At 42.7% G+C, this 144,179-nt stretch overlaps 1 protein-coding gene across 7 annotated transcripts; it reads left to right on the forward strand.

Annotated features, from left to right (window-relative positions):
- Positions 1 to 29,452: 29,452 nt before the first annotated feature.
- Positions 29,453 to 118,823, forward strand: LOC148035354 (uncharacterized). Of its 7 annotated transcripts, XM_087680384.1 has the most exons (15): positions 29,454 to 29,849; positions 73,669 to 73,743; positions 73,822 to 73,877; positions 73,964 to 74,083; positions 74,172 to 74,242; positions 74,324 to 74,417; positions 74,524 to 74,715; positions 74,789 to 75,031; positions 75,145 to 75,253; positions 77,951 to 78,018; positions 114,874 to 114,943; positions 117,732 to 117,806; positions 117,927 to 118,018; positions 118,114 to 118,215; positions 118,322 to 118,822. In XM_087680384.1, the coding sequence occupies exons 1-14, from the start codon at positions 29,592 to 29,594 to the stop codon at positions 118,166 to 118,168; spliced, it is 1,578 nt and encodes a 525-aa protein (XP_087536510.1). In that variant the 5' UTR covers positions 29,454 to 29,591; the 3' UTR covers positions 118,169 to 118,215; positions 118,322 to 118,822. The 7 variants fall into 7 exon arrangements, 5 of the variants coding, with proteins under 5 accessions (XP_087536512.1, XP_087536511.1, XP_087536510.1 ...); XM_087680383.1 differs by having other exon boundaries at positions 118,114 to 118,822; XM_087680387.1 differs by having other exon boundaries at positions 29,796 to 29,849; positions 73,833 to 73,877; positions 118,114 to 118,822.
- Positions 118,824 to 144,179: the final 25,356 nt, after the last annotated feature.

The raw sequence follows: 144,179 nt of genomic DNA on the forward strand, positions 1-144,179 counted from the left end.
TAGGAGATTCTACTTCAGTCACAAAAATCATGCACACATTTGTTATTTTCTAAAGGTTTGTTTAGCTTGGGTGTGGCTAATGAGGAGAAACAACTTAGATTCAAGGTCACCAGTCAAGGAACTTGATTGGTCTAGATTGTGCTAGTATCTGAAAGGCATGCCCAAAATAATGTCATACAATTGAAGAGGTGCAACTAGGAAGTCATCCTTTTCTTTATATGTACCCATAGAAATTTCTAACCCTTCAATTTTTTGTGTGCCTTTACATCTAATGCCTCAAAATGCAAACTTAACTTTATACAATGAAGAAGTAGTCTCTAATTGCAACCTCTTAAGCAACTTTTTAGAAATAAAATCTTAAGAACTAATATCATCATACAAAGTAGTAACTTTAAAATCTTTCACAAGACCTCTCATCTTAAATAAACCATGTAAAGAGATAAGGAGATAAGCATGTATAACTTTCTCTTATTAGATACCTCTTGTTGAAGAGAATATGTAGTCTAGTCATGAGGCATGGATAGTAACTTGAAGTCTATCTTCATATTTATGTTACATTGTGCTCTCAGGAACTTCCTCAAACATGTGCAAAAGAAGAAATGATTGTCAAAATATTTTGTTGTTGGTGGCCACGTTATCACCTTCTCACCAAGATAAATAAGCCCGATTTCTCCTTACATGGAGATGAAACTAAGGCAAAAGGAAGGATTCTTTGACTTTTTCTTGAAATTCATTCCACATTATTGAGTTGTTGGTATAATGAAGAATTTTCCACCAAATAAATATTTTATCCATCAAATAGTGGGTAGCACACTTGATTTTGTCTTATTCCAAGAAAGCTTATTGATCAAAGTAGTCTCAAACTAGCTCAACCAAGACAAAATGGCTTTTTCGTCTCTTTTACTATCAAATTTAAAATTTTGAAAAGACTTACGATTGATTTTCTAGCCCTTCTTTTATTGTTGTGCTTCAAATTTGTTGTTCCCACTCTTGAAGGACTTTCACAACTTCCACCAAATTATGTTGAAGAAAATCAATACTTACGTAGGAACAAGCTTTTGGAGAATATAGAATCCTCCAAATTTAAATAATAACCTTGCATGTGAATAAGCCCCTAAGTAAAGATACGACCTTACACAAAGAATTTTCAATCCTTGAATGTAAACTAGGACTTTATTTAGCAAATTTTCACTTTATGTGCAAGAACATGGGCTAAGATAGTGTCGTCCTTGAAGAGGAGACAGATTATTGTATGCTTATGGGAATAGAGAGCTTAAAAACAATAATGGGGGTTGAGGGACTTTATTGTTTTTGTAGTCCAACGAAGGCTTCTTTCCCCCACTCCTCAAAAGGAGTCCCTAAACATCTTGGTGTTGTACACCACATAGCACACACACAGGGAGCACCCCTCGGTTGATCACCGCAGCTCCACTACGGCTCTTCTACACCTTGGGGATTGGCCCTAAGATGTGCTGTGAACATAAAACACGTTTGAAACAAAGTCCACTCTTTTTATAAACGATCCAAAAGATTATATATAGACCTCACCAAATAACCCTCAAGGAACCGAATATCTAGCTCTACGACTTGGGATACCTCACACTCTTAGCGTCAGGTCATCACTAATACAAACAAGTATTATACATTCTGGATATGATACCATGGGGTGTATCAATGCAAGTGTTAATATGACCAGTGTGCTCGATCAAATATTCATTGAAAATCAAAAACATGAAAATGCAAAGATAATTATTTTCATGATTTTCTTTTTCTATGATAGTGCTTCATTGCTTAGGGCTAGCATCGGGCTTCCTCATGCTACTAGTCCCTTTAAATTTTAAACAACCATGAACTCTATTTGATATGCACCATGAATCATTAGCATCATTTAACACACTTCAACCACTTAACAACCCCCTACTCCCTACCGTTTAAAATTTTGCATGTGTTGATAAGTGTAGGCATGGTTTTTTATGTATTTTTCTTTATTGAAAGCAATAAAAACTCACTCTAACAAAGAAATGGGGCTAAACTGAGGCTAAACCTCATGCTTCAGTGCTATCATACATCCACACATATTAATCTTTCTTTTAATGATGCAAAAAATCTAATTTTCTATTTTTCTTTATTTTTTTCTATTTAGTTATAGAAAATTACATATAATTATTGATTTTTAGGTGTAGATTGATTACTCTTTTAGAAACTGATTTTCCTAGCATGTTTCATTCCATAGAAATGGCAAATATACACCAAAAATCCAAAAGCGGCATATGTTTCCTTAAACCGCCTAGTCTCGAGTTTTGTGTGTTTTACATAAAATTATTATACATGTGATTTTTTATGATTCTTTCAACATGATTGATCAAACAAAGGATTGGCAATCAAATCCAAGCATTAGTAACCATTTCAAACAAGGATTCATAAAATTGTAAAATCTACATTTTTCTCATAAAATCGCTCATTATTTATGATGCACGTTTTTGGATGTTGCAGCCTATTGATGCTCTTTCACAGACGCTAACAATCCATCCAACTCTGATTCATGTCTCTTTCCACTCTCGCTTCATCGTTTGACCAAAAACGTCCATCTCAACCCATCCCCCTCTGTTTTACATTAATCCATAAGAATAGTCTACAAGAGGAGAGAGAAGAGAGGAGAGAGAAATACTAAAATCAGATCTTATTGAATAGTGCATCAAATTCAATGATCTCTAAAGTAATAGGAAGCGAGATAATGGTGGAGTATGATGCCTTGATGACTCCCCAAATGATGCTAATGATTAGAATATCATAAAAAATAAGGAATTTGGGGGCATCGAAAAAATGGCATCTCTCCCCCTTGTTTCATGAAAAGTTGTGATTCTTCATTTACAAAGCTTAAACAAGCTTTAAGCTTTATTTTTAAAAAAATGGTTCATTTTGTTGTATTCACACTTCCATCGAAGTGGTTTTTTTTATTTTGAGGGGGCAAACAACAAGCTTGGATTTGAGATCCATCTAGACGGATGACTTCGCAACATCGAAATCTATAAACCTAGCCACTGTGATGCACTTTTTGGCTCTCGAATCATATAGCTGCTTCATAACGTGAAACCTTGTGAGGATTAAATGGGGGGTCAAACGGACTCCGATTGACAAACCAAGACTTGCGTTGGATTCCTAGCATTGAATTCCATCTAGGAAAACTCTAGCTCATCAATCTGCAACCATTTCATTTTGCATCAACATTTGGTCTTTGACGGCCTCCCGAGTTTTTTTCCGCTTCAAAAATAGCCATTAAAATCCACTCTCATTATGGCGACCACAGGATAGGGCGACTCAGCTCATTGAATCCCACCACAAAATGATCTACACACAAACAACAACCATAGAAAGCATCAAGCTACCACAAAAAATATACTCAACACATCACAAGAATAGCTCTCACCCTACCTCCTAACAAAACCAAGACATGAAGATCCCCAAGGGATAGGCCGAGCATAATCTGACGGAAAGCCAAAGCAAGTTGCTACCCAACTGCTCCAACACGATCTAATAGAAAGCTAGAGCAAGTCACTACCCAACTACTCCAATATAGACTAGCTAAAAGAACCATCAAAGAGGTCATCCTAATGGCGGCTTGAACTACCTACCTAACTTAGGACTGGACCAAGAACTCCTACTAGGCAAGGACTCTTGTAGCCTGGTCATTATATATTTTCTTTTAACACATATTTCACTTTCAAAATGTCCATACTCAGGCGTGTAAAAAGGAGCGAGCTGAGTGTAGAGTGACCCAAGGAGAACAAGGCATCAACCTTAGGTCCTAACTCGGTACCCAAGGACCTACCAAGTTCTCACGAGGAAACACTTAATCCTTTTCTTTTCTGCTCACTTTTATTTTCACTCCAACCTTCCTTATTTCTTTATTCTGGGTAGCTACTACCCAAGGAAGATAGGGCATCTGACTCGTCCCCAAGAATCTACTAGGCCTCCAAGGTAATAATCAACTGCGGTTGTTTTTCTTCCTTTTCTTTTCTTTTCTTTTCTAGGGTAAGGGGTTAGAACCCATTTTTACACACCTCTGTAATTTTATTTTTAGATATATTCAGAACTTTATCTTCTTTTCTATTTTGGTAGGCTTCTCTAACCGCTTCACCCTATTAGGTATTCCTAGAACAGTTGCCTAGCAGGCTAGGAATGACAGGATCACTAGGACTGCCTTCTATAATATGTCTTTTATGCTTGAAAATGTATTGACATGAGGTAGACAACTACTTGAACCTCCCTCGGATATACCTAACCAAACCCTAAGACTTCATGCCTTGGTTGCCAGTCCCCACAAACAAAAAGAAAATAACCCTAAGACTTCATGCCTTGGTTGCCGGTCCCCACAAACAAAAAGAGAATAACCCTAAGACTTCATGCCTTGGTTGCTAGTCCCCACAAACAAAAAGAAAATAACCCCCACATACACACAGAACATTATCAGTTTAAGGGGAAAAACTTAGAAAAGTGATGACACCACCTAGAATGGCCACAATAAGCTCCTATGTAGCGAAGGCTCTCTCCAGGCACTCTTCATCAAACCTATCTTATGCAATCACTAAACTAGAAAACCATTAAATGTACATGCACCAACCAAACATATGACCCTCTTGATCTAATATAAATCATTTTGCTTTAACCAAATATGGTCTACTTGGCATGTAAATTGTATCTTGTCAGACTAACCAAGCTAAACCAAAGTCACATAAGGTATAAGGGTAATTCCGTTATTGAGTTTTAATCTTGGACTTTTTTTATATCCACAAGTCCAAGCCTTCCTATTCATATAACATCAATATGGGCTATTCATTTTCTTGTGCTATTAGTTGAACGAATGACCTCCATAGGCTCAAATATCTTACCTTTCAAAAAGATTGGTTGTTTCAGCTTCCCAAATGCCTCTTCACAAAGAGAACTATGGATTTTGTCTCATTTGACACTTTCCTGTTTGGATTTTGGAATGTGTCATTGTTACTACCCAAACTAGGTAGGGATTCAATCCTAGGCCCATCACAATGATGCATCCTAGAGTGGTGCACACTGCTAGATGTATTATTATGTCATCTAGTTTCATCCACTTTGGAATTGACCATGGTATATCCACTTGGAACTCTTTGCCTTTCATCTTGGACACCAGCCATACGTTTAGAGATTTTGGGCCTCCAAACCCATCTTCTTTTAATATTTGCATGGCTCGATTGGTTGCCACCACTCCTTCTATTTTTATGTTCTTTCATGTTGATCAATTTATCTCGGCTCGCTTGCCAACTATCACTTCTGCTAAAGCAAATCCTTTCACTAGATCTAGATGGGTCTTCACCATTGTAAACCCTAGATTTCCTATCACCTTGGCTCTTAATAATTGAGATAGCCTCCACACGATATCATATATCAGCTATGTTTCGGGGTGTTATCTCATCAGCATGATTTTGTTTTCGACTGAGGTCATTAAGGGGTTGCTTAACCACTCTGCTTCCCCTATTAGGTCTACACCCATTTCCATCTAGCTCATGGATTTGAAACATGGGATTAGCTGCACTAGGAGGCCAGGGTTCCTGGGCCTTAGGGTCTTTATAGTTAATGCTAAGATTCTCCCTAGTATACCTATCATTTGCACCTCCAACAGAACTAACATTTAGTAAATGTTGCCAATCCTTATGGATTTCAGGGGTGCGGGGAAAACTCCAATAGTTCTCCCAACACCTCTAAATATATCTCTCATAATCATCTTGCCTCCTTCATTGACTTCTGTGTGTTTATTTCCAATCCACTAACAAAGAGTTCACCAAGCACATCTTGACTGACTTTCATTGGCCAAAGCTTCAAAATGTCATCAAAGACTCTCGTGTACTCTTTGACAGAGGTATATAACTCTTGCCAAATCTGAATAAGCTATCCCAAGACCTGAGTCATGGGAACCTTCTTTTCATATTCATCTAAAAATCTATCACATGATTCATCAAATGATTTGATTGACCCTCTTGGGAGGCTTCAATACCATTTTCTGGCCTCTCCCTTTAGGGTACTCAAGAACACAAGCATCCAATGTAGATCATCAAATCCACTTGCAAGGCTAGTTAGGCCATATTCTTTCAAGTGTAGAATTGGATCCTCATCTAGTAGCCCATGAAACACTGGGAGATCCCTATAAGGAGGAGGGCATTTAGTCCTCTTCTTTGGGATCAAGACTGGGTCCTCAAAATCCTCGTATTCCTCTCAACCTAATCCCATCATCTCAGGGCCCCTAATCTCTTTTGTTTCCACCTTTATCGGTGTAGAAAAGTTATTAGTTCCCTAGGCTTCCCTTTCTGCCAACTCACAGAGTGGTTTAGGGAGTCCAACACAACACAATAGGGAATCTACCCCATCACTGACTAGTGGTACTTTAGCAAGGCGGCTATTCTCATTAGCCACCACTTTGCTAGAACCTAGGATAGGTCCCAATAGAGCCTTTCTTGCCAACAATGGTTTCCCATGCAATAGACATCATCCAATGCTTTATGGATCTTAGCAATTGCACTACGGTATCCAACTATGTCAAGCACTAGCATCGGATGTATTCTCGGATCGAAGTCATGCATATTAACCATTATTATCATAGTCTTTTCATCTAAAAAGTCATCATCATTTGTGGATGACTATGCCCTCTTCGCCTCACTTTTTCCTTCTAATGTTTTCTCTAACTCCCATGGCCTATTGATCTCAAAATTCGCTCCATGGGTACTTCCCCATAGTGGCCCAAACTCGAGCATGGTGTCACTTTTGGGGCAAAGGATAAAGTATTTGGCCACATGACTAACCAAAGATCCCATTAAACCATTTAGGATGGACAAAGTATCTTTCAGGTTATGGGGATTCCTTGGATTAATTGTCATGTTGATAATTGAAGTGTTAATTAGCCTGAATTTAATATCCACTCCTTCAAGGCGGCTCCCAATTAGAAACTAAGAAAAATAATGGGTCCCTTATAGCCAAGATTTGAAAGTCCCCCACTTATTAGCAGCTCTTGGCAAACGCACAACCTGTTGGGCCTAACGACACTAGCTCTAAGGCACTAGTCAGGTCTCTACCACTCACCTAAAGCCACCCCACATGACCTCGCAGCAGCCAGAAGCATCTAAGACTTTGTGTTTCTACGTATTTGTAGTCCAACAAATGCTTCCTTTCCCACTCCTCAAAAGGAGTACCTAAACATCTTGGTGTTATGCACCACGTAGCACACACACAAGGAGCACCCCTTAGTTGATCACCGCAACTCCACTACGGCTCTCCTACACCTCGGGGATTAGCCCCAATATGTGTCATGAACATAAAACACATTTGAAACAAAGTCCACTCTTTTGATAAACAATCTAGGAGATGATATATAAACCTCACCAAATAACCCCCAAGGAATTGAATATCTAGCCTACGGCTTGGGATACCTCACCCTTTCAGCATTGGGTCATCACTCATACAAATATGTGTTATGCATCCAAGATACAATACCATGTGGTGCATCAATGCAAGTATGAATATGACCATCGTGCTCACTCAAATATTCATTGAAAATCAAGAACGTGAAAGTGCAAAGACAATTCTTTTCATGATTTTCTTTTTTTTACAATAGTGCTTCGTTGCTCAGGACTAGCGTTGAGCTTCCTCGTACTACTAGTCCCTTTGAATTTTAAACAGCTACGAACTCTATATGATATGCACCATGAATCATCAGCATTTAACGCACTTCAACAACTCAACAACCTCCTACTCCCTATTGTTTAAAATTTTGCATGCGTTGATAGGTGTATGCATGTTTTTTAATGTATTTTCCTTTATTGAAAGTAATAAAAACTCACTCTAACAAAGAAATGAGGCTTAACTGAGGCTAAACCTCATGCTTCAGCTCTATCATACGTCCACACACACATTAATCTTATTTTTTCTTATTTTTATGATGCAAAAAACTTAATCTTTCCTTTTTTTTCTTTATTTTTTTCTATTTAGTTATAGGAAATTACATATAATTACTGATTTTCAAGTCTGGACTGATTAGTCTTATAGAAAATGATTTTTTGAGCATTTTTTATTCCATAGAATTTTTGGATAAAATTCTGTCTTTGGAGTTAAAGAGATTTCGATTGTTGGGCATATGTGTGGGCCCTATAGGTGAAGACCATCACCAACAAAAGTAGATGGGATTGATAGAATGCAAGATGTATGCACGAATGTATCTAAGGTACATAGATTCTTGGGTGCATATGTGTTCTATTTTATATGGATCCCTTAGTTTGCACATATAGCTGATGCTTTATATTAGCTCTTGAGGAAAGGTCAGAGGTTTCACTAGGAAAGGAAGCATCAAAAAGCAATGAAGAAATTGAAGCGGCTCTTGAAATCTGCTCCTACATTGAGAAAGGTTGATTATTCACATGGAAATCCTATCATTATTATTGTTGATAAGAGCCCAGTTGGGATTGGATGGGCAACTGGGCAAGATGATGAGGAAGGGCAAACATATGCAATTCGATTTGGTGCTAAAGTATTGACTAAACAATAGAGAAGGTATCCACATGTAAAAAGAGATTATGGGGAATTGTGATAATCCTTAAATGTGATAAGGAGTATTTTATGGGTGCTCATGTAGTCATTGAGACTGATTGTTTGCTGGTATTGGGTATGATTACTAGTTGTGCTACCTCGGACATTGCTATGCTTCGATGGATTGCATACATCAAATCTTTGAACCCTGAATTTCAGCATATTGCATGAAGAGATAACCTAGTGGTGGCAAATATGTTATCTCAGGCACAGTATGAGAATGAAGATGGGATGATGGATGAGGAGGAAGAAGATGACTTTCTTATAGCTGGAAATGATGATTTGAGTTAGTAAAACTGAATTGGTAGCCATTATAACTACAAGTACAGCTCTCATGAACGCAAGCACAACATTAAATTAGTAAACATATCAGCTGGTTTATCAAGTACAAGTGCTATAAGAGTGAATTTAGCAATGCAAGGAGTTGCTACATCACTAATAGAAGCTTGGACACCAAAGACAAGACACTTTAGATATTATGTATCTTGTGTAGAAGTGTTTCTGGAAGACAAATAGGTAGGAAAGTGGCTAAGAACTGGTCAACACCTTAGTACATTAACAAAGAGAGACGAGTAGTTGGATGAGGAGTTTAAGAAGATTAAGAGAAAAGCCCATGGGTTTTTCTTAAAGATGGATACTTGTGGAAATATTCTAAGAAGAAATAGGGTATGCCATTGTGAGTTTAGGGTGACATAGCTTCACAAGTAAACGTTATGTAAGAATTTCATGAAAGTTTATGGACTGGCCATAGAGGTGTTTGGGGCACTTTTGCAAAGATCAAGAAAGATATTGGTATGGCAAGGCATGTATAAGGATGTTGCTCACTTTGTGGAAACATGTACGACATGTCAAATGTATTCATCTGTATGAGACATGGGGATGGATTGCAACCCACATATCCATTGTTTCTTCATTTAAAGTGGATGGTGGATTTAGTCACAATGCCTATAGGTCTTTGGCAAATGAGATATCTCATACTTGCCCATGAAGACTTGACTAATCAAGTGGAAGGGAGAGCTCTAGATACTAAGACAACAAATGCAGTGTGTACTTTTCTCTTGGAAGAGATATTTTATCGGTATGGTTGTGTGGGAAAAATTACAGATAGGGGTGAACTGAATGTAGTTATGAAGCCTATGATTTCTTTACATGGCTAGGGATAAAGCTTGCTTTAACTTTAGCTTATAACCTTGAAGGAAATGGAAAAAGTGAAAGAGATTCTCCACCTGTTGTGAAGGCATTGGCAAAAGCATGTGGAGAGAAGGTAAAAGACTAGCCACGATTGCTCCCTTATGCTTTGTGGGTTGACAGAACAACTCATAGTGATGTTACAAGATATATGCCTATTGAATTGATGTATGGTCAAAAACCTATCATGCCAATAGAAGAGATGAGAGTCACATGGAGTGCACTACCTTGGAAAGAGGAGTTGTTGGCCTTATGTATTAGACAATTGGAAAGAAAGTTAGAAGATGTAGAGGCAACAATTGCAAAGTTAAGGGAAGCAAGGATATAGAAGAACAAGAAATGGTTTGACAAAAGACATAGATTTGAGGCCAAGAAACTATACAAGATGGGGATTGGGTACTGGTTTATGATAGCAGTTTAGACAACCAGCATAGTGCCATGCGTAAAGTCTCCAAAAGATGATTTGGACCCTATGTGGTAAGACAAGTGTTTGATAATGCTACTTATGTATTAAATGAGCTAGATGGGATAGCCATAAAACTTTCGCTAGCAGGGAAAAGAATCAAATTATTCAAGAGGTGGGAATCTATTGCCTATGAGTTGCCAGAATTGGAAGAAAATAGTGGCCATGATACAAGGGCTAGCTAAGAAGATATGGAAGATAAAGAAGCAAAGGATATGATTGCAAAGGATGAGAAGGACTCAGAATATGGTGTCAACTGGGACTTTGGCACATATCAAAGGATGTGCTTATTCAAAGGGGATAGATGTCGTGTCGCTTGGTGGACATAGTGTGAAAAACTCTAGAGTGCATCATCATCATCCGGCTTTCTTATTAATCTAAAGAGTCAATGCCATATTAGTCATTAGTGTCAATGTCCATAGTATGGATGGCTCAAAAATACGAGAATTTTGGATAATTGTAGCCTATTTTTTATATTTTGGATAATATTTCTTGTAAATACCCAAAAAAGGCATAGAAAACTTCTAGAATAGAGTGACATACAAAAAACAAGTTGTTTTTTCAACCAGTTTTGGAGATCTCATGTAAAAAGAAGGGCTTTCAAAATCACTGAAAGGTGAGAAGGATCGAAGCTTGCACACGAGCTATGGCGGGAGAGCAAGAGCAAGAAAGAGAGAGACAAGAAATGGGAACTCCAACAGTCACAATGTGTGACCGGGCCTTCCTTTATTTACTAGTCACTAAAAAATGAATATAAAGAATAAAGTGACGTGACGGGCGCCCGCCACCTGTAGTGTGCAGTGGCGGGTACTGTCAGTGTAGTAATACACAGGGCGGCACGGCAGAGGCGCCTTTACCCCAACAACCTCCCACTTAAAGGCGAATCTGCGCCAGTGAGAGAGAAAGAAAAGAAAAAAGACAGTACAACTGTACATAGGTACAAGGGATGAGGAAAGGCAACATCTCATCCAACGCCCATCAATCTCCTGAGGAAGGCAAAGCGCTTAGTAGTGAGGCTTTTCGTAAGCAGATCTGCAGGATTCTCGTTAGCGGAGATCTTGACAAGGTCAACAAACTTGTCCCCCACGACACCACGTATGAAGTGATACCTCACCTCAATGTGTTTTGTCTTCGCATGGAAGACCGGATTCTTAGCCAACTAAATGGCACTCATAGAATCCGAATGTAGTGTAGGTATAGCATCAATCCCAAGGTCAGCAACTAGACGGCCTAGCCATATGGCCTCCTTGCAAGCCTCAGTGGCTGCAACATACTCAGCCTCAGTGGTAGACAAAGCCGTACACTTCTGAACCTTGGACATCCAAGAGACAGCACCTCCAGCATAGGTGAATACATAGCCAAAAGTGGACTTCCTACTATCTACATGTCCTGCATAATCGGAATCAGTGTACCCCACGACCCCTGTATCCTGGCTGCCATAGCAAATACACATATCTATTGTGCCCTTCAGGTACCTCATGATACCCTTCACGGCATCCCAATGTTTCCTACTAGGTGTAGCCATATAGCGTGCCACAACACCAACTGCAAAGGCAATATCTGGACGAGTGGCTATCATGGCATACATCAAATTGCCCACGGCTGAAGCATAAGGGATCTGGGCCATCTCGGCCCTCTGCTCATCTGTCTGCGGACAATCGGCATGTGATACCTTCACATAAGAAGGCAATGGACAGCCAATAGGCTTTACGTCCTGCATGCGAAAGCACTCAAGGACTTTATGAATATACTCCCTCTGTGACGAGTAGAGGAGTCCCTGATGCCTGTTGCATCTAATGCGCATACCAAGTATGTGAGAGGCATGTCCCAAATCCTTCATCTCAAAGCTCTTCTTCAGCTGAGATTTAAGAGCATCTAGCTCATCATGAGCTTTCCCTGCTATCAGCATATCATCCACATAGAGTACCAAAATAAGCAATGAACCATCACGGGCTTTCTTCTGTAAAGACACGAATCCATAGCACTCCTGCTGTAGCCCTGTGACTGCATAAAGGCATCAAACTTATGATACCATTCCCTAGGTGCCTGCTTCAAGCCATAAAGACTTTTCTTCAACTTGCACACTAGGTGCTCCCTGCCAGGTTCTGCAAAGCCCTTAGGCTGCTCCATATAGATCTCATCATGCAAGTCTCCATGTAAGAAAGCCGTATTGACATCCATCTGATATAAACACAATATTAGTGAGTTTGGGAATCTCCCAATTCCCATTTTTTGAATACCAAAAAGGTGGCACCTGGATAACATGCCCATAAGTTTCTCAAAACCATATGATGTGACCTATCATTGGAAAGCACTTGAAAAATGGAATCTATTCAGCTATAGAGCGCTCAATTTGGAGTTATAGTGTTCAAGTTATGACAAATCCAAAGATTTAACTATGTGTCCCAAACTTATGGAAAATTCCCATATTCTCCAATATGGTGTTTATAGATCTAAGTCAAGCTGAGCAACCAAAGCCAAGACCAAGCGCAGGGTGGTCATCTTAACCACAAGAGAAAAGACCTCATCAAAGTCTCCACCATGCTCCTGCTTAAAACCCTTTGCTACCAATCTAGCCTTGTATGCCGGCTTGGGGTGTCAAGGGGAACTTTTCAGCTTGTACACCCACTTGCATGGCAAAGCCTTCTTGCCCTTAGGCAAGGCAACCAAATCCCAAGTCTCATTCTTATGCAAGGAGTCGATCTCAGACTGCATAGCCCTCTCCCAGGAGTGACTGTCACCCCTGCACACAGCCTCATCATAAGTGAAAGGCTCTCCTGCATCTGTAACCAAAATATAATGCATAGAGGGCTGAAATCTATCAGGTGGACGTCTGTCTCTAGTAGACCGTCTCACTGCAGCTGCCTGTCCAACACCCTGACCATGAGCATCTGTTGCAGCTGTAGACTGTCCAACTGGCAGTGGAGGAGCTCTAGGCTCCTCCTTAAAGATCACTCTGCGGATCTCAACCACTTTCTCAGGCTGCATGTGCATCTTGTCTTCATGGAAGACTACATCATGGCTACGTACTATTTTTCGCGCATGTGGATCCCATAGGCGATAGCCCATCTCTCCTGAATCACCATAACCAAGAAAGATGCATTTAATGCTCTTTGGATCCAACTTACTCCTCTTGTCCTTGGGCACATGGCAGAATGCCTCACATCCAAAGACACGGAGATGCGCATAAGAGGGTGGCTTACCAGCCCAAACTTCCTCTGCAACCTGGAAATCCAATCCACTAGAAGGCGATTGGTTTATGACATGCACTGCCGTACTAACTGCCTTAGCCCAAAAGCTCTGTGGTAGGCCTGCATGGCTAAGCATAGAGCGGACACGCACCTGAATAGTCATGTTCATGCACTCAGCCAAACCATTCTGGGCAGGGGTGTAAGGGGCGGTCAACTGACGCTTAATATCCCTGTCATCACAAAACTGCTCAAAAGCACGTGAGACATATTCTCCCCCATTGTCAATCCTAAGGCATTTCAGCCTATACCCAGTCTGGTTCTCAACAAGAGCAAGCCAATGCTGAAAGACTGCCAAGACATCGGACTTTTGCTTTATGGGATAAGCCCACACTTTCCTAGAAAAATCATCAATGAAGTTAACAAAGTACTTCGCGCCACCCATAGACATACACGGCATGGGCCCACAAACATCTGAATGCACCAAAGCCAAGGGCTCACTCATGCATGGCCTACCCAATTTCTTCTGCGTAGACCTATTCTGCTTACCATAAAGACAATGATCACACAAGTCAAAACGTGCATAGTCCAAAGGCAGAAGATACTGCAAACCAGATAACATTTTCATTCCCTTCAAAGACATATGCCCCAAACGGGCATGCCAAAGTGATACATGTGGGATAGAGCCCACTGCCAAAACACGATCTACAGAAGACCCAGATACAACAAGAGGATAGAGGCTACCAACCTTGGCACCTCTAGCAAGCACAAGTCTGCCTTTGGTAATCTTCTAGGCAGAATCCCCAAAACAGACATGAAACCCTCCATCATCCATCTGTCTTGCAAACGTAAGACTGTGTGTAAGCGCAGATACATGACGTACATCCCTGAGCAAAAAGGAACTGCCAGTGGAAAACTGCAACTGAATATCTCCACAACCCACAATATCAAGAGATCTGTCATCTCCAAGTCTGACTGATCCAGATACAATACGGTAAGAGTGAAACCACTCACGGTAAGGCGTCATATGGAAGGACGCACCTGAATCCAACAACCAGCACTGTGCATACATATTAGGTGTCTCAGTCAAGTATAAAGCATCAGAAGAACTAGCTGCAAGTATGAACTCATCACTACCATCGGAATCCTCGGTCTGCATGACATTAATTTCTTCAATCTTGATGCTGGACTTTGCAGGTACTATGCTGCGATCAAAGGACTTCTCCTGCACTTTCTCTTTGCCCTTATCCTTGTGCTTCTCATTGCATAACTCATGACACTGTGGTCTGATATGGCCCTTTTTCCCACAATGATGACAAGTGACATTAGCATTGCGCCCACGCGACTTATTACGCGACTTTCCACGAGATTTAGACCGACCCTTCTGCAAGTCACGGCCACGGTTATTACCACGATCATTCCTGTCATTCCTGCCTCTAACTATCAAAGCATGTGAAACACGAGAGGCATCCAAGTTTTTGCAATTAACCTCTTCTTGCAGAAGAGCACTCTCAACATCATTCAGTTTCAGAGTAGCACTAGAGGCACATAGGGCAGTGCGGAATACATCCCATGACTCATTCAGAGTCCCAAGTAAGAAAAGAGGAGTTACTTCCTCTCCAAAGGTGATATCCTGCGAAGTCGAGTTCTTCAGTATAGCATGGAACTGGCTCAAGTGAGCAGACATAGTCGCATTATCCTTCATGCACAGATCCATAAGCTGCTTCAACCCCAGTACATCTGATTCACCGGACTTTTCTTATCATAAAGATTCTTGATCTTATTCTATAGATCCCATGCACTCTGTGCTTCCTCAAATACATTATAATGTACCTGTTCAGTGAGAGACAATACAACCGTGGACTTGCATAGCTCATCAAGTTCAAGCCAGTCGTCATTGTCCATAGTTTCAGGCTACTCCCCACTCAACCGAAGTGGCTTAATCTGAGATTTCTGCACCAAGACCTACCAAATTTGACTCTTCCAATAAGAGTAGTTGGTACCATCCAACTTTGTGATGTTAAATATGGCATTATCAGTCGAAGAGGATGCCATAATGCAAGCTGGAAATGCACAGACAATGTAAAATTGCTGGCTGTTTTACTGCAGAAAATGCCCAAAATCTACTGAAATGAGCTCCAAATGGCGAGAAAAGTGTGCCAAAAGATGCTGCCCACTTAGTACTAGGTGCGGTACACCAAAACAGGATATTTCAGCATTAAAAATACTGCTCAGTCCACCAATAAATGCTTGTTGTAATAAATTTCAGAATTGCAATAATGAGAGCAAACTGTCCCAAAACTGGATCTAATGTCAACTAAACAATGCTAGGTCCAAAGCCGGCATAAAGAGGACAAAGCAAAGCCAAATGATAGTGAAAATACATGAGCATAACACCGAGAGATGTCAAATAGCATCTGCTAGTAAGAGGCACACCCCATACAATCTAGGCAAAATATAGAACCAACTGCCAAAACCTGACACAAATAGGTGTCTGCTCAAAAGAAAGCGGATCCAAAATTGAGACTCGGCTCATAAGCATCCTGTGAACCAAGACATATACTCAATGCAACATCCAATTGTCGGAGTATAATCCCAAAGTCTCAATACATCCATAACTGCTCAATGACATAGATTGCTCCAATAGCATGTAATCCCTGCTCAAGGTCAAGTAAGCATGCAAGATGCTCCCACTGGCACAAAAGGCGTACAATCAAGTTAAGGGCTCAAGCAACCCAAGACAAAGTACCAGTGACAAGTGACCAAGTCAATGCGTCATACGCTTCCCAAGAGCATGACATACATGAAGCAACTGATGTAGCAACCACTAAGCAAGACATAATCCCAATGGCAAGATCTCTGTCAAGTCAATACATCCAGTAGCAAGCCAAAGTCAATATCCCTATGAGTCGGAAGTGCTCAAAACATCCAAATCGGAGCTCCAAAATATCTATCAAGCATGGACGAACTAAGAGGCATCAACCACGGACCAAAGCATGTAATGCACAGAGCTTATCCGTCAAGTACAGACAATAGGCATAAGCGGCCCAAATGCCATTCAAGTCGACCAAACTGCCAATGACAAACCAATAACAACGGAGCAAATGCGATGCTCAAAAGCATTCCGGAATCACGATCATGAGTTCGAAGTCGATCCCCAAAGTGTAATACATCATGACATAACCCATAGCATACATCTGGTATCGATAGAGAAGCAATACATGTGACAAATGAGCTTCAGCCCGCTCATGTACAGCAGCTCTAAAAAATCCAAAACTGTCAATTTCCAACCCAAAAACAATGTCAAATCATGGGCAAATCGAATGCATACATTCCCAAGACATTAGGCATCATGTAGACCGCATACGAGCATCAAACAAGGTAACCGGAGTAGAGTATAAGCATCAAATGCCAACGCCAAGTGTGGTTGCCCTGTTTCCAGCACTATATAACAGTAAATAACAGTCCCAAATCAGCCAATATTTCAGGCCAAAATCATGGCATAATCATGTGCATACATTCCCAAGGCACTAGGCATCATGTAAACCGCATACGGGCATCAAATAGCACAACCGGAATGGAGTATAAGCAACAAATGATAATGCCAATGGTGCTACCCTATTTTCAGCTTGTTATGACAGTTTATGACAGTCCCAAATCTAAAGAAATCAGCCCTGAATGATCAAGACCAATGCCCAAAGCTTAAATGACATCAAACATGAAGTCTATAGCCCTCTTGATCAAGGTAGAGAGCAAGAAGCAATGGCCAAGTGTGGAGCTGAAGTAGACGAGTGCTAACAGCCTAGAAAAAAATGGTGCAATCTGCCCTGTTGGTGCTAAACTTGCTACTGCTCCACATGGGCTAAAAAGGGGGTAATGGGGGGCTCAAGAAGGGCCTATCAAAGGCCTATGACAAGCCTCTTTGAGCCTTGATAGATGTAAGGCACAATATGAGGAGAATAAGCTTCAAGGGTTTGAAGCCATGGCTGCCCTTGCTGTTTGCAACCTGTAGACTGAAATAAAACCCTGAAAGAATGATCAAATACCTCAGTATCAATGCATTGAAGGTGCCTCAATAGGCCGGGAAGGTGCTCGGGAAGCCGGGGAGTAACGGGAGCTCGGGGAGATCGGATATGGCTGCCGGGATGGAGATCCAATGCGTGAAGGGAGTTGATGCGAAGGTAGAGAAGCACCGAGTCGAGCTCGAGCAAGAGGAAGCCAAGCTCTGATACCAGTTGAAAGGTGAGAAGGATCGAAGCTTGCATACGAGCTATGGCGGGAGAGCAAGAGCAAGAAAGAGAGAGACAAGAAATGGGAACTCCAACAGTCACAATGTGTGACCGGGCCTTCCTTTATTTACTAGTCACTAAAAAATGAATGTAAAGAATAAAGTGACGTGACGGGTGCCTGCCACCTGCAGTGTGCAGTGGCGGGTACTATCAGTGTAGTAATACACGGGGCGGCACGGCGGAGGCGCCTTTACCCCAACAATCACATTGCGCGCGATCGCAATTTACAGGTAGCAAACATCACTCCAAACCAGGAGAAGAAGAGAGTGTGATCCAAGAGAATTCTAAGAATGTGTTCTAAAGTTCTACCCCCCTTTCAGAGCCAACAAAACCATCAAATTTGCGATCTGAGCAATAGAGAAGAAGCTAATGTTTGGTGCATGTTTTTAGTCTACCAAGGAGCTCCATGAGATCTAATGCTTAGAGATTGCTTCCGAAAAGTCCCCCCAAAAGGATTTTGTTTATCTTCTTAGGTTTTATCAATACATAGTGCTTTGATTCATTGAGCTTTGTATTTATATTGTATACCTCTTGTCTATTATTTTACTTCTCTTCTATCTCCTATTCTCTACTTCCTTCTATCTCTGATCCCCAATGGATACAACCTTTTGACTAAAATCCCTCCAACAACATAGTAAGTCTCGTGGTCATAAGTCCTCTTTGACATGTCATTATTGTGGGTAATAGGATCACATTAGGCTATGGTTCCATAAAATGTGCAATGATAAGTACAATGAGAAAGACGATGAAAAGTGAAGGATAATGCTAAATCTTTTGATAATCGTAGCATTGTGCCTAAGTCTAATGTAAAGATAAAGGAGATAAATGCCTTAGAGTATAGTTTCAATGATTACATACTTGTTGCTTTATCACTTGATGCTACTTAGTTGATCATTGTCTTCTTACTCTCGATGTTGCCTTTTTTATTTGGAGACTTCATTCCATATTACTCTACATCATCATTAGTTTCATAGCTACCATACTATTACTGATATTGTTAGACTAGGAGATGACACTACATTGGCTATCATTGGCATAGGTAATGTTAGAGTTTGGTACTAGTGCTTCTTTTGTGCTTCATAATGTATGTCATGTCCTGGCTTTGACTAAAAGTCCTATTTTAGCTAGACAATTGATGATGGCAGGTACTATGTAGCTTTTGGTGATTCTTCATGGAAAATCACCCATGGCAATCTTGTTTGTGCTAGAGGTACCAAGGTTGGCATCCTCTATCCTTTGCTTGTCTCTAGGCCTATTGACCGTGTTTTGCTATGACTAATCTTCCACATGTATCTTTATGGCATCCCCATCTTGGGTATATGTCTTTGAAAGGGATAAAAGTACTTACCCATTTGCAGTATCTTCTACCGCTTGCTTATTCATGTTTTGATTCATTTGATCATTGTTTATATGGTAGTCAGGCTCGTAACTCGCATAAGAAACCTAGCTCTATACTTGTGGGTGAGCCTTTGTCTCTTGTGCATTAAAATGTTTGTGGCCCCATGCCCTATTAGTCCTTGGGTGGCACAAAGTACTTTATTACATTCATAGATGATTATTCACATAAGGTTTGGGTCTATCCTATTAAGCGAAAATCAAATGTTTTGCCTATGTTTCAATGCTTTTTTATTGTGGTTGAGAACCAATCTAGGCATAGGTTGAAATGCCTATGATTTGACAATGGGGATGAATATGTCTTTAAGGCATTTGGCCAACTTTGTGATGAGAGATGTATTAAGTGCTAGTTGACCACCCCATATACCCGACCCAAAATGGTGTTACAGAGTGTATGAACATGACTTCAAGAAAGAGTCTGTAATATGCTTAGTCAAGTAGGCTTACTATAGTACTTTTGGACTAAGGTAGTTATTGTTGCCATGTATCTCATTAACTCCTCGTTAATAGATCCCCATGTACTACTCATGGTGATAGAGTTATTGTAGAGGAGGTATGGTCTAGTAAACCTCTCTCATATGCACACTTATGAGTACTTGAATGTGAGGATTTTTGCCATATTCCCAAAGGCAAGTGCCATAAGTTGAATCCAAAGTCCATCAAATGCATATTTCTTGAATATCGTGAAGCAAGTGAGATGGGCTATTGCCTTTGGGATCTGCAAGCTCAAAAGGTTATCCGCAGCCATTATATTATCTTCCACAAGGAAAAGATGCATATGAGAATCTGCCTATTATATAGGACCATGATGTTGGACAAAGAGGAGAAGCTGTATAGGCTCCATGGCCATGCCAGTCTTGAGATGGCCCACTAGAGCTTCACATCCTCTTGATTATTATGATTCCTCTACAGACTATGTCATGGGCGCTTGACTTTACTAAGCCTCTTACCTACGAGGAGGCTATGTACAAAGGTAATTCTCATTCTTGGGAGAGGACCATGCAATCTCAGTTTGAATTTCTATAGAAAAATCATACATAGGACTTAGTTTTATTATTTTAATGAAAAGCATACATTGCCATGCAAGTGGATGTACAAGTTAAAGAGTACCCTTGGTCACCCTCAACCAATATATAAGTCCAGATTGGTTGCTAAGGGTTTTAAGCAGGAAAAGGGCATTGGCTTTAATGAGATATTCTCCCCTATGGTTAAGATGACTACCCTATGCTTAGTCTTGGCCTTGATTGCTCAGTTGGGTTTAGATCTTTATCAGATAGATGTTAAGATGATCTTTTTACATAGGGATCTACATGAGGATATTTATAAGCAAAAACTTAAGGGCTTTGTGGAAAAAGGTAGAGAGCACCTAGTGTGCAAATTGAAGAAGAGTCTTTATGGGCTTAAGTAAGCACCTAGGAAATGGTACCATAATTTTGATGCTTTCATGTATTCAGAGGGATATTCCCACAGTGATGTGGATCTGTGCTTATATACATAAATAAGGCCAGTGATAGCAACCTTATTATGTTGGTATTTATGTTGATGATATGCTTATTATTGGGAGTGCTCATGTTGAGCTGGATGCTTTCAATACTCAACTAAAAAAGAGCTTTGAGATGAAGGACATGGGGTAGACCTCACACATACTTGATATGCAAATTACACGCAATCACTTTAAGGGACTTCTCTACTTGTCCTAGAAAGAGTAGATCCACAAAAGTGCTTGAGCAATTCTATATGCAAGATGGTAAGTCTATCGGTTATTTGTTATCTTCTCATGTGAAGATAAGTCGGGAAATTGTCCCCAATTAAATGATGAGATGGCCAAGGTCCCATATGCAGCACCAGTGGTGGATAATTTTATATATGCTATGATAGCCACTCAACTTGATACAATATTTAGAGTGGGAATTGTGGCATGTTATATAGCTACACCTAGCAAATGACATTGGGATGTTGTGAAGGGTATCATGAGATACCTTAAATGCATTGCAGATATATGTGTTTGTTATGGAAGTTAGGATACATGAGTCATGGATTATAACGACTTAGTTATGTAAGACATGCAAATAGTAGGAAGTCCACATTGGGGTATGTCTTTACCTTTGTCAGATGTGATATCTCTTGGATCTCCAGGGTGTAGAAATGCATGGCCTTATCTACTACCGATGCTAAGTACATTGTAGCCATTGAGGCTTGCAAGGAGGCCCTATGGTTGCAGATCTTGGTATGACTATGACTCCTACAACACTGCATTCGAATTCAATGAGTGCCATTCAATTTGCTCGTAATTTGGTCTTCCATGAGAAGGCAAAGCACATTGAGGTGCACTCTCACTTCATTAAAGAGGTGGTAGAGAACAAGTCCATTGAGCTTATCAAGATTCCTACAAACATGAATTTGATAGATCTACTCACTAAAAGTCTCTTGGTGGAGTGTTTTGCCTTTCTTAGGAAGACGATGGACATAGGATGAGATAACACCTATTCCTCATCCTATTGTACTTCTATGTACACTTTGTATTCTATTACTTTTTTTTTTCTCCATACTCAAGCACATTCACCTTTAAGTGGGAGGTTGTTGGGGGTTAAAGATTGCATGTGCCTAGTTGCCTACATTTACTTGTACATTATGCTTGCACACTTCTACATTGTAGCCGATAGGTGCTCATTGGTGTCACTTTATTCTTTATTCTTTTAGTGGAAATAGAATAAGGAAAGGCATGTCACACATTGTGACTAGTGGAGTTTCCACATGTTGATGTTGGAGAGTGTAAGGTTAAAGGTCTATTGCAGGGGTAAAAGACAAAAGGGTACATAGATTTTGAAACCAAAAACAGGATGAAAGAAAGAGAGTATAAAGATTAGATGAATCCAAAGACAATAATCAAGGTGCAATCCAAAGACCTTGTTTCACATGTAAGTCAACAAGCAATCTCAGTACATCCATATAATATGCCCAAATCCTAGGCATGAAGACACACTTGGGATGATAGCCCATAACACACTCTAAGACTATGACTTAGATATACTTTGACATACATCAATATCTCTGCTCTACATAAACCAAAATCAATGGCATACACCTCATAAATCCATTCATATAACAAATTCCCTATAGTAAATGTTGGCTATCATTACCCGTAAGTGCTATCATCCACCATTAGAAAGCATCACTACTTTGTTAACCCATTATGGGCCTTCAAAATCCGTTTCATCCCTTTTAGATATATTTATTATAGTAACATTAAAACACACATGTTTCCCGAAAATCACTCAAAAGCATGTACTTTGGTACTTGCAATCATCTATCAACCATAGAACATCAGTACCATTCAATGGGAGTCACTAAAGACCATAAATCAACCTAGAAAACCCTGTGGATAGAAGGCCTGTTGTATACACAGTTTAGATAGTAGTAAACTGTCACAAGCTCTCACTTTGAAGCCACTATGCAATCTCTAGGAGTACTACCATGCATATAGCAAGATCCATGCGGAAAATGATGGGTATCATTATCGGAAAGTGCTATCATCCATTAGAAAGCATCAATACCTCTGTTAACCCATTATGGGCCTTTAAAATCCATTTTTGCCCTTTTAGATGGATTTATTACAAAAGCATTAAAACATACATATGCTGCCCAAAAATTGCTCCAAAGCATGTACTTTGGTTTTGGCAATCATCTATCAACCATGGAGCATTAGTAGCATTCAACGAGAGTCACTAAAGACCATAAATCAACTTGAAAACCCTATGGGCAATAGATACCTTGCTATATACATAGTTTAGATAGTAGTAAACTATCACAAGCTCTCACTTTGAAGCCTCAAAGGAATCTTTGGGAGTACTACATCATGCATATAACAAAGTCCTTATAGTAAACAATGGATATCATTGCTCGGAAGTGCTATCATCCATCAGAAAGCATCAATACCTTTGTTAACCCATTATGGGTCTTCAAAATTCATTTCCACCCTTTTTGATAGATTTATTACAACAGCATTAAAACATATATATACTGCCCAAAAATAGCTCCAAACCATGCACATTGACTCCAACAATTATGTATCAATCATAAAGCATTGGTAGCATTCAACAGGAGTCACTAAAGACCATAAATCAACCTGGAAAACCTTGTGGACATTAGATACCTTATTGTATACACAGTTTAGATAGAAGTAAACCGTCGCAAGCTCTCACTTTGAAGCCTCTATACAATCTTTGGGAATACTTGTGATCTATAGGTATCATCTATGTCTGCCCTTTGCATGAAAGATGAACTATCCCAGTTCAAATCTTCCAACTTTCTTTTTTACTTTGTTTGCATAATCACGAAGTGTATGCATATGTTCAGCAACATGTCTTCAGCATGTGCGTGAGGTGATGGGAATGTAGGAGATCGATCATTGTAGGTTCCATTCATGAGAGGGTTCTCCTCTCCTCAACACATCCAGGACCGCTTGCTCCTTCCCTAATGGCGCTATCCTGTTCTTTTTTTTAGAATACGCTACTCCCATTCAAATAAAACTCCTTGTCTTTTTCCCCAAAGTTAGGCTATTAAGCCTTAGTTAAGTCTCCCTTGTCCACCTAATTCTAATCTCATGCATGCAAAATCCACTTTTTGACTTACTTGCATCCTTCCCCAACATAGCATGATGAACATCTGTCAGTTCTAGTACGGACAATCCACAACAATGTCTTTTAGAACTTGTCTTCCACAATTTTTGCAAGTAGACCACTAACATACTCAAAACACAATTGCCAATATGCTTTCATACCATAGACATAAATGCCTTTGACATTGGTCTCTCCCTTCTTTGCTTGGACCTCCATAGCTCTTGCTTTCCTCTTGCTTCCACTCATGCTTCCACATAGACATAAATCCCTTTGACACTGGTCTCTCTCTTCTTTGTTTGGACCTCCATAGCTCTTGCTTTCCTCTTACTTCCACTTATGCTTCCACTTTCGCTCTACCTTTCACCATAGCCACTTATTTTCGTACTAAATTTGCTTGTAGCGAATACACATGCTTCAATTTCTTGCTCTTTTCCTTGAATTTCCAACTTGCCACTTACTTTTGACCATGTGTTTGAGGCCAAACAATCATCCCGAGACAAGTGTTTGACTATTTCTACTTCACCGCACTTGCGATATGTATTGATTGCACCTCTCACTTGATTTTTTCGCATGCACCACCACACCAAGAATGAATCTCCATAAAAATATCGCGTCTCTTAGTGGGAGTTTAAGGGCCTAATTTTATTCTAGTAGCCAAGTTTATCTTCACCTATTTGCAACCCCCAAATACTCTACACTCTATGAATCTCTCTCTTACTATTAGTCTTAAGAATGTGAATGACTTAATGTTCAAGGAAGTAACTATGCCTCCTCCTTCCCAAGAAAGAAAAGACAATTTTCCATGCTTTCTACTCTTGTTCATAACTAGTTGAGATCCCCCTTAGCTTATGGGCCACCACTCCTCATACAAGCTTTCTCACCTTGACCCACTTGTTGCTCAATGAAGCCTATTTTTCACTAAAAATATTCCCCCTTTTCCTCTCATTAGTGCTAAAGGGGGGCTTACAAACCACATCCAAAATACATTATCATGTGGGTCTATCCATTTATTCTCCATTTTCCTTTTTTCATTCCTGATGATTGTTGCTCATGAGGCTAGCATGCTTGCCTTTAGTCCTTGTGTTTTAATGTGATCTATTGCTCAAGTGCTCACCAATTATACTCCATCTAGACCCTTATTCATGCATAATTTCTCATTTTTTACCTTGAGCACTTCAATGAGCATTACCAATCAAGGAGTTTTCATATGCCAACAACTAGCTAGCAATTTGGTTCTTCTAATAGTTCCCTCTTTGATTATATCTAGCACATGCAATCCCTCTCCAATTTGCTTTCTTTTAAGGAGTGCCATGGATACATGCACTAAATACTTGTTCCTTGTGTATTTGCCCCATAAGAATTTACCAACAATTGAATCCCAATCCTTTTTGAAATTCTTGGTCCAAGAAATGAGAGCTAAGTAAAAAGTGAGGGTAGGATATATAAAAACCTTAAGTATTTCCATTTTAACATGAAGTGGCCATGCCATTGAGCTCCAACTAGTGATTTTCTTCCTAACTTTGTCTAGCACCCAACTAGATATTTACCCTTTGCACACATCACTCCCGCTGAGTATCCAAAATAGCAAAACAAGTCATCCTTGAGGTTGAACTTCACCTTTTCAACCTAGACGAGCCATCATCCATATCATTCTTAATGACACAAATTAATGTTGACTTTTAAAGATTTATGTTAAACCTTGTTGCTTTCTCATAATCCTCTAAGACATTGTCCACATTTTTCTTGATAGCTTCCAAAATCATAAGCAAGTCATCAACAAAGCTTTGCCCAAGTAATTGCCAACCTTTGAACTTTAGTCCCTTCAATTGCCCTTTTCAACCATTAGGTCTAATAGGGTATATAGAAGATGGGTGGTGATTGCAAAGAGTAGGGAGCTTAAAGGATAGCCTTGACTACCCTTCTTTGCACCTCAAAAGGACCATGTATAAATAAATATTTGAATGACAACTTCCTTTGTTGACAAGTAATGCAAATCGGCTACTTTGCCATCAAATGCCGTTTTGAACAACATCTCGCATATATACTCCCACTTGACTTTGTCAAATACTTTCTCTATATCCAATTTATAGGAATACCATTTTTTGTTTGGATGCCTTAGCCCAATCTACTACAGCAACAACATTTAATACATTGTTCACCAATGATCTACCCTTGATGAAACCATATTGATTCTCATTTATGTTTTTTTGCAATATGGGGAATAGCCTATTTGCAAGTGTCTTTTTGGATATCTTGTATACAGTCCCCATTAATGAGATTAGCCTCCAATGATTAAGCCTAGAGCACTATCTATGCTTGAAAATTAAGTTGATGATTCTCTTCCTTATAGCAAACTAGGGAGGTTGCCATTCTACTAGTACTTGTTGAACAACTTGGTTGCTGATTAGTCCAAAAATATAGCATACATTCAGTTTTGACTCCATCGTGCTTTGTGGATTTATTTTATTTTATTTTTTGCTCAATCTCCTTAATGCATCATTTAATTCATCTCGAGAAAAGGCAAAAGTTAGGAGATTATTTTTCATCTTTGTGACTATCCTTTTGACAACAATTGTGACTCTATCTAGTGCTTGTGTATCTAGGCTATCCCCATCTTCATAAAGATAATTATAAGTGACACTGACAATGTTTGCCCCACTGCCATGTGATTTGTAACCCAAGATCCATCATCCAATTACAAGATGATTGGGCTTTCTTTGAGCCATTTTAGTTCAATGCTTGCGATAAATCTTGATGATATACAATGCATGTCAAGAACCAATCTTCTCATGAAGATCGTGCTAGTGTTTTCCAATCACTAATTATTTGGGCTTGCCCTAGTGGTGCCTTTTCCTCCTCCTCGCTTTCTTAGAAAATTCCCTTATTATTTCATTTTCCTATCTTAATTCCTCCCTTTCTTCATCACATAAGCATACACCTTGCAAGTGATGTAGCGCCACATTGTATGCAAGAAGTTGCTCTAAGGGTTATCTACTCTTTGACCTATCTATTTCTCCATTTTCTAATAGCCTCCTTGATCATATAGTTATAAGTAACTTGCTTAAATTGGCATGGGTTTGCAATAAACCATTTTTGCAAACCCATTCCTTTTTGGTTGCACTGACTTAATCTCCAATGTGACTGGCAAGTGGTTAGAAAGCAAGTATCTAAAATCCATTGCCAAGTTCAAAATAGGGGGGAGCCAATTCTCTTCCTTTGTATAGTACTAACTATACGAGTGTTCCTAGTATCCTAGGTGATTGAGTGAATTATACGTTGGTAGCAGCTTTTTCTTGCAGGTACTTTAAGTCAACATTTCCATGGACTTTGCATGTTTGAAACTCAATCCCTAGTTTTGCTCTTTGTAACAATGAGGCTTATAAGGTGGCATCCCCTTTGTCTTTCACCACTTTGAAATCTCTTCTAACTTCTTCATTTGTGCATGCAGTCTATAATACTAAAATCCTACCTTGTTGCCCTTAAATTTGCAAATTAGTTTTCTACATGTCTTAATAATGGTAAGATGACATGATTCATACCCCTTCTATCCTCCCACAATGCATGTGTACTCTCAAGTTTCCAAGTTGTATCTCCACTCCATTCCAGTCATGCAATTTGTGCTCTTGTACCAACATGACATCAAATTCCCTTTGGCTATCCATCTTTTGACAAGGCTTCTTTTTACTCCACCATTGAGCCCCTTAGCATTAGGTATTGCAAGCTTAAGTTGATCCTTCTACATTTCCTCTTGTATTTGAGTCTTGTAAGTTTTTCTCAATCTCCTTATCTCTAGCTTCTAGTGCACCTTATTCTTTGAAGAACTAGAGATCCTCCTGCATCTTCTCCAAGCCTTCAATCCTTTTAACATTAATTTAAGTTGCAAACCACCTGAGGTTTGATGTTCCATGCAATCCAAGGCAGCACATCCTTGAGATAACCTAGATTTTAGCATCAATTCTAGGGTATTCCATGTTGAGATGCTCTAGTGGAACCCTAATAGTTTGAGTGAAGGAGTTTTCTCTACCCTTGCTATAGTTAGGAATTGTAATCTTATACAAAAATAATTTGAATAGGGTAGTGGAACCCTAATAGTTTGAGTGAAGGAGTTTTCTCTACCCTTGCTATAGTTAGGAATTGTAGTCCTATACAAAAATAATTTGAATAGGGTTAGTCCATATGCTCTTATGTACTACCACATTATGTTTAATTGGAATGCCTTTTCCTTTCTGATTGATTGCCAATCATCATTTTTGTTGGTGCTTTCTTTTCCCATTTCATTATTTCTAGCACCATCATGACTGCATCCTTAATCTAAAAAATCCAAGACAATTTCTTCCCCTCCATTCTTTCAATTGCCTCTTCGCATGTTGCCGTTGGGCACTCCTCCTTATAGAGGTGCTCCCCACATCCCACAACTATGACATGTTGCAATTAACTTGCTCCACAACAACTTGAATCCTAGTTGTCCAACATAAGGCATGCCCAAATCCAAAATTTCAGGTTGATTCTCTTATGTGTTCCAAAGCAGTCATGTTGCAATTAACTTGCTCCATGACAACTTGAATCCTAGTTGTCCAACATAAGGCATGTCCAGATCCAAAACTTCAGGTTGATTCTCTTATGTGTTCCAAAGTAGATAGACCTAGTTTTTGAATGGGCTTGTAAAGGGTTAAACATACAACAGTTTTCCCACTCCCCTTGCCATATTAGGTAATAAGTTCCATAAATATACAAGTAAGTGACACTCTTTCCTGAGTATATGTCTACCAGTCTCAACTTGCTGCATAAAACTCCTTACCTCCATAGTATAATTGGTTGACAGCACCCTCGCCTCTAAGAATGGTGTTGAGCCATGCAGTAGCATCCATGACTCTTAGAGGTTTTCCAATGGAGAAGACCAATACTACCATCAGGTTTAATATAATAATATTGCCACAAACCTTGTCAGCATCCAGTACCACCTTGTGAGCCAAACCTTCTTTTTCCCCCTCCATGTTGTTCCGGATGGCTTGCGCTAGGATCTCAAACACCAAATGTAGATTAGCTTCTAATTAAAGCTTATTGTCTTCTTCTATTCCAATGAAGCTTCCTTTCGTACGTCGTGGGTGCCTCATGACTACACAATATCTTCGCTAGATACATTCACCTTGATATCTTGCCTCTTCCTCTTTAATGAGATTGTGGTTTCGCTTTTTGTATTTGAGATCTTGTTCTTGCTGATGCTTTCTATCTCCATATTAGATTCATTTCCTCCTGAACTATGGAGAATCGATTGGATAAAGCTCAATGCAAAACGAGTGCATGTAGGGGCTCATTACTATGCATCCATATGGACCCATTTAGATTAATTAATTCATTTTTAATAGCATTAACTTGCTTCAGGCTAGTTACACACCAAATGATGGACACCCACTTTGCAAGTGTTAACCAAGCAAAGTACGTATTTAGGGGTTGAGCATCCACAATTCTTTACACATCGGAAAGGATATGACCTATTATTTACTTGCTAAACAGATGAACTCCCCATCTACTCTTGAATGGGGAGTCTCTCTCGCTGTATAAAGGCTTTGTGCTCATCATGTGTGTAACCGGTGTCAAAAATTGTATGCCCACACTCTAGAGGAGGGTTGGGCGTCCCCCATGTAAGCACCCGTTGACACATGCTCACAATACACTTTTTCATTGTTTTTAACATGTTTCTTGCAAGTATGGTTGGCCTTTGAAATCACCTTGTTTTAATGGGGGGGACGAATCGAGTGTGTCATACGTGAAGAAAGAGAGCTCCAGCTTCCGGCTGTGTATCCGATTCTGATCGTCACCACCATGAAAGCTGTGTAATAACAAGATGGCTGCGATGGTGAGGCGCTGGGTGAGACTTGAGGACGTGCCGTCATGGAACGACATGGAACTGTTCCCCTCCCCGTTCCCTCTTCTCTCGCATGGCCATCGTTCCTCTTTCTATGATCCTCTCTCCGCATCAGCACACCGCGCTTTGCCTTCCGGGACGTTTTCTGTCCACACCCGTATCAACTCCAAGGTCTACCTTTGGCGAGACCAGCCATGGCTTCTTGATGTGGATGCAGTCGTCAATTCTTCAAATGAGGTTGGCCTTTGAATTTTGTTTTGACGCAGGCATGCGCGTGGAGGTTAGAGAGAGAGAGAGAGAGAGAGAGAGAGAGAGAGAGAGAGGGGGGGGAGGCAGGCCAAATTAGCCCATGCCTCTGAAACTCAGGGGACCATCGTGTTTCGTAAGGCGAGTAAAAATTTATAAGTAAAAAGAAACATCTAGCTAGGAGACAACAAATAGCTGGGAGAAATGAAAACCAAGGGTCTGATACATCTATTGGTATGGTAAAGCAATGGAACTGTTATGACAGTTTGTGCAGGGAAAATGAGCATCTAAATCAAACCATGATGGCCCTCATGGGTCTATCCACCACAGCTAACACAGCAATGGTTACTATTGGGAGGGATATCGAGTCTACGCATACACCATTGATATCTGTTTAGAGCAAAAGCGTATGTATCATTGTGTGATATTGAGTCAAGGCACATGCTTACGAGTTTGGTATAATCCACCTGCATTTCATGTGTATTTATATGTTTATGTTATGGAGATATGTTATCATTTGTAATTCATTTTTGTTTGTATGTGTATATCTTAAGTATTTTTGTGCATATGTGCTAGATAGTCAAATCCAAGCAAGGATTTTGGGGCTGGTTGTTTTGGAGATTGACAATCTTGATACACCTTGTATTTTTGATACTTTTTGATACTTTCAATGAGGAATTTCAAGTAGATTGGCTTGGAAGTTGGGCTACATAGTGTTAGAGCTCCAAAAGTCGTCATCTAATTCAGATTGAGGCTTACAGGGAGGAGTTGACTAGACATGACACATGATTGCTAATAGAAAACTTGTGAAAGCAAGCACTTATCCAAGGGGAAAATCCATGCATTGTGTAGCATCATCCCCTTTTACCTCATTGAGTAGAGCATTCATGAGCACTCGACATATCACCCAGTATCCTCCTCATATTTACCCTTTGTTCTACACTTCTACAACACTATCCTTGATTGTGGTTGTGCATCATTGGGTCTTACTTTTGTATGCACTAAGGAGCTTGTCAAAAACAAACTCACTTAAAAAGAACCAGTCCATCCAAAAGAAAATATCCATTGCCTCTTTGATCTTGGTAGGTCCTTGGGGACACCCTTGGCCCAATGCCTTGGTCTCTTTGGGGTGGGATCTTAGTTGACGGTTGAGGTGTCTCTTCACTCTCCTTTGTTTCCTTTTTTTGGCCCTAAGAGGGGGTGCTAAGCTACCAAAACTTGCCTTTATGTATCCCACTTTTAGCCATCTTGTACGAGTCACTAGACTAATCTTTTGGCTCCAACATATTCTATAAGTGGGACTCAGTTGCCCTATAGTTGCATAACATCATCTCCTAGCTTGCTAACTTCTGTTAGAGGACCAGCTCCTGTGTGGGTGTCTAGGCAGACAGACAAGCTGGATGGGCAGGTGGATAGGAAAGTTGGGCAAGTCAGGCAGCACGGGCAGCAGTCAGATGGACAGTCAGCCAGTTTTGTACAACATTGTCACCCATTTGGGCAGCAGGTTGGCCCATTTTGCCAAGCCGATTTGGCTGCATTCTTTGCCTATTTATAGGCTGCCTCTTTTCTGGTTGTGATCATTCAGTTCGTGAGAGATTTTGAGGTCTTCGAGAGTTATACCATGCACACACTCTTTTGTACATACTTTGCTCTCAGATTTCAGTATTTAGAATTCATCTTCTTCAGAGTTTCTCTCTCACTCTTTCTGCTATGTTTCATTCTCCATCTTAGCCCATGCATCTGTCAGAAGTGGTGCAGCAATGGAAGCGTAAAGAATATGCTGAAATAAATGCTGAAACACAAGACAGAAGAAAGAAAGAAAGAATGAACACAGTAGACAGATGAGAACTCAGATGTATGCTCGGGAAATGGAATCCATATCGAACACGAGACAGCAGCATACAACGGTGAGTCACTGGCTGCGTGGGCTCCTCAGCACCGGCTCCTCTCTCCTAGAAGGATCTCCACTGATGGCTGAAGCACCAAAAGACTGTGGAGGAGGAGCCCTATAAATAGCCACAAAAAGTGGGGAGCATAAAATGCAGTCGGCCAGCATTTAATGCTGGTCGGCCAGCAACAAATGCTAAATAATACATCATAAATGGCCACTAAAACGTGCCATAAAATACTGCATAAAATGCCCAGCCTCTAACACAGACTCACACCATGAGCTGACTAATATCTGCTAACAGCATCTACTTCCACATTGTTGCATTCTGACAGCTGCATCCAATCTGCTCTTCGTCAGAGGCCTCCATACATTGCCTTAGCTACCATGACCTAGAGGCTTAGTTTACAACATCCACATCATCATCAGATATCAAACAACTTGTCCTACTGCTATTGTGGTCAATTCCCCAGCTAGCTGATGTGTTTCCCAACCAATCCGTCTACACCTAGGCCAATTGGAGAACTAAAAAAGTTAAATCAAACCAAGATAGGCACAATGCACAAAAAAGAGAATGCAAGACCAACTTACGTTGGTGGGCAAAGGTATTCATGAGAGGAGCCGAGGAAAATCCTAGTTTCCTAGTATATGATTTGCTAGCCAAGCCATTGATTGACAAAGGTATGCAAGCTCTCCCACTCTAATATTATGATTATCAAGATTTGTTTGAAAAGAAGAATGCATATATGCTTCTTAAGCACCAGTTATTGATTGTGCCATCGAGTTGCAAGAGGGAGCTCAACTGCCCTTTGGCCTAGTCTATGAGCTATCTCAAGACAAATTGGCGGAGTTATAAAAACATATTGATGAGAATTTAGCCAAGGGTTTCAAAGTCGTCGGTAGGGTCTTTGATATTATTTGTGAAAAAGGATGGATCTTTTGTGAAGAAGGATGGATGTCTTTGTATGTGTGTCAAATACAGAGGACTCCAATTGTTTCCACTTTGCTTGATCCCATAACTCTTGAAGTGACTTGGAAGAGCAAAGCTATTTATTTGGTGTGTGTAGGGTGAGAGATCTCCGATGGATACATTCCATAGCCCATTGTACATATATGCTCCCTGTATTCAGCATTCATTCACTGCAGTTTTCAATGTTCTCTCTCTCTTTCTCTCTCTCTCTCTCTCTCTCTCTCTCTCTCTCTCTCTCTCTCTCTTTGTGTTTCTTCCTTTCTTTCAGTCTGGTCATACGCTTCCGCATTTGTTGCACTTTGATATGGTATCATAGTAGCGTTGAAGGGTTGATTGATTGTGGGTAGACTTTAAGAGGAGATTTTAATGCGACACTGTTACCGTGTTTCTGACCACCTTACCGCAGCACAGAGGAACGGAAACTGGGAAGAAGGAAAAAGAGCAAAAAAGGCGCAAGAGCAAAAAATGCGCCTTGACTGGCAATCAATCCCTGAAAAATTCAAATATTCGGACACAACCCTTAAAAGGCTTCGGTGTGGGGCCACGGTAATAAAAGAGGAAAAGGCGCACCATGAAAATATGGGAGCGCTCCCAAATCTGTGTAAAAGAGTGCTAGGCTCGCTCCTGTGCAAAGTGTATGCATTAGTGGGAATAGGGTAAATTAGAATGATGGGAAATGGGAAAGAGGGTCTAGGCTACGGCCGGCCATGTAAAAGAGGAAAAGGAGATGACCGCCTGGAAGGGATTTAGGGTTTTGTATATAAAGTTGAAAAAATGAATGAGAAGCTCATTCTTTGGTGTGTGGCAAAAGGAGTCCTCTTCTTCTTCTCTTCTTCTCTCCTTCTTGCTTGTGTGTGTGTACTTGAGAGAGGGAGTGTGAGAGTATGAGAGAGTGAGTGTGTGTGAGGGTGAGGGATCAAGAGGGTGAAGCTCTTCACCATCTCCTCTCCTCTTCTTCTCTTCTCTTCCCTTATCCTCTTGCGCGCGCGGCTATGGAGGATGGAGCTTGGAGATGGAGGAGGCTTGAGGATGCTTGTGCTAGCATCTAGGATCGTGGAGCTACCAGAGTGCAAGAGAGAGGAGGGTACTCGATCGAGCATCAAGGTAAGCTCACTACATTCGTAGGATCGACGGCGCATTGGCTAGGTGAGAGATAGCCATTAGAGCTCGCTTGAAACGCTTGAAAGAATAAGCGGTCCGAGGGTCTTGGCGGTTGAGCGAAAGCTCCCACATTTTGGTTCCGTTGCCGGGACCAACGGATTCAAGCTTGAGCACTTGCGCGCCTCACATCGAGCATCGAAGTAGGGTATTCATCCCCGAAACGGAGCTTGAGATAGATAGGTAGGAAGTTGGTTGCTTTTAATCTTCGGAACAAGTAAGTATTTTGGATATTTTGGTTGTTTGATGATTGGAAAGCATGGAAAATCTATCCCAGTTTTTTGTCTTCGATTTTTATTGCATTTAGCGTAGGTTAGAGCTAGGAGATCGAACCGGAAAAGGGTAGGGTTCACTGTTTCAAAACAGAGTAAAAACAGGAAAAAAAGTCATGCAAATGCGCAAAATGCTCGCTAGTAAGGGCTAAGATCGACAAGAGAGGGATCAGGGGTGTCAACGCCACAGCTGGGAGGGCATATAAGAACCGGGAGGCCAAAAGAAAACTCATTTGTGCCATTTCAGTGTGAGAGAAAGAGAGAGAGAGAGCTAGGAAGCCCCAGGCCGTGTGATTCGATCGCAGCACCGACGCACTCACCGATCCATTCAGGTACATGAATCCCTCCCTCAAACCCCCTAGATGGTATCTGGAGATTTGTGCTTGTAATGGTTGAGTAAATCGCAAGAACCGGGCAAGATCGGTATCGTGCGGTTTCCCTCGCGCCGTTTTCGGCCCGTCCGAGCCATTGCTTCCGGGCCGAGGTCTAGAATCGGCCTTCGGCCCCTTGCCATTCGGCCACTCGGCCAGAACCCTAGTTGGTACTCGGAATGTCCAAATTAACCCGTCCGAGAGACCGTTCGAGCCAGAACTTTTTGACCACGTGGCACATTCGGCCTTGTGCCATTCGGCCAGTTCGAGCGACCCGTCCGAATTCCAAAACGAGACTTGGCCACACCTACGCCAACTGCGGTTCGACCTGTCCGAATTAGCCTGTCCGAGTCTGTCAAATCCGCCATTCGGCCTGTCCGAGTAGAAATTGTCCGAGCCAGAATTTGAAATTCGGCCCTTGGTCCCATGCCATTCGGCCCATCCGAGTGACCCGCTCGGACCCTGCAATTCGGACCACCTGGTCCGAGTGCAGCTTTTTGTCAGAGTTGTCAGAAATTTGACTAGCCCGGCAACCGCGCATTAGCACGACTTGTCGAAACCCTTCGGGCATTTAGAACTTGATTCTGGCACTCGGGCTAAGAGAAATTGTAGTACAGAGCCGCTTAGCGGTGGGCGGTAGACAATTGAGGGATCCACGGACTAGAACGCAAGCCGCTGAACCACGAAGACCCGATCGATCAGAAGTGAACAAGGAAACAAACAAGGAACCCTAAACCCTAACTAAACGGCCGGAAAATGGACCCACAAGCCTATTAGGCCAGAAACGAGCAAGAGTGAGTGGGGCACCGAGGAATTGCCTACTGCATTCACCTTGAATTTTGCACTTGAAGTACACTTAAGGAAACTGAAAGCTTGATTGGGCACAAGTGCACGAGGAACAACACACTCACTGAGCGGCGGTAAAATAAGAATTGTATTCAGTAGTCAAGGGAACTCACTCAGATAAATCGCTCAAAGAACCCACTAGTAGGAGAAGACCCAGGATGTAGACAGACACGCAAAACGTAGAAGAGAACCAAGCAAGGAGCGCCAACAAGGGTCTATCACGACTAGTGACCTGATTGACAGCGCAGCGAGGCGTAAGGCTTCGACCATGACGGAGGAAGGCTCAGACCATCGGTTTACCGAGGAGCTTGACGTGAGCGCATTCCCAGATGCTATACAGCAGATGGTGAGCAGTTACGATGCGCATGCCCGGTACGAGCACCATGGCAGAACGACAGATGCAATCATTGCAGACCTAGAGGAGGAGAGAAGGCTAGCCCGCAAGGCATAGCCGAGTATAATAGGAATCAACAAGCCAGGAGCCTGAGGCAAAGCATGGAGCTGCATGAGGTACAGGAAGTGCCAAACTTGGCTGGCCGGAACCGTACGGACCAGGAAAGAGCACTAGAGGGAGACCTGACGCTGAGCGAGCTCCTCATGAAATGGCTGCTCGATAACACCGCAATAGAGCAGAGTGCCACTGCACTAGCAACGTCGCTGCTTGCAGGGTTAGGGGCAAACCAGGGCTCAAAGAGTCAGGCCAAAATACCTATTGTCGCCAAGGAACTCGACAAGTACTAGCCACATGACAATCTGTACAGCTTTGTCGAGCAGTTTGAGCAAGTCTGCGAAGCCAATGGCCTCAACGACCAGACTCAACGTTCGCAAGCATTTGGACTTTGCTTAAGCGATAAAGGTAGGACATGGTATACAAGTCTGGATGCCATAGAACGGGCCAACTTCAATAACCTCAAGGATCTTTTTGTCAAGAGGTTTGCCGAGCCCGAATACTCCGACAACCTGCTAGTACGCCTGATGAATGTCAAGCAGGAGGAGGGCATCCGCGACTATGTGACCCACGTGAGGAGCCTCTTTAAAAGAATCCCTTTAGGCGAGCGACTAACTGACAGGGCAGTATCGACTGTATTCATTAGCGGAATTCGAGATGAGGAGTTGTATAAGGCACTGGCAGGCAACTCAAGCTTGCAGCGAGACGTGGTGACTAGGGTTTTTGAGGAAGCCATCAGAGTCGATGACCAGCTGAAAGAGCGGAGCTCCAAGAGCTCAAACCTAGAAGAAACCAACCCGCGGAGTTTAGAGAGAACGCCAGCCTCTAGTGAGCGGTCGAACTCATCACCCCAAGATAAGGGGAAAGCCACCGAGATAGACCAAGGCCTGGCGGAGGTCAGGATGGAATTAACCAAGATACAGGACATGCTGAGACGACCAACGCGGCCACACATCCAGTGCGTGTACTGTGGAGGGAACCACTTGCCGGCTGAGTATCAAGACCCTAGGTCAAGACCTTGCGCCAACTGCGGGAGGGTCGGCCACGATGTCGCACAATGCAGGCTACCAAGAAGGTTTCCATACTCGCAGCCCTACGGCCAGCCTTATCTAGCTAACAGGTCGTAGCCATTCTTCGGAAGGGGAGCCCCATTGGCTCTACCCGCGCCTAACGATATGAAATCCGCCGTCCCTAGAATGGACATAAATCCCACCGGCATTCCCAGACCTCCTGGTCCTTATGTGACTCACCCACCAAGCGACGCTCCAGTTCATTACGTGGAGGAGCCCAATGATGAAGAGACCTACATTTACCCTTATGTCTCGCATGACGACGAGGGTAATGCGGTCCTCATGGACTATCGACCCGTGCCGGTGATGGCGTTGGGAAGAGGACGGGGTAGAGGCCTAGGAGGGCAGCCACAGGATCCAGTCACTTGTTGGACTTGCAGACACCCCGGTCATGTCTCATCGCATTGCCCTAAAAGAGAGCAGCAAAACAGGAACAAGGCGGATCAAAGGTGCGCAGAGTGCGGAATCACCCATCTTTTCGTTGATTGCCCAAAGCGGAAGCCGTCCTCTAGCACAACTAATTTGCCATCCGTCCCATTAGGACTGTTTGGTGTCGAAAACCCCGACGGGGAGGCCACACCTATTCCCTTGCGAGTTATGATCCGAGCCCAAACCAAGCAGGCCGGCATCTCTCTGCCAGGACCTAGCAACCTGGACGCAGCCTCAATAGGGAAGAAAAGCCGCAGGCGGAAAAAGAAGAAGTCGGACGCTAAGGTCGCATTGAAGACCGAGAGTGCTACGACTTTAACTGTTGGGAAGAAAGTCTCAGACACGGAGGCAGAAACTTCAGCCCCTAAGACAGCCAAAAGGGGAAGCGCCAAGATAGGGGAATACCCGCACCCCAAGAGACAATTGGAGGCTATAGAAAAGGTGAAGGAATGGGTGAGGGAGGCTCAACAGCACCTTAAAGATGCGGAACCCATCATGGAGGACGAGATCGAGGATCTCTCCAACATAAGCACGCCAAGATCACCGCCTCCACCTAAGTCGGCCGAGGCTACCATGCCACAAACAGTGCCACTAAGACCAAGCCTAGACGCAACGGAGCCGCAAATCAGCCGTGGCCGTTGGCCTGGACAGTCTAGCTTAAAGGAGGGACGAGCACTTAGCAATCTCCTGACCACACTAGTGACCACCCCCGTAACATTTGGCCTGGGAGATCTGCTTAAGCAGCACCCTGCCCTATGGCAAGACCTTAAGCAGTGGGTTGAGGGCTCACAAGAGCAGGTCACGGTAGACCCGCAAGACTAGGATCCAGAAACACAATTGCCCAGCCTCACGCTGCACTCTGTACCTAAATCTTTGCACGTCAACGCCTTTTGGAAAGGCTCTGAGATGCACGCAGTCCTGCCGGTCCCAGCCCTGGGTGACTCAACAAGGAAGGGAATCGTAGATACGGGAGCTGGGGTTAGTGTGCTTAGCCACGCGGTGCTGCAAACTTGGGGAAACCCGCCTATTGAAGCTGCTAGGTTTAACGTTACACTAGCAAATGGTATGAGAGTGAAACCATTCGGGGTCCTGAAAAATTGGCCAGTAAAGATTGTAGGAGTCCAGTTCTCTGTTGACTTTATAGTCATGAAGGGAGTGGACTACGATGTCCTATTAGGCCGACCTTGGATGCGCAACGCTAGAGTCATCGAAGATTGGGGTAACGGCTTGATCTTCCTTGGCAATAGAACTAACGCCGTACGAATAGAAATGGACATTTGGAAGACCTCACCAGTCGACCTAGACGCCATCTCAGCTATGCTCAAAGGGAACACTCAAGTTAGGAAGCCCTATGAGTCATTGACCAAGTATATCCCCTACCCAGAGGATGAGCGGAATTGGATGCACGTCCTCGCTACAATTGACCTACCGTTCTCCGACCAGGAGGCATACGAGCAAGCTATCAAAACGGTCGGCAAGACAAACGGAACACTTCCTACGCCACTCTACATGATGGCAGCAAGCCCCCATGAAGGGCTTAAGCCTGTTACCTTCCAAGTGCCTTCCAACAAAAGAGAACTCCAGGGAATACTGGAGTACTTAACGGACCGGCTAGCAGGCAACGCAGCCGCCAACTTCAAGCCGCTCCAGGACCTCTTGGAGGAGTTCGAGTGGAAGTGGACCAGGGTGCATGAGCTGAACCTTAGGTATAACTGGGCCTTGGTCCCCGACCAACGAGACGACCCAGAGCAAGCCTTGGGAGACGATGAGCAGTCGAGCGATAAAGATTCCTGTGATGAATACGAAGATTGCCAATCCTTCGGTGATGAAAGTGAGGGTGAAGTGGATACCATAGAGTATGACACTGAAGGACGAGAAATTGAGCAGATACGGGCAGACGCCAAGCAGCAGAGGAGACAGACCCTTAGAATGGACCAAGGAGTCATGTGTACGAAATGTGATCGTGCTTGGTTGGAATGCATAGGAGCCATAGACCTTGAGCAAGCCGGCCTCGCCCAACCAGGAACGACATCACTGCTTAGAACCGAATTGCCATTTGAACTGCAGCCACCAGGGGAGACCACCTCTACTAGTGAAAATGGGGGGTTTAACTCTGAATCGGAAGTTACTTCTGATAGCGACCCAAAAATCCCTAGGCCACCCATGACCAGACGCACCAAGGGGGACTTACCTGTCCACCTGAGGCGCAGACGGTTGCGGCAGGATGAGGCAAAGCGCCCCAAGGATGCACGATCAGAGGAACAGAGAAAGCCGCAAGACCTCCCCAAACGCTTCACTAAATTCAAAAAAGGGGATAGGGTAGTGGTTCTGCTAGGTGCCAAGCGCCAAGGGCAAACAAGCGAACCAATCGAAGGGCCAGCCAAGGTCAAGGAGGTAAACCTAGCCCTGGGAGGGGAAGTACCCCGACCGGTGTTCATTGCCGAGGACTTGACTACTGAAGAGGAGTTCAGTCTTGTCGCTCTTTTGCGGGAGTACATAGACGTATTTGCTTGGTCCTTAGATGATCTACGAGGGGTAGATCCGAGTGTTGTGACTCACAACATACCCATGATGTCGGATGCAACGCCGGTCAAGCAGCGACCGTACCCCATGAACCCAAAGCACGCTCATGCTGTCAAGGAGGAAATCGACAAGTTGATGAGAGCTGGATTCATTTACGAAATTGAGCACACAGACTGGGTGTCACCCATAGTCATCGTGATGAAGAAAAACGGCAAGATTCGAGTGTGCGTCAATTACAAGAAGGTGAACGTTGCTACAAAGAGAGACAATTACCCCTTGCCATACACCGAGCATATGCTTGAGAGGGTGGCAGGTAAGGAAGCCTACAGTTTCCTAGATGGCTTCTCAGGGTACAACCAGGTGCAAGTGCATCCTGCAGACAGGCACAAGATCGCCTTTGCTACTGAGTGGGGCGTCTTTGCTTACGTAGTCATGCCCTTTGGGTTAACCAATGCCCCCGCCACCTTTCAACGCCTTATGTGCACCATATTCAAGGACATGCTTCGTAAGGAGTTGAAGGTCTTTGTTGACAACCTATGTGTCCATTCGACCTAGATTGAATATCTAGACAAACTCCGCACGGTCTTTGAACGGTGTCGTTTATATCACCTCTCCCTGAACCCCTTGAAATGTCAGTTTTGGGTGAAGCACGGATGCATCTTAGGACACGTGGTGTCAAAAAACGGCATTGCCACGGACTTCTCGAAGGTCAGGGTTATCATTGACCTTCCACCCCCAAGTAATTACAAGGGAGTTCAATGCTTCTTAGGTCACACAGGATACTATCGTTGGTTTGTACTGAACTACGCGCTGATCGCTAGGCCATTGTACAAGCTACTAATCGTCTTCGAGTGGACCGAAGCATGCCAACGGGCATACGAACAATTGAAAAGGGCTCTAACGACGGCACCGATTCTGCGAGCCCCGGACTGGACTACTACCTTCCACGTACACATTGATGCCTCTAAGTTTGCCGTAGGGACAGTGTTGTGCCAACCGGGTGAGCATAACTTGGACTACCCAGTGAGCTTCGCTAGCAGGCAACTCATTGAGACGGAGATGAATTATTCAATAACAGAAAGGGAGGGACTAGCCATGGTGTTTGCCATGAAGAAGTTCCGGCACTATCTACTAGCCACACCTTTCATTTTCTTTGTGGACCATCAAGCCCTACTCTACTTGGTAAACAAACCTTGTGCTATAGGACGCATAGCTCGATGGCTCCTCCTGCTCCTAGAGTTCGATTTCTCCGTGGTGGTACGAAAGGGAAAGCAGTACTACATGGTTGATTATATGTCCCATATACCCACAGAAGCAGTTGGACAAGGCATCATTGACGAGTTACCTGACGCCCACCTATTCCACCTGTCCAGAGAAAGAGACCTATTTAAGGCTGATCTGACGCCATACTGGGCAGATGACATAGTCCAAGTGCTCGAGCACGGACTACCTGAGCGACCTATAGAAAAGGCACGACTTAGGCGCTTGATATTGAAGCTCCAGCCCTACCAGCTGATTGCAGGCCAACTCTATAGGTTGGGGCAAGACGGATTGTTGCGAAGGTGTGTGTGTGTGAACATGAGATGCATGATGTGCTCTCAGAAGCGCACAGCGGCATTGCAGGTGGACACTTTAGCGGAGACACGACAGCACGGAAGGTGCTGTAGTCCCAACTATGGTGGCCCACACTTTTCCGCGACGCCAAGCGATATGTCAAGCATTGCGACGAGTGCCAGCGGGCAAAAGTTCCGATTCGTAAGGATCAAATGGAGTTAACCCCAATTATTGCCCGCCAACCCTTCGAAAAATGGGGAATTGACTTCATAGGACCAATAAGCCCCGCAGCGCAGTACTCGCAAGCCAAGTACATCGTAGTGGCCACGGATTACCTCACGAAATGGGTAGAGGCAAGAGCAACACGAAAAAATGACGCTAGAACGACTGCCAAGTTCTTATGGGAGCAAGTGATCTCGTGCTTCGGTTGCCCCATCGAACTAGTTAGCGACCAAGGTACACACTTCATCAACGAAGTGATAGCACATCTCCTATCCACCTTTCTTATCATCCATCGCAAATCCTCGCCATACTACTCTCAGGCTAATGGCCAGGCAGAATCGACTAACAAGATTCTTATTAACATCCTGACTAAGGTGGTCTCAGCCTCGAGAAGCGACTGGGACAACAAGTTGATGGCAGCCTTGTGGGCCTACTGCACAGCTTATAAAACAGCCGTCGGTCAAACCCCCTTTAGGCTGACCTATGGGACTGAAGCAATTCTACCGGTAGAATTCTTCGTCCCTAGCCTGAGGATAGCACTCCAAGAATGATGGGAAGGGAAGGAAGCATGGACGCAACGCTTGACCAAGCTGGAACGCCTATCAGAGACTCGTCTTCTGGCCACCCACACTCTCATCTCCGAGAAGGCTCGACGAAAGATGTGGTTTGATAAGCATGTTAAGCAGCGAGACTTCGAACAAGGAGATCTTGTTCTGCTATACTTAGTGAAAGGACACAAACAAAAGATGAAGCTCCGAGGACTAGGCCCTTTTAGAGTACACATGATTGGTAGAACCGGGAATGTTGAGTTGGAGACACTTGACGGTGAAGGAGTGGGCTTTTTTAACGGCAGCCGCGTAAAGAAGTACTATCCTCCTTTCCAGCCATTACATGAGCCACCCATGCTAGCAGCCTCGTTGAATGTCCAAATGGCAACTGTAACCGATCTTATGGATCAGGACGAGGAAGCAGTAGCACCGGCGTATCTACGAATCACAATCATAGCAGGCGCGGTGTATTCTTTCGACGCTTTGATTGATGAAGGGGCCGACTACATCTTGACGCATGACCATTGGACACGCATTGGTCAACCAATGCTACAGCCCACTAATGCCAACCTCACCCCGTTTGGGGGTGCTGCCTATTCACTCCTAGGGAAGTTCAAGACACTTGTTTCTATCGAGACTGAAAGTTTACCAGCCTTTTTCCATGTGTTACCTAACACCAAAGAAGTCGGTAATGTATCACTATTGGGTCGCACCTTCAAGAAGCTAACACACTGTAATGTGGATTACAACCTAAACCGCATTCATCTTGCCATCGAAAGCACCCGAATAGTAACGACCTTTAGCAAGGGCTGTCATGATTCCTCCACCATCACGACGCCGACGGTAGAAACCCCTAAAACTACGCCCTAGACCCAGTCTAAACGGGCGAAACCTGTGGCTTCGTGCTACGCACTTGACCCAAGGCCCAAACCCACCAAGAATGCTCACAAGGCCAAGGAGCCCAGGCTTATGTGGGTGCCAGAATGGAAGGAACCGCATTCGGATACACCACCCAAATGGGACCCTAACCGCTAGAAACGTCAGCCGTTCCGGCCTAGGAGGCAGTATAGACGCTATTGCCATAGCCAAACGACCATGCTGCGATGGATTCGTAAGGATCTCTTGCGGACACAAGGATACTACGAGGGCGACCCCTGGATCTGGGTGCCTAAAAATGGCTAGCTAAAAAGCTCATCTACACGTGATATCGCCCTAGAAAGGAGGGCTTGCACACGGGGTAACCGGCACATAATCAGCACACCATTACCAGCAACGGCTAGTAAGCCTCAACTTATCTATCGACCAAAGCAACTGCCACAAGCCTTAAACCTGCTTAATTCAGAGGGCTTAAAAAACCCTATGACTGCTCGCTCAGAACCCAACCCAACCCCCAGGCCCCCAAAGCTCCCTACAGCACCTCAATGTGTTTTTGCGAACAAAGCCCAACCTGTGACACCGATGAGGCAGTTACCACTATCCAGTCCAGTTGCACCAATCCCACCAGCAGGTCTTAGACCCTCGTACGCGGTACGACCTTTCCTTTCCTTGGCTAACGACCTTGCCGCGACCTCTGGGGATGACTTAATAACCTGCATCAGGATATTGGACGACACTTTTACCACACTCGCTAGAAGCTATGAGAGGCTAGACCTAGGCCTCCTTGACAGAACCCTTGCTTCGGAGGTTCGTGCCTTACCCTGCACATGGGAGGAATACGAACTCATAACTACTAAATCCCCCAAGATCGCTGAAGAACTCGTAGCAAACAATGAAATCTCAAGGAAGCAAGCGGCGCTCAGACGCCTAGTCACTTCATATCGAAAGCCTCCCCGCTCTGTTCGTGAAAACGAATTGCACGAGCTCATGCAGATGGCAAGCTCGCCCTCCACGTTCTTACAGCAGTGGTTTGCTCTGCGAATCCAATGGGAGAAAAAAGGTTGCCGAATAATGACCAATACTGAGCAATGCAGGGCAATTAAGACCATTGAATACGACCCCACTTATGTGGCACCCATCTCGTTTAGGGTTTTGGCCATCACCCGCAATCAGCACCTAGACGACCATGTGCTCGCCCACCCCTATATTGACCAACTCCTCACCAAAGAGGAATTACATGTCGCTAGCCGCCTTAATACTGGGGATCTCTTTCATGATGTCTTGACCTACATCTCCCAGGTCTCTATCCCCAACCGGCTCCTCTCGATTGTCATGCGCAACTGGAATACAACCCACGATTCTACATGTGGCTTCTTCACACGTAAATTCCTACCCCAAGAGCACCAACGCCACCCTTTAACTCCCAATCCTAGGAAGGATTCTTCTCTCAGCCGGAAGAAAGGTGGTATGTATGTACGTGCAAAAACCCGATGAAAAGAAAAGTGGGAAATACGGTGGAGGGAATCAGATAGGAAATGAATAAAAAGGGGGGTATGGTAAAATAAAAGGAGTGAAAGACATAAGCATTAGTATGGAAAAAATGGCTTCCAAAAATCCAGTTAAGAGTTTAAAAACAGCAAAGCGCTATATGGAAAACACTAACGGAAGTTATGAATTGTGGTAGGAGCAGAAAATGTCGCAGCAAGACCGAGCCCATCGGCTCCCATTCACTGACGAAGAAAGGGAGCTATATTGCATCTAATTGGAAAACCGCGCCTTCGGCTAGCTGAAGTTCCGAACCATCCACAATATCGGAGTCGTGGTGGCGAAGGAGGAGGCAGCCAGAAGAGTGGTGGAACAGTGCAACCTGACAAAATATATTGAAAAATTCTCACAGGAGCCTGATCACTTCAAATGCGTGGAATTCCTCAGGACATACAATTCGGACCAGGAAGCGGGCACTGTAACAGTAGGCCGAGGAGAGGGCGCAAAGAAGGTACCGGTCCGATTGGACCCACTCCTGGTGGAAAAAGCTCTGGGATTGGCACCGAGGACTGAAAGGCGGCAAAAAAGGGATGTTTACACCTTGCTAAAAATGAAGAAGGAAGAGGTACTTACAAACGACGGCATAAGCATCCAAGACATTCCCGACACTGACGCGAGGCTCCAGGCAAAGTTGGTGCACGTGGTCTTCTCCAGCCAACGATACAACTCTTTAATGCATCGGATTAGTGTGCCCATGCTGGAGAATGTAGCAGCCCATACACTAGATGAGGTGGATTGGAATGGTTATGTGCAGAAGACTATCGATCAAGCGGCCAAAGCACTAGCCCTGGGAAGTGCACCAACAGGAGCAGACTCTCCTGCTTCTAAGGTAACGGAAAGGAAGAAAGCCTCCTCCAAGACCTCTTTCATCGGCTACAGAGGAGTCTTAACTGCACTAATTCAGGAGGCAGTAAAAGCAGCACAAGAGTCGGAGGAGGGAGAAGGAGAAACGCCGGAGAAGTCGCCCCCTCGACAGGACAAAGACAGGTCCACCGACAGAATAGAAACAGAAGAAGAAGGGGAAGGACCAACTAGTAAGAGGGCAATCAGGACAACAAAGAAAAAGGCGGCGCAGAAGAAGAAAAAGGGTGATGAAGGCAAGAAGAAAGAGAGGGAGGACTTGGAAAGGGCAAAGGAGTCCTTGAAAGAAGCAAAAGAGAGAGAGAGGATGAAAAAGCAGGAGGAGCAGAGGGAAAGAGAGGAGTTGCAGAAAGCCAAGGAGGCATCCAAACAAGAAGCTGAAGCAAAGAAAAGAAGGGAAAAGGAACAAAAAGGGAAAAAGCAGGAGGGGCAGAAGAAAAGGCAGGAGGAAAGGAAGAGGAAAGCGGAGGAAGAAGAGGAGGAGCTGCGAAGGAAAGAGGAGGAGGACGTGGCGGAGGCCACACGACGGTCCATCGAACAACAGTGCCGGGTGGACGAACTAAGGAACCTAAGCCCATGTTGAGAGGAGGGGCCTGGATCCAGCACACAGGTGCCAGAATTCGTGCCACCCCCAGTCTCCGAAGGCAAAGGCAAGGCCCCGCTTCATTCAATCCCTACCCTCTTGGTACCTCCCATGGAACTCACCATCGTCACCCCCAGCATCCCCACTAGCGTTGATGTGTCGAATTTCGTGGCATGGATACAATATTTTATCAACAAAGAAATGGGCCAGGGGCGGAGCACGGAAACTACGGCCACAGGACAGAAAAGGCCAGCCGCAGATGCAGAGTCCAGGCATGAACCCAAAAAGCAAAAAGTTGAAGCCTCCACCTCGCCTATTCACGCAACGATGATGCCACCGGCTAATTACGACGAATACGTCGCTGAGCTGCTCTCCCAGTTGGAGAGAGCGAAGGAGGAATGCAAAACAGCCGTGGCGGAGTTGGCAGCCGAGAAGGAAACCATGGCCGCCTTCCAGTTGGACAAGACAAGAATGGTGGCCTTGCAGCAGCGCGAAATTGCAGAGCTGAAACAGGAACTGAAGGCTAGGGATGAGAGAGAGGAATATTGGAGGCAATTACTTGAGAATGAGTCGCAAGAGTTAGTGAACATGCAAAGAGGGCACAAGCTTCTCATAAGGCAGTACGAGGAGCTTGCTGCAAAAGCTGCTAAGGTGGATGCACTCAGGGAGGAGCTGAATGCTAAGGACGAAGAAAGGCAACGAGGCATGGAGGAGCAGGAGGAGGAGCTCAAGCGCCTAACAGATCAGCTGACCTATGAACGACAAGAACAAGAGAGGCTGGTCAAGGAACTAGAGGATTATGGACAGAAAATCATGATGTTGACCTTGAGACAAGGGGAAGGCCTGGAAGTGATGAATAAGAGGGCGGAGGAGTGGGCCGCGCATAACGAGAAGAAGGTGAAGACACTGGCACGCCGCCTTGCTTTAACAGAAAAAGAGAAAATCATTGCGGAGAGCAAGGCAGAGGCAGCCCAAGTGGCCTTCAGCGCTCAACAGAAGATCTTCCTCGACACCATCTTGGACGCCACCCACACAGCACAAGGAGAGTCGCTAGAAGCGGTACGGAGGAAGCTTGGCATGGCGAGAAGGGCTCTATACGCTGGACTGCAGATGCCACCACTACCGGCAGAGGTGAGGTTGAGTCTGGAGGAACAGCGGAAATACCTGACGAGAGCCGGCCTGACCCCCAAGAAATAGATGCCCTCGGGTTCTAGGAAGAAGCAGAACTCGCAGAACGGCAGGGGGAAGAAGCCGAGCTGGAAATCGATGTGAATCGCTTCAGGGAAGATGTGGTCCCGCAACCCCCCTCGCCACAGGCCCAAGATCCACCACAAGCAGACTCAGCTACTTCAGAAAGAAAAGCCATCTCTAAAGAAAGGCGAAAAAAGCTGGTGGAGGAGGCCAAACAGAAGCTGAGAGCCAAACCAGCCGTGCTACCGTCCGCGCCTCTCCCTCCGTGCCCAGATGATCTGCCGGCGAGATTCCATGCAGAACTGGTGGTGTGGGAGGTGTAGGAACTAGCAAAGGAGCCATTCTCCTTCAGTTTCCTCCTACCCAATAGTCTGCGGAGGGTCCTGCCCCTCAAAGTGATGGACGAGGTGATTGCGGTCGGTGGCTGGTTGGGGAAAAGATGGCTGGAAGAGCGGGAAAAGACCCCAACCTCTTGGGGCACCGAACCGGACGACTACTGGCATGATAAAGTTTTTGAAATCCCCTACATTGTACAAAACTATAGGGACCAACCCCTGTGGAGGAGGCGAGTATGCGACATAAGCATGCTCGCTTGGATGGCTTTTTGTAATACCTTGCCGTTCGAGCGGAACGACCCTACTTATATGGCGTACCCTCGAAGGGTAGACGTAGATTTTGATGCCAACCTCCACGGGTGCTATGACTTCCCCGTCATTTATAACTCCACTGTAGCATCATTCGACAACGCCTTTCTTTTTACCGTAGAAAGCCTAGACGAATCCATGATACGCTTGCTTGCGGATTTTTCCTCATGCTCTGACCCCGCCTTCATAACCACTTGTAACTATCTTAGGCTACTTAGTCTACTCCTTAAGCAGGACTCGACTCCACAAGAGCGTGGCCTGCCTCCACTATTCTTCGACCCTAATGCTATAGATAATTGTGCCATGGCTCGTCTCATGATGAGGGCTACTCTCCTCCCTTCTTTTTGCCTAGCCCTCCTAGAGGACATGAACGACAGCCAGTTTACTAGATGTAACCACCCCTTCCTCTCCACTACCTCCCTACATGTCCGCATGAATCTAAAGAATTACATGCAGAGTCGCCAATTTTTGAGCAAGTCTCTTTGCCCACCTTCTCCTCCTCATTCCGACTAAGATACTTGGGCCTGTGTCTCATCCCAAAAAAAGAAAAAAAAAAGAGAAGCACCTAGGGATCTCCCTAGCCCCCTCCCCCACTTCACGCCTAGGGCACATCAAGGGCAGGACTTTCAGACCTGTCACCCTAAGGCTCGCACCGCACTACCAACGAAGCACAAGCTGGGTCCTAAAGTGTGGGATGTTACCAAGGGCTTGCCCAAGGTTAGACCCATCTCCCAGTTTCACTGCCACGAGCACAACACCCTACACGACAAGCAACACACCCCTTAGGGAGGGCACAATCTTTTTTGCAGGTTTTATCGACTCTCAAAGGCTGGCTACCCGCGGAAGACCGTCACCCTGGCACCCCTTAAAGACCCAAAGCGCGCCGGCCTCCAGCCACCCGCTTGGTGCTGATGGCCACTATGATCGAACCAGCTCAAGGTGAGTCTGCCATTGGCATAGATCTTGGATATGTATCGTCCAACGATCCATGCCCTACGCCTCAAGATCCACGGATAGCTTATTGATTCCACCAGCCCGAGGACCTTCAGATCCAAGGCACATATCTTCAATCACAGCCACGGGGATCAAGCCAAACCGAGTTCAAGGGGTTTTTACCAGAATAAATTCCCCCACACCATCATTGCATTGCTTCAAGCGCTTCTCCTACTCACAAGACGACCGGCTACAACAGTGTGACGGATGCCGAGTGTCTCCACGGAGCTTACCATACGCCGGACTCGCTCCGGGTCATCCTAACCACCCACCTACCTGTTCCGCCGACCAGCCGACCTAACGTGCCCCTTGTCCCACCGCAGTGCCATGGGACTAGCACTTGGCTAGGAGGGGGGTAATGTTACCGTGTTTCCGACTACGTTACCGCAGCACAGAGGAACGGAAACTGGGAAGAAGGAGAAAGAGCAAAAAAGGCGCCTTGACTGATAACCAATCCCTGAAAAATTCAAATATTCGGACACGACCCTCAAAAGGCTTCGGTGTGGGGCCACGACAATAAAAGAGGAAAAGGCGCACCATGAAAATATGGGAGCGCCCCTAAATCTGTGTAAAAGAGTGCTAGGCTCGCTCCTGTGCAAAGTGTATGCATTAGTGGGAATAGGGTAAATTAGAATGGTGGGAAATGGGAAAGAGGGCCTAGGCTACGGCCGGCCATGTAAAAGAGGAAAAGGAGATGACCGCCCGGAAGGGATTTAGGGTTTTGTATATAAAGTTGAAGAAATGAATGAGAAGCTCATTCTTTGGTGTGTGGCAAAAGGAGTCCTCTTCTTCTTCTCTTCTTCTCTCATTCTTGCTTGTGTGTGTGCACTTGAGAGAGGGAGTGTGAGAGTGTGAGAGAGTGAGTGTGTGTGAGGGTGAGGGATCAAGAGGGTGAAGCTTTTCACCATCTCCTCTCCTCTTTTTCTCTTCTCTTCCTTTCTCTTCTCTTACGCGCGCGGCTATGGAGGATGGAGCTTGGAGATGGAGGAGGCTTGAGAATGCTTGCGCTAGCATCTAGGATCGTGGAGTTACTGGAGTGCAAGAGAGAGGAGGGTACTCGATCGAGCATCAATGTAAGCTCACTACATTCGTAGGATTGGCGGCGCGTCGGCTAGGTGAGAGAGAGCCATTAGAGCTCGCTTGAAACGCTTGAAAGAATAAGCGGTCCGAGGGTCTTGGCAGTTGAGCGAAAGCTCCCACAGACACCAAGGCTATTTTTTTAGCGTTCGAGGGTGAGCGAGAGGATTGCACATTGTCCCAAGACTGAAATGAGTGGAGAAGCAAGGGAAAGGAATAAAGTTGTCGATTTTTTGTAGGTTTTTGATGTTTGTGAAGGAAAAAGTCTGCTTTAGCTCCGTTTTTGGAGTCAAAGGGGGTTGCCCTTGTTTTTGTGTAGGTTTCAAGTAACAATGTCTTTTGAGGTTGATATGGAGTTCTAGGCTATTATGGACTATAAGGTCCTTGTGTTACTGGCTCTTCCATAAGATTAAAAACTCGATGAGGAGAACTACCACTTTTGGCAGGTGATGATGCTTGCCATCTTGGGGTCCTATGATTTGGCGGAGCTCATGATTGAGACCATAGACCATTCTTCAACCTGTGATTTATCCAAGCTTTGTGTAGATTTGTGCGCTGATAAGAAAGCCGAGTTAGCAAAGGTTTAGGCTCATTGAGACAAGCTAAATGTCCACATCGGATCATTTCTCTTTCTTTCATGCATACCGGTTGATCATGATAGTCCACAGAGCATTTGACCGTTGCTTAGGAGATATGTTGTAATTTGATCAGTTGTACAATTGGATGATCATGATGAAGTGGGTGTCTTTGGAGATAGAGATGCGGACGTTGAATTTAAACAAGTCTACTTTCATGCGGGAACATGTCAATAAGCTTCTTCAATTGTAGATGTAGGTTTAGAACGTAGGGAAGGCCATTAAAACCAGCCTTCCTTTTGTGGATGGGTGGTAATTCCCTGATTACAACTTAGTTACAACAATAACATTTATTACAAAACTGAGAAATGCAAAATAACTTATAATCTTGGACAATGGACACCTTGTTGATCCCAAAACTGGTGCCCCTTTTGGTATTTCTTTAACTTAATTGAAGAAGAAGTTGATGTACAATGGGATTCTCCCAATCCCTTTCGGTATTCCAACTCCCCTTGTCCAAAATGACTAGCAAGTCTTTAATTTAATTTGTCCCTTGATTCGAGCAGTCAATTGGTCTATATTCGCTTTGATGGAGATGGAAAATCCCCCAAATTCATTGATTTGCTGGTCCCTCAACAAGAATTTGATTGAAAACAGCTTTAGCCCTGTTGAATCCAAGTCTTGGAGCTTCCAATTTTTGACACGCTTCTTGAGGCTACTGCAAAACCCTAATTTATGCTCGGCAGATTAGGGTTTATAGTAGAGAAATCTGTAACTTCTTAGCCTTTGGTGATCTCAATGCTGTAAGCTTCGGAGCAAGGTTGTAGAAAGGCTGGGAGATGAGAGAGAATGCTAAGGAGAGAAAATTAAGACTTTCTTCGTGAAGAACTAAAGAAAATCAGTTATTTATTGCTGCTGCCTTGCCTCAACAACTTGTAGATGCAAAGAATTGAAGAAAATCAGTCATTTGTTTGAACAACCTGTAGATGTTGTCATCTGCTGTTGATTAGTTTTCTCTTGTCCTTGGCTGCCTCAGAAGATTCTCCAATGGCTGCAAATTAGACTACCAACATCTCCTCTCTCTCTCTCTCTCTTGTAGGTTGAATATACTAAAATGCCTCTCTAGCCTCTAAAGACATTTCTTAGTCTTGCATGGGGATTTTGACATGTGGTAGCCTTCCCAAATGGTTTTTCCAGCATTATACATAATTAAATATTAATTTTCAATCTTTAAATATTAAAAATTAATCTATTAAATATTTGAGTGCCCTGAAAAATAATTTGACTTGCCAATAATTAAATTGGCAAGGCAACTTCCATTCTTGAGTGTGTTTGTGTCATCTTTGACCATCAGATTGGTGTTAGGTATCATTAAATACTACTTTTCTAGTGTCACCAATTGACACTTATGGCCAAATGAATGACCTAGGCCAACACAATTGGCACGAGATACCACTAACTACTTGTGCGGCATAACTTATAGCAACTTTTGCCTTTGATATCTAGTGATTTTGCGGAGTCTTAGGCTTGTAAATTTACTCTAATCCCAGTTACACCTCACATGTGCAACATTTACTTAACCATGTGATTAGAAATTAATCCACATGTTAAGTGAGGTTTCAAAAATACATGTCCTCATAACAACCATAATCTTTGAAGACATGCTCATAACTCTACTCTCACGGTTATCACCCCAATTTAGTGTATTCTACTCCGCCTCGATTGCTTTGGGACGGACAGAGACCCTTAAGTGGGAGGAGTTGGTTGGGATGATCTTGAATTAGAAGGAACAACTCAAAGGTTAGAATGCTCGAAAGATGGAGGCATCGATTGGTCAATCTTTCAAAAGAAGGGAAATAATAATAATAAGAAGACGGAAGAGAAGACTAAGAAAGGTAAAGCAAAGGAGTCTACTTGCCACATCTGTGGCGAGACAGGTCATTGGAAGAAGGCGGCGATTGAGGCTTTGACATTAGTGGCTTTTGATGTGGTGGTGATGGCCCACAGCCTCATGAGTGGATCATGGGGATAGTGGTGCATCATGTCACAAGACTTCTCCTTTAGATGGCATTGCCCATATGTTATCTTTGCGTGAACAAATTCTCATTGGTGAAGGCTCTTCGGTCCTTATGAAAGGCAAAGGTGATATGTAATTGATTCCGGATGGGTATGGTGGTGCTTACACATTGAAGATTCTCTATTTACCGAGTTTGGGATATAATCTAGATTGTATTTTCTATGAGCAAGATTTATGCACTTGGCCTTATGGTCGAGTTTGATAAGGACTCCTTCCAAGTTCTCGATGGCGAGTTGAGACAGGTTCTTTGTGTAGGTCATGAAGATAATGGAGTCTACAAAGGTGATATGCAATGGATTCCGGATGGGCATGGTGGTGCTCACACACAAGAGGTTCTCTATTTGCTGAGTTTGGGGTATAATCTAGATTCTACTTTTCACGAGCAAGATTTGTGTACTTGGCCTTATGATTGAGTTTGATAAGGACTCCTTCCAAGTTCTTGATGGCGAGTTGAGACAAATTTTTATTGAGGTCACGCGAATAATGGAGTCTACAAGGTGGGACTTCATTGGCTTTTTCCTCTCTTTTTCTTTCTTTGCAGACACAGACCGAGCTATTGCATGCTTGGTTTAGCCGCCTCAACTACGAGTACCTTAGGAAGGCGGCTTGTGGTCAACTTTGTTTGTGGATTGTGGGAAATTGGAGTGAGCCACCCACCATGTGTGTCTTGCATTTGTGGCAAGCAGCATAGAGATGCGAATTTAAGCAAGGCTTCTTGCAAGGCACAGGAGTTGTTGGAGCTCGTTTCGATGGACTTATGTGGAGTGATGAGAACGGACTTATGTGGACCGATGATGACGGAGTTTCTTGAGGGGAGTTTGCATTTTATGCTAATTGTTGATGATTTTTGCAAGATGACATGGGTATATTTCTTGGAGTTGAAGCTCGAAGCATTCTCAAATTTCAAGGATTGATTGATCTTCGAGGAGAACCGATTTGGCCGCAACTGAAGACCTTGTGATGGAGGATAGTTTGTCTCCAATGAGCTCGCTAGGTTTTGTGCAAATTGTGGCATTCACCAAGAGTATGCCAACATGAACACCCCTTAGGAAAATGGCATATTAGAGTGGAAGAACTAGGTGTAATCGAGATGGCTCGGACTATGATGGAGCATCGACAGACACCATAGTGTCTATGGGTTGAGGCAGTGGCCATTGTTGTCCACGTTCTCAATCAATCACCTACATCAACCATGGTTGGTATTGTGAAGGAAACTGCTAGGGTTTGCACTGAGGACACATAGAGTGTATGACCATGACAGAAACACAAAGAGACAGACACAGAGGGAAAAACTCGAACCCTAAATGCAAAACTCAAAACCCAAACCCTAAACGCAAAACTCAAAACTCAAAACTCAAACACAAAAACTCAAACACAAACAGAAGAAGGGAAAGAGGGAACACAACTCTGAAGTGAATGAATGCTGTAAATGAATGTAAGAGTGTACAGTGTGCTCAAGGGCAGAGCAATGTCAGAGTGTGACGTCCACCGAAGACAGATCCCAAGTCTTTGACCACTAGTCGGAGTGTAGGAGTGCTGAATAGTGAATGGCAGTAGGCTGGTCACCAAAACGCAGCAGTCTGGAAACTGGTGAACGCAGCAGTGTACCACCGATCGGAGACTGGAAACTGTGCGCAGTCTGCTGTAAACAACAGGCTGAAACAGTGTTTGAGAGTGTCAGGGCCTGCAATGCTGAAAATGCAGGCTGATTGACCCTGGAGATGATGAACAATAGGCTGAACAATAGTCTGGGACAGTCTGGAGTAGTCGCCAGCAGTTGAGAGCTGTCGCCTATAGCAATGGACAAGCTGAAGATAATGTGGCTGCAGTTGATGATGGCTAGACAATAGATGGAGGCGGGCTACAGGTTGGAAACTGGGCGCCAACAGCAGCAGAGGGTGTGTGGGTTGGTGTAACCTGCAAACAAGGATAATGGATGAATGGGGGTAGTTGATCTATTTATAGATGTGGAAGGGCACCCCAAAAATTAGGGTTTCCACCAAACTCTCTCGAACCACTCCCCATTTTAGGGTTTTCATAGAACTCTCTCAAACTGCTCCCCGTTTTAGGGTTTTACTCTAAAAGAGCATTTTTAGTGTGTTTTGGGATTGTTTAAGAGGCTAATCAGCAAGTAATGCATATTTTAGCTCAACACCCCCTCTCAAGCCCAAAACTGAGTTGAAAGGTTAGGCCAACCATTGTGATGTTTATGTATCCCAGGGCGTCCCACCCGAAAGCAGCCAAGGCATCGGACAAAGGGTGTACGTCAGCTGCCTAGTGGCCTACCAAGACTACAAAGGCGATGGTTATCTTACTAAGGGAATCCAAGTAGTCACCCTAGAGAGGACAGGGCATCGGACAAAGGGTGCATGTCGGTTGCCCAGTGGCCTACCAAGCCGTACAAAGGCGGATGGAACTACATGGATGGTGTTTTTTTTTTTTTTTTTGAATAAGTGAAGTAAATTTGATGGGATGCGGCCGATTGAGTAAAAGTGACCCAGAAGACGGGAGTAGGGAGGGTACACCCAACACATCACAAAACAGTACAAGCTAACCCATCCACTTAGGGTGTCGAAGACGAGGAAAAATAGGTGATGAGGTATCCATGTGATGAAGAAGGATGGTGGTATGGTAACAATAGCCGCCGGTGGAAATAGCTTAGGATCTGCGCAAGTGGGGCTCTGCACAATGAGATGCAAAGTATGCTACATGCTGAAGAATGCTCATGTAGCAAGTGCCACTTGGACAGTGTCCCACGTGGGGAAATTGTTCACTTGCCCAAGCGCCCTAGTACAAGGATGATGTAATTATGCAATACAAAGGGTAAGGTACAATAGGGGGAAGAAGCTGATGTCGAAGACAAAGTGTTGAGGCCTGTAGAATACCAAGAAGGGTAGGAACCCCCTCTCAACCTGGATGTAGATGCCGAAGAAGGAAGAGGAGCCTGATGTCGGTCTTCATATGGTGTCAAGAACCATAAGGAATGAAAGAAGATGAAGTGGATGAAGCATCCCGCTAGAAGAGCAAGGTAGAAGTCACAGCCATGATAGCATCGAGAGAGATGCTGCACGATCCGCCTTGGGAGGAGAAACCGCCATGTTGGAAGAAGAGCAAGCACTCCTAGGATGTTGAAACCATGAAAGGAACGGTGCGCATCCGCATGTCTCTAGCCCAAGGAGGACCAAAGCAATCTGCAAGTTAGCCCTACACTGAAAGACAAAACCCTGCAAAAGAGAGGAGAATCTATAAACATAGAGGTTAGTGGTGAGATGCTTCAAAGCAAAACAGAACAGAAAGAAAATCTAACTCAAAATAAGCGCAAGGAATGTGTATGTGTGTGAGTAAATGCAACAGAAGACAAAAAAATGAAAAAACTAAGGATAATGAATCCTATGGGTCCGACTCTAAGAGTGCGAAAAATGAATGCTAGATTGACCTAGGATATCTGAAAGGACCTAGAGGCATGCGAGTTGAAGAAGGTGGCTACTATCGTGTATGTCCAGTAGCAGGGCTCTGCCAAGGGAATGCATGACGAGGTAGAGAGGAAGGTGAGATGGATGCATGAAGTGCAACAGGATCGGAACCTGTAGACCAATCAGCCAATCCCTCAGGGGTAGTGAAAGAGATGGGCCGCTGAGGTTGTACTCGAGCCACATGTCCAACAGCAGCAACAACGGGTGTTGAAGGAGCAGATGAAGCAGGAGCAGAGGGCATAGTCCCACTGGATTGTGCAGTCGCAGCGGTCTGCTGAGGCTTTTTAGGTGGAAGACCTTGGGCCTTGGAGCGACACTCCTCGTCCACATGGCCTACTCTCTAGCAATGTGTGTAAAACTGGTTTTTCTTAGGAAGTTGCTGTCAGATAGGTCTAGATTCTTTGGTTCCATGTGAGGAAGAGGAGTCACCCTTTGATTGGCTTGCCTTCGTATCTAGTGAGTTCTTGCCACTAGTGGTTGTCCCTCCTGAAGAAGAGGCAACCAACCCCCTCTGCTTTGAATAAGGATGTGATGAGGATTTTTTGTGGACTTGATCATACAGCCTCGCGTAACGCAAGAACTGGCACTCAAACTCGTAGAAGGTTGGCAATCTAGATTGGGAGATGATGTGTTGAATGAAATTAAAGTACTTGTCGGGCAACTTATTCAAGAAGAAGGTAACTTGATCGTCATCTGACTTTGGAGAGCAAGTAGTAGCAAACTCGGCAAGTAACCACCTATATTCAGCTAGCTTGACTCTCAGATCATCCCCTTCCTTAATAGAAAACTCTTGAAGCTCACAGTCGAGATTGATGCGCCGAGTACGATCACGAGCCGCATAGTGGTCGAGAAGGTGACTCCAACGCTCTAATGCGAGCGGGAAGTGCTACAATTGAGAGTGAAACTTAGGAAGCAATCCTTGCATCAACTCAACATTGGCTGTGGCATTGGGGGCTCTCCATTGACGGATGTAACCAAGGTGAGCTAGTTAAGGGTCCGACATAGGCTCTAGACCAATGACGAGGTCCCAAAGACCCGAAGACTCAAGCACTTGTTGCATGAAATTAGACCAAGTGGTGAAATTTGACCCGTTAAAATGTGTCTTATTCGTGAAGGCATTCTTGGCCATTGCAACAGGAGTGGTAGTGCTCGGAGATGGATAGTGTGAAAAAGTGCAGTGTGGGTAGGATGGGGGAGTGGAGTACACTTGGGAATGGGCCCCAGAGTGCCTACCAAGCATGTGTGTAGTGTGCAAGGTGGATCCATAGGTAGGGATGGGTTGATTAAGCATGGGCATGGTAGCCACATGAGGAACCCAAGGAGGTGGGATGGGAACACAGTGAGCAGAAGATGGAAATCCCTGAGTAGGTGTAACCCAAGGAGAGTGTGAAGACGCACCATAAGCTGAGGATGGAAACCCCTGTGTATGAGTGGTCATGGGAGATGTGAAGCTGGGGATAGTGAGGGGGATGCCCATCATAGTCGTCCCAAGAGTTATGGGTGTGCTCATGTGCTGAAAGGTGAGAGGCACTGTGTTAAAGGGTGGCATTCCCCCTAGCTAAGTACCATGGTGCAAACAGGTAGAGAATGGGGTGGAGAAGGAATAGGTGCTAGGAGGGGAGATGGAAGATCCAACCCCTAGGGTGTGTGATGCAGATGTGGAGTATAATCCAAGGTTTTGGAAAGATGATGAGAGGTGTGATATAGAAGAGGGTGGGATAGGAGGAAAGTGAGAAGTGTGTGTGATATACTCAAATGAAACAGAAGCTGTAGATGTACCTGAATTTTGTTTGCTTCGTGAGCCCCCTCTATTGGTTCACATATGCAAAGCCATCTGGATCCTGTACCTCAAAAGAAGAAATAGGCGAGGGTTTTGATTCATGCAACACAAAAGAATTGTACAAACCTGACATTGGACCTGGCTAAGATGATGAAGATGGATCACTAGACATTCCGAATGTCGTATATCCTCCATGATTGGAGAGGTGGCTAGCCTCACCAAACGGTCCGAATGTGGTAGCAAAATTGGTAGGAGGGGTGTAAACATCACCATACTTGTTGTGATAGTACTCCTCAAAGTCCTCCTCTGTCATGTTAGTGAAATCTGGTGAAGGTGGAGTGTCGTCCTCCTCACTGAGTCCATAATGCCGTCTCAGGGCCTCCAATGATGGAGAAGCCTGATAAGACATCATAGGAACTAGAGAAGAAGGTGTCTGGGACATTGTGATTCGGTTACGAGTCGTATTGTGTGCCTTGTACAAAGACTAGCTCTCCACAATATTCGCAGGCTACTCTTTACAAGAGCACCGGCTCTGATACCATGTGAAGGAAACTGCTAGGGTTTGCACTGAGGACACACAGAGTGTACGACCATGATAGAAACACAAAGAGACAGACGCAGACACATAGGGCAAAACTCAAAACTCAAACACAAACAGAAGAAGGGAGAGAGAGAACACAACTCTGAAGTGAATGAATGCTGTAAATGAATGTAAGAGTGTATAGTGTGCTCAAGGGCAGAGCAATGTTGGAGTGTGATGTCCATTGAAGACAGATCCCAAGTCTGTGACCACCAGTCGGAGTGTAGGAGTGCTGAACAGTGAATGGCAGTAGGCTGGTCACCAAAACACAGCAGTCTGGAGGCTGGAAACTGGTAAACACAGCAGTGTACCATTGATCGGAGGCTGGAAACTGTGCACAGTCTGCTGTAAACAGCAGGCTGAAACAGTTTCTGAGAGTGTCAGGGCCTGCAATGCTGAAAATGCAGGCTGGCTGACCCTAGAGATGATGGACAGCAAGCTGAACAGCAGTTTGGGACAGTCTTGAGTAGTTGCCAGCAGCTGAGAGTCGTCGCCTACAGCAATGGACAAGCTGAAGATAATGTGGCTGCAGTTGATGATGGTTGGATAGTACATGGAGACGGGTTGTAGGCTGAAAATTGGGCGCCAACAGCAGTAGAAGGTGTGTGGGCTGGTGTAACCCGCAAACAAAGATAATGGCTGAATGGGGGCAGCCTGTCTATTTATAGACGTGGAAGGGTGCCCCAAAAATTAGGGTTTTCACTAAACTCTCTTGAACCGCTCCCTGTTTTAGGGTTTCCGTTGAACTCTCTCAAACTGCTCCCCGTTTTAGGGTTTTACTCTTAAAGAGCATTTTTAGTGTGTTTTGGGGCTGTTTAAGAGGCTAATTAGTAAGTAATGCATATTTTAGCTCAACAGGTATGATACTATTTGAGGCTTACTTTGGTCTAAAATTAAATGTGTCTCATTTTAGGATGTTTGGATTGATGCCTATGTTCACATCTCGAAGAAATGAAGACATAAGTTTGAGCTGGCTTCCAAAAATTAGGTGTTTGTGTGATGTAGCTCGCAATCACAAGGATACAAGCTTTATGATTGTGTTTCATGGGAGGTCTATACGAGTTGCGCTGTTTGGTTCGTGGAGTTTCTAGCTATTGGGGGGGGGGGGGGTGGGGGGAGTTTTTTGTGGAGCATCTTGTACTTGGAGACCAGGGTGATAGTTGGGCAGCTAAGTTAGTGCCATTGGAGGTTACGCCTCTTGAGACTCCATTATTAGTGGAGGAGGAGATTGTTGTAGCATTGGATAAGGTAGAGCGACGAGGGGAGTACCGACCTTTTCCTCGTTCGGCTCATGAGACACTTTGTGATGCAAGGATCGAGGGAGTTCCTGAGGAGTGGCAGCCATGATGGCCTACGACGCTCTTGAAGGAACGAGACACGTTTCATCGAGCTTGTTTGTACTAACTATAGTTTGATGACTTGTGCTATATAGGATAGGGAGTCCACCTCCATGAAGGAGGCTTTGTAGTCAATCTTGTCAGAATAAGGGAAGGTCATGAGTGGAAGACAACTTTTTACATAAGCTATGGCCACTTTGAGTATGTTGTCATGGTGTTTGGTCTCACAAATGCTCTGGCAATCTTCTAACGTCTAATGAATGACATATTCCTAGAGTACCTAGATAATTGTGTGATAATTTATTTAGATGACATTTTAATATTTTTCAAGAATCAAGAAGAGTACGATCATTATGTGCAGATGGTTCTTGATAAGCTACATGAAAAATGCTTATGTGCTAAATTGAAAAAGTGTTCATTTCATCAGCTAGAGGTGAAAATCCTTGTATATATTGTATCTCAAAATGGAATTTCAATGGATGGAAAGAAGGTGAAGATTATTCTTGAATGGAAAACACCAAGATCAGTTTGGAATGTGTAACATTCTTGGGGTTCTTAAACTTTTATTGAATCTTCATTGAAGATTATTCCAAGATCACCATGCCGCTCACGCAATTAACTAGAAACAATAAATTTATGTGGAACTCTGATGCAAAGAAGACTTTTCAAATAATTAAGCAAGCCTTTACTACAATCCTCATATCGATATATGTTGGTCCATCCGAGCCCTTTTTCTTAGAGACTAATGCATGAGATTTTGCCATTGTTGCTATTCTTTCCTAGGCTAGTGATGATAGTTGTATATATCTAGTGGCTTTTCATTCTAGAAAATTCTCAATAGTTGAAATAAATTATGAAACTCATGATAAGGATCTTTTGGCTAGTATTGACTCTTTTGAAATGTGGAGGTATCTTCTAGAAGGAGCACCCCACAAAATCAGTGTCTTTATAGACCATAAAAATCTAGAGTACTTCATGAGTTTTCAGATTTTGAATCAACGCTAGGCAAGCTAGAGTATCTTCCTTTTTAGATTTGATTTTTTAATACCATATCAACATGTCAACCAACAAGGAAAATCAGATGCATTGTCTCAATGCTCCTATCTTGCACCTAAGAAAGGAGATGATGCAACTTATGACCAACAAGATTTAATTTGTTTAAAAACAAAATAACTCCAACTTTGTGCAGTAACAAGCAAAGCTTAAAAGATCCAACCTTCCTTCTACAAGATAAGAAAGAACTTGTCAGGGATGAGTTTGCCTATAATATTAGGTAAAAAACTTGAGAAGGGTATACAAACGTTGAAGGTTTCTAGGAATTTGAAGGTTTGCTCTATTATCAAGGGCTCTATACATACCATCTAGATTGGTTTGGTTACACATATTTCAAACAAGGCATGACCTTCCAATTGCAAGATATTTTGGGGTCAATGAAACGATAGAGCTCATCTCTTGAGACTTTTGGTATTCTCAAACGTGGAAATCAGTCAAAGAATTTGTACACATATGTGATACATGCAACAAAGCTAAAATCCCTCACCATTGACTTCGCGGGTTTCTCCACTCCTTGACTATTCCTAATCACCCTTGGTTATCTATGCCAATGGACTTCATCATTGATTTACCTTCTCAAAGGGGTTTGATTCCATACTTGTGGTGGTTGGGAGATTTATCAAGATGGCATACTTTATTGCCACACTCAAGTCAATTACTAGAACTACCACAATCCAACTTTTACTTGAATATATCTATCGTTATCATGGAAAACTGGATGACACTAACTACAATTTGTGTCAAGTTTTTGGAGAAGTTTCCTCAAGCTCCTAGGCATTCAAATTGACCTCTCTTTAGCCAATCACTCTCAAAATAATGGATAACAAAGAGAGTGAATCAAGTTTTGGGACAATATATTTGGTTACAATCAACTATCATGAAGATAATTGAGTGAATTTACTTTCCTTGGGAGAATTTGCCTACAATAATTCCTTGGTTGAATTTGCCTATCATAATGCTAGTGATATCTCTACTAACCAAACTCCATTCTTTGCCAACTTTGGAAGACACCCTAAAATGGACATTTACATGAGTTTCGAGTGAAGAATACAATAGCTATGAATCTAGTTGAATGCTTTTCAAAGATTCGTAATGAGCTGAAGTCACATATTTAACAGGCCTAAGAAAGATATAAAGACAATGTTGATCGATAATAGTTGTGACATCCAACTTGCAACATTGGAGATAGAGTTTGGCTTTAATGGCAAGATTTATGCTCTTTCTTGCCCTTCCTAGAAGTTGGATGATCACAAAGTCGGGTCATTCAAGATCATTGTGGCCAAGTGAATCCAATCACTTATAATCTCTTGTTATCACAGTTAGACATGAATCTACTAATAACTCCCACTGCATGAGCAATTTCAGGATGAGTTGCAACCATGGCGTACATCAAAGAACCACAAGCTGATGCATAAGGTATGCCATTCATAGGAGTAGTAGTTGCATCATCTTTTGGGCAATTAGCTTTGCCAAGCTTTGTATACGGAGGTAGAGGCACACCAAGAGGCTTAGCATCAACCATGTTAAATCTGTCCAATACTTTGCTGATGTACTTGTCTTGTGAGAGAAACAACAAGTGCTGCCCTCTATCTCTTTTAATGCGCATGCCCAAAATGTGTTTAGCTGCTCCCAAATCTTTCATTGAGAAGGCTGAACTCAGCTGCCTTTTAAGAGCATGTAGAGTACTCTTATGCTTTCGTGCAACTAGCATGTCATCCACATATAAGACTAGCACAATAAAGCTTCCATCATCAGCCCTTTTAGTGTATAAGCAGTGATCTGCATGATTGCGTTTGAATCCATGGTTATGCATAAAAGTATCAAACTTTTTATACCATTGTCTAGGGGCTTGTTTCAGCCCATATAAGTTGTGTTTCAGCTTACAAACTAAATGCTCTTTCCCTGGAATAGCAAAACCTTCAAGTTGTTTCATGTACAACTCTTCATCCAAGTCACCATGAAGAAAAATAGTCTTCACATCCATTTGATCCAACACTAAATCCAAGGATGCAGTGAGAGCAAATATTACATGGAGGGTATTCATCTTCACTACCGATGAAAAAACCTCCTGGAAGTCTATGCCTGCCTTTTGTGTATAGCCCTTAGCAACCAAACGTGCCTTGTATTTGGGCTTCCCATCAATACATTTCACTTTGTAAACCCATTTATTAGGAATAGCTTTCCTATCATCCTTGGGCAAAGGTACAAGCTCCCATGTGTTATTTGCGTACAAAGACTTCATCTCTTCCTACATAGCAAGCTCCCACTTTCTGTTGTTTTCACACGACTGTGCCTCTCTAAATGTAAGAGGCTTATCTTCATCAGTCAATAAAATGAAATCCAAAGATGGCTAAAACCTTTGTGGCTGCCTTTTGACACGTATAGATCTTCTTATCCAATTTTAGGAATGCCGTTTTCCAATGCATGATTGGGAGAGTGGTTGCATACATGAATTGCAGTTTTAAGAGCCTCTCCCCAGAATTGCTGTGGGAGATTAATTGTGGATAGCATGTGTCCGACTCTCTCACAAAGTATGCGATTGTATCTTTTAGCCATGCCATTTGATGTAGAATTGTAAGGGGCTATCAACTCTCTCTTGATGCCAGGCATCTTACAAAATTTTTTGAACTCATTAGAGACATATTCGCCCCCATTATCCATTCTTATAGCTTTTAACTTAAATCCTTTCTGTGTGGTGACAAAAGCATGAAACCTTTTACTGAAAATCATTAATAAAAGTAACAAAGTACCATGTATCCCCATGTGAATTAACAAGCATAGTGCACACATCAGAGTGTAGTAGGTCAAGAGCATTGGACTTCTTGATGACACTAGAGTAATGAGGAGACTTCACATGTTTTTCATATATACAATCATTGCAAAAGTCGAGACCAAAGCCTTTTACATCAAATCTTCGTAGAGAGGACAGAAAGTGAAGGCTTTTTTGGCTCATATGGCTAAGTCTTTTGTGCTAAAGTTCCATGTGTGAATGAACTTCACATCCAAAAACTTGCTAAGTAATGGCTTACAATGCAAATAATATAAATTTCCCTTTTTGCTGCCTTTAACAATCAGCATAGAGTCCTTGTGGACCTTCCAAGATCCACCACCAAAGGTAGTAAAATACCCTCTTGCATCAAGCTGCCCAACTGACAGTAGACTTTTCTTTATGCCAGGTATATATTTGACATCTTGCAAAATCAGCTCTTGGTCATTTTCAGGGGCCAAGTGAATGGTACCTACACCCTCTATTTCACGTGCATAATTGTTGCCCAAGTAAACCTTGCCTAGGCAACTTGTAGTGTATTCAAAACATGACTCCAAAGAGGGAGTAACATGAAAAGAGGTACTGTTGTCCACTATCCATGATTGAGACAGCCCATCATGAGTTGAAAGTAGAACATCGATTACCTCCTTTTTAGTGATGTGCATATCATTTGTTGTTGCCATAACATCTACATCATTACATGAGGCTACAACAAGTATCTCTCCAGTGTCAGAGAGCTCTTCAATGACCACACTAGATGCAATATTTGCCTTCGCAACTTCTTTTGAGGGAGAGTTGCCATCATTTTTATTGTCATCCTTTCTTTTTCTTTCCTTGGTGTTTCTTTCTTTCTTGCGCTTTCTTGTAGTACCGACAATTGGGCTTTTTATGTCCTTTACATCCACATTGATAGCAAGTAACATCTTGCTTTAGAGCCCCTAACACCATCAAAGGTTAAAGCAGGGTTGTTGCTTAGTGAAACAATCAAAGACTCCTAGCTACTGGGCAAAGTCAATAGGAAAATAGCCTTCAATTTATCATTCAAGGGCTGCAAACCAGAGTCATGCAACTGGCTCAAAATCCCTATGAAAGCACTCAAATGCTTCGATTTTGGCTTAGACTTATCTAACTCCATGTTTACAAGCTTTTGCATGAGATGCACTTGATTTACTGGAGTTGTATTTTCATAAGTGTCCATCAACTTTTTCCATATGGCATAAGCCATATCAAGTTGCTTAATATTTGTAAGTACTTCATCAGATACAACCATTTTAATTTATGCAATAGCTTTCTTGTTGAGTCTAGCCCAATCCTCATCTGTCATAGTTGCAGGCTTGACTTCCAAAAGAGCATCATCACAATCCTTGAGAAACAAAATGCCTTGCATCCTGTCCTTCCACAAGTCAAAGCCAATGCCATTAAACCTCTTGATTTCAAGAAGGGATTTAGTGTCATTGTTGCTAGAAGCATTTGCAGCCATTTTTCAGCAATGCACCCAAAAATCAATGCTGCAATTTATGACAGCAAACAATGAACAAAATATTCGGTTAATATCAGCCCAAATTTTCAGACAATAAGAGCAAGATTCAGTTCAAGTACATGTACAGTAGTAGAATGGACGACTTTCAGTAGTATAACTGAAATTTCAGCATATAATCCATGCATGCATCACTGCCAGGCGACACCCACTTCAGCAATATCACCAAAAATACATCTGCAACAATCCCACATCTGCAAATGATCACTAAGATTGCTGCAACATGACTATTCAGCAATACATCAACTCAATGGGAACTACCCAACATTTGTACTACATACATGTGACTAAGCGAACTTTCGGCAAAATTTGACAAAAATTTGCAAAAGCCCCAAATTACTCAAGTCCAAGTGTACACCAATGTCAGTAAATTTGGCTCAGTTGAGCAAAATTTCACTGATACATGAAAAGCCCCAAAATTTTCAAGGCCAACGTGCACAATTTCTACAAAATTTGGGTCAGATTGTCTTGATCTGTATCATGGTTTCCAAATCTAGGAAAAGCCCTAAAAATTTTGACCAAGATGGCATGCTATGCTCATGTATGTGAGCACCCGATAAGGAAGGAGAATAAAAATTATAGATTATAAAAAGAAAATGAAAGAAAATGGGCCTGTCAAGCCATTGACCAGGCCCCGCTGTCATCCGTTGGATGGTCGCCCGTTGGAACTGCGCACACACGGTGACTTGATGGACCTGCATGCGGTTGCCCGTTTGGTCATGCCCCCACGTCGTGGTGTTCGCCAGACTTGTCGCCGTTGACCTGGCCTACACTGTCGTTGGCCTGATGCATTACGCTTCACCTGGTGTGCAAAACTGACTCGCACTCTTGGGAAGCGCGAACACTGTTATTGGAGCTTTGATACCAGTTTGTTGAGGCAGAGTGCAATGGAGTGCGAGATAGGAATGGAGCAGGAATAGAACTGAGAGTGAGAGTGAGAGAATCCGAAGGTGAGTGTATCAGTAAGTGTTACGGTACACAAAGAATAAAAATGTATTTATATGTTAGGATACAAACAAGGGTCTGTTTACACTCGTAAGTTTATACACATGGAGATTAATGGGACTTTACACCCAACAATAAGATGCTCCTAAGTAAAACAAAATAGAAAAGTAAAGCCAAATGAAATAACAATGCAATGAGTGTGTATGTATGAGTGAATACAGCGTAAGATTGAAGAAGGAAAAGACTAAGGATGTGGCCACCATTACATTCATCCAATTGTAGGTCGTTGCCAATGAAACAAAACCCATTTGGCAATAACGCCTTGAGAAAAATAGGCTTTGCCCACACTGCTAGCAATTAGGCTATGTGGATGAGAAGTGTTGTACCAAGGCCCAAGGTCTTCTTTCTAAGAAAACTCAACAGACTGTTGCGATTGCCTCCACTTCTGCTAGACAGTCTAGTGGGGCTATGCCTCCCGTTGCTACCCCATCTACTCCTTTTGCCTTGGTGGCTACTGGACATGTAGTGCATGAATTGTCCCAACAACCTATATCTTTTAGTACCCTTGAAGGATTAGTTGATTGGTTTGCTAGCTCCTCATCCATTGCACTTTTTGCATCCATTCCTAGGTCATCCTCTGCACCTTCATCCCTTGTTTCCATTAAATAAAGGGGTGCCACCCTTGTTTGGAGTTCTTGCCAACTCTAGTTTTCCCTTGCCAAGAAGAGTCAACCAGGCCTCTCTCTGAATAAGAGGATGTGGAGGACTTCTTGTGGACTTGATCATGTAGCCTCACATAATGCAAGAACTAACACTCAAACTCATAGAAGTTTGGCAATAGGGCAATGAGATAATATGCTGAATGAAATGGAAGTATTTTTCAGGTAGCTTATTAAAAGAAAATGTAACATGATTATCATCTAACTTTGCCGAGCTAGTAGTGGCAAACTCAACGAGAGTAACCATCGATATTCGGCCAACTTGACTTTCAAATCATCCCCTTTCTTAATGGAAACTCTTGAAGCTCAAAGCTAATACTCATATGCCGAGTGTGATCTTGCGTTGCATAGCGGTCAACAAGATGACTTGAACACTCAAATGCAAGGGGAAAATGATGTAATTGAGAGTGAAAGTTAGGAAGTAATCCTTGTATTAGCTCAACATTGGTTGTGGCATTGCCGGCTCTCCATTGATGGATGTGATTGGGGTGAGCCAGTCAAGAGTCTTGTATAGGCTCTAGACTAACAACTAGGCCCCAAAGACCCTGTGATTTAAGCACCTGTTGCATGAAGTTTGACCAAGTAGTGAAATTCGACTTAAAATGAGTCTTATCCGTGAAGGCGTTCTTGGCTGTTGCAACAACAATGGTAATACTAGGAGATGGATAAGGTGGGTAATGGGGGTAGAGACAATAGGGCGGGCGAGTGGAGTACACTTGGGATTGAATCCTAGGTGCCCAGTATGCATACAAGAAGTGTGCATGGTAGATCCAAAGGTGGGTAAGGACTGACTGAGCATGGGCACGGTGATTGCATGAGTAGGCCATGGAGGAGAGATGGGGACACATGGAATAGAGGATGGAAATTCTTGTGTGGGAAGTGACCCATGGAGTGTGTGATGACACACCATAAGCAAAGGATGGAAATCCCTGTGTTTGAGAGGCCAATAGAGGAGGTAAGTGACCAGGGATAGTGAGGGCGATGGCCATCATAGCTGTCCCAAGGTAAAAAATACCTACTTGTGGGTATGTGGAAGGCATAGTGTTAAAGGGCTAATGATATACCATGGTGCAAAGAGGTGAATGAGGGTAGGTAAAATAAGGTGTGGAGAAGAGAGAGTGCTACAAGCGGAGATGGAGGATCCAACTCCTAGTGTGCTGGATGCAGAAGTGGAGTGCAATTCAAGTTTTTGGAATGAAAAAGAGAGGAAATCGAGATGTGGATCAAAAGTGGGTAGGATGGGAGGGATTTGAGAAGAGTGGTCTACATGCTCAATTGAAACAAAAGATAAATATATACCTAATGAAGGATGACTACTTTGAGAGCCCTCTCTATTGCTGCTGTGGGCAAGTGCTCCCACAACCCCAGACAGCTGTGTTTTCAGATCTACCTGACTGCCCTGCTACTCTCCTCCTTTGTTGGCATCAATGTGCTAGCATTGTTGTCAACGCAAGCCCATAGAACATCCAACTCACCTTCCCCAACTATTGCCCTGCAGTTTACAGCCCAATTTTCCAGCCTCCAACAGCGAGTGCTGTGTTTGCCAAATTCAGCCTCCAGATTGCTGTGTTTTGAGTACCAGCATGCTGCCCTTTCACATTCAGCACTCTTTCAGCTCAGATCGGCGGTTATAGCACTCCAGATCCCTCTCTGATGGATGTCACACTCCCACTACTTTCATTGCTTTCCCTTAGTATCTTGTATCCTCTTTCCATCACTTATAGCATTAATTCATTCACATTAGAGTTCTCATTCTTCTTTGTTTGCACTTGTATTTTTGCGTTTTGCGTTTTGCAATTTTGTGTTTTGTCTAGTTATTGTGCTTTAGTTGTGTTCATATATTTTGTGTTTTCTCTATGCGAGCCCTAGCATATCTTCACATTACCAAGAAACCCCACCCCTCTTGGAACTTGTCACTGAAGGGGGGGGGAATGGACACCAAGAAGTCTAGTATCTTCTAGAAGATTCTAAGATTCTAGAAGATTATTTGGAGGATTTTAGAAGATGTTCGTATTAGTACCAACATTGCTTATGTTATTGCATGTGTCAGTGATGCTTATGTTATTCATGATGTCATCATACTTATATTGGCCCTTATATCATCTGATATCTAGAAGCTTCCACGTAATGTCCTTAACTCCTATATAGATAGGGGTCTTGGGCTACAAGGCCTTTAGTCTTGCCAACACTAGTTGTGAGGCTCCTACAAGGTAAGTCCTCTTTGCAAGTCTAGTTCAAGCCTTGCAAATGATGATAACAATGAGGGATGTGAAGGAATGCCCATATCATATTCTTTTATAAGAGACTTTTGGGGATTTTTCCTACCATCAAAATATGGCAAAGGGGTTTGAACATACATTTGGAGAATATGAGGTTCCAAAATCTATGCCAATGTTGGTTCCATCATTGAGTTTTCCTTCTGCTTGGTTTGGTTCAGTTATGATAGCCATCAACAGGCAGATGGTCGGCTACATCAAGCATGTTGGTCCATCCAACCATCGGAGTATGCAAAAGCTCTTGAAGCTGCTGTAGTGGTGTCCTGTCCGACTCATGGAAAAATTCTTGGTCATTAGTGGATGTCGTGGATGATCTTCTTTAGCTCGGTAGCCATTCACAATGAGGGATGTGAAGGAATTCCCACAACATATCGTTTTGTAATAGAGTTTTGGGGATTTTTTCTACCATCAAATATAAGCTTATTTTTCCTTTGGTACTTCTTTTTTGGGGCTGTTTTTGTGGGGTCAAATTAGCTCGAAATTTTCCATCATGTCCCTATCACTATGCTTCTTGCACAATATGCAATGATATGCCAAATTAGTGGTGATGGGGCAGCATGCACTCATACCACATTAAAGAGATAGTAGGGTTTGCGGGGAGAAACACAGAGTGTACGGTGAACATTGAGAGAAGAAGAAACTCATAGAAAACACTGAAGAAGAAGAAGAATGATGAATCACTGAATCATGCTAAGTGAATTAAGCTGATACAAAGGAGGTGAATCTTTGAAGATAATTGCTCTGTCTTGTCTGATCAGGCGACAACACTTGAAGGAAACCTGCACAGTGAAGGCAGCAAAATGCAATCCTCCGGTAATAGGATATCAAAAGTAATGCTGAATGGTGAAGGAAAGTACATCCGGCTATAGAGGGAGTGAAACGCAGTCCTCAAGAGTTGTCAGAGATGAAGGATATACTGAAATCTCTCCGAGATGATGGCTGTTATCAAGGTGACTGTTGGGCAACTAGTTGGAGAAGAAAGCACAATAATATCTTATGAAGATCTCTCTATGCAAATGGCTATAGACATGCGACTGTTGGGCAGCCCTTTAGGAGTGAAGAAAACACAAAAAGGTAGTTATTTGATGTAGGGCTGGTAAAGAGAGTGTAACCTATTGTAAATGGCCTGAAACTGTCGCAAACACAAATGTGATGATGGGTTGCAAAAACACTAGGTGGAGATGGATGCAAAAATGCTAGGTGGAGATAGGTATAGAAAGTCTGGAGTGGAGTCCCAACTCTCTTGAGTGGCACCCATTGAAGTCTCTCGGGTGGTGCCGAAACACTAATGATCCAAATAAAGCCTTTTGGTGATATAAATGGAAACCAAAAGATGAATGAAGGAGAAGAAATGTATTGAATGACTTAGTTTCTCAACACCCCCTCTTAGGTCCAAAAAGGAGCAAACAAAGAGGAGAGAAGAATATCAACCCTGAAATCCCAATGTTTCACTTGTAAGGTGACCTATAGTGAAAAACAGTAGACATGATGAGTTGATAGTACTAACATGATGAGTTGATGGTACTCCAACCTTAACCTTAGAATAGAAGCCACAAGCTTCATTACTCCATGCTAGAAGGTATACGAAAGCCTAGCCACCAAGCCATGGTGGCTGAAATATCCAAAGCCCCAAACTAGGAAGAATATGTAGATTCTAGGTATCAATAGAAAGTAATGGGTGAGAAATCAATGGGTGAGTAGGAATCCCTTTTGAAGCTAAAGGAATCGGATCCCCCTCTAAAGAAGAAGAAGAATGAGCCCCCTGTGAATTCTCCTTGATGTGAGATAGGGAATCAAGAAACTCATGGATCATGACCGGCAGTGTTGAAGAAGGTGTTTGAGGCTCAAATGGAACAAATGCTAGATAGCCCCTAGAGATGGCCTCTTGAACGTGAGTAGAGGAGGGAGTCACACAGAATCTCCTCGATGCCCGCATCGAAGGTGGCGTGCGAGGAGCAATACGAGGGAGGTGAGGAAATAGATAGCTCATGAGGAGCCATGGGTGGGCAACAACCATTGTCTCTTAGTAGAGCAAATTGTGGAGCCATAGGATTAGGAGTCCAACAATCATTGTCTTGCAAAGGAGCAGATTGATGAGACGGTATTCAACAACCATTGTCGCTTGATGGAGCGGATTGTAGAACCAGTGGTTGGGAAAGCCATTGCCCTCGAAAATGGGTGGGGGAGCATCTGTAGCGCATTGCGGCGATCTCTAGGAGGGCATAGTGTTTGATGAGATCTTAGATCCTCTTGTTGCTCGTAAGGACTTAATGCGCATTGGATGCGTCTTATTGCCTTGAGCATAAAAATTTGATAGCTGATGTAGAATGATCTCTATGGCCCAGAAAGGTGGGGTGACACAATAAGTGCTGGGGGGAAAGATGTGTACACTTTGGTGGGATAAGGTTGATGTTGACAATCTTCGTTGGTATGATCGTTCTTGCCGCAGAAGGTGCATGCAGTGGTGAGGCTGCTAACTCCTTGTAATCCTTCCACAAGTGGCCCTTCTTACCACAGTGATAATACAGGACCTTTTACTTCTTTTTCCGATCACCTCTCTTAGAAGCTGTAAAGGCCTCACTAGAACCTCCATAATGAGATGAAAGCCTCCCTTTTAAACACAAAGATGCCTCATGCTCAAGTAGGTTCAAGGACATATGTGTAAATCTCACAGGTGTAGATGATGTATACTTCCTCAAAGGCATTCGCCAGTCCATCAAACTTTGGGGGGAGCTTGTAGAGTACGGTTCCCACTAGATGTGTCTCAAGAAGGATAAAGTGCATGTGTTGAAGCTGGTTTTGTACCTGTATAACACGGAGCCTGATCAACAATGGGAAGAAAGATCTGTAATTAGCAGAAAAATCGTTGCACAAACCTAGATTCTGCAATGATACCACGCCAGAAGTGGTGCAGCAATGGAAGCATAGACAAGTGTTGAAATAAACTGTTGAACACAAGACAAAAGAGAGAGAAAACAGAAGAACATTGCAAAATAAGAGAACCCAGAGATGTGCTGAGGAAATGGAATCCATATATCAACAAGAATGATGCGTCAACAGTGAGTCATTGGTTGCATGGACACAAGCATCAACTCCTCTCTCCAATAGGAAGATCACTTGAAGAATAACGAGGTTGAGAATGTTTGAAAGCTCATTGAACGACTTTTGATATTTTGAAGTGGTTTTAGTATGAGTTATGAGGTTTTGATGCTTTCTGTTGACCTTTTGTAACTCTCTATTAAGCTTCTATAGAGCCTCTGTTCTGTTTTGTTCTGTATGTCTCTGTAAGTGTTTTGTGGAATGAATGTGAGACTTTGGGAAAGTTTTCTAGCCTTGGAAAGAGGTGAATGCAAGTTCAAAAGAGCTTAAGGAAGCAGAAGAAGAAGCTGCTAAAGACTCAAGAGAATATTGGAGTGAAGTGATAGTAATGAGCTGTGAGGAGTCACTGTAGTGGCTCTGGTGACCTTTCATATCAGACATACCTTTTGGAAGAGGTATCTACGACCAAAGAAGGATTATAATGAGTGATTATTGAGTATTGTAGTGAGGAGATGATGTACTATTGATGGAGAGAGAGAGAGACAGAGTCAGAGACAACCAATTCTATGTAAAACAATGTATCTACATATGAGAGATTGTGAGAGAAAACTATGAAGACAATGAAAATGAATACTATGTGATTTTATTTTCATTCAGAGTGGTGTTTCTCTTGTGTTCTCTTTGTTGGTTGATGAATTCTATGAAGAATATGAAGAGAATGATCAATTTTGTTGAAGTTGAAGCCATGGGAGATTGTTTCTATGATGCTGTGTAAAGATTTCTTGCTCGTGGTGTTCTTTTCCTTGTCGTGGTTCTCTAAAGAATGAAACAAAAGCTTCTTGATGATACGAGATAGATTTTCTTGCAGTAGAAACCCCTTTTTCTTTGGTGTCTCTCTTAGGGCAAACACGCATAAACTCAAGAGATGGCTGAATGGGAGGAGGAGGAGCCACAAAATAAAAAGGCCCAAAATATGCCAATATGACAGCTGGTTGGCCAACATTTAATGCTGGCCAACTAGCATAAAATGCCACAAATGCCATACAAAAAATCACTAAAATAATGCCTAAAATACAAACTAAAATGCCCAGTCCATTTGGCATGCATAGACTCACACGAGTTGACAATCTTGCTAACACATTGGTGGTAAAGGATGCCAACCCTTGTGACATGAGCATGATCCTTTACGTTGCTAATCCAAGGCTCATGGGTGAGCTTGTTTAACTCCATGGTTGGGCGGTGAGTCTGATGTCCATTCCATGAATATGGCTTGTGTTATGTCTCATGTGCACATAGGATCCTAGGAGAGTCTCACCCACATTCCTATGTGTCATATTGGTGGCCGATTGTGTTTAACTTTGGTGTCTCCATGATTTTAAAACTTTGAATGGGGATCTTGGCCCTCGCAAATTCCACTCTTCTATACAAACTATAATGCTATAAGTAAAGCATTGATTTGCTGATACTGTAGAAGAAATTGGTGGTTTTGGCTAAAATCATTTTTTATCACAAATACTTTTTCCTACTGTTATTTAAAAATTTGCCTTATCTGCTAATTTTGTTATTGGGTTTTGGTTTGTTAGAATCTTGATGTCCAGGAAAGCACAGCCTTACATGCCGCTGCTGGGCCAGGTCTTGCACAGGAATGTGCCAGTTTGGTATGTGAAATAAAATATTTTCAAACTAATGTTTTGGCACATAGAACAGGTTTAGATTGGAGACTCTCATATACACAGGGTGGTTGCAGGACCGGGGTGGCTGAAATTACCAATGCTTACAATTTACCAGCAAGGTATGACAGCATGTTGTGCCTCCACATGTCCTGGATATGTATGAGTTAGTAATAGCTTGTAATGCCTTTTCTTTCAATATGTACAGGAGAGTCATTCATACAGTTGGACCAAAGTATGTTGAAAAATACCATTCAGCTGCAGAAAATGCTCTGAGCCGTTGCTATTTGTCATGCCTTGAGCTGCTGATTGAAAACAATCTCTGCAGGTTTGTTCTATACAAGCTTTTTTAAGAAAAAGCAATTAATGGCAGATTTTGGCTCTAAAAAGAAGCTTGTTCTTGCTGTAATATACAGTATTGCCTTTGGATGCATTTACACACAGGCAAAAGGTTATCCACGAGAGAAAGCTGCTCATGTGGCACTATGTAAGCTATGTCTCTATTGTTGGGCTGCATCAGCTTCATCACATACAAATCATCTTCTGACATTTACAAGTGGTGATACAGGTACGGTGAGGAGGTTTTTAGAGAAACATGAAGGCAAAATCAGTGCACTTATCTTCTGTCCAACAACAGCAGTGGACATAGAGATTTATGAGAGGTCAACTTGAATGTCTTATATAATTTTGGAATTTGGATCAATACAGATTAATTTTAAAATTTGGACTGTTTTCATACAGTGGTAGTGATTCCTACTGAACTTGCAGACTGATGTGGATGTACTTTCCTAGAACAAAATTAGAAGAAGAGAATGCCTTGATCTTATTACCTGTGGATGTTCAAGATGAAAATGGGGAGATTGTTACAGTTGAACGCCAGATTAGGATAAAGGAACTTCCAGGTGCTCCTGAGCTAGCTGAAGGATTCAGATCACCTGCATCCAAGGATGTAGCAAACAGGTATGGTTAAATCTTGCATAGCGATGGGACTGCATACAGTTCAAGTAGCCATACTGCAATGATCTGTTTGCAGGAGGCTCAGTTTGGAAGAATGCATCATAGATCCCTTGTTTCTCTCAATGGTGGAAGATCCTGACAGCAGAAGGGAGGAACAGTGGAAACAACATGCAAAGATGCATGGATCTTGGACTTGGCAACTAAAAGGAACTCAGGGACACTTCAGTGATAAAATATCAGAGGATGGTCTACTTTATCATAGATATCTAGCAAGGGCAAAGGCTGTTGATCTCTCAGAAGCTGCAGACATGAAGATTCTGTGAGTATAATTAAAAACTATGCACATCTTTCCATGAGGACATAGGGCAGACATGCAGATGCTTCATCATGCGTGGTTTTAGTGATAAGAAGAGTTTCGAAATGGGTCTGTAGGTATCGTAGTGGATTGGATGTTGAAGGCAGACCAGTGATGGTGGTGGTGGGAGCTCATTTTCTGCTTCGACGTCTTGATATGGAACAATTTGTTCTCTATGTTCTTAAGGCAAATTCTTCAGTTCTCCCCTCAAATTACTCGAGTGCTGCATGATTCAGTGTATGAACTTAGTGATATTGAAATTACAGAAAGACAGCATAGTTTATGTGTCACTTTGTATGGTCCCTAAGTGGCACAATTACATGAATGGGAAATCAATCATCTCAATTACATTTAATGCTCAGTTTGTTTTTGCTGTATTACATTGATAGAGGTTGGAAACTGTTCATAGCCAATTTAGGAAGCTAAGGTGCTGGACTACTCGGCCCAAAATCACCCGAAACACGTGGTTTCTAAAACCGGCCTGTTCACTGGAAAGGGCGGTAGTGTACAACCAAAATATATAAATGCTTTCACCCAATTAACAGTCGCCCACTTTACCTGAACTTAAAGACACAGAATCAAGAAGAAATATAGGAAGCTAAAATGCTCCTGTTGCCACACAAACACCTTGTTGGCCCCTAAGTCAGGCGCCCCTTGCGGTATTTCTTTATTTTTATAAAGAGAAAGTACAATGGGCTGTCTTTCACCTATTCTGGGTGAAATTTGGCAGCATAACAGTACAATTACTGATCCAAATCAAGTTGACCAGGAGGGGAAACTCTGCCCAAGTTTGAAACTTCTGGTTGGAGTGCAGAATTGACCATTTCAGCCTGCTGCAATTACTGGTTCAGACCTGTTTTCAACTCATATTGTTCCCTGTACTGTTCAGCCCACTTTAATTACTGGTTCAGACCTGTTCTGACACCTGTTCTCAGCTCATATTGTTCCCTGCACTGTCCTGTATCATTTGGGCCAAGTGCCCCTTGATTTTGACATCAATTGGGCTCTGAATAAACCTCTGAACAATCCAAAATCTGTACTGATTTAGTGCTGTTTTAAACACTTGCTTGGTGAGATTACCACCCTCACCTATTCTTGCTTGTGGGCAGCAAACAACTGCTCCTGTTCTTGGAGAAAAGAGGCTCTTGTCTCATGCAAAAACGGCATATTCCACACAGTTGTACCTGAATCAAAAGAAAGGCCCTTGATTCTGCAGCATAACCATACTGTCAGGGAGAGAAAGAGAGTAGAAAGCAAGCGCAAGCCTCTGTGCATCATAGACAAGGTAGGCCAGCTCTCAAGAGCTCTCCATCTGCAGCTGTTCATCACAAATGAGCCCCTTTTAGCCCAAAAACTGCACACCATCCCTCTTTAAAGAGGTAAGTGCACAACTTTGTGCCAAGTGGCAACACTGGAAGATATTTTCCGTTCCAGCCTTCCGATCTAAAATTCTCCATGCTCGGTGCAGAATTTGACCTCGGCACAGACCAGAGGATTGATCCTCGTGTAAAAACGAAGATAATGACGCGAACAGATTCTGAGGTCCAAAAATAGTAACTCCCTAAATTTTAGGAGTTGCTTTCATTGCATCTCCACTAGTCTTCTGACCATCTTTGCAGACTATGGCTACATCCAAATTTGTAATGTAGCTCCACTGAAAGTGAATTTCCACTGATGACCCCACATGGACTAATCTCTTGTAGATTTGTCCATCTTCACTTTGAACTAGTCTCTTCCAAGCTAATTCTTCAATACACTTGTCCATATACACTTTCACAAGTCTCTTCCAGGCTTGTCAATCTACAATGCCATCAGTCTCTTCCAGACTTGTACTGGACCTTAACTGTCCAGTCTTGACTCACTGGACATTCTTGTCCGTTTCACATACTGGCCATGCAACTCAGGCGTTTAGATTTCAAGAGGGATCCTTTCAGAAAGAAAAACCAAATAAAATATGTAATAAAAAAATCAACAAAAAGGTAATAGTTGTCACAGTCTTGTGATAGTTTCCACCATCCTGAGTAAGCTACTTTTCACTGGAAGAGCGAGATCCAGCAAAAGCATGGTGTCAAATCTCTTATTACACAGGTGTTAGAAAGTTATCACAAAAGCCTTGGCCTTTTTCTTTGAATGAAAGTTTATCCTCCTCTGGTCTACTTTTTTGAATGCCACTGCATGTATAGCCCATCTCCTGTTTGGCTCCAACAATATCTAATCTAACAGGCCATTTGGTGAGCAAGTGTGAGTACTCCCAAAGCACCTGTCTTGTATGCCCAGCCCTAAGAATTACCACAAGAAGCGAGCCTGTGGGACACTATCAGGAGGCTTTCTGAAGTCTAATCCTCAATGCAAAGATGTGGTCAACAGTAGAGAAGAACCTCCTAAGTCATGCCTATTATCTTAGCTTTGTGATGATGTCTCTCAGCAAATGAGCTGATCTCCTCCTCTTAAATTTGTACCAAATAACTTACTTACCAAACAACTTAACTTAAACATAGCCAACCCATGGATAGGACTGGTGGTGTTGGTTACAGTGAACAGTAATGGCTGAGGTTGGGAAGGGGGGGGGGGGTTTCTGAAGTTTCAGAGACAGGCTGGTTGAGTACGTTATAAAGGATTCGGTGTCACATGTGTACCAGCAGAAGGGGAATGAGATCCGAGCCATTCTGGATGAGTACATCATAAAGGGTTTGTGTATTAGGGTGACTTATTTCTGCTCTTCCACAATATGTATTTATATGTTGGTCTTCAAGCTGATAGAAAGGCTCTTTTGGAAAACGTGTGTATGATTGGACATACAAACTGTTAATGTTGACTTTCTATGTCGTGATATGTGGCACTTTCTCGTTTTTTGACTGTTTTACATCTCTTCTCTTTTTTCAGGAGTTTGAACAACTGATTCATGGACAGTATACAATTGTATACTTCCACTCTGCTGCAGCTTTGCAATTGTAAGGCTAATTTTTCTGTTTTCTGCTTCTAATCTCAACTTACGTTAATGGAACCAGATCATGCTTGTGTTTTAATGATAGATCAAAGTATCTAGAATGCTGAAATTTCTGGAAGGTATAATTAGGCAACAGCTATGATTATCAAATGCAAGAGGTTACTTAAAAAGACTCCCAACAAGGAAAAACTCAAATGTATTAGAAACTGGTCCAAACTCTTTTGCAAGCATTTATGCATGTGCCACTAGAGGGACCAATGTAGGCTCACCAGGGCCGAACAATTTGAGCTCAAGTCACGTACTGTCAGTCACTGTTGTATTGCAAGCTGTCCTAAACAGCATGCCATTGCGCCATCAGCTATCATAGCATTACTGGTTCTTCTCTCCCTTTTGATCATCATCATACACTGATCATGAAACTATAATTTCAAGATATAAAAAATTAATAATCACCCATGCATTCAAACCACGTTGTTGTGTTTGCTGGAGGTCTGCCATGGCCAGGGAGTGGCAGCTCCCCTGGACCTTTTCACCAACTTAACTACAATGAGGTTTGACTGTCCATTATGAACACCATAAATATGCAGCCAGTATCTGCACTAGTACCGGGCAAGGAAGTCTCAATGTACCCACTCACCACCTCTTGCACATGCCCCCCTTTCCACCTCTCTCACTAGTAGCTTCCATACCACCCTATTCAAGAGGAAGGTAAGCCTGTCAAGTGTGGATCATCATGGTTCCTTAAGCTTATAGTGGTTTTGTGCATGCCATATCATCTCGTTAAAAGAAGCAAATTGTTACTCTAATACCAATGAAATATCCACTTACGATCTATTGGGTGTAGGACTATAAGGTGAGAGAGAAAGAAAGTTACATTAATGTCTACAAAAGACCAAATTGGCCTATAAGACCAAAGTGTTACATCTGTAAAGTCATGTAATTTACCAAGTCCCAAAATAGTTGTCATCTAATGCTATGACTAACTAGAGAGAGCTAAGGTGGATGCAACACACACACACACACACACACACACACACACACACACACACACACACAGAGTTTTTTAATGAAAGTGCAAGTGATAGGGCTTGAATATATAGGCTAAGCTACGTAGCTAACCCTTTGACCCTTATTTAATGCTAAGTGGTGTAAAAGGTGTTCCCACATAAACACACACTTTTAAAAACAATAACGTGTGTATGCACGAGAGGATAAATAAATCTAACATGATTTAATAGATACAACATAAGCATTATTCACTTAAAAAGAACCGCAAGGAAATGGATATCAAACTCATCTCCTAGCCTTAGAGCAAAACAACCTCATCCCTGAGCCTAGGATTAGCAACAAATTAGGCTAGTTTTACATTACAAGGGTTGATGTCCAATACCACCAGCCTAGATGTGAGGATGTGATGGCCATTGGGCCTAGAGTCCGAGTGTAGTGATCACATTCCATGGTGCACAAATGAGCCATTGAGTCCTTGTTATAGGACTCCTTAACCCCCCTACCGAGGGCGTGTTTACACCTAGTCACTAAGTGGCCAAAGGTTGTGGGCACCATCTTAGATGTCCAAGGATGTGACATCATGCTTGAATCTGACCAATGTGTGTTTAGTACGCGTGCAATGGTTTGCATCTAGGTAGTTTAGGTCTCTTTGTAGCTATGATGTGAGTCTTGATTGTGAAATGAATAATATGAGAGGAGGGATTGCAAATTTTTGGCGGGCTTGAAGAGGCTACTGATTTGTGATTGAAGCCTCTGGCTCTTTGCATGCAAATGACTTTGTTTATATCTCTATAGTTTCACGTAAAAAAGATCGAAATATCTTTGATTAGGGTAGTCTATCACTCAATGAAGTGGACCAAAATCCTCTCTAAAAAAGCAATGGCATTGTAGAAATACTTGTGATGCCTTTGGACTTGGCGTAGTTTTTTTGGGTACATGGATACATTGGATGTAGGTGATGGTCTAAAGTAGAGCTTCCACTGGCACGGGGGTGTGCTACAAGAGCTACTTGATGATCTCATGTAGCATTGAAGGTTTAATGTGAATGATCTTGGAGATTGCAAGGATGTGAGGCTCCATCAAGCTTCTCAAGGTATAAACATGATCTAGTGTGCAAAAATTACTGTGCAAGCTAGCTTGTGCAAAGGCTTGGAGATCGTTCCTTCTTGCCAAGTTGTTGAGCTTTACCTGTACCTAAAGGGTGATCCATATATCTTGATTGAGATATGTCCAATCATGATGGTATTGTAATTCCTTGGAACCGTAAGGTCACTAGATTTGAAAATGGTATGTAAGTGTTGTAAAGAAAATACCCTAATACAGAAGCATAAACAGAAACCATACGACAAAGCACAGACTGATAAAAGAACACAGTTAGGGTTAGGGTTAGGGTAACTCAGAGACAATGAACACAATGAATAAATGAAATGATATGACTACTAATAATACGATGCTCATGCAACAAACACACTAGGCAGTGAATGAATATTGTACCTCAAACTCCTGTATCTCTAGGATTAGGGCAGGGGTAATGAGCTGGAGAGTGTGTCGTACTCCGAACGGATCCCGAATCGTAGCAAGGCAGCCTCCGGATGTCGAACATGAGCAAACGTAGTAGTGAGAAGCTGGATTTGATGCAGACAGCAGTGAGGAGAGAGAAAGACTAAAAACGCAGGCAGCAGGTGAGAGAAAGGCTAAAAACGCATGCAATAGGTGAGAGAAAGACTAAAAACGTAGGCAAGACAGCTTGCAGGAGAGAGAAAGAATAAAAATTAGGCAAGACAGCTTGTAGAAGAGAGAAAAACTGCAGCGATTGCAGCAAGAGAGAGAAAACTGTCAGGGCGGCAGTTGGGGCCTGCAAACGCAGCAATTTGCTGACGTGGCAAGCTGTACGATAGTAGTGCAGATGATCAGCAGTCAGTTGCTAGGCAGAAACAACAGCAATCAGGGTGTGGAGGGTTGGAAACAGGCGCCAGACTGTAGGGAACAGTGATGGACAGCAAAGGCTGAGATGTCCTTCGTGAATGGGGTGTGGACAGCAAGCTGATAACACCTGAAACCTGTAAAAACGAGATTAAAAAAAGAGTGGAGGGTTGGCTGTCAATTTATAGAAAATTAGGGTTCTAGATCCTCTCCCACTTAACTCTCTCGATCCACTCCCCATTTTAGGGTTTTGGCTAAAATAAGCCTAAAATAAGCATGTTTTGGGGCTGTTTAAGTGGCTAAGAGCAATTTTTAGCACAACACCCTCTCTCAGGCCCAAAATAGGGTGAGAAAAGTAGGCCATTCTAAATTTTGATTTACCCCAGGGTGTCCCACCCCAAAGCAGCTAGGGCATCGGACAAAGGGTGCATGTCACTTGCCCAGTGGCCTACCAAGACTACAGAGGCGATGGCTATCTTATCAAGGTGGCCCAAGTGATCACCCCAGAGAGGTCAGGGCATTGGACCAAGGGTGCTTGGCGGCTGCCCAAGGGCCTACCAAATCCTACAAAGGCGGATGGAATCAAATCTTTTTTTGAAATGTTTTGAAAATACATAAGTAATACAGGGGCAGCGGCCGATTAAGTGACAGATAGGAAAAGATAAAGAGAGTTTTAAACCCAAGTCAAGCACAAAACTAGCAGACCAATCCCTCGCACTGACTAGGATAAGTACCTAAGGATGAAAACAAGTGTGTGTATGTGCCAATCATGTGGTGAATATATGGAAAGACAAAAAAAAGGATGGTGGGCTTAGCAAGACAAGCAAAACAAGCAAGCAAGAAAGGGTAGGGAAATTGCCGTTAGGAGAACTTCCATGTGTTATGCTACGAATATGGTGGATCCTAGAGTCAACCACTCCAAAAGACCGAAAAGGGATAAATGCGCACAGATGTATGTTTACATGAATAGAATGCCAATGCGTGGGATAATGCAAAGGGAGATGCAAGATGTCATGCTCATGCAATATGCTATACAACGGTGCCATTGGGACAGTGCCCTTGTAGGGGAATTGTTCACTTGTCCAAGTGCCCTTTTACAATGAGGTTATCCTGACGGTGCATATGAAGTTACAAATGCCCATAATACAATATAAAAGAATAAGTGAATGTAATGTCTAAAAACTATAAGCATCATCATTGTCACGATCAAGAGTAGAAACTGCCCCCTCTCAAATTGGAAGGGAAAGCAAGAGAGAAGCACCCTCTCCCTGTCAGGTTGAAGAAGTAGGGGAGGGTGTACCCAAGCCGATCTTGGGTAGCAGGTACTGAAGAACCGGCCGGTTGACCGCTTTGGTCAAGATATCTATAAAATTATCTAATGAAGGCACAAACTCTAGGCGAATAATGCCTAGCTCAACTTGCTCTCTGGAAAAGTGGGAGTCCACTCCCACATGCTGTGCCCGTGGTGTGATGATCGGATTGCCCACAAGGGCAATGACACTTTGGTTGTTGCAGTAGACAACTATGGGAGAGTCACATGGAAAATGAAGTGCCGCCAGTAAACTCCTCAGATAGTTGACCTCGGTGGTGCCATCGAAGAGAGCCCGGTACTCAACCTCGGCCGTGGAGGCTGCCACCGTCTCTTGCTTACGGCTGGACCAAGAAATGGAAGCCGTGCCCAAGGTAAAAAGGTAGCTGCCATGGGAATCCTGGGTGTCAAAATCTCTTGCCCAATCAGAATAAGTGTGCCCTTGCAAACATAAACCATAACCATATGTCAAGCCATAAGAAAAAGTACACCGCAAATAATGAAACACACGAAGACATGCAATCCAATGTGACATCCTAGGTGCTGTGAAATACTGACTTAGTATGCTAACTGAGTAAGCTAAATCTGGCCTAGTGTGAATTAACCAAAGAAGTTTTCCTACAACAGAACGATAGGTGTGTGCATCGAAGGGCTATCCTAGGGTATCCTTTGACAAGTGGATAGTAGGATCAAGAGGCATGGCGAACGGCCATGTCTGATCCAAAGTGGTAAGCTTACCTATCTTGTCATTAGGTGTATGTGTGTGTACGCACGACACCCGAAGACTCTGAAATGGGAAATAACAGGCTGAGAGCCAAAAAATGCCTCATAAGGGGTCTTCTAAGAAAGAGGCGCAGTCGGGCACCGGTTGAGGATGTACACTGAAGTGTTAACAGCCTCGACCCAAAGACGCTCAGGAAGCTCTGCTGCGAACAACATGGAGTGTGCCATTTCCATGACTGTGCGGTTGCTACGCTCTACAACTCCATTCTGAGAGGAGGAGTTGGTAGAGGTGAGCTGGCGAGAAATGCCATGCTTCTGTAGAAACTCGAAAAACACGTGGGAGATAAACTCACTACCGCTATCACTCCTCATGCACCCGACACAACGACTTGTTTGGTTGTGAACCAGCAGTACCCAAGCAGAAAAATATGTGAAAGCATCTGACGTATGCTTGAGGAAGTACACCCACATGTATCGAGAATGATCATCCACTATCAAAAAGAAGTACAACGCGCCGTTCAAAGCGACAGTGGATGTCGGTCCGCAAAGATCAATGTGAATCAATCTAAGAGGCTCCTCAGCTCTATGTGTAGATTGCTGAGGAAATGGGGTACGGTGCAGGCTTTATAGACATCTTGAGCTAGCTTTAGGCGTGGAAGGCCCTCAACCAGCTTATGGCGTGACAATTTATAAAGTGAGTCATAACCAAGATGCCCTAAGCGAAAATGCCAAAGACGCTCATTGTGCATAGACTCTCGAGATGTGGCTAAGGCTTGGAAGCTATGGAACACGAAGCCCTCTGCAGTCGGCTTGGAGAGGAAGAGAGTCATGTGGTATAGGCCATTAGGCTGTGCCTCACCGCGAGCAATCACTAAACCAGTCTGAGAGACAAGGATCTCGGCTGTGGTTGCTGTAAAGAAAACTGTTCGCCCCAACCGGCAAAGCTGCTGAACAGATAAGAAGTTCACCCCAAGCTGAGGAACAGATAAGAAAACTGACGCAACCTTGAGTTTGAATCTTAATCGAGGAGTTGTTTCCTACACGGACTTGCCCGACTGCAGGGGCTTGGGTACGAAAAATGTCCTCTATAGGAGTTGTGATGTGTAGCTCCACTGTCCACATTCCAAATTGGAGTTGAAGTGCTCGGCTGTGATGAGTGGGCCTCTGCAGTAACCTTGTTGGGAGGCAACTCACAAATGTGAACGAGACTCGCATCGGATGTCTCTACGGAGACGATGTGGGTCTTTGCAGACGAGCCAGACAAGCCCTCTAGAGTTGAGAACGTTGTCGACTGAGATGGCTGTGCGGTGACAGTGCGAGTTTGACCTTTAAACTGCCCCTTGCCATTACCTTGCCTCCCCTGTTGGGGGTTGCTCGACTGAGGGGCAAGGGTCTGAGACTTAGGTTTTGGTGCTGTGCCTTGTGCCTTTGATCGACACTCGTCGTCAAAATGGCCAGCCTTTTGACAATGTTGACAATACCAGTGATGGACAGCAAGGGCTAAGATGTCCTCTGTGAACGGGGTGTGGGCAGCAAGCTGATAACACTTGAAACCTGCAAAAAACGAGATTAAAAAAAGAGTAGAGGGTTGGCTGCCAATTTATAGAAAATTAGGGTTCTAGATCCTCTCCCACTTAACTCTCTCGATCCGCTCCCTGTTTTAGGGTTTTGGCTACAATAAGCCTAAAATAAGCATGTTTTGGGGCTGTTTAAGTGGCTAAGAGCAATTCTTAGCACAGCAAGTGTGTCTACTTGGTGTATAGGAAAAGCCCTCTTCTAGTGCCCTATAAAAGAGAGGTGCTAGAAATGGAGCTATAATGGTGGAGGTGTAAGAGTAGTGCTCCCTTTGAATCCCTAAGTAATTTATAGATCTTCCATGGTATAGTCTCCTAATAGCTCTTCTACCAAGCTAAAGGTGAAGTGTCAAAGTGGTGAGTTTGGGGTTAGTTTGGGGTTAGGTTGGGGACATGATGGGATTCGTAGAGGGACTCTAGACAAGTGTGTTGAATGGTGGGATCGATGATAGGTGTAGGTGATCGTGGCTCATAAACTTGCCTCCAAGCCTCCTTCAAGTTGATAGCCAAGGATTTTTCATACAACTCTCTTGATCTCATGATGTTGTCCTCTACAACAAGTTATAGCTAGTTTCAATTGTAGAGCTTCATGCCCTAAGATTTCCCTAACTCTTGTTAGAGACTTGCACAAGTCTTATAACACTCATCATCATGCCAACTATTTTGGGGCATTACTCATGCTTTGGATTTGGAAGACGAATGGGTAGTATGGGGGAAGGTGGTGATGGTTGAGGGATGTAATAGATCATCATGTTATGATTTGGATCCATGTCATAAAGTTTGTAGTAGAGGGCATCCTCATATATGTCTGGTTGGATATAGATGCCAACTAGTGGATAGCAGCTCAAATTGAGATATCCTTTGGAAGACAAGGTGTGGGCAGCAGAGACAAGGTGTGAACAATTTGTAAAACAAGGATAGGTTGAGTGGTTGGGCAACTTGTCTATTTATAGATGAGTGGATCCTCCCAAATTAGGGTTTGGCTTATGGGATACAAACACTCTCTAGGAACACATTTCTTTTTAATGAAAGTTTGATAATTGAGTTTTGGGGTTGCAATAAAGAGCCAATCATTGTATATTGCATTTTTAAGCTCAACACCCCCTCTTAGGACCAATCTCAGCCCTAAAATTGGAACCAAAAAGGGATTGCAAACATAGCTCAAGCCCATAATTACCTAAACATATCCATCCCAAAATAGCCAAGGCATCGGGCCAAGGATACTTGTCGGATAGATCTACCAAGACTATAAAGGTGATGGTTATCTTACTAATGGAGCCCAAAGGATTACCATAGAGAGGCCAAGGCATTGAACAAAGGGTAGAGGGTGCTCATCGGCGGTCCAACGGCCTACCAAGACTTGCAAAGGCAAATGGAACTACTTTGAACTTTTCTTTTTCTTTTATATGTGTGTGTGTGTGTGTGTGTGTGTGTGTGTGTGTGTAGAGTGTTTTTGATTAAGTGTTTTGGTCATATCAAGCATTTGTGCTTTAAGGAAAAAATGAAAGGGATGTTTAGATCCAACACACCACAAAACAAATGATCTATCTTGATATCCGTGGGTGTTGGTGAAGCAGGAAACTTTGAGGTTATTGGTGTAGAGCTGCCATAGAGAGTGCCCAAGGAGATTGCCATAAATATCGTGGATCTAGAGTCAATGATTCTTTGATTGAAAAGGGATAAGTGTGCATAGATGCATCTTTACAAGAACAAAATGCCAATGCATGGGTTAATGCAAAGGGTAATGCTAGATGTCATGCTTAGGCTAAATGCAATATAACAATGCCAGTTGGACACTGCCTTCACAAGGGAATTGTTCACTTGCCCAAATGCCATTTTACAATCATAATTATCCTAATGATATGGATAACGATAAAAAGTATAACAACAATGTCCATGAAGCAAAATGTCATCAAAACCTTGTAAACACTAAGAGAAGAAAAATGTCCTCTCACCATAGAACAGTGGAAGGGAAAGCTAGAGGGAAACCCCTTTGTTCATCAATTTGGAGGAGAAGAGGAGGGAGCACCTAAGCCGATCTTGGATAGTAGCTACTAAAGAACTGGATGGTTGACCAGCTTGGTCATAATATCTGCAAAATTATCTAATGGTGGCTCAAACTCTAGATGGATGGTGCCTAGCTCAAATTGCTCTTTGGTGAAATGGTAGTTTACTCCTATGTGCTTCATCTTCAAATTGATGATGAGGTTATTAGCAAGTGTGATGGCTCTTTGGTTGTTAGAAGATCATAGTTGGAATGTCACATGGAAACTAAAGTGCTAGTAGTAAGCTCTTTAGGTAGATAGTCTTGGTGGTGCTGTCATGAAGCACCATATACTTTGCCTTGGCAGTGGAGGTAGCCATCATCTCTTGTTTATGGCTAGACCAAACAATGGGAGTTGTACCCAAGGAGGAGATATAGCCGCCTTGGGAATGTTAGGTATTGGGATCATGTGTCCAATAGGAATTTGTAAAGCCTTGCAAAATCAAGCCACCATCATGTCCGTTCATAAAAATACATACACTGAATATATCTCAATGCATGTATGCAATGCAATGTGACATTTTAAGTGCATTGAAATATTGACTAAGCAAAGACATTGAGTAAGCTAAGTTTGGTTGAGTATGAATCAACTAGAGGAGTTTCCCTACCACAGACCTATAAGTGTGCTCTTGCATGCAATGTGATGTGACATTTTAAGTGCATTGAATTGAAATATTGACTAAGCAAAGACATTGAGTAAGCTCAGTTCGGTCGAGTATAAGTCAACTAGAGGACTTTTCCTACCACAAACCTGTAAGTATGCCCATTGAAGGGTTGACCTTGGGGATTCTTAGATAGTTTCACAGTCGGATCTAGAGGAATGCCCACAGGTTGTGTTTGATGAATGCATTATTGTTCAACTAACCAAAGCGAATATTTTTGGTGAGATACAAAGATCTTATTTCCAAATTGAACAACCTGCATGCCCAAAAAATAGGACAATTGACTTAGGTCAGTCATCTCGAATGTAGTGCAAAGTTGGGCCTTTATATCTACAATAGTAGCAAAATCTAAGCTTGTAAATGAATAGATCATTGACATACCAAAGGATATAGTTAACCCTCTCTGAAGGAGTTTTGACATACAAATTTTTGTCATATGGGGTAGAATGGTACCATAAGTTTTGAGGAACTTATCTATCCTATAGAATTCACTTAGTCCCAATGATCTTCTTATGGCTTGAATGATAGAGTGCACAATGTAATTTGCCGTATTTTACGCAAATGAGGCATATCTTCTCGCATCCATCGAGATGGAATCCAATGGAAGGATCCTCAAATCCCTCATGGTCTACTAGTACTAGCGAGGTAATGGATTTGCGAGAGGAAAAGACTCAACAATTGGGTCGGGAGCACGTAGTAGACCCTGCTCAGATGACACTATCTGAGGCAATGTAGGCCGAGGAATTGGCTTGGAAGCCAATGTAGTGGGTTGCATGATATCCTTCTCATGAAAAACTACATCTCTCTAGGTAATAACTTTGTTTATCTTGGGATCAAACAAAACGGTATGCCTTTGCCTTGAAGGAGTAACCCATAGAGATCAAAAGATCAGCTCAGGGCTTGAGCTTTCCTATGTGATCATCAAGGATGTGTGTGTAAAACATGATTCCCAAAGACTCTAAGGTGGCAAAATGAGAGGCCAAGTGCTAAAGAATGCTTTGAAGGGGGTCTTTTGAGGGACCACCATAGTTGAGCATTGGTATGTACTCTGAAGTGTTAACATCCTTAATCCATAGGCACTCGGGGAGCTTTGCTGTGTGAATAGCATAGAGCGTGCCATGCTCATCATTGTTTGGTTCCTTCGCTCTATGACTCCATTCTCAAAGGGGGAGTTGGTAGAGGTGAGCTAACAAGGGATGTTGTGCTCATATAAGAACTCAGAACTTGTGGAAGGTAAACTCACCATCGTTGTCACTCCTCATAGTACCAATACAACGATCCGTTTGATTTTGCACTAGATGCACCCAAGTTGAGAAGTATGTGAATGCATCAGATTTATGCTTTAGAAAGTATATCCACATATATCTCGAGAAGTCATCCACAATTAAAAAGAACTGTAACACGTCTTGATGGCGATAGTGGATATTGGCCCCCAAAGCTTAACGTGAATCAACCTAAGGGGCTCCTCAGCTCTATGAGAAGTTTATTGAGGGAATGGTGTGTAGTTTTGTTTCCCAACTTGACAGGCTTTGCAGACATCCTTAGACAATTTTAGGCGTGGAATTTTCTTTATCGTGTGTCGACGTGACAACTGATAAAGAGAGTCATATCCAAGGTGTTCGAAGCCAAAATGCAAGAGACGCTCATCATTCATAGCCTCCCATGTGGTGGCTAAAGCCTCAAATTGATGGAACTCAGAGCCCTTAGTAGTTGGCTAGGAAAGAAATGAGTCATCTTATAGAGACTACTAAGCTGTGCCATGCTATGAGCAATCACTAAACCAGTCTGTGAGTCAACGATCTCGATTGTAGTCGCAGTGAAGAAAACCGCTCACCCCAATCAGCATAGATGTTGAATGAATTCACCCTAAGCTTAGGGACATAATACACATCATCTAGGGAACTCTCAAACTTGATGTGACCTAGATCCTAGATCTTGACCAAGGAGTTATTTCCACATTAGGCATTCCCGAGTATAGGGGCTCGAGTGATAAAAATGCCTTGAATGGGGGCCATGTGATGTGTGGCTACATTATCTCCAATCCAAGCAAGTGAATAGTTGCTCGTTTGGGTAAAGTGGGCCTCTATGGTTGCCTTGTCAGGGGGTGCAAATATGGACTAAGCTCACATTCTTTTATCTCTATATAGAGATAAGGTGGGCTCGTGATACAATAAATCAATTAGACATGTCCTTTGGAGTTGAGAATGATACTCGGTCATTGGTGGTAGTGTTCACCACTACCCTTGATTTTGTTGGTTGCCACCATGCTGTCTCCCTCATTGGGGGTTACTTGATTGGGGGGCAGGAGTTTGCTTCTTAAGTTTGGGTTGCGTGCCTCTAGCCTTTGAGTGATAGTCGTTATCAAAATGGCTAGACTTTTGATAGTGTTAGCAATACCGACTTTTCTTAGGTATGTTCTACCACCTCGGTTTGAGAGATCATTGGGTGTTCCCTTGGGATTTACTTGATTGATTTTGATTTTGATTTTGTGTCTTCTTGCCTTTCCCTTGCTGCCCCTTCTAAGAAGTGGTAACAAGAGCCCTCTCTAAAGAGCGAGTGGATGCACTATGGAACTAGTTGAACAACAGAGTATCAACTTCAGATTGACCTTGAGAACAAAATTTCAAGGAAAAGATGGAGGGAAAAAACTTAAAGAAGGGTTCTGATTTTTTTCTTATATGCACCTCTTGTTGTGTTTATACAAAGGTAATGGTCCTCTTTGGGATTGCTATGAATAGATTGAAGAGTTCCTTCTTCTTTGTGATTTTCACCAAAATCTTGCAATAAAGTAGAAGCAATAGGTGTTGATACAGAAGTAAAAGCTGGTATACCTAACATAAGAGTAGATGGACGAGCTCCAATAGGATGGGCAGAGCTTCTGTCCTTCTTGCAAAATCAATAGATCGATGTACCGAATCTAAAGGGGAATAATCAATCAACATTACCTTCCAATTGTTCACAAGGATCAAATTGAACGTAGCTTGTGAGAGTTTGTAAACTCCATGGTAGTCTGATGTCTCTCTAGTGTCAGAACCTCGTGGAGCAAGCTGTGAACCCCATTCCTACTTAGTTCTTGGGATATGTTGCCCTTGAGACTAAATTGGTGATGATGTAACCTTGAAATTTGCAACTTTATGCTCTTTTGGTCAAGTGAGCATCATATTATCTACATATCAAATTGTTAGTGTTGAGATTGGGTGTAGTTGGACTATTTGTGAACCGAATATTGGCCAAATAAGCATCAATATTAGCACACCATGCATGAGGAGCTTGTTTTAAACCATAAACAGCTTTATGCAACTTGCAAACTGTATGCTCTTTGCCTTTCACCATGAATGGTGGAGGTTGTGACACATACATCCTCATGTAGGTCACCATTCAAGAATGTTGTCTTGATGTCCAATTGACGTACTTTCCGTTCATAATTTGCGGTCATTGCAATAACACACCTAACTATACTCATACGTGATGTAGGAGCAAATATCTCCTCATAATTGATGCTCTTTTTCGGTGCATATCCCTTGGCTACCAAACGTACTTTGTATGTATCTATAGTACCATCAGCCTTGCGCTTTAGTTTATAGACCCATTTGGTTCCAATGGCCTTCTTGCCATGGGGCAATTCAACAAGATTTCATGTATGATTGGTGGCAATAGAATCTAATTCTTCTTGTATGGCCTACATCCAATGTACAACCTGTTGGGCTTCTTCGAAGGAAGTAGGCTCATCATCATCTAACAATGAGCTCATAAATGCATATTCATCACAAAAATCATCTACTTTCAAAAAATAGGCAAATGAGCCCCTCTTGCATGATGTGTTGCATGTCTAGTAGCCCTTCTAGTGTGCTTAAGTAAGGGAGTATCCATTTTACTCTCCTAGAGAGTTTGTAACAGCCATCTTGGGACTGTTTTTGCTTCATTTACAGCAGCCCTCTCTTGTTGTACTGCATGTTCCATTGCTAGAGGCAAAGCATCATGAAATCCCTTCTGTTTGGGAGCATCTGATGCAGCAACAACTTACTATAATAAATCTCTCTGGCCATTTTCGGCATGCTTGGAACCTAAATAAAGTGGTAGGAGGCCTTCAAATGCATCATCCAAGTCATATTGACTAGCATTTCAAATTGATCATGTGAAAATGTTGCATTTTCAGCAAAGACCACATCCCTATTGACAAACACTTTCTTTGTGCATGGATCATACAAGCGATAACCTTTACTTTCCGAACTATAAGCTAATAAAAATACATTTTATGGCCTTATCATTAAGCTTGCCACGAAGCTCCTTCGGTACATGTGCATAAGCTACGCATCCAAACACTCGAAAGTAATCAACCTTCGGTTTCTTGCCATGCCAAGCCTCAAACTATGTGATAATACTCTTCCCCGGACTGGCGATAGAGTATCGCCAATTTGGACGGCTCTTTGGCACTGTCCTTCCCACCTCTTTCACGGATGCAGTGACAGCCACAGGAGTCCCAAAGGTACGGGTGGCAACGAAAGAGACAAAGAATATTCCACAGCTTATAGATATCAAGGCAAGCAGACACTCTTTCAGGCAACATGTTATTGTTACTGGGCAGCCAGGGCAGTGCTTGCGTTGCCATGACTTTGGGCATCAAACAACAGAGTGTACGCGTTTCGGAGCCTAGACAGCCTTGCTGACAAGCCCATAGGTGGATGCGGATGGCTTTACATGGGTCTAGAGACGATAGAGAGGGAGATAGCCGGGGGGGCCGCAGTCAGCCCCTTAGACACAGCCACAGCAACAGGGTGCAAGAGGGCGAGTGTCGCCCCTCGGGCAGAATGCCACGTCCCCCCCTCCCCCCCTCCCTCCTCATCCCACCCAGTAGGACCACAGGCTTACACACTCAACACCCACGGAGGTGTCACAAGCCACCTCACCTGAGGACCCACACCCCCTCCTCCACAAGAGGTAAGGAGCCCCATACGTTGACATCCTCCACTCACAAGTAGTCTAGCCTCCCCTTCCCCCTCCACACAGCCACCAGTTCGTCTGCCCATGCCGCCCGGCTCACCTTCTCGAGATAGGCATAATTGTTACCATAGGAGTTTTTTCGCAACAGGCCATGGTCCTACCTGAGGGTGGTGGAGCGTGGAGGGTTCCCACTACCCCTAGAAGTGGGAATCGTCGTGGTACGCAAGTCAAGGAGCGGCAAGGTCCATCTATTAGCACCATCGGATGGACCAAACTGCGCTTTCTTCCTCCAGACCTTTCACATGGGAGACTGGACGATGCCTTAGAGGAAGAGGTGAAGAGCCAGATGGCAGATCACATCTCCCAATGGATGGGAGGAGGACTGACACTTTTCTCTTAGCAGTGGCTAGGTTGCATGATGGATATCAATTGGTGAGTTGGGGCCGAGGTCCCACATCTGAGCATTATCTTTCGAGCCCCCCTGCAGTGGAGAGCTCCGATGGATGTGATTGAGTAGCCCTTGGCACAAGTGGTCCGGTTCTATCAGTGCACAGAGTCCTGCTTCTTAGTCTGGCTGATAAATGCCTTGGTGGTACCACCAGGCGCATCCATCATCCCCATGGTTCGCCTAAGGGGTACCATGGGGGAATGGAGTTCACCATCCAGGCCGGTAGCGAAGCGTATCCGCATGCCTCATAGCTCCTCTTCTTCGTCAGCAGCCTCCACACCGAACATATGCTTGTTTGGTCAGTCACAGGTTTCCCTATGAGCTTACATCTTGCATCCTGGAATGTAAACAGCCTCCACTATAGTGGAGCACGTGGTTCCAGGAAGTTGATCGTTCAGCAGGAGTTGTAGCGTGCCCTTGCCAGACGGATCGACATCTTACTGTTACAGGAGCACAAGCTCACTCCCGCCGCCCAGGCCCACCGAGTTGGGAAGGTACTCCCGGGCAAGTCATACACTTACTGGGAGCACTCCATTGGTGCCCACGACAGGAGTGGAGGGGTATGCACCTCGATTGGCCCGAGCCTCACTGCTTGTGTACAGGACCATGGGACGATTGTGGCAGGGAGGGTTCTACGGATTAGATATTGGGGACTCATGCCTTGGAGTCCTCAATGTCTATGCCTCCATTGAGGTCAGGGCATGCAACAGGTTCTCGGTGGAGATTGCAGCAGGATTCCCAGAGGTGGACTCCTGGATTGTTGGAGGAGACTTCGACAACCTGGAGGCCTTAGAGGACTAGCAGGGTAGAGGCAGAAACTACCAGGGCATGGCTGGGGAGGAGCAAGAGGCATGGGAGGTTTTTCTATTGGTAGTAGGAGCTTGCAACGCTTGGCGACACCTAGCTTTTCACAGGAGGGAAAGGTCGTTGGACTTCTCGTGGGGATATAGGTGGCTAGGTGGAGTCTTGCTAGAGTGGTTGGACAGGTTCTATGTGGGAGAGTGGGGATGCTCTCGCGGAGGGCAATTGGCGGGCACCACTCTGTGCTGCCCGGTCCTCCTAACACTTGATCCCCCAACATCTTCCCTAGGTACACGATCCTGTCGGATCCTTGACTCAATCTACAAGAGGGAGGAGGTGAAGAGAGAGATTGAGCAGATTTGGACTAGGGAGTGGGGTAGGAGGGACAGGATTACAGAGGAGGTTGTAGAGGTCCTAGCCGAGTCGAGTAGCATCTGCCAGGAGGCAGCCCTACAGGCCAGGCAACAGAGCTGGGAGCAGGAGACAGCACTCCGGCGGGACCTAGCAGCTACGCAGAGATTATTACAGGAGACACCAGGGAATCCCATCCTCACGAATAGGCTGTGTGCGCATGAGCAGCCATTGCCGGCCTAGAGGACAGGTACTCGGAGTTCTCTTTCCACACCTCAACAGCCTTCTGGGCGCGGAAGCAGGACACGATGTGCAGGGAGTTTTTTTAGGCACACCAGCCCTGCACCTCAGGAGAGCAGATACACAATTTTCAAGATCAATATGGGAGAATCCACTCTAGCCATAGTTACCAGGAACGGGAAACGAGGAACAGGAACGGGAACGGCATACATACAGACAAACAGACAGACAGATAGAATCAACACTGAGAATCTAGAGAGAGAGATCATATCAACCATAATTCGTGAAATTAGAGACATAATAATCAAGTTTCAACAATAATAAAGATTCAAAACATTGTAATTAGAAATGGATTGTTGCATTCATGATTCAACATTGTAATCAACAATGTTGCATATGTCCAACAAGTGTGCATTGCAAAGACACAAAATATGCACTAAACTTTAAAGTCTGAAGATCCAAGTTACAAGAGCCCGAATTTCCAAGTTAATACTCTAAAGTTCCAAAAGGCTAGCTGCTAAGGCTTAAGCGCTCTGATTTATGGAAGATGGCTCCACTGTGCCTGAATGCTCATCCTGCTGAACAACATCCTCGCCGTCACCATCACCATCACCATCATCGTCATCATCATCGTCATCTTTTTTCCAACGTATAAAAGTATCAGCCTTTGCAAGTGATATACGAGCTAGCAAGCAAAGCTTGGAGCTCACATAAACTAGGTCATTTGTCTTCATTGTATCAAGACGATTTCTCTTCTTTGAGTGAATGTGATTGAATGAGCTCCATAGTTGCTCTAAACAAGAAGAGCTAATTGTTTGGCTAAGAATACGAATAGCCAAATTGTGCAACTCTGGAGCTTCTGCCCCGTAGTCCTCCCACCATAAAGCAGCCCCAATATTTGTCCTGTCCTCTAGTGCATCCTCTGTACCAAACATCCCTAATGTTTGCCGGTACAGAGAGAGCTGATTTTTAATTTTGTGTTGCATGTCATGGCTAGGATAAAGCCTGGCAAGCAATGTCTTCCAAGCCTTGACCACCTCAAGGTCTCTTTCTTGCATCTTTCCTTGAAACTCAGGATCGAGTACATATGCTGCAGCATGCATAGGAGAGTCATACTCATTCCGACTGCTGATGCATAACTCCTTGATCTGCTCATACCTGTCTGCATTTGGTTCCAAACTCTTCAACCTCTCAATCATGTGATCCATACCTTCATAGATCTTTCCAATGTATGGATCCATGCCATCTGCAAGCCTCAACATGTGCATAATAGGATCAACCATCTGGTTGGTGCGATTCACCTCATCCCAAAAATCTCTATCAGAGACATATGCATTGCATAACATAGCAGTAGCAGTGGCAGCCCCAGTCCAATTTTCATACTTATCACTAGCAAATAGCTCCCTAATTGCACCTTTGCAATAATGCAATCGACCAAGCATAAGAAAGTTATATGCAAATCGTGTATCCGAGTATTTGAGAAGTTCTTTGTCACTTCTCTTGTGAAACTCAGCATGCAAATATTGATGATTACATATAAATGTGATAATCTTGTTACCTTTCGCAACAAGAGATGCAATCCATGGCAAGTCCCCAATATCCCTCAACAAGTTATTCAAGCAATGCGCCATGCATGGACTAAAGGTGATATGTGGATACATTGCCATTAAAATGTTTCCTGCTGCCTTGTTTGTAGGTTCACCGTCTGCCATAAATTGCACTACATTTTCTGCCCCAATAGCTTGCACTGCCTCGCCCCAATCGGATGTTAGATATGATCAATGCCCCACCCTCATTAGGTACTACCAATGATCCATGGTGCTCAAAGTTGTAAGGCCCCCATTATGAGGAGAAGCCAAGTGTGAGCCCGGACATTGGTGGAGTCCTAACTTGTATATCAGATGAGGTCTATGTGACCGGATGGCAAAAAGGTGACCATTGTGGGTCTAATCTTTGGGTTAGACAGAGTGGTTAAGCTGGTAGCAACTCGAGGCACATTGCATTGAGTTGCGTAGTAAGGGAGTTAAAAGGGGCCCCTATTGTGGGGTCCGGGGGCCGCGGAAGTGGCCCCTGGCTGGGGGGTCCCAGGGGGGCCAGCGGCCCCCCTGGCGGGGGTTCGGGGGCAGCGCCCCCGGCTCGATGGTAAAGGGAATATTCCCTGGCCGACTAGTGGAGGCTCATATGGTAGGTCGGTCAGCAGGCCGACCTAACGACCTTCGCGGGCTATAAAAGCTAAACCCCTTCGCAGCCATCTCACACTCATCTTTCACCCAGTCAGAGTTGTTGTTCCAGCTAGCCTTAAGCTCTTCACCTATCTTCTGTCTAGATCGCCATCTAAGCTTCATTTAGTGGAAGCGCACGGGTGGACAGAGCCATCTTTGTATCAGTTGTTTGGAGTTAAAGAATTTTACTGATTCTCCTCTTATCTGCTGTGTACTCTCTATCTCTTTCTCAGATTCTGTTCGCTGCGCCGTGTAATATTTTACATCAGATGCCAATACATTTGCACTCTTTCCAGTCTCTGAAGCATCGTGACTACCAATAAAGTATACATCTCTAGGAGAATATGTGACAATGCCATGTATGGACCTATGGCGTGTGTCACTCCATCCATTTGCTATCAATGTCACTCCATTTCTTGCCCATTGATTGCGAATATTTGTTGTTGCAATCTCTATGGCTACTTTCTCCTTATGAAGCAATGTAGTCCTAATAGTTTTTTATGAAGGGGGCTTATATGTGGGTCCATACTTTGCAATCTTTGTTACCATATTTAAAAAATAAGGTGACCTGGCTGATTTGAATGCAATATGGTCATGGTAAAAAAAGCGTGCCACTGTTGCATCTGTTTCCTCTTTTTTCTTTGGTTCCCATGAAGTGTGCAATGAACTTTGTCTAATGCCATGACCTGCTGCCACTGATGGCCCACGAGAAGGCTGCATAGCCACTAATCCTGGTGGTCTTCTACATGAAGCACCATGCTCTGCTGGCCTTGGAGTCCATGTTGTTGGATCCACTGCTATATTTGGAGTCCTCCTGGCATGTAACTCCCCATAGAAGTGGCTATGTGGTCAAGTAACTCCTGTCTTTTCTCAATTGATACATTGGTGCAAAAACGCACCTCTTTCTTTTCCTCATGTAGAAGATGGGCTCTCACTTTATCAGCCCCACTAGTTCGAGCATAAGAGCAAAGTTTGCATTTCCAAGGGCGAGCCTCTCCACCTCTCAATGGCACCCCTCCATCTACCTCATCCCACCATGACCAAGTAGTGCTTCGACTTCGTCCAGTTGTTGACGAAGTACCTGTTGAGGATGATGAAGATCCCATAGATGTCAATGCTGCCATCTATATAAAAGTGACAAATAATCAGTAAAGTTCAATAAATTTGCAGAAATTTGCAGCCAAAATTTCAACATGCGTGTGTTAAATGTTTGCTAAAAATGCTAGAACTTTGGTGCTACTTCAGCCTGCATTCCTTTTACTGAAAATGCCACAAATTTGGGGCATTCTAGCTTGCAATCCCTTGCTGAAAATGCCCCAAAATTTGGTGTATTTTCAGCTTCCAAATTTGGGGCAATGACTGACTCAAAATGCCCCAAATTTGGGGCATTCCAGCCTGCATTCCCATTCCCTTGCTGAAAATGCCCCAAAATTTGGCGCATTTTCAGCTCCCAAATTTGGGGCAATGACTGATTTAAAATGCCCCAAATTTAGGGGCTCTTTTAGATCCCGAGATGATGGATCCCAATTCCCCAAATTTGGGGACATTGCAGCCAAATTTAAGTCCCAAATTCCAATCCTTGAGAAAGGCCCAAATTTTAGGGCAACTACCAACAACTGAAGTCTGATTCAAAATGCCCCAAATTTGGGGGAAAATCGAAATAATGATCCTCGAGACCTCACCTGATCGCAGGCAGGAGTTACGCCAGGCAAGAGAGACGGACCAGGCAGGTGGGAGAGGTAGGCGAGTCCCGAGAGCAGGTGGGAGTAGGTAGTGGGGGCAGGCGGGGCAGGTGAAAGCAGGCGGGAGTAGCAGGACCAGGCGGGATAGTTGGCGGGAGTAGGCGGGAGCAACACGAGCGAGGGACTCTTGGCGGGAGCAACAGGTGGGACAATCGGCGGGAGCAACGCCAAACAGGCAGGAGCAGTAGCGCGACTCACAAGCAACGGGCGAGACAGTCGGCGGGAGTGCAATCGGTGGGAAACAGGCCAGGGAGTCGGCGGGAGCGCAACGGACAATGGGCGGGAAACGGGCCCGCTGAAATGAAAGTTTAAAAAAAAAAAGAAAAGTCTTGTGTTGGAACGGCCGTTCCAAACAGGGAACGGCCCTGGAATGGACAGGAAACGGCCCGGAATGGGAGGGGACAGGTCGGAGAACGGGATGGAACGTTCCGCCAGCGTTTCGTGGGCTCAAACCTCTTGGAATGTGTTGATCCGTTCCTATGAGCTGGAACGGGCATTTTGTGTCTCTATGGCTCCAGTCTAGACGAGGTGATGGAGATTGCCACCGACTACTAGAGGCTCCTTTTCCAGGAGGAGATAGCCTCAGTCAGAGGACAGCATTGCAGACAGCAGGTCTTGGATCACATCTCGTCCTTCGACACAAAGGAGATGGGTCACTCCTTCCTAGACCCCTTCACATAGAAGGAATTAGAGGAGGCTTTTCACAATGCGTGGGAGAGGATGGCCTCTCTAAGGCCTTCACCACCTTCTGGGAGGTAGTAAAGGACCCCTTATTGCTAGCTTTTTAGGAGATTTTCAGTTCAGGTCGGATGCCGAGGAGTCTATCAGTAGGCCTCATCAGTCTTCTTCCTAAAGGGGGAGACCGGTTGGAGCTATCCCAGTGGAGACCGATCACCCTGTTGCCAATGGCCTATAAGGCACTGACAAAGATGATTGGTAGGTGACTTCGCTCCGTGCTTCCAGACATCATTCATGACACACAGACAGGCTTTGTCCAGGATAGGAGCATCCTAGACAATGTCTTTACCTTCTTTTAGGCGATAGAGTGGGCCCAGCACAGTGGTCAGGGATTGGCTGTACTACTCTTGGATTTGGAGAAAGCCTATGATAAGGTGGACTGGGACTTCTTGGAGGGCACCATGGAGAGGTTGAGCTTCCCCCAGGCATGGATCCATGGGGTCTCTGCACTCTATAGATCGGCTACCAGCAGGGTTCTCATGGGTGGCAGGAGAGGGGAGGAGTTTCGGTTGGAGAGATCGGTACGGCAAGGCTGCCCACTGGCCTCATATCTGTTCCTACTCTTTGCAGAGGTGATGTCTCACTTCCTTAGATCATGTGTGAGCGGGTTATGCGACCTTCAACTTCCGGTTAGCGAGGAGACGAGAAGCTGTTAGACTCGGAGTATGCAGATGATACAACACTTTACATAGAGGACGATGAGTTGATGCTGGAGAGAGTGAGACTAGCTCTAGAGGTGTTCTGTACTGCAGTGGGAGCGAAAATCAACTTGCAGAATTCGGTTGGTTTTCTTACAGTCCCGGACTCTAATATGGAGTGGGGCGTCCACTTGGGATTAAGATAGGTATGTAGAGGGCAGACTGTTCATTACCTAGGGTTCCAGGTGGGATTCGACATCACCCACGCCCAGTAGTTTCTTCCAGTCCTCGACACTATTCGGAGGAAGCTGACCTATTGGAGTACTGCTCGCCTCTCCCTGGCGGTCAACTAGGTCCTCCTAGCGACGGCTTGGTACATTGCCTCATGTTGCTGCTTCTCGTCCTGTGTTGCTCAGCTTCGCCGCCTAGTGTGGAACTTCCTCCGGGTCGGATCGGATGGTTCCATGGACTCTCGGGCCAAGGTGGTGTGGGCGACTATCATCTACCATCGGTCAGAGGGAGGGCTTGGGATCATTGACCCAGAGTATCAGAGTATGGCCCTTTTGGGCAAGCTTGTAGTCTGCGGTCTCACACTAGGAGGACAGACCTAAAAGGTCCTACTATAGAAGGGTCTCCAAGAGTGCAGACCGAGGCTTGGTGGGGTTTGGAGACCATCTTTGAGATGGATTTTCATGACGGCCCAGATCACCCCCCCCCAGATCCCCCTTCCTATGTAGCTTACTTCGAGTGTGGCAGGCCTTCCGTAAGGCCCTAGTTCAGAGCTCCCTAGGTTGCCAAGAGTAGATAGATCGCCAGCCGGTGATCTGGAATCCCCAAGTCAGAGATCAGGAGGGGTACAGATTAGTGAGCATCCCCCACATCTAGTGGGCTGGTTGGGAGACCGGCCCGACTCGCACCATTAGGACCTAGGGGGAGGTGTATAGGTTGGTGGACGAGGAGGTGTTGCAGCGGACATCAGGTTGCTAGAGAGGAGTCGAGTTGAGGAGAAGAGAGATTGACACAGCAATACCTCAGGAGTGGCTTGGTCCCTCGGTACAAGAGCCGGTAGAGCTCAGGGAGGTATGGGCCACTAAGTTTTCACCGACAGGTATCCCCCTATAGGTGGTAGGTAGAGTGGGTGGCGCCCCACATGAGACTTTCTTCACCGTTTAAGGGGGGGGGCGATTGGCCCTTGGTAAAGGGCAGCAAGGTGAGGGGATAGCTGTCCTTTCGTGGAGGAGGATTCGGGTGGTGGGCCTTCAGGGGAAGACATAGCATCTGGACCCCTTTGTTTTCTGGGAGGAGCTCTAGGAGTGACGCCTCTAGATTTGCGAGGGCAGACCACTTGATGAACTGGAGTGGGATCCAAGAGAGTGGCTATGGCCGGCCACTGCGGTGGCCAAGAAGCCACAGAGGTTCTTGGAGTACACATCCAAGATTAGCAGACACGTGCTAATACAGGAGGACATGGATTGGGCGCCATCGCGTAGCAGGTACTGGGCAAAGCACAACATCACGGATGCTTTCCGAGGGACTTTCTAGCACCGCCTATGGGTCAGCTGGAGGCCGAGGAGGGTATTGTATTTCGTATGGTTGGTGGCACATGGAGGCCTGGCAGTAGGGAGTTGGTTAGCCCAGATGCAGAAGGATGGAGGATGCATACGTTGCACATAGCAGTTTCTGGAAACTCCAAATCACTGCCTTAGGTCGTGTGAGGCGGCACAGCTAGTGTGGAGAGGAGCATGACGCATCCTCCGCCGCATAGCACCCAACCTTGGATGTATCTCATGGGGAGCTTTCTGCTGGCATGCAATCAGCCAGGGTCGTCACCTTCTGTATGAGGCTGGGATGCAGGACACGATGTTCCTTATTGAGGCTGGGTCGTGCACAGTAGTTGGCTTGGAGGCCCTGCCCATCTGCTAGGTACTAGAGTCCACAGTAGACCGCTTTGAGGTATGGGAGATCGTAGGGAGTCTCACTGGATGGCATATTTGGAAGGCGTGGTGCCAAGAGGTTTTTTGGAGGAGTGAGACTTTCTGCATAGGCGACTTTGGCAGAGCTTTGGATCTTCATCATCCACTCCCTTCGCGGCCGATGGGACCAGGTGCAGGGCAAGTCTCGAGCTCGTCAAGAGCTCCATTTTCACTTCATGTGCACTTGGGGCTGCCACGACTTGTTTTTCGTGATGCAAGCAAGCAACCCTAAATGGCGATACAACCCCCCTCCATGGCTTCTTGCCATCATCCCCCCTAGACCACCCTGAGAGGCTTATATATTTGATATATCTGTGACTTTGCAGCATCAGCTCCAACTAGTCTGTTGAGCATGAGCACTTCTTTGTATTCAAGTTTTTTTTGAAGTAATATAATTAGCCACACTTCATTTGCAAAAAAAAAAAGGTCGTATGCAATGCTCATGTTGAGCCTTGCTTAAACTTTTAGTAAGAACATATGTAGGGTTATCTTGTGTTTTTATCTTGGTCAATGTGATTAGACCATCTTCCAGAATTTGTTTAATAAAGTGATATCACACATCTATATATGCTTTGTGCATGAATAATACATGGCATTCTTAGCCAGATACATAACACTTTGGCTATCACATCCCAACACTGGAGTACTCATAGACATGCTGAGATCCTCTGCAAGTCTGCTCAACCATATAGCTTCCTTAGAAGCTTCAATAGTTGTATGTATTCAGCTTCAGTAGTACTCAGTGCTATGATGTTCTGCAACCTGGAGCACCAAGAAACGGCCCCACTAGTAACTGTAAAGACATACCCGCTAGTGGACCTGCGAGTGTCTAAGTCACTTGCCATGGCTGTATCACAATAACCTTGCAGACCAAGTGCACCCTGCCCATAGCAAATACACTTTCTTTGTGTATCCTTTAGATATCGAAGAATACAGTTGAGAGCCTCCCAATGTGGTTTGCCTGGATTTGACATAAACCTGCTGACAACTCCCACTGCATGAGCAATGTCTGGACGAGTAGCAACCATAGCATACATAAGAGAGCCACAAGCTGATGCATAAGGGACTCCCTTCATAGCATTGGCTTCCATGTCATCTTTTGGGCTGTTGGCTTTACTAAGCTTAAGATATGGAGGTAAGGGCACCCCAAGAGGCTTAGTTTCAGCCATGTTAAATCTGTCCAGTACCTTTTCAATGTACTTCTCTTGAGATAAGAACAACAATTTCTGTGTTCTATCCTTACGAATCCTCATGCCTAAAATATGCTCTGCATTCCCCAAATCTTTCATGGAGAAAGCTGATTTCAACTGATCTTTGAGAGCATCCAAGCTAGTCTTTCTTTTCCTAGCTAGCAACATATCATCCACATACAAAACAAGTATGATGGGGTTGCCATCTATATCCTTTTTCATGTATAAACAATGATTTGCATGGCTACGTGTAAACCCATGAGAGCATAAAAGTGTCAAACTTTTTGTACGACTGCTGTGGTGCTTGCTTCAGCCCATACAAGCTGCATTTTAGTTTACACACCAACTGCTCTTTTCCAGGAACTACAAAGCTCTCGGGCTGTTTCATGTAGATGTCCTCATCAATGTCACCATGCAGGAAAGCTGTTTTCACATCCATTTGGTGCAGCTCTAAATCCAATATAACAGTGAGAGCAAAAAGCACACGTAGAGTGGTCATCTTCACAACAGGTGATAAGACCTCTTGTAAGTCAATCCCTTCCTTCTGTGCATACCCTTTGGCAACCAATCTTGCCTTGTAATTGGGTTTCCCATCAACTGTCTTTACTTTGTAAACCCATTTGTTTGGAAGAGACTTCCTTTCTTTGGGCAACGACACAAGATCCCAAGTATCATTAGCATACAGAGATTTAATCTCTTCTTGCATAGCTAGCTCCCACTTACTGCTAAATTTGCATGACTTGGCCTCTTTATATGTAAGAGGCTCGTCCTCATCTGTAAGCATCACATAGTGCAAAGAGGGGTTATACCTATGTGGCTGCCTTCTTAAGTGTGTAGACTTGCATACCCAATGATCTACATTCTCAGGAATCGGGTCTACATCTGGAGGCATGTTATTTTCAGCATTTATTGGCTGCTGTAAGCCATTTTCAACATGCTGTTCATGCTGGACAACACCTTCATTTTCATTTCCAGCACATGCATTTTCATAATCAGCAAGTCTATCTTGCTGTCCATGACCTCGTGCTTCTATTTGCTATCCATCATCATTTGGCTCAAAAATAACCGGCTGATCATCAGTTTTAGCCTGTGGTACAACATTATGAGGCTCATCATTTGAAGTAATAGGTGGCTGTAAATTTTGAAATTTGACCTTTTTCATGTCTTCATCAAAGGCTGAAGTACTTTTCAACAGCTTTGCCTCATTAAACACAACATTACAACTGTGAACAATTTTCTTGGACTGTGGTAACCACACTCTATAGCCAAATTCACCCTCATCACCATAGCCCATGAAAATGCCTTAGGTGGATTTCGGGTCAAGTTTACTCCTTAGCTCATCTCTAACATGCACAAAATTATCACAATCGAATATCCGTAAATGGTCATATGAGGCCGATTTGCCAGACCAAACCTCCTCATCAGGAATGCCATTATTTAAGGACTTGTTTGGAGAGCGGTTGCAAATGTGAACCGCGGTTTTAAGTGCCTCTCCCCAAACCTCATGAGGGAGATTAGCAGTGGACAGCATGCACCGCACTCTCTCACATAAAGTCCTTTTGTATCTTTCAGTCACACCATTTGAAGAAGGGTTGTAAGGAGCTGTAAGCTCCCTCTTGATTCCATGCAAGTCATAAGAAGACTTAAACTCAGTAGATGTGAACTCACCCCCATTATCAATTCTCAAACATATTAACTTTCTACCTGTCTAAGTGGTCACAAATGCATGAAAAGTTTTAAAAATAACAAACACTTCACTTTTCTTTTTCAACAGATAAAGCTAAATCTTCTTGGAATAATCATCAAGAAAAGAGACAAAATATGCAGCACCACCCAACGATTTCATAGACATACTACATACATGAGAATGCACTAAGTCCAAGACATTGGACTTACGGGAGACACTAGAGTAAAATGAAATTTTCATTTGCTTTTCAAATTGACAGTCATTACAAAAATCAAGTTTAGAGTCTTTTCCATCAACCCTCTTCAAAGAGGTAAGGACATCACGTCCTTTCTGGCTCAGATGGCCTAATCTCTTGTGCCACAACTCCAAATGACAACCAATTTCAACAATTGCAAGAAAACTTACCATTCAAAACTTTAAAGTGCAGACAATACAAAGTGCCCTTCTTGGTTCCTTTTGCAATCACCATGGAACCCTTTTTCAATTTCCACAAACCACCACCAAACAGTGTAGTATAACCATGCAAGTCAAGCTGTTCAACAAATAGTAAACTCTTCTTGATGCCAGGCGCATATCTGACATCTTTCAACACAAGCTCTTGCCCATTATCCAAGGACGAGTGTACAGTGCCTATTCTATCAATGCTACAAGCATGGTTATTTCTAAGCTATACTTTTCCATAACTGCTTGCATTGAACATAGCAAAGCACTCCAAGCAAGGAGTTACATGGAAAGAGACACCAGAGTCTACAATCCAAGTCTAAGCGACACCATCATCAACTGACAAAAGTGCATCAATCACATCAGCCTTGGTAATCTGCATATCATGCATATGACATACAAGGGCATCATAATCTACTGCACATAGTAGATCAGCCTCTGCATCCGAGAGCTCCTCTATGACTACATTGGAGGCCACATTGGCCTTTTCCTTGCCTTTGGCTGCCTTAGATGCATCTCTCTTATCCTCTTTCTTCTTTTTGTCTCCTGCATTATTCTTTCTCTCTTATTCCTTTTTGTAGTACCTGCAATCAAGCTTCTTGTGGCCCTTCCAACCACACTAATAGCAAGTAACATCACTCTTTTCCTTTCCTTTGCTCTTGCTTCTGCTTCTTTGTCCATCATTTGCATTTTTCTTTTCAGCCCTGCCTCTAACATTGTAAGCTGAGTTGGTGTCTTCTCCACTAGAATTAATCTAATTTCTTCATTTAAAATTGAACCCCTCACACCATCATATGAGAGATTGGGTTTATGACTGAGAGAAACCACCAAGGTCTCCCAAAAATCAGGTAGTGTCATGATCAGAAAGATCACTCTCAACTTATCATCAAAATCCAAATTAGCATCCTTGAGCGGATTTAAAATACCAGTAAATACACTCAAGTGCTCAGCTTCAGGCTTGGACTCATCTAGCCGTATATTCACCAACTTGCGCATTCAATGCACCTGATTAACAAGTGTGGTGATGTCATAGGTAGTTTTCAACTTCTCCCATATTGCATGACTTGTATCTAAGCCCTTAATGTCTGTCAAAATGTCATCAAAGATACCCATCTTTATATAAGCCACAGCCTGTTTATTGACTCTGGCCCAATTTGCATCAGACATTTTGCCGGTTTATCTTCCTGCAAAGCATCCTCACAATCCTTTAAGAACAATATGCCGCGGTTTTTCCAAAGGTCAAAACCTTGACCATCAAACCATTTGATTTCCATCAAACTCTTAATGTCGGAATTGGAAGAGTTGCAGCCATTTTTATCACAAACACAAGTGTAAATGCAGTGAACTGCAAGAGCATAAGCTAAACCAGCAAATACACTGTTGTTCTTGCCCAACCAGCAATAAACCTCTACTGTTTTTACATAAACCAGCCACCACATGGGCAAATACTGCAGAAATTTACCAAAATCTGCACAAAACCCCGAATTTCCATATCCAATAGTGTATAAATGTTAGCCAATCTAACCCAGCGTTGACCTGCCCGTCCTGTCGGCCCATGCAGCCCTTGTTTTGATCCAAGTTTCGTTGGATTCCTCTTGTGAAATTCTTTCCCAAGTGCAATCATTGATATCATATCATTTCCAGTGAACAAGGTGTTCCAGTCGACCTTAGGAGATCCTCGAGTCTAAGACATGCTCAACCTCAAATTCTTCATGATCTTAAATATGGACAGGTGGTGGGGGATTAGATCTCTCCCCTCTCAGTGGTGAGCTATGGTATGGCTTGAGCAAGCAAACATGGAAGACTGGGTGGATCTTCACGGTGCTGGGGAGTTGGAGTTAGTAAGCGACTGGGTTGATCTGGGCTACGATAGTGAAGGGCCCAAATCTCTGGTAGTCTAGCTTGGTGGAGGGCCTTGTAATCTGGAGGTTATGCTTAAGTAACCATACTTTATCACTGACTTTGTATATTGGATGTTGGAGACGCTACTAGTCCGCATAGTGCTTGTACTGATTCTGAGCCTTTTGGATTTGTTGTTGGAGTTCTTGGTGTATATCTGCGAGGTGTTGAGCTTTATCTTGTGTGGCAAGGTTCTTTACTTGATTGGAGAGATGTACATCCATCCTTGGATATTGGCCATAGTTTGCAAAGAAAGGAGTTTGCTTAGTAGAAGATACATGGATATTGTTATTACAAGCAAACTCCATTTTGTTTGACCATCAGTCTATGGTGGATGATTGGTTGTGGATAACTTAACTTGGACTCCAAGGAGATTGTAAAGGCTCTTCCAAAACCTAGATATGAATTGAGGACCCTGATCGTTGATGATGTCATCTGGGAGTCCATGTAATGTAAAAATGTATCTAACAAAGAGTCTAGCAGTAGTTGCGCCTATGATGGTCTTGGTGGTAGGGATAAAATGTGCCATTTTTGTGAATCTATCTATCACAACAAGAATAGAGTCATATTTATTTGATGTGGGAAGATTTGTTATAGAATCTATGGACAAAGAAGACCAGGGTCGCACTAGAATGGGCAAGGTTTGCAGGAGGCCATGTGATTTGTGACAAGGTACCTTGATCCTGCAGCAGGTATCACACGATTTTATATATTTCTTAACTTCTTTCCACATCTGGGGCCACCAAAAATTTCTTGAAATAAGCTTTAAGGTCTTATTAACTCCAACAACACCATGACACCCCAACAACAAGACTTATCTAGTCATGGTATCTAGTCTTGTCTTGTCTTCCATTATACTCTTGTTGTCTTGTCACCTTGCAATCTTGTAGTACGAGATCTTGTCTAAGTACTGCCTTGTATCTTATTCATCCCCGTCAAGGAAGGTCTTGTAATTCTTATATCTTGTACCCATACCTATGGTTCCGGGTTGTGGGATCCTTCATATCCTATCGAGTCCGGTGGTCTATACCTATGGTCCTGGGTTGTGGGATTTCCGTATCTTGTTAAGTTATCATTGCACCTCGTGCCCCTACGTGGAATTATCTTGTAATCAGAATTCTTGTAACAAATCTTGCGTCTAGTCTAGTCTTTTGAGCACAGTCTAGTGCTCCCAAAACAATTTCGCAAGACTAAGGAGCTCTATGGCAAGCTTCTCCTTTGATAGGTGTTGGAGAGTACCTAAAGATCTTCTAGAATGTTCCATGATGACATCATCTATGATGCAGACAATGACATGGTATATCTTCTAGATGGTTCTATGATGACATGGCAAGGGTGGGTTCGCATGGTTGGCTCGAGGATGTCATGTTAAGGGTGCGTTCGCATGGGTTGTGGATTCATATGGCATGAGCAAGAATTAATTTGTACACTTGATTATGGCTTGTCCGTGACAGTAGTCATTTTGACTACAGGAGAAAAAATTTCATCAAAATCAATTCCATGTGCTTACTTGTACCCTTTAGCAACCAGTTATGCTTATACCTTGGCAAAGAACTAAAAGTGACTTTCATTTTGTAAACCCATTTACATGGAAGCACTTTCTATCCTTTAGGAAAATGCACCATCCCAAGTGCCATTTTTCATGAGAGATTCCATCTTTGATAGCATAGCCTTATGCCATTTCTTGCTATCTTTTCTGTCCATTGCTTCCTTGAAGAACAATGGCTCACCACAATCTGTCAACATGACATAATCAGCTACATAATTGATACCAATAATAAACCTATCTAGCTGTCTTTGCATTCTGGTTGACCTATGGACCCAATGATCAAGATTTGCTGGCTGTTCAACCTGTATTAACAGCTGGTTGTTCTGCAGGTTCAGCATGTTGTACAGCTAGTTTTGGTTGTTCCAAAGCATCTATTCTTGCTGAAATTGTGGTACATCATGGGCAATATCTTGCTGATCATTTTCAGCATTATTCTCTACATTTTTAGGGATATTTACAGCAAGTATTTGCTACTGTCTAGCATGCATCCTTTGCTGTCTTATTGGTTTATCTTCTTGGAATACAATCCTTTTGACTTCCTCCGTCTTTTCAGGCTGTTTGTGCATGCGATCTTTTCGGAAGATAACATCATTGCTGTGTACAATTTTCCTTTTTTCGGGATTCCATAACCTATATCCCATTTCACCCTTATCGCCATATCCTAGGAAAATATATTTACATGACTTTGGCTCAAGTTTGTTGCGTTCTTCCTTGTGAATGTACACAAATGCCTCGTAACAGAACAGTCTCAAGTGAGCACACGAAGGTAGCTTCCCCGACCACGCTTCTTGAGGGACTCACCCTAAAGATTTGTTTGGTGACCAATTAATCAAGTGTATGGCTGTCATAACAACCTCTATCTAAAATTCATGAGGTAAAGTAGCGTGTGATAACATTGTATGGACCCTGTCTTGAATGATCTTGTTCATACACTCTGCAACACCATTTTAGGTTGAATTGTGAGGAGCGCTGAGCTCCCTTTTAATCTTTTTGCTGCACAAAAGTCCTGAAAGGCTTTGGACACATATTCCCCACCATTGTCAGAGCAAAGACACTTTAATGTCTTGATGGCATGATTTTCAAGAAGTGTCAGAATTTTTTTAAATTTATCCAAAGTCTCATCTTTACGACGGATTGGATAAACCCATACTTTGGGTGTGGCATCATCAACAAAAGTAATGAAATACTTCTTCCCCCCTAGAGATAACCCTGGCATCTGACATACATCTTAATGTACCAACTCTAAGGATAAGGACTTTAGAGAAATAGATTTTTTAATGTGATATTTGAGCATGCTTACCATAAATACAATGATCACATTGTTCAAAGTCAGCATACCTCAAAGATGGCAATAAACCCAAATGAGAAAGTATTTTCATTCCAGATTGACTCAAGGATACAAAGTATCACTTTTGGAGCCCTTGGCAGCGTAGCAATGCCAGAGCCTTTACAAATTTTCCATTTGCTATTCCCAAAGCTGGTGTGATAGCCTTTGTCGTCTAGCTGCCATGTTCTTATCAAGCTCTTCTTGAGCTGAGGTACATGCTTCACATTATGTAAAACAAACACGGAGCCATGTTGAAATTCCAATTTCACACTGTCAATACTTGCAATTTTACATGCATAGCTATCCCCCGAGTGGACAACACCATGTGTACCACCATTGTAGTTAGAAAACCACTCATGATGTGGTGTAACATGAAAAGACGCACCTGAATCAAGTATCCAAGTGTGCATGTTATCATCAAAATCTGCAATCAGTGCATGTGCACTCAAAGAAAAAGCAAGGAGTACACCATCATCAATGTCATTTTCATGAGTAACTACGTTTACCTTCTCTATCTTCACACTGTTTTTCTTTGAAAGGTTGGCTATTCTTTTTCTCAACCTCATTGTCTTCAGTGTTTTCGCTTTTGCCTTTTTCTTTCTTTAATTGAAAACAATCCCACTTGTAGTGTCCTTTCTTGCCACAATGATGACACTCACGTGACTTGCTAGGTGCTCTATTTTCAAAACTGCCCTTTTATTGAAATCTGCCCCTAGTGTGCAATGCATTAGAAGACTTGTTTGTTGAATTATTTTGCATGTTGAGTTCTTCCATCAACAAAGAACTCTCCACATCAGAATATAACAGCCGAGCATTTGAGTTACTCAAAGTTGTCTTGAAAGTATCTCAACTTTTAGGTAGATTCCATAGCAAGAAAGTAGCCTTGAACTCATTATCAACATGGAAATCTAAAGCAATCAGCTGATTGAAAATTGAGCTGAACTCCTTCAAATGTTAGACATGGCTATACCTTCCTTCATGCAAAGGTTCACAAAAATTTTCAGCCAATAAACCTTGCTGGCTGCACTTTTCTAAGCTTACAGTTCCTCAAGTCTTTGCCACATTTCATATGCAGAATTCAGCTTCTCAATGTTAAAGAGCAAGTTGTCTAACATTGAGAGCTCTATGGTAGAGCATGCAAGCTCATCCAAATCATCCCACTCTTCTTGTTCCATACCTGCTGGTCTTATTCCCTTCTGAAACCGGCCTGTTCACTGGGAAGGGCGGTAGTGTACAACCAAAATATATAAATGCTTTCACCCAATTTAACAGTCGTCCACTTTACCTGAACTTAAAGACACAGAATCAAAAAGACATACAGGAAGCTAGAATGCTCCTGTTGTGACATAGACACCCTGTTGGCCCCTAAGTTAGGCGCCCCTTGCGGTATTTCTTTATTTTTAAAAAGTGAAAGTACAATGGGCTGTCTTTCACCTATTCTGCGTGAAATTTGACAGTATAACAGTACATTTACTGACCCAAATCAAGTTGACCAGGAGGGGAAACTCTGCCCAAGTCTGAAATTTCTGGTTGGAGTGTCATCTGTGCCAAGTGCCCCTTGATTCTGACATCAATTGGGCTCTGAAATACCCTCTGAACAGTCCAGAATCAGTTCTTTAGTGCTGTTTCAGACACTTGCTTGGTGAGGTTAACACCCTCACCTGTCCCTGCTGGGAACTGCAAACAACTGCTCCTGTTCCTGAAGAAAAGAGGCTCTTGCCTCATGCAAAAACAGCATATTCCACATAGCTGTACCTGAATCAAAAGAAAGGCCCTTGATTTTGCAGCATAACCATACTGTCAGGGAGAAAGAGAGAGAAAATAGGAAGCAAGCTCAAGACTTTGTGCATCATAGATAAGGTAGACCAGCTCTCAAGAGCTCTCCATTTGTAAAACAATCCATCTCCCTTTCACAAATGAGCCCCCTATGCATTGAAACTCGTTTTTGTCCTGCCCTCTCTCTCTCTTTTGGGAATTTATGCCCAAATTGTGACACATGGCATACATGTAACAATTTTCCTGTTTAAACCTTTCGGTCTAAATTTCTTCATCCTCGGCTCAAAATTTGACCTCGGCACAAACCAAGGGATTAATCCTCGTACAAAAACGAAGATAATGACGCGAACAGATTCTGGGATCCAAAAATAGTAACTCCCTAAATTTTAGGAGTTGCTTCCATTGCATCTCCACTAGTCTTCTGACCATCTTTGCAGATTATGGCTACATCCAGATTTGCAATGTAGCTCAACTAAAAGTGAATTTCCATTGATGGCCCCACATGGACTAATCTCTTGAAGATTTATCCATCTTCACTTTGAACTAGTCTCTTCCAGGCTAGTTCTTCAACACACTTGTCCATATACACTTTCACAAGTCTCTTCCAAGCTTGTCAATCTACAGTGCCATCAGTCTCTTCCATACTTATACTGGACCTTAACTGTCCAGTCTTGACTCACTAGACATTCCTGTCCGTTTCACAAACTGGCCATGCAACTCAGGCGTTTAGATTTCAAGAGGGATCCTTCCAAAAAGAAAAACCAAATAAAATATGTAATAAAGAAATCAACAAAAAGGTAATAGTTGTCACAGTCTTGTGACACCTTCACTTTGATGGGCTTCACTTGTTTCTTCTACACCAAGATATTGTAGCATTGTTTTTGCCATATTGCAAAATTGTGTGTACCCTCAAGCTTCTTGATGTGTGAAAGGTTGTTGTTGTCACTGTTTCCAGCCATGTTTTGCTGCACTAAATTGACTCAAATGTTAGTAAATGCAAGCCCAAATGTCACACAAATGACCACGGTACGCTGGAAGTACCAACCAGCAATGAAAATTAAGAAATTTCAGATTTGCAAATTGATTTCCAGAATTAGAGAATGTTTGCTACAGTACTTCACAATCAATTGCAGCCATATTTATAGGCCAATGCACCAATTGCATGTGAAATCTCCAAAATTCTATTGCAAATTTTGCTCCAAATGCATTCTTAGGCACAAATTTGATGATTGCAGTAAAAAGTCCTAAATTTTCAAAAGGCAAATCCACCCAAATTGCATCAATAAATGTACCCAAGTGCATATACCAAGCAATTCTTGCACAATTTGATGACATTATACAAAAGCCCCAATTTTCTCGGATCAAATGTGCACAAATTTGAGTGAAATTTACAAAATTTCACTAAATTGTAAAAAGCCCCAAATTTCCTGGGCAAATGTGTACCAAATTTGCAATTTCTAGGTCAAATTGTCTTGTTCTGCATCAAAATCCCTAAATCCGAGAAAAGCCCTAGTTTTTTGGCTCGAAATGTTACACTGTGCTCGACATGCAAATGCCCATCAATGGGAAGGGAACAGATTTCGAGAATTTTTAAAAAATGACGAAAAAAATAGGACTGTTGAGACATAGACTAGGCGTGATCTCTGCCTACGCCAAATCATGGCCCCGTCGCCTGCTCGCCAAGCTGTCACTTGTGCTGACTTGTCACACGTAACTACACCCGCTTGGCCACTTCATCACGAATCTAAGCCCACTTGCTAGGCCATCGCTCGTCAGCTCGCCAACTATTCATTAGTCAGTCACCTGCTCACCTAGCCCACCCAGCTCACGCTTGAAAATGCCTTGAGAAGCATGCACACCTAAGCCGCCTCGAGAAGTATGCACTTCTTGCTTGCTCTAATACCAAGTTGTTATTGTGGGCATGAGGATCGAGACAGAGTGCTCGAGGTTGAGAAATGCACAATGAGAGAGGGAGTGAGTACAGAGTAGAGAGAGTGAGAGAGAGAGGGAGCACATGACTCAATGTGTGGGTACAATCACGAGGTGTACTACTTTAGGTGGTCACCCGAACACCGTAAGAGGCACGGTGGCCCTTTATTCCCAACAGCTCAAGGGCCCGGTGTAGGATATGGTTCAAAGGTGCATGTGTATAGCTCAAAGCTTGATCAAAAGCCTGCTTGGCTCAGAGACATTGGGCACATGACTTAAGGCCAAATACATGGGTATAGCTTTCGGGATCAACTCAAAGGTCATGTGCAAAGTGGTTAGAATCCCTCCTAAAACATAAATCCTTTGTGAATCGAAAGGAAAGGAAATAGAAAGAAATACAACTCGTTTTGGATTAAAATCTGGGCAGAGGATCCCTCTCGATTATTTAATAAGTGATGGAAAGGTCTTAGCACATGCACAAGCATGGCCAGTGTCTAATTCCAACCACATTTTTATATGTATATTTTTCAAATTTTATGGTAGATCTGTGATCAGGAAGGTAGCAGTGCTGTCACGTCAGGTAGGACTGCAGGTGGATGGAGACCAATAAACTGCTGCATATGACAGGTGTCAAATTGGTAGGTTGACTTGATGCAGGGCACACAAGGCTGATTGGTGGTGCATCAGTTCAGCGCTTTCTACTTTTGGTGTGTGTGTGTGTTTTTTTTTTCGCAGTAATAGTAGACGAAAAGGGCAGAGTTGCCAGGGCAGTGTTCTATGTGAGCTGGTTGAGGTGCGCAAATAGCAAGAGTGAAACCCTCTCTAATACCACTGTTGGGTATGGAGCTCATGTGTGACTAGCAAGCTACGGTAGATAGAACTCCACCGCGGGGGGAGAGAGAGAGAGAGAGAGAGAGAGAGAGAGAGAACTCTTGCACGTAAACTTAAACCGAAAGATAGATTGATAGTAAGATATGTGTGATGAAAGTACAAGTGATAGGGCTTGAATATATAGGCTAAGGTATCCATGTACACCTTTGACCCTTATTAATCCTAAGTGGTATAAAAGGTGTTCACACCTAAACAAGCACTTTTACACACAATAATGTGTGTTCACACAGGAGGATTAAATAAAGCTAACAGTGAACAGCATTGACAAGAAAGAAAGGACTAGAGTGGATTAAGATGGAATATGCAGGTGACAAAATGAAGAGGTTGAAGAAAGATGAGAAATGGGAAGGGGAAGGGGAGGGAGATTGGGGTGGCGAGGAAGGTGTACAAGGCTGCACCAGCCAAGCCACAGGTGGCTCTGATGATGGAAGGGAGTAGGCAGGCCACATGGGGAGGAGACAAGCGAAGGTATACAGGAAGAGGGGATGTAGCAGCAAATGTAGCTTTCCACTTAGAAGAGTTCAATGCCAGCTCTTGTAAACTATATTTAACCTAATGAAACTGAATCTAGTTTTTGGGAATGCTTATGGATTTGTGTTAGGGGATGTAGCAGTGAATGTAGCCTTCCACTTAGAAGAGTTCAATGCCAGCTCTTGTAAACTATATCTAACCTAATGAAACTGAATCTAGTTTTTGGGAATGGTTATGGATTTGTGTTATGCTAGAGGACTATGATAACTTTGTGATATTTGGAGGTCAGCTTATGGCTAGATTTGTATTTTCAACATTGAGAAGAGAGTGGAGAAGCTACCTGATTTTTCTCTTTTGCATAGTTTTCCAGACCTCCAATGGATGAACCATATTCAGAAGATTTTGGGAGAAAGACACAAGAAAAATTTGCATGTAAGGTCACCTTTGCTCCTTCGTTTGTATACAAGATTTTAATCAATCTGCAGTCAGGGTATGTGAAAGAACATCAATTGAAAGACCAAGGAAAACCCGATTGGAAAACCTTGCTTGGTGAAATCATAATGGAAGATCACAATGACTCATAAAAGGAAGAGTATGCATTTCAACAATGTCAGCCATAAATGGAAGCTAAGTGTATTCTTTGTTATTGGTTGTAAAAGTTTTGATACTGGCAATTTTAATTCAGGGCATAACCATGCGTATAATGGAAAGAGTATGTATTTCAATGATGTCAGCAATAAATGGAAGCTGAGTGTATTCTTTGTCATTGATTGTAAAAGTTGAGACTGAACGTAACAAACTTAAAACTGGTTAATTCTAATTTCGGACTTAAGCATGTGCATAACAAATGTGAATATAATTTGCTTAACTTACATGGTCACAAATGGTACCAATGTAGGATCTTGATCTTAGAAGGAACAGTTTGAACATAAGATTTGCATGAAGAGAGCTCAAGTTTTGAATTGATCTATTCTTCAGGCATTCCTTCTCCATATTTAAGACCAGATTACAATGCAATGTATCATGGGCAATTTGTGCATGCATATAGAAATCATGAAACATGAAGGTGAATGATTAAGTAAGCATGCATTGCTTTATGCATGTCTCACAGCATACATATGGTATTATCTCTGCCTGATGTTAGTTTTCCCATCTTAGGGATGAATAGCACTTCACCAAATGGTGCTGCTTCTAATTGCAGATGTGCTATAAAATGAATTGGCCTACATACACTGGACAATAGGACTCATTTTATCTGAGTCCCAGTGCAGCACATGTACACTCATGTCAGGCCTCCAACTTCTGCTTTATTGACCAATTATAAATGACGTTTACAGAGGAACAATGGTGAAAATGAAAACTTTGCATGGATAATCAAATGTTATGCAGTGTTATGTCCCACATTATTTGTTGAGGCTCTGTTCATTTGTTGTGTTTCAATGCAATATGCATACTTTACTAAACTGGTATTCTTTCAGTGCTTGTGGAGGTAGACAGTTGCTGCACTTGTTTCACAAAGAGACCACATTGAGTTGCAAGGGACTGCCAAGCTCAAACCAATCCCACTTTGCTGCCTTATCCATCTTTGTTGATGTAGATGCTTGCAGTTCTTCTGAAAATCTCTCATATTATCCACATACGTGATTCCTGTGTAGAACCTATGGCCTTTTAGTGTATCAAGCTAGGCCCAAGGCTTTGAGCTGCTGAGCAGAAGTGAGACAGATTGCTGGGATGTGGAGAAAAGAGAGCACCAGACATATTGAGCAGAGAAGGGTGCAGGGTGCATAAGGGTGGTGGCTGAAGCCCTCATCATAGCTCTGGGATGTATGTGACAGTAGCCACATTGAATTGAGAGCCCTGTTGAACAGATTTGCCCAATATTCATGTTGCTTGTAGCTCTGTCGATTATGCTTTTTGCATGGGTATCAGAATACAACTGGTCATACAGTCTAAGTCAAGTTTCAACTGTTTCTTGAGAGATGAAATGCCATTGCACGGTGTCAAATGCCGATAAGAATGTGCTGCTGTGTGTAGTTAGCTTACTCAATGACGTGGACTAATCTATCACCTTAAAACCACACTGTGCCTTATTTGTAAGCCTTTGGAAAAAATGCTCTAATTACTGTGAACCAGCATTGTGGAGCTTTACAGGTATCGCCTTACATAAAGTAAGCCAAAGTGATATTATGGCCTCTCTTTTTTTTTTCCTTCTTGGGAGTTACTTTAAAAACACCTGATCGGAAAGAAGGGCATAATATGAGCACTTTTTTCTCTGTTCTGACTCAATTTTAAACCCTAAGCAAAGATACCAAAATCTGACATTATTCACTTCTATCAAATGTCAAAACATGAGAAACCTATACTAAAAAGAAGGGTGAAACTAACAAAATGGCAACTGAGGAAGTGAGGACCTGATATTATGCCCTTTTTGGTTCTTTCTCATTTCGAGTCACTACAGTATAGGCTCATGCTTTGTAGCATGATGTTTCCATATTCTGACTCAAAATTTAGGTAGAGTACCCTCCTATAACACTCCCAGACTTCTGTCTGCATTGCAGTCTGAATTATAATATGAGGAGCATAGATGGCAGTTCCATGATGGAGAATAATGATCTACTTTTGCTTTAACACAAGTCATTTGTCCATGCAAAAGACTGTCATCATAATGAATGTATAAGGTAGGCATAGGTTTAAGCAGGCACATGTTGTGCATTACAGAATCAGTGGGGCTGTGGTATTGCTGCTTGTGCCTGCATCTTGGCCCTTGCGTGCAATCTGAGCACCTAGCATGTACATGTATGTCTGAATCTTTGCCTTTAAATGGATCTAATACAATGAAAGCTTATGTAACAAGTATGGTGAACTAGTGAAGCCCTCTCATAACCTGCAAAAACTTTGATTTCATTTTCTCTCTCCTATTACCTGGAATCCTGGCAAACTCTCTCCTTTGAGCTTTCATTGGCCTTAGGTAAAAAGGTATGGTGGCAGTGATGAAGTCTTCAGTTTCACAACCTAAAGAAACTAATGCTTCCACTTTGCTCTCTCTTTTTTGCATAGAATCCTGGTAAACTCTACTCCGATCTTAATTGAGGTTGCATCCATTATCTATTGCTTGTTTTTCAGCTGCTGGTGGCCGTATCTGCACAGAGGATTCGCTTATCTTATCCTTGTTTTTCATCTCAACTGTAAGACGCTTTGTAATTGTAACATTGGTTTGCAGAAGATCTTCATGGTCCATCCCACGTGGGGTTTGAAAGGAACTGTTCTCTTAATGAGACTGTTGGTTGATTCGGAGGTATCTCAATATTCAAATTTGAATAATAACCCTCTTGCACTAAGTTGGACCATACTGCTCTTTATATATTTGGTTAAGGATAGTAATTTAAAAAATGATTTTGTCCTTCTGTGGTGGTAGGTCTGGAGAAATGTGGTATATGTAGAGAGTTTGTCACAGCTGTTCAAACATGTTGCTGAAGATCAGCTTAAAGTGCCAGAGTTTATTTTGCAGTTAAGTTTCTTGTGCTTTAAGTGGATGATGATGAGAGTAGAATTCACAAATTATTAATAGGACTGACTTGAAATTGCTGTTTTCATTTCCTCAGGCATGATACAGAAGCACAATTCAGAAAGATGAAGAACAGTTTGCCTCAATGTTGACTCACTGTCTTAGAGTTGCTTTTTCAAGCCATTATTTTTCTTGTGAGGTTGGTTTGGCAACCTCTATGGGTAATCCCTTTTTTTTCCCTGAATTTTGTTTGCCTATCTTGTTTGTGTTTATGGGCCTTCTTCTGTGATCTCTGAAAAGTTCAGGTACCAGCTGATACAGTAATGTTTGGTGTGAGACGAGGGACAGCATGCATATTCCAAGATTGGAATGATAGGACAAGGAACTCCTGCACAAACTAATGGGGACCTAAACTATCCTTGATGCTCTGCATATTGAGATTCCATGGCACAGTGCTTCCCCAGGGTTGAAGAGAGAGAGATTACCAGGATTAAGCTCAACTCTTGCTTGAGGCACAGTCAAACATTGTCATAGGTCCTGGAAGACCAGGAGCATAATGCAGGGAAGTTTGTAACACGAGTAAGCTGTTGAGCATGGAGTGTAATCTAAATTATATTCAACTTGCAATCTGCAATTCTCCCAGTTGTACATGGCTTTAGGGTGTATTTTCACATATCTACACCACAGGGATATGTCTCAGTCTATTATTGTATCAACAAAGACGGATGGCATTATTTATATGCTAAAAAAGATGAATGAATAAGTTAGAAAGTTGCAAAATTCCTAAAGCTAGGGCATACACGTAGCAACATAATTTGTGAGCATTTGAACTGATGTTACCTTACAAGCTTGACATGTTTTTATGTTAAGGTTCTCTCTTTGAGTACATGGATCAAGTGGACATGGCTCATTTGTCAAGTTGCATGGTTTTGGTAAGCCAAAATAATAGAAGGAAAACTTAAGTGGAGATGGCTCAGGTTGTCATATGGCATCATTCTCATAGCACAGAAATGGGCAAACTAAATTGAGTATTAGGAACATCCTATTTCACAGCATAATTTAGGAAAACCTGAAATGGGAATGGGAATGGGAATGGGAATGGAAATGGAAATGCTGTGAGGAAACAGAAACTGTAGGGAAGGGTGGGGGAAGAAGAGAGAAGGACAAATATGTAAAGGAAAAGGGAGGGCTCACATCCAAATCTCAATAGAAGAATAATGTAGTTAAAAAATTATACTATAGCCACACATGGTAGTTAAGTAGTGTTACTATAATATACTATGTAATGTATGTTGTACAGGCTTGTACTTGAATTTGTTAATAGAAATAACGTAGTTAAAACCGTTAGTATAGTATACTACGTGATTACCATATTGTATGCATTGTATTGTGTAGTAGACTACTAGTGTACTTAATGTGTTAGTGGGAAACATGTAGTTAATAGTTTAATATCATATACTTAGTACATAGTGTATTGTAATTGACAAATAGTAAATAACTAGTATGTCTAAGTAGTGTAATTAGTATGTTTTAAGTATACTTAATAGTATTATTAGGAAGCATTATGCAGTATATTGTTGTAGGCCTATAGTGTGTAATTAGTATTCTAATAGGGTAGTTTTTACATATTTCTAATGTTTTAGTTATACCATCTATGTTGCATAGGAATGATATAGCTAATATAGTCTTAATATTGTATACTAATATAACAGTATATATATGTTTAATGTTATGCTTATGCTATCTAGGCCATTGAAATACAATAACAATATGTAATTAGTATCTCTAAGAGTATAGTTATATTAATGTAGTAGTGCATCTAATATTTTAATATTTTAGTTATAATAGATATAGTTGTAGACATATTGTATAGTGGTTTGTTGATCGTTAGTTTATTAAAATGTGATATTTACTTCAAGGACTCTTGAATATGAAGCTAATGATCTCCACTTAGAATTAATCAAGTTTACTTATTGGTCTCTATTTGATCATTGCAAGCTTCACTTTAGTAAAGGTAATTGCAATTTTTATTCCTACAATCTCATACAATTGCAATTTTCATTCCTACAATCTCTCATAAGCTTAGAATCTACATTCTTTTTTTTTTAATGATAACGAAGAATCTCTCACAAGGTTAGAATCTATCTTTTTCTTTAAAGTGATTATTAACAATAAAGCAAAGCAAAGAAAAGTGCATATTCTTCACATATAGGGGAACATCACCTTTTTCTATAATTATAATATAGCAAAGAGATCTATATTGGCTCTTTGATATGCTTTATATAGCATGTTTGTGTTTTCTTGTGTTATTATTATACTTATACAAAGTTATAAGTTAATTCTTAACAAGAAAAACCATGAAATATCAAAGCTCTTGAATCTTAGACTTTGACCAAGCAATTTTTGGCTTTGGCTTTATGTTTCACAAGGTATCATTTATCAACAAAATATCTCAAGTTATACAACAATTTCTAAGCAAATATGATCAGTCATAGAAATCTACGAGTGTTGTTTATATCATGCATAGTTTGAAGGACGTATATTCATAATGTCTAGATATGGTGAAACATTTTTTCCTAGACTTCAATAAAATATTCAAGAACCTTTAGTAATGTTGTTTTTCTTGGACATCCATGAACTAAATTCCTCATCTTCAATTCATTATAAGTGTCTTTTAGAGTGCTTATACTTTTAAAAGTGACTTTTATGTAGAGGTATTATTGTCAAGAAATTGAAAGTCAACTAAACTCTATCAAAACATGCAATATCATGGACTTGTACAATGTAGGTACATAATCCAATTATGTAAACCTAGCTTCATGTGTCTCTCTAGTTCAACAAGTATGAATGGGATTGACTTTAAGACTAAATAGATTGTTTGATTAACTTTCAATAATGATGAGATCTAATTAAATGTAGCATTGGACTTTGCTAATTCGAAAAACCTTCATCTTCTTCTAGCTAAACAGCCTCTAAACTTATTTTCTCAAGATACTTCCAACCAAAGGCATCATATCTAATTAAACATTTTTTGCCTCCCTTTTGTTTATTTTCAATACCCTCGATATGACTTTTTAAAAGTTTATTATTTCAGTGTTACCTTTGAAAGTGAAAGGAGAAACTTTTTACCTCAATCTACAATACATTTGAATCTTTTGTTATATGTATGTCTCGAAGCTATATTGTTTTGGCACCTCAATTTCACTCTAACCTCATTTTTTGATTTTGTTGTATTCTAACCGTATTTCTTTTTAGTATCCCATACTTCTTCCACGTCTTCTTTTAGGGGAACCATCGAACTTTATACATGCCAATACATGCTATAATACAAGAGATAATTATGTGAAGTATCTAACAATCTGCAAGCGCCATAATTGCAAGACATTGTTCCCCTCTTACAAAGGTCCTTGCAAGTTCATCAAATGAAAAAAAAATGCCAACTTTCATGGAAAATGATGGATTGTGGGCTTAAATTAAGTTATTTAGAAAATAATATGTACATATTTAACATGTATATTCTACAAAAGATATTTACCTAGCACATGTTATGCATCAATATTTTTTACCTCTTACAAGGCAACAATCAAGCTTTTTATTTGGATTTGAATTATCTTAAATAAAATTTAGAATTAACTAGGAGAACTTTATACAAATGTGTCCCAATCAACAAGTGTGGAATGACAACCATTGAAGTCAAGGACAAGTACATTTAATATCATGCATGTAGAATTTAACCTTATTTACTCTAACCATCCTTTATTCTTCTATATCAAAAGTAAATTTATTTCTTACTTTGTAATATACATTATTCTAGCAAACACATAGATATACGGAAGGCTAGAAGAGCTTCCCACACTAAATCTCAAATCCCTTACAATTTGGGATATGCTCAATGGACAGAACCATCCAAACCTTCATGTCATAAAGACATAAAGAATATCCAACTCAGAATATCCATGAGGGTGTTCAAAATACTCAAAATACATAAATAATATAAAAACTCATTGAGAATGTATTGATTTTGGTTTTTTTTTTTTTTTTGGCAATTTTATCAAAGATCCTTTGATGTGGTCTTTCTAGGGAATAACTTGCACAATGCATCCTTGCTTAATGTCCTGGTGGGGATTCTTTAGGATATTTGATTCTTGTTTGGTATGCCCTTTGTACTCTCCTTGCTTTTCTGGATCTCTTTCTTTTGTATCCTTTTGTGCAAATATAATATCATTTTTAAGCAATCTAATCAAAGATTTGTTGTTAAGTTCCTTTTATGCCTCTTTCGTGTCTTTGAAGTTCTATTTCCCTTGTCGATGCGAGGTGTTGGAGAATCGAAACATTCATAACCATGTGCCTGTCAATACGAGCTTTGATTGCTTTGGCTCTTACAAGCCAAACATAGTCACCTTTGTAAAAATTTGAAAAGATTAGGCAATGGATATTTGAAATAATTTAAGCAATCCAACAACTAAATCATTTACCATCATTTTCTTTATAGGCATAAAATTTTCTGCAAAATACCTCCAAGCATTTTCTATTATTCTCCTTCCATAAAAGAGTGTACAAAGTGATCTCTTTATCCCTTTTTAGTGGGGGACATTTTTCTTTAGTATAGCATATCTCTTCTTGAAAACCTATTTAGGACCTTACTCCTCCAAAAGAGAATCTTCATGCACACTTTAACATCCCCAAAAAATCCGATGAGGAAATTCATCAAAGATACTTGAAATACTCGAATTTGAACTCCATCAGCAAACAATTAAGATTAGGCTACCTAAACAGTTTAAATAATCTGATAACTAACATCTTTTCACATGTACTTATTAATAAAACTCACCCCTCATGATATGTGTGACGTAATAAATTTTCTTCTCGTCTATTTCTTATAAGAGAAAGTGCAAGTTGCATGTTGGGACCTCAATATTCACTATTAATACTATTAGAAGGTCAAGACATAGGTATAGATATAGTAAGTCTTCTAAATCCCAAAAGAGACAACACAACAAATTAACTTGTTTGAGCAAGTCTTAGACCATCTCCAACAATAAAAATAATGGAAAAGACAAGAAAGATTTAACCTAAAATCATACTTGATGCAAGAAAAATATAGATTATGTGGTGTGCTTGGGACTCTGGAGGCTATTTGATGCTTCTAAATTGCCTCCCACCATGCTCTAGGGTCCAATTTTATTTTTCTCAAAATATTCATAAGGCTTGGAAGTTGAGGGATTACCTTACTAGAATGGAATGGTCATGATCTAGAGGCACCCTAAGCTACTTTAAGCTAAAGTTTTACATACTTAGCAATTTTTGAGGTGTGAAAGTATAGCAAAGATATATTTATAACATAGGTATATTTGTAGACACTTGTGACATCAATTACTTGGAGAAAAGTTATTTGAGCTAATATTAAATTTCTTTAAAATGTGATAATGATAATTACTTAAAGAGAGAGGTAAAAACTTTGCCAAAATTTAAGATACGGGGGCATACACAAGTAAGAATATGAAAGTTATTTATGTGAGTTTTTTTTTTGGTCGATTAGTTTATACCATAGATGAACTCAAAATGACCATTCAAATTATATTGAGTACAAAAACGACCTCATTATAATATTCCAAGTAAAAGTTATGGCCTTTTTTGAGCTATAGTGGACCCTACAGCATGCTCATGACCAATCTAATTAGCTAGAGTATAGCTCAAAAAAATGTCATTATTTTCATTATAGAGCTTGGAATATAGCCATATTTATACTCAAAACAATAGGAACAAATATTCTAGGTTCCTCTATTGCCTTAAAGCTCAACATTTATAGAAGAATACAAGGCCACATTGAACTATGCATGGCATAAATAGAAGTATTACTTGTATGTGTTCTATCCAGGATGAGAAAGTAGTTATGAATTCTATGAAGCTTATCCTCTATCCATTTGAGGGTAAGGCGTAAAACCAAAGAAGGATGACAATTAAAATTTTGTGGTCTTATAAAAAATATTTAACTTCTAAGAGGAGTTCCAAATCTTCAAGCAAAGCGTTGAGGATAAGGCAATGGTTATAGAGTTTAGGATGTTTGACCCCTATCCATTAGAGGGAAAGGTGCACAATTAGAGGAGAATTGCAATGAAGGAGTTGCAACTTTTATAGAAGAATATAGAGCCACATTGGATTGTGCATGCTATGAATTTAAGTATAACTTGCATGAGTTCTATTCTAGGATGAGAACGTGGTTATGAAGTCTAGGAAACTTATCTTATATCCATTTGAGGGAAGGGTGTATAATCAAAGGAGGACGATAATTAAAAGAATGTCATAACTTCTAGAAGGTTATATAGGGCAACAACATCAACTAGAGAGAATGGCTAATGAGCACATGCTCATAAGATATGGGTAACCCCATCCATTAGTCTCTGACTATATTCTTTATTAAATTGTAGTCACTAGTATTTAGTAGCTAGTAGTTACACATTTAATGTTGGACTACTTTTGCAATCTCTCTTTCCATATCACTATCTTCCTCCTATAACTAGAGAGGATTATTACATATGATTGAAGAAGAAAAATCCTTAAATATAGTTACATCTAGGCACATGCGTGCACTTGTTCCTAAGTGTAGAGCCTCTATACTGCTTCTTTTAGTATAAACCAAAGAAGAGTGAATACTTTAGCATGGCTATTAGGAGGCCAAATACTTGTGAATCTAAACTCCAAATTTGAAGATTTCATTGTAGTGATGGCAAGTCCTCAAACATATAGAGTATAAAGAAATGGTGTCATTTTGCACCCATACCCTATAATGCATTAGGGGGAAATTGGAGAGTGTCAAATTGCCTCCCAACTTTTTGTAATGTTTGGGTCAATTTTATGTCCAAATTTTTCTTATTTCCTCTGTTCTTGGATGACTATTTTCATTTAAGCATAATGGAGATTCTGAAGGAGAAGAAGAGAACGTTTGGTTGTACAAAGTCCTCAAAAAAACTAGACATCAAAGAGGAGATAGAATTTGATGCATAAGCTCATAGGACCCTCACATAGAGAGAAAATCATATTGGAGAAGAAATTATCAATGAAGAGGAATAACTAGTTTTAGTTTTCTTTCTTCCTTTACAAAGCTAGAGAGACTTGTTACTTTAGCAATGCCAAGAAAAACTTCAATGCACAATTCAACACACAAAGGTCCACTTATCATACATTTTATACTTCCAAGAGAAGTTATAGAGCTTTAAGGCAAAGGTGGGGACTAAGAAGTTAGTGACAAAGTCCAAAGCTCTTATCCACTATCCATTTCAAGGAAGGGTGAAGAACTAGGGGACATTTATAACAAAAAGGCTACAAAGGCTTCCTAAATTTTGAAGAGAAAATTTGGACCCTTCATTCCATAAATAGAAGTGTGAGTTGTGCGAATTTATCTAGGTTTGTATGCTTCTTGGGCTATGAAGAAGAGCCAATAGACCCAACCAGGTTTCATAAGTAGAAGCTAGCTAAATGCAAGAGTGAGAGAGGAGCACAAGTGGAAGCATGAGCAAGTGCTATGGAGGTTTGAATGAGAGAGAGAGAGAGAGAGAGAGAGAGAGAGAGAGAGAGAGAGAGAGAGGCATGGAAACTCCCAACAATCACAATGTATGATAGTAATGGACAACCACCACCTGCAATGTACATGTCTGTGGGCACTAAGTACAAGGTAAATACAAGTGGCCTTTAGTCGCCAACAATCTCCTACTTAAAGGTGAATGTGCATGGAGTGAGGAGAAAAGTACAATATGTACATATTACCACTGGCCATACACTATATGAGGTACTTTTGATGCCAAATGGATTTATTCCATCTAATCCTAGACCAAATCTCAAATTTCTGGGCTCTTCTTTGAAAGTAGGCGACAAATTGTCTACGTGTTGCCAAGCTGGTGTGTCTGAAGGAATTCTCCACTTTTCATCACTTGAATGGTAACTAGCATGCCATGACATGAGTCTCGCAATAGATTCACACTTAAACATAAGTTGAATACGTGGAATAATAGGGAAATGTCGCAAAACCTTTTACAACTAGGAAAGACATCATCTCATCCTATGTCCATCAACTTTAGAAGGAAGGCATAACATTCCAATGGGAGACTTTTATTGAGCAGATCAGTCGAATTCTCATCTATAGAGATCTTGATAAGCTCTATGTATCCTCAATCACCTCTCTAATAAAGTGATAATGCACTTCAATGTGCTTGCTCTTCGCATAAAATACGGAATTTCATGCCAATTGGATGGCAACCATAGAATCCAAATGCAAGGTAGGAGTCATAGAAGTAATACCAAGTTCTACAACTAGATAGCCCAACTTGAGGGCCTTCTTGCAAGCCTCATTGTGACTACAATGTATTGAGCATCAATAGTAAACAAAATAGTATATTTCTACAGGCTAGACATCCAAGAAAGTGACAAAACTTTAAGTAGAGGGAGACCAAGATGGAGCAAGTAGAGGTTAAGAGCTACATTCTCTCCTTGTCTTCATTATTCTGCTCATCTTATCTTCTCTTCAATCTTTTCTTACAAGTCTCTCACACACACTTAATACAGCCATGGATAAATCTTATGCTTTTTCCTTATTCTCAACACTCCCCCTCAAGCTCAGAATGAGCTTGCAAAGGTAATACTCCAAGTGCACTCCTAAAATACTCAAACTTATCTTTACCTAATGCTTTGGTAAAGATATCAGCAACTTGGTCATTTGTTGTGACATGGACATGGACCAAGTCAACCTCTCCATCAATAACCTTCTCTCTGATGAAGTGATAGTGCACTTCTATATGTTTTGTCCTAGCATGGTAGACTAGGTTCTTTGCCAACATAATGTTGCTAACGTTGTCACAATATATGATAACTCCACCATCAAATTCAATCCCCATGTCACATAAAACCAATCTCAGCCTTGTTTGCTCACATGCTGCCAATGCAATACCTCGATACTCAACTTTTGTACTTGATAAAGCAACTACAGGTTGCTTTTTACTACTCCAACTTACCATGGCTAATCCAAATGAAAATGCATAACCACTGGTGGATCTCCTATCCATAAAATTACATGCCCCGTCTGCATCAGTATACCCAAACAAGGTAGGCTTTATTCCCTTCTCATAGAATAAGCCAAATCCAATTGTCTTCTTCACATACCTTAGAACTCTCCTCACTGCATCTAAATGTGATTTACATGGTTCTTGCATAAGTTGGCTAATCAATCCAACAGCATAACTCAAATATGGCCTTGTAATGGTTAAATAGATAAGACTACCAACCATTTTTCTAAACATAGTCACATCTTCCACATATTACCCATCATTAATCATTTTGATGTTCTAATCCAAGGAAGTATCTACTGGCTTACATCCTAACATGCCATACTTCTCCAACATCTCCAAGGAATACTGTCTTTGTACCAACCAAATACCATGAGGTGTATCAATAACCTCAATGCCCAAAAAATATCTCAACATACCAAGTTCCTTTATGTCAAATTTCTTATGAAGACTATGCTTAACTTTAGCAATATCCTTCTCAAGTGTACCTGTAATAATGAGGTCATTAACATAGATAGCAATCACAGCCATGCCATCCTCTGTATGTCTCACATAGAGTGAGTAATCAGCCATACTCTGTTGAAATCCCATACTGCATAAGAATCTGCTAATTGTCTCACACCAAGCTCTTGGTGCTTACTTCAGTTGATACAATGCCTTCTTCAATTTGCATACATAATTCGGATATTTAGGATTTGAATACCCTTCAGGATGATCCATGTACACTTCCTGTTCTAAATTCCCATTCAAGAATGCATTTTTCACATCCATTTGATACAATTTCCAACCATATATAGAAGCTAAAGCAATCACTGATCTCACTGCAGTCATCTTTGCCACTAGACTGAATGCCTCCTCATAATCCAATCCATATGTTTGTGCATAACCCTTTGCAACTAGCCTTGCTTTATACCTTTCTAGAGAACCATTTGATTTGCACTTTACTTTATACACTCATTTGCAACCAATTGATTCTACACTAAATCCCAAGTCTTGTTTTTCTTCAATGCATCCATATCCTCGTCCATAGCTTGTCTCAATTCTTTGATTTCCATTGCTTCCTCAAAGAAAGTAGGTTCCACATGTTGTACATAAGAAACCATTTAAGCATAGTGCATCTTCATGAATCCATTATATGTCAATCTATCAACATGATATCTAACCCTTTCTAATCTCCTCAAGTGAGGTGCACCACTTGGAGTCTAAACTGCTCTTGCATGTGGTGGCACATATTTTCTTGCACTTCTAGTACCTGGAGTTTTTACATGAGGAATGCCATACTCATCATTGATAGATTCATCCTCTGAACTTTCGGCCATAGGCCTCTTGCCTTTTGCAATTTCCGCACTCTTTTGTAAACTTCTCAACCTACCACTCCATGGACTATAGCTACCACTACTTTCTACATTCTCCTGAGGTCCAGACATATCTTCTAAGTGCTAATTTCCAAACTTACCATTTACTGAAATTTTCTTCCCATGGGCATCATCATCACTACTCTCATAAGAATCCAAGTCCACTGCAATCTTGGGCTTGTACCATGATTCATACTCACTGAATCTGACATCCCTGCTAATGTAAACTTCCTTAGTCACTAGATCATAGCATTTGTAACCCTTTAACCATTTCTAGAACATCTATATTTTCAATCTTCCTCAAATCATCAGGAACATGAACATAACAAACACATCCAAAAACCCTAAAGTAGGCAATAGCGGGTGTCCTACCATACATCTTTTCATACGGTGATACATGATGAGTCAATGCTATAGGTGTCATGTTCATGATATGTGCTGCAGTATGCACTGCCTCTACCCAATATGTCAATGGCATATTCATTTGGTTCATCATTGCCCTAGCAATATCTACAATAATACAGTTCTTCCTTTTTGCCACACCATTCTGTTGAGGTGTGTACCTGCATGTCACATGTCTTTTGATTCCATGGTCTCTTTAAAAAATCTAAAAATTCATATGATATGTACTCTCCTCCATTATCAGGCCTCAAACATTTTATGTAATAGCCAAACTGTTTTTCAACCATAGCTTTAAACTCCAAAAATCTTTCAAAGGCTTCACTTTTATGCTGCATGAAATACACCCAAGTCATTCTGCCAAAGTCATCAATAAAAGTGATATAAAACATGCATCTCCCACTCAATGAGACATTCTAACATGGACACCATAATATCAGAATGCACCATTTCCAAAGGATAACTATTGATTCTCCCCCTCTTTGGAAATGGTAATCTAGCTTGCTTGCCAAACTGACAAGCCTCACATAGATGATCATAGTTAACATAACCAAAATGGGGCAAACCACGAACAACCTATTTAGTTTGCATTTGTTTCAATCTTTGCAGGTTTACATGACAAATTCTCCTATGCCATAATTCAACATCCTTATCTTGACCATGCCCACTTTCAACATACATAGAATTCTGAATGACGGGAGTACCTACATCCAAGGTAAATAACTTGCCTTTCTTCGTTCCTTTTGCAATCAATCTGCCAAGCCTTCCATTTCAAAATTCCTCAATGATACATCCATACCTATTGAATCTCACCTATATTCCTTGGTCTGCCATTTGACCAATTGATGCTAAGTTCTTAATGATTGTAGGTACATAAAGTACATCCCCAAGCTTATTTTCAACTTCATCTCTAGCGACAAGTGGCACACTACCAATATGAATGTTTTTATGCAAAGTATCATCCCTAGTACCACATATTCTTCATTCTACATTTGCTATTTTGTGTTAAACCACTCAACATGATGAGTCATGTGATTTGTAGCCCCTGAGTCCAAAAACCAATCATCCTCACTAGCAGGGTGTGTCATTCTCCCTAATACATGTTTCATGGCAAATAGATTGCCTCTAGTAGAGCCACCTCTAAGTCCATATCATCCTGCACCTCCATAGCCACCTACATAATGGTTATATTGAGTCCTTCCTCGACCCCTAGGCATAGCATTTTGCTTGTGATAACATTCCCTTTCAAAATGTCCATATTGCCCACAATAATTACATGCACTCTATGTGGAGGAGTAGATCATCCTCTACCTCTAGAGTAAGCTCTCCCCTTTCCTCTAGGCATGAAACCACCATGACCAAAGGTACCTCGACCACCTACAAAGTTATCGCCACCACAGCCATAAGATGAGCCTCTAGCTCTAGATGGGCTGCCACGCCCTCTCTGATGATAAAAGACACTATCTCCACTTGTATTCTTGCTGCTGCTAGATGCATTCAAACCCAACTTTATTTCTTCTGTAAGTAGTAAAGCAATCGATTCTTCAAAGTCTGGCATAGAGCCTCCTCTAATTGAAATAGAGGTATCCAAAGATTTATATGTTGGGCCAAGTCCATTAAGTGTGACTGAAACCAAATCATCATCATCCACCTGTGCATGTATAGATGCAAGATCTTCTACAACCTATTTGATCTCAGCAACATAGTTATTGATAGTGCGGTTTCCTCTCCATGCTTCATGTAATCTTTGCTTAAGTTGTATCTTCCTTGCCTCTATGCATGTCCCATACATTTTCTCAATGATCTCCCATGCCTCTTTACAAGTGTTTGCCTTCTTGATATGAGGAATCAAAGTCTATTATATACATATAGAGATCCAATGCAAAACTTTCATGTTCTTTCTAGTCCAATCCTTGTATGCCTACTTTTGCTCTCTTTTGGGCTCCTCAAGAAGCTCTGGGCATGCATCATCCCCTGTAATGAGGTCCCAAAGACCTCTCCCCATCAAAAAGTTCTCCATCTTGTATGACCAAACACTATAGTTGTCCTTGGTCAATTTATCTCCAACAATCTAAGTAATTTGAGCTGTACCTGACATTTTGATGGCTGCAATTTCAAAAACAACAGCAATATGTGCTATCCCAATCAAGCATTCAGCAACATAAACCAATCCACTGCCTTAAATGGTCAACCCAAGACCAAAAATGCACCAAAATAGCCCAAAAAATTCATGTAAATTCCCTTTCAAGAGAATGGCTGCTATACATAAGCTCAAATTTTGTCATATACATTCATACATGATGTCCATACATCATACATTGGATGTCCAACAAGAAACGTTGGAGCCCCAAGAGGAACACCAAGGAAAATGGAATTCTCTTGCAAGAAAATCTATCTTGTAACATCAATAAGCTTTTTTATTAGGTTTTATATGATCACAATGAAGAAAAGAACACCAAGCACAACAAATCTTCATGCAGCATCATGTAGATCTCCCACGGATTTGATAGAATCAACCATATTCTTCAATATCTTCATAAAATCCATCAATATAACAAAGAAAGCAAAGGAATACACCATCTTTGAATGGAAATACATCACATAGTATTCATCTTCAATATCTTCATAGTCTTCTCTCTCAATCTCTCACATACAATCACTCTATTTTAGTAGATTTGGCTATCTCTGACTCTCTCTCTCTCTCTCTCTATCAATAATACATCATATCCTCACTAAAATCTCTTATAATCACTCACAATAATCCTTCTTAGGTCGTGGATACCCCTCCCAAGAGGTATGTTTGATATGAAGAGTCACCAGAGCCACTACAATGTCCTTTCATAGCTCACCACTGTCACTTCACTTCAGTCTTTACTTGAGTCTTCAGGAGCTACTTCTTTCACTTCTTTTAGCTCTTTTGCACTTGTATTCACCTCTTTCCAAGGCTAGAAAACTTTCCCAAGCTACACTCTCATCCATCAGAACACATACAGAAGCATACAGAACAGTCACAGTACAGTACCAGAACAACTACAGTACAAAGACAGAACAGAGACAGAAGCTCTACAGAAGATCTACAGAAGGTTATCAAAACCTCATAACTCATACTCAAACCATTCCAAACTCTCAAAAACTATTCAATAAGCTTTCAAAAGATCTCAATCTTCGTCAATCATCAATCCATGCTTCATATAGAAGACAATCAGAACAAAACAGAAGCTATACAAAACCAATCAAAACCTATCAAAACATCACATCTCCACTGAAAATCATCATGAACTTCCAAAACATAATCAATATCATCCAAAACACTCTCAAATCACTTCCAAACCATTCAATCATCTCATAAAATCAACCATTCAGCTCTCAAAAACAACAAAAATCAGCCAAAAAAACAGGTCATTTCAACACTCAACATATCCCCACACTTAATAAGGAAGCGTCCTCGTGACCCAAGAAAAAGGGAATACAAGTTCATTCAAAAGCTCAACTTTGATCTTCAATATATCTTCAAAAACAATCCATCCAACCACGACCCCAACTTATTACCTGTATCTGATATAAAAAGACAACGAAAGGAAAACCCTTTATACATTAACACTTCTTATCAAACTAGAAATCACAACAAACTTATAAAGGATATAAGAGGTTTCTTCTTCTTCTACATCAGCATCTTCAACTATCCAACCACGACCCCATCACCACAATTCTCCAAAAATGTAGCTCGCACGAAAACCAATCGAATAGGCAATCACCACGATCTTATTACATAAATTAACCCACAACACAAACACTACACACAACACAACCATCTGAATGACTCCTCCAAAAAGAGAGATTTGATCATTAAAAATCATCCACCATACATGGCAAAGGTATCAATGAAGATGATCCCTCTTGAAAGATTGATGATTTCGGAAATGATCCATAGACAGAGATTCATCTACAAATGTCTTGGGAGGATTCTGAAAAAACTGAAGGCAGCACATCCTTTCCAACAAGACAAGGTATCTGCTAGGCAAACAAAGGGCATGAAAATACAATATATCGAGCTGCTAGGAATCAATGCTCACATTGACATTCATGCACAACTTTGGAAAAGGCTTTGAATCATTATGAGAATGCCTATGCATATACGCCAGGTACCTAGCAAAATGAGCTGTCAATCTCACCGAAGGATCCAGAGACTATGAATATTGGTGAGCAAAATGAATATAGTTCTGATATGCTTGACTGGCAATTGTCCATTCTCCTGGAATTATTGGCCAATTTATCTGAGGTCCTGTAAGAGAATCATTCGAGCTCCATCCCCTTCTTCTGGAAATCTGATTATCAAACCCGTCATGGTCACTAATCAACTGAGGTGGTTGAGATATAGAAGTGGCAGGAGATGGAAGTGGAATGAGAAAAAGTTGATGAAGAGATGGATAGGCAAAATCATAAAAGGAGGAATAGTTTAAAGAAGGAGTGGCTGAAAATTGTAGTGAATCACTTAGGAAGGGTGTTAACTGATAAATAGGAAAGGTAGAAGGTACATGAATGGATGGAGAAGGACATGGTGGAGAAGGGGAAAATACTCTATCCTCGATAAAAGAACAGTATGTAAATATGGAAATTTGAGGAAAAGATTGAGGTTGGAAAAGAAGGGGTAAGATGGTTGTGGAATTGGTTTGATAGAGGGAAAGATATATATCATAACGGTGAGCCATTTGTTGGTAATACAGTAAGGTAGGAACAGAAGGACCTAAGATAGATCTTCTCTGATAGGCATCAAAAAAGGTAGAATCAAATGGATTATGTTTGGAAAGATAAGCTAAAAGATCCACCCTCAGTTGATTAGTGCTCTGGACATAGGTAGGGGCTGTGTTCTATCTTTGATTCAGGACCACAGAATCAATCATGGAATGCCAGGAATTATTAGGGCAAGTAACCACTTTGGAGGAGTAACTATGAAACATGTCATCTATTCGCAACTCCAAATGGTTGACATACAGAACAGCTTGTAAAACCACGTCTCCCACATACCAAGCCATATCCACTTCATCTGGAATCAACAAGTCTCCTCGTAGATACATATATGACATCAACATGGTATCGGTCGTGACAGAATCTTCAAACACCATACAGACCACCTCTGTCAACAACTCAGGAGACCAAGCCCCTCTCTAACCATCCTCTGGAATAGGAAGATCCATCGTGGAAAGCTTCATGTAGAAGGCCAATTTCTGTAATTGATAGTGGACAAAGAAAGAATGGTCTAGAGGAACATATTCCTGATACTGCTCAAATGTAGACCATAGCAAATCCATCCTGGATTGCAATCTTTCCACTTTATCTTGAAAGAGAGGACACAAAGTAGCCTGTCTCTGAAGAGCTGCCAAGTCTTGCTGTGAGAGAGAAGGGATCAAGGGAATATGAGGGCTTGGAGGAATAGACCATGACTTTGCCAGTTGATCTTGCAACTGCTTGATTTGGGAAGCTTGTGATTCCACTGTGTCATTAGCAGTCTGTAAGGCTGAAAGTTTGACATCTAAAAGAGTTTGGAACTCTTGCGCTTCTTTGGACATCCTCTCCTTCTCCTCTGAGATTTTAGTGACCTCTGATTGAGCCTCTATTAACTGAATCTTCAAAGAAGATATCTCATCTCTTTGGGTTACAAGCAGGTGGGTTTGTTGCTCCATCTACTTAAACAAATCTGCTAGGGTATCCTTAGCAGAGGCTAACTCGGATGTTGCCTTATGCAACTGGTCCTTAAACTGCATCAGTTCTTCATAAAAGGAAGCATACAGTTGTTGAACACATGCTGTCATTGACAGTTCAATGGAACTCTGAATATCTTTACATAGGAAAGGAATGGCATCTCCCAAGACTAGACTGTTCAGTGAGGGAACTGATATATCCAACGAACCTTCTCGATGTGCTCTGAACAGGTTATTACATGTGAGATAACCAAGGAGATCACTGCCAGAGGTAGCAGGAATGGGCACGGAAGGAAGAACTGAAGGAGCTTTATCTGCTACCCGCTTCAAGCATTTACGCTGTATGACCAGGGGAGGCGGAGAATCCAAATCCTCTATATCAATTGGTTCTGACTCATCTAAAGGTGGAGGAGGAGGTACTGGATCAGATGGAGGAGGTGGAGGCACACTCTTCTGTAAACCTAAGTAGGTTAAGAAGGCAGACAAGTACGATCCATAGGTGACATTGGTAACATTGCCCCTGGTGACTTTGATGAAATGTTGATCCATCTTAGTGAGTAGGTAAGTGCTCCAATCAATAGCTACTCCTTTTAACACCATCCTTGAAGCTGTAAAAAGCTCTTTGGACAAGTAATGGGATGGCGTTTTTGCAGGCATAAACCTGTCTTGGAGAAACTGACAGACCAACTTCCACACAGGATCAGTGATCATGGAAAAGGAAACTCCTGAAGAGTTAATCACCTTCTTAACATCCAGAATTTCCCTGGTCTGCTTTTGTAACAGCTTCAAAATCTCTTCGTTAGAGAAAAGCTGGCAAGTTGTAACAAAGGGTTCACCTTTGAAGGGAAGAGACATAGCCTTTCCGAGGCCTCGAGGTGTCAAAGTCATGGAAGTACCCTAGACCAGTCCCGACTTCTTGCTGTAGGAGGCCAGAAACTCGTCACACATCGATGGATCCTCTGGAAGCAATGGAAAGGAGGCGGCCACAAAAGCAGCGAGTCCCACCTTCGTGAGAGGCTCAAAAGTGAGTAGAAAAGAGTAATCCCTACTGACTAGTGGGACATACTGGATAGGGGGAGGAGCCTGAGAAGGCGCCATTCAGATGGTTACACACACACCACAAACACAGACAAACAAGGAGAATGCCTGCAAAGCAACAGACAAAAACCAAGGATAAGATATCAACCAATATGGTAAAACGTGACTCGACCAACTATCCCCAAGCAAACCACAACCTAGAAAAAATTCGACATGACCTCTAGACATATGCGACCGAAAGCTTCATGCTATGCAACATGCAAACACCCAAATCCCCGTATCAGGCAATAAAGAAAAACTACACACCGTACCCGTAACCGTAACAAAGAAACTGAACTAAAACATAACAACAACCCACACATATCAAGACCACAACTTAGATAATCAGGTTTGACCATGGAGAGAACTCCGAAGACTTCGCGTACCCATCCCACGAAAAGAGTTCATTAAAAAAGGGAAATAAGTGTAGTAAGGGGGAATTAATGTAATGAAAGGTTCATTTTAATAAATTATTAAGAAATGGGTGAATTTTTATTAAGTGATAAGCCTTATCAAGAAAACGGCGATTCCTTCTTAAAATTTTAATTACCAATTATTAGGTTAAAGCGGTGCTTTAATCCGAATCCCGAACTTCGATACCCAGACTGGGTCTCTAAATGCAAGTTCATTTATTAAAAATTAAGGTAATGTGGAGCGTTTTTTCGCCAGTGTGTGCTTTTGTGACGACTCGTTCATTTTAATTAAAAATATTAAAGTGCTTCTTAAGTGCACTTAGCACGTGCTAAGTGAACGGCAGGTTGATTGTTATTAGAAAATGGTGTGTTTAGCGTGAACGCGTGCCATGGTGGTGTTTAGGGTTCATTTGTTAAAAATTAATCGTGAATTTTGGGGTAGCGAGAAAAAAAAATAAAAATATAAAATGAAAAATACCTGGCAGTGAGTGTATGTGAATGCAATGAATGCGCTCTTCTCAATCCCAAATGTATCTAGACTTTTTTCGAGATTTTTCAGTGGGGGTGTTTTGAAGTAAAGAGGATTTTGTATGAATTTAGGTGTTTCATGAAGTATTTTTACAGCTTAGAAAATATGCCAAAAAAAAGTAAAAATGTTAATGGAATTTTTAGGAAATTTTTTTGCAATTAATTTGGAAATTTTTACCATTTTTAAATGAATTTTTTCTTTTTTGGGTATTTTTAAAAAGAATTTTTAATTTTAAAATGGTCTAAATTTTTTTTAAACTGAAATTTGCAGTTTAGAAAAATATGGCAATTCACTGCAGCAAGATTGGAAATTTTTCAAGATTTTTTTGTGACTTTAAATGTTGTTTAATTTATTTTTTTTAAATTTTCAATGTATTTTGAGGGATTCGGGTTTTTGAATTAAAAATCCGGGAAAATACCCAGAAATAGGCTGCGTGTCAACTACGTGTGAACAGCCGGCTGCACACCACCTCACGGACCAGCTAACGCGCGTCCCCGCTTGTGAACATCCACTAGTGGTCTCCCGCACACGATCCCGAGCAATCACACTCTCATGAACAGCCACACGCACGTGTTAAAGGATGAGAAAAGGGGCATGCGGGTTCTGCGGGTTGTGGTTGGGTGCGGCTGGGTGGGACAGGGGCGTATGAGGGGTTTCCCAATGTTGGGTTTCTACGGGGGAACAGGCGTTATGGAGGGGGTTTTAGTGGTGGGATTTCTACAAGGGAACAAGGGTTTGGGTGGGGTTGTCTGTGGATGTGCCTGTGGGGGGGAAGGGGGGCTTGCAGAGGGTAGGGGGTTTAGGGTGTGTTTGGCCCTTCGGGGGGAAAGGGGGGCTTAGATGGGTGTAGGTGGGTTATTGCAGGGCACGTGGCAGTCAGGAGCCGGCAACGGGCGGGCAGGGGACAACGGCCACGTGGCGCCTGCAGGAGCGCAGGACGGCGGCACGACGGGGAGGAGAGCGGGCAGGGCGTCCAGTGAGGAGGGCGGGTGGCGCAATGGCGGCGTGCAGGAAGGCTCCAACGGCGGCCAATAGGGCGGAGACCACAGTGAGGAGGAGCCTCGATAGGGCGGCGTGGGCGGAGTGGGACAAGGCCACAGCTACAAGGCGGGGCAGCGGCGAGAGGCGTCGTCGACAGGGAGGAACACCCAGCGGCACTCGGGCGACCGGCGGCGGGAGCAGGGCTCAGGGCAGCACAGGAGGGCGCAAGCGTCACGGGCTGGAGGGTGGGCAGGGCGTAGGCGGCCCACGAAGAGAAGGAGGGCGTCGCTGAGAAGGGAGGGAGGAGAGGAGCAGGGGAGGAGGAGGGGAGGAAGGAGAGGAGAAGAAGGGTAGGAGAGGGAGAAGAAGAAGAGGAGGAGGAGAGGCGGGAGAGGAAGGAGGGAGGAGAGGAGGAGGGCAAGCAGGAGAAGAAGGAGGGGAGGAGAAGAAGGAGAGAGATGGAGGTGGAGAGGATGGAGGGGGGGAACACGATGCGTAGAGGGAAGGGAGAGGGAGAGAGAGAGGGAGGCGGTTGGGGGGGAAGGGGTCGGGGAGAGAGAAGGGTGGGGTGGGGGGATAGGGAAGGGTGTGGGGGGGTGGAAAGGGTGGGAGGGCCCATGGGATGGGGGGTGCCTGGGGGAAGGGTAGGGGAAAGGGCAGGGGCCCATGAGAGGGTATGGGCGGGGGGCCCATGAAAAGAGAGGCGTACCCCTCCCGCGCGCGTGCGCGGGGCGGGGTAAAAAATTTACCGTGACGGGATCGAAATAGCACCGGGATGGCGGGATGGGTCACGCGGACGCGACCGGGAGCGTGGAGACGCGGGGAAATTGAAAACGTGGGCGTTCACGCGCGGAACGAGGCGCTAAAAAACACATAAAAATAAAGAAAAATTAATAGCTCCCAAGCCGGTCAGCAAAATGAAATGTCGTAAAAACAAAAAGTGGGCAGGACGACAAGGAGAAGATAGGGAAAATGTGCAACGGAGGTTCCGAGGGGGGTAAAGGGCGTTCACATGCAAAAAATGTAAAAAAACGAGTCCAAAAACGCAATTAAAAATTAATATCGGAAGATCCGTGCATCGAAACGAGGTTTAGTAAAAAGGAAAAATGTGCAAAAAGACGTGTCCGACAATCCTATCACGTCAAAATATAATTCCGACTGAGATAAGACGTGTTCACGTGGGAAAAACCAAAAAAACAAACCTGAAAAGTAGGAGGGGTTCACATGCAAAAAACACCAAAAATACACCCGAAAACCCATTGAAAAATTAACAATAAAAAATCCAGAAGTCGAAAGAGGGTGAAGGAAAAAGGAAAAAGGAAAAAGGTGGGGAAAGGTGCGATGGACACAGCTGTCGAATCAAATGTGAATTCTGATGCAAATAGGGCATATTCACATGGAAAAATGTCAAAAAGACGCACGAAAAAGTCTCGAAAAAACCGCAAAATTAATATTGGACAAACCGTGCATCAAAATGACACGGAGTAAAAAGGAAAAATGTCAGGGAAAAAGTTGTTGTAAAAGCGATGATGTTAGATCACGGTTTCGAAGCAAGCAAAGCACGTTCACATGGAAAACCGGCTAATTTACGCAAAATGCTTCAAAAATTAATAACTCAAAAATCGTACACCGGAACAAGGGTAGGTAAAAAGAAAAAATTGTCAGTTCAAAGGGAGGAATAGGGCTATAAGGTTGGATGTGGACTTCGGTGAACGTAGGGTACGTGCACATGACAGGACAACAAAATCAGGGAATGAAGAAAAACTGCAAGGGAACATCCCCAAGGGTGGGTGAAAAAGGAATGGGTGGGTGGGAAAGGACCCCATCAAGGTAAAAGCAAGCCATGGCATACATGCATGAGTAGGTTGAGGCATATGCAAAAGGGTATGCAAGGTAGACGCGCAAGGACGCGTCTCCACACTTAAAACCTTAACGGATAGGGTAAACCAAGCAACAGGGACCTAGCACCACACAATAGACCATCCACTAACGTCCCCACACTTAAAACATGAACATCACAGAGAGACAGAAGTGGTAGGGTTAGAAAAACTTGGCCCATGTTGTCGAGAATCAAGGTTGATTGTCGATGGCACTTCCTGTGTCGTTGTCGGCGGGCAAGAGGTACCAAGGTATCTTCACAGCACACAGCCTTCATGGCAGGGACCACGCAGCAGCACCCAGGGAGGTAGCTAGTTAAAGGAATCGTAGAAAATTCGTCAATGGCGAGGGATATTGCACTCAACTCACAGTCACTCTAATGGAATGAATGAACAGTCACGCGCCCCAGGACTAATATCACTCGAGGAATAATGATTGAAACCCATATCTCGTACTCGGTTTAGAAATCGACAGGGGGAATGGTGCAGAGGGAGTATGCAAGGGTGCACAGTTGATGGTGCATTAGTGCGTCCAACCCATCTGGCATAAGTGCAAGGAGAAAGGCAAGGGATCCTTATAGTGCAGTGTACAGAACAGGGTGACATGTCTTGTGTTGATGGTAGAGACCCACCCCATGGGTGCATAGGGAACGGGAACATACCTGACTCCAAGTGTCGTAACATCCCTCAATCTCACCTCTCGGTAATTGATTGAAGAAACTCCGGTCACACTCAGCCCACCCTTTGTCTCACGCTCTACTGATAGATATAGGAGGGCAACCATGTCCTAAAACCCATTGATGTAATCCTCACGGTCACTTGTGCAAAGGTTGTATGCCTTGTGCGCATTTGATGGTGCAATTATGCATCCCGCCCTGTGCTGGCATACGGTGCGAGAAGGAAGGCCAGGGAGGCTTATGGTGCAGTGCACAGAAACAAATTGTGCTTTGTGCATTGAGAGGCCCATCCCGTGCATGCAACACTTAATTCACACTTCTCACCTCTCATTTGATTTGAAGGGAAAAGATTGGTCACTCGCCCCACCCTCTGTCTCACACTCTGTTGATAGTTACAGAGGGCAACCATACTCACTTCCCCATCCGGTTAGGATGAAAGCTCACATCACTAAAGGGGTTGTCGATGAAGATCGCATCGTCAGTTGTTGAAGAGGCATACCCCGGGAGATAGCCATCAAATCGAACGTTGTGTTGGATAGGAACATGGCGTCTGCTAGAGGACAGTTAGACACTCTGTAGAGAGACACAGGACACAGCGTACCAAGGGAGGCAACTTCGGAATTGATCCTGGGGATATCAATTGATGAATCCACTTTCTGGACTGTTGGGTGTTGCCACCTTTTCCACAGCTAGCTTCCCGCCCAAGGGTGTTTGCCATCTTTTCTCGAAACGAAGCCTGCTATGACAGGGAATTGCTTCCTTTTCTCCCATAATAGTTTTGTTTTTCATGTTTTTTTTTCTTGTTTTACCCTATTCCCAAGGGTGTTTTCACCTTTTCTCGAAGAATAGGTCGGCATGACAGGGACCTAAGTCCTTTTCTCCCATGACCGATAGGTATTTTTTTTTTTCTTTTTCGAATTAAGCAAGGGAATGGTAGAAATACCATGTGTCAGAACCCACCTCGCCACTGTCGTTGGTGGAAAATAGAGGATAAGAGATCAAGGCTGGAAGATGGGGTTGAGGGGACAGAGGGTTGCGTCCACTTCCTCAGAAGTGACTGGAGAACAGCTATCAGAAATAGCATCATAAGAGTGAGAGTGCCACGCCAACGAGGGAAAGGATCAGGTGACCGTGATTGTCAAGATCCCCAAGGAGGGAAGTACTTCTTTAAGCGATATCCATTGATCAGGAAGGGATCATTAGCGGCATCAATGGTCTGCACTTGGACAGAGCCATTAGGGTTGACGGCAAGTACCTTATATGGACCCATCCACCGCTGTTGGAGCTTGCCAGGAAACTTGCCAAATCATGAATCATAGGCTAGGACCAAATCACCTTCTTTGAACTCCTTGTGCTTGATGAAGCTATCATGGTAAGCCTTGCGTCGAGCTTGCGTAGCTTCCATGCACTGTAGAGCCATCCTGCGAGTTTCATCCAAACATTCCAAGTGCAGGAAACGGCGTTGCAGTGAATCATCGTCCCCCAAACGCTCTTTGATGGCCACTCTCAAAGAGGGCAATTCCAGTTCAACAGGGAAAACAGCTTCTGTACCATACACCAACTAGAAGGGTGTATGTCCTGTTGCTGCTTTATGGGAGGTTCTATACGCCCACAGGGCTTCTGTAAGTCGATCATCCCAATCACGACGATGTGCGGCAATCGTCCTTGTCAAAATTGAGCAGAGGATGTGATTCGTGACTTCGACTTGGCCGTTGGCTCTGGGGTAATAAGGAGTGGACTTGCGATGGCAGATCTTATACAGCTCTGTCAACTCTTCCATGACTTTATTAATGAAATGAGTGCCTCTGTCACTTACCAGCTCTAAGGGACTGCCAAAACGGGTGATGATATTCTCATACATGAACAGGGCCACATTGTTACCATCGTCCCGCTTTAGGGCTTTAGCTTCACACCACTTTGTGACATAATCCGTATATACGAGGATGTATCTGTTCTGTTTCCTTCTGGTGGGAGGATCGATTGGACCTAGAAGTCGATGCCCCACTTTTCAAACAACTTTAAAGGAAGGATAGGTTGCAATGGCATGGCACTTGTCTTGGTAGGTTTCCCCATTCTCTGACAAGCATCATATCTTTTACAGTAATCATAGGCATCCTTATGGAGGTTCGACCACCAGTATCCTGCTAGCAAAGCCTTACTAGCTGTGGCTTCTCCTGCAAAGTGGCCTCCACATGGCTCGTCATGGCAAGCCTTCAGAACAATCCCAATCTCATCTCCTGCATTACATCTTCTGAGCACTTCATCTTTGCCTTTCTTGTACAGTGCACCGCCTAGCAGGGTGTAGGGGGTTGATTCTAACATAAGCTTCTTCCTTTCCCGACTAGAAATACCAGGAGGGTACTGTTGGGTTGCCAGTAGATTGACAATGTCTGCATACCAAGGAGTTACAGTTTCTACCAAGAATAGGGAAGCATCAGGGAGGTCTGGATCATCCTGCTCCTCATCTGCAGTTTGTGGGATATGCGACAGATGATCAGCCAGAACATGGGAACGACCAGGTTTGGTAATTACCTCAAAGTCAAACTCCTGGAATAGAAGGAGCCATCTCATCATTCGTCCTTTCACGTCTGCTTTATTCATCAGGAAGGACAAGGCCTCATGATCCACATAAAATTTAAAGTGAGTGGACAACAGATAATGGCGAAACTTTTCTAGGGCAAACACCATTGCCAAGCACTCAAGCTCTGTCACTGTATAGTTCCGTTCCCTATCAGTGACTTTTCGGCTTGCATAATAGATTGGTTGATCCAACTTCGAGGAGCCCTTCTGGCATAGGATAGTGCCTAAGCCTTCAATAGATGCATCAGTGTGTACATGAAACTCCTTTGTCCAATTAGGAGACTATAGAATGGGTGCCTCAATCAGACACTGCTTCAAAGTGTTGAAGACTTTGTCACATTCTTCCGTCCAAATAAACTCTCCATCTTTCCTCAGAAGCTTGTGCAAAGAGGTTTCCTTTGTTGCAAAATGAGCTACGAACCTTCTGTAGTAACCCACATGGCCTAGGAATCCCCTCAACTGTTTGAGGTTGGTAGGTGCTGTCAGAGCTGCAATCTTTTCGATCTTTGCAAGGTCTGTTGATATCCCTTATGCAGAGACAATGTGGCCCAACAGAACTCTAGAAGAGACCCCAAAGATGCATTTGTCAAGGTTGAGGGAAATCCCATACTCCTAGAGCATTGTTCCAGGTGTCCCCAGTGTTCACGGATCAAACTATAGACACAGAAGTCATCCAAATATACCTCAATAAAGTCGTGCAGATGATTTTGGAATGCGACCATCATGACTCACTAGAAAGTAGCAGGGGCATTGCAGAGCCCAAACGGCATCACTCGGTAAGCGTAGGTCCCCCATTCTGTGGTGAAGGTTGTTTTGGATTGGTCTTCTTCTGCTATTTGCACTTGGTTGTATCCGCTGAACTCATCCAGAAGGGAATAAAGCTCATGTCCTGCCACTGTGTCCAACAGTTGGTCTCTGAAAGGGATAGGAAAGTGATCCTTCTTCGTCTTGGAATTCAACTTGCGGAAATCCACACATATATGAAACTTGCCATTCTTCTTGGGTACCACCACGATGGGTGAAACACATTCACTATGTGCCACTGGATAGATGAACTCGGCTTCCAGAAGCTTTAGCAACTCTGCTTTCACCAATGTGAAATAATTCGGGTTCATTCGCCTCTGTCGTTGCCATACTGGCTTGGCATCAGGCTCCAAGTCAATATGATGCTGACATATTGTGGGATCAATCCCCTTTAGGTCCTTATGGGACCATGCAAACACGTCCAAGTTCTCTTTCAACAAGTTGTACAAGGTTGACAACTCCTCTTCTGGTAGGCTGCTACCCACCTTCAAATAGCATTCGGTGCCATCTGCATCCACAAAAGTTAACTGCCTTTCACCTTCTACTTCACGGATGAAGGTCCCGCGGACTGCTTCTAGATACAGATCCGACTCCTTCAAAGGAGTGGTGTCCTCATCTGATGTCCCACTAGAACCAACTTCTTCTTTTGGTGGAGACTTAGGTTGCTCCTTGAGATGTTGAAATGGGATTAGAGCCATTTCGGGTTTGGTTTCACG

The sequence above is a fragment of the Lygodium microphyllum genome, chromosome 6 (genome assembly GCF_053477565.2).
Source record: "Lygodium microphyllum isolate KBCC chromosome 6, Lygodium_microphyllum_v1.1.10, whole genome shotgun sequence".
Taxonomy (NCBI): Eukaryota; Viridiplantae; Streptophyta; class Polypodiopsida; order Schizaeales; family Lygodiaceae; genus Lygodium; species Lygodium microphyllum.

Coding starts and splice junctions, on each gene's coding strand:
- LOC148035354 (XM_087680383.1), top strand. CDS start 29,592: ATGGCTGCGATGGTGAGGCGCTGGGTGAGACTTGAGGACGTGCCGTCA. Junction 73,878..73,963: donor GCTTACAATTTACCAGCAAG/GTATGACAGCAT, acceptor CAATATGTACAG/GAGAGTCATTCATACAGTTG. Junction 74,243..74,323: donor AGCTGCTCATGTGGCACTAT/GTAAGCTATGTC, acceptor GTGGTGATACAG/GTACGGTGAGGAGGTTTTTA.